The sequence below is a fragment of the Poecilia mexicana genome, unplaced genomic scaffold (genome assembly GCF_051168715.1).
Source record: "Poecilia mexicana isolate PSO_F unplaced genomic scaffold, ASM5116871v1 scaffold_3, whole genome shotgun sequence".
NCBI classification, from domain to species: Eukaryota; Metazoa; Chordata; class Actinopteri; order Cyprinodontiformes; family Poeciliidae; genus Poecilia; species Poecilia mexicana.
The window spans coordinates 23,714,146-23,844,539 of record NW_028263372.1 but is presented as its reverse complement, the minus strand read 5'-3'; the positions used below and the strand labels follow the sequence as shown (position 1 = coordinate 23,844,539).

Here is a 130,394-nt window from a genome sequence, read left to right as displayed (position 1 = left end):
TCTGTGTATAAAAGGCGTTTGGCAAGAAAAAGTGAGACATTTCTCACAGACACTGACAAACAAACTTCATCCTGATTCAGAAATGCTGTCAGGACCTGAACATTTTTAAGGTTCGTTTTTAACAGTGCATTAGTTATTTTCAGTACTTTTCGTCAATGTTTGAAGCAGGATTGATTTTCATTTGACACCTATTTATCTATTTATTTATTTCATTGCCAATTTATACAGTGTGACTAACTTCACCTCTAAGCATGCTGCATATTCTACACCCTTTGCATTACAATGTCATTTCCTCTCATTTAGTCTGTTTAAAACGCCGCCACACTTCTTATTAAAGCTGCACAATATACTACTGTTGATTGAGACTGAAATGATGATATGCACTGTGGTTAACTCTCTATTTGTTTTTGTTCCTTACCTATACACAAAGCCGGCCACACCTCTTCCTGTGTTCTTGTAAATCAACACCTAAAAACAAACATAAAGTGGGACATCTGGGGCAGTTAGAGTCCATTTGGAGTAAGCAGTTATTACTATTAATTATTAATTACGACAATTAATACGACGAAAAATATTGATCGACTTTGACGTATGCTTGGATACGGGAATTGAAATCATCTTGTAATTCATTTTCAGCTGGACTCAGAATCTCGACCTTTATCAAAGAAACAATAAAAACCACATAGTAATGTTAATGCAAATACATAATTACCAAAAGGCTGTTGTGTAAATACGAATTATATCTGATCTTTTTCAACTTTTCATTTACTTGTGTTTAAAAAGCTTCTCGTTTTGGAACTTAGTTGGCCACACCAGTGACATCAGTGATCGGATTATGTTCAACAGAGGCCGTTGTGCGTTTATTTTAGAAATTTAATTTAGCCACAAATGCAATTTTCCGATTTACTTTATTCCAAATTGCCCGTAATTGTACTATTCGTTTGTAAAAACATATTCATATTTTGACCAAGCTTGACATCAAGATTTGAGCTTTTTGCATAAACGTCCAATGTAGTCGCAGTAGCCGAAATGCTTGATGGGACACAGCTTGACGTGTCCTGACACAGTCTCAAGCCAACCACGAATTGCAACAATAATTGTGATATAATCATGTAATCCAAACACAAATACACTCACGAGTCAAAGGTGCCAGCGGAGGATAAGTGAAGCTCCACAGAAAGTCAATTAATCTTTTCAGCAGTCCCCCTTCCCTCCTCCCTGCTTAAAAGCTTCATTTACCTCCTATGGAGAAGAGATAGAAACACCATTAGTGAGATGATGGCAGGACTGGAAAGGGGAAAGGAGAATCACACAGTTGGATGAGCTGAAACAGTATAGGCCCCCGTCTCCACAAAAAAAAGGTGTGTGCATTAAAAAAAAAAAAAGGTGAGCGCATCTTCAGCATGGGTGAGCTCAATTAGGTTCTTCCTTGATTATCAAGGGAAGAGGTGTACAACTTTTTAAGGCGGAAGTGCGCCTCAGATCCTGGGAATGGCAAAGGATGGGCGAACCTGCAGAGACGGAGTGAGGGGACAGTGGGGATGTGGCTGAGAGGCTCCTTTCGCTGCGCGGAGGTGCTTCGCAAAGCGTGCATTAGCGGATCCGACCCCAACCACCATTTCCATATCTCAGTGGATGTCTGTGGGTGCGTGTGTGTCACACAGGACCCCAGCTGGATAATGGCTGCTCGTGTGTGTTTACATGCACGTATTCGGGTGCGTGAAATGCCAGTGAGCATATCGGCTCCGCTTCACCGAGCTCGGCTGGCTACTGGAGCACATTTGGGGGTCTCACTGTGTGACAGAGGTCAAAATAGACACACACAACCACACACACAATCAAATACAAATAAGGAAGTCTGGCTAAGGACTCAAGACAATCAAACAAAATTCAAATCAGCAAGTTTTTCTTTCCGACATTCTTGAAATTTCAATTTGCAAGTCTTTGAGTCATAATAAAACATACATACCTGTATATGCCAGTAGATTTCTGTTCTTTCCATTTAAATGTAAGCTCTAAAAACTGTCAGTTAAGCAGCAAGATATTCTAATGCAATGGTACACGTCTGATTGCAGGACAGCTGGGTTTAGATTGGGATCATACGGCAGCTGAATGAATGAAGAAGCCAAAGAAGAGCAGGTCCTATCAAGTGAAACTCACCCACAAATCCACTTTTTATTTATTTATTTTGCTTTTTTTTTTGGACATTTTTGTGCAACTCTTTTAGGTATACTGTTTGAATGGATGACTGTGTGAGACTGGCTGCAGTGCTGAGGAAGCGGGAAAACATAATGGGGGCTAACGGCTGCTCTCACTGCTCGCTCAGGACAGGCAGACTGCTGCCTACAGCCGCAGGACGTTATTGCAATAAACGTCTTCAACAATACAGAAAAGGAGTTGCTAGACTTGTCACTAGTTGTTTTGAAAAAAAAAAAAAGTAATCAGAGGAGTTTGGGAAATCAGTAGAGTTGACAATTCTGATCACACTCCCTCAGACTCAGCTGTGTCTCTTGGCCCATTTTGCAGGAATTTTTCAACATTTGCCAGGGTGGGGTTTATTTCTGAGGGTCTTAGACATTAATTACTGGAAGTAGCCTATGTTTACTCAGGGAACTGTAAAGTGTGTTAATATATATATTTTTTTATTTTACAAGTTCATTTCTAGCCAGCTCAATCAATGAGTAACAAGCCTAAGTTTAAATGCAGGATTCTCCATGTTTACAGTGATCATATTTTTCTCTGTGTTTTAGTTGGAGCATAGTATCCTCAAATGTATTTTTTGTGTAACTTCTATGCGTCTGTTTGCTTATCAGCAAGTCTGGTGCGCAAACAAATGTTTTGTCCTACTTAACTAGGTCCCAGTCAGACCAAACGTATTTGGCATTGGTTCTTTGACGCCGGTGTTGCCATGCGTTTGGGCTGCAGTGGCATGTATGCCTGCATATGTGTGCATTGTGAATGTAGCAGCCAGCGGGGATAGCATGCTGCCACTGCTGACTCTGGGCCTGTCTGCCTGGTGTGCCCATTTCTGCACCAGTAGAGCTGGCACTGGCTCCTGCCTCTGCCCAGCCGTTTCACAGTGTGCCAGCTGGGCGCTACCAGGAGAGGCCCCGCAGAGAGAAGGCACAGGTCAGCTGTGACAGAAGGACAAAGAGAAAGGGGCGGGGGTGAGATCAACATCCCTTTTCTGTTCGGAAACAGAAAAGGGATGTTGATGTATCTTTGAGAGAAAAGTTAAAATTGAACTGACTGTTGGACTTTAATGGATATATTCTTTACTCAGTACAGTAACTTGCCAACAGGTTTTCTACAAGAATTTAACTGACTTGAAGGGATGGTTTTTTTTTTTTCTTTCTTTCTTTTTCTTTTTTGCCAAAATTGATTGTTTTTGCTGAAATCATCTTTCGGCAATAGAAAGGAGATGTTTTTTTTTTTTTTAGGAAGGTGATGATGTGTGACCAATAAATGAAAATAAACATTAGTCTAATTGGGTGTCAGAGCCACAATCAGCTAAAAAAAATAAATGCTCACTGTAAATCTGAAGAGAATACAATATTCAATTCAATTTATTCCTTCTAGAAATTAAGACTTTTTTTTTTTCTGATTCTCAAACCCCTTGCAGAATAAGCTACGGTCATGATTTGACTCAGGACCTTCTTACTGCAAGGCAGGCAGTGCTAACCACTTTTCCACCGAGCAGCTCCAGGCGAGTATCACATCCATACAATGATTGGAAGGACTTATTTTCCATTGTTTTCGCAGTTCAAATTGCTATTAATTGATTCAAAATTACACTTCGTTCTGTTCTACAATTACTGAAGAGGAGTAGCAACCGGGTGAAGATGAACAAAAAAGCAATCGGATATAAGCAAATTGTGAAGACCACATATTTTCAATACATCCCAAAAAAGTTTATGCTTTTTATTTATGCACATTAGACCTAAATTAAATCGATAATCCATCAGACTTTTTAAAGACCTGCAGCCAGAAGGTGAAGTTGGAATAGAAGCCTTGAGGAAAAGTTCTTGGCCAAAGTTATGAGCTAATGACTGATATAAGCAGAATAATAATAATAACAACAACAATAATAATAATAATAACAATATTAATAATAATAAAATGTTTAATGAAGCTGTTTAAACACAAGCATGAAAAGGAGAAACTAGTTGAGGACCGAAGATATCAACATTAGTGGCTACAACGTTCACAGTTTAAACACAATTAAATTAATGATGAGATGTATAAAACTGGAATGCAGTCAATGCATGCAATTTCCTGTTAATTGTAGTGAATACTAATGATCTGTATGTCATTTTGGAAGATCCACTTAATTAAAAACATTGTCCGTCTTGAATCAAGGAACTAAGAGCAGATGGCCATAGAAGCAGTAATATCCAAAGCACCATGCATCAGAACTTCCTGCACATTACATGTGGCACAGATGGAGCCACATGTAAATCATGTTATTTACAGAGATCGCCGCTATGTATTGTGAAACAAATTAGTAAACTGTTGTTGTAGCTGTGTTTAGTATTTGACTTATCACTTTTGATGAAAATTTGGTTAAAGATCACTAAAAGTTTCTCCTTAAATTAGTTAGTACAGCCACAAATGTTTCTGTGAATGCTTTTTTAGATTTGTTGGTAGTATAACTTAAGATTTCCTCACAAAAAATGTAGCATGCTTTCACATTTTGCAAATATTACCCTGAGTAATCTTATTTGTTCTTCAGTTATTTTCAGACAAGACTCACTGAATTTTCTCATAAGTCAACCACCTAAATTGAATCACTCTTTAAGAACTTATACTACAGCAATACTAAATTATCTTCACAAAGCAAATTAGTGTTTTGGTCGTTGGTTTTAGTCTGTGTCATTTCTAAATAATCGTGTAAAACTGCCCTTAAAACATTAACTCTACAACTTGTGTACAACAGGTGGGAGGTGTTCGCACGGTTAAAGAAATCATTTTAAAACTGTAAATCGTATTTGAAAAATCAATCTTTCAGATAATAGTGAGGAATTGGTGAAAGACACCAAACCCAAGAGCAACACCTCCAGATACTTTCATAAAACTCATTCTCTTAGACACGTTTTATGTCATCGAGTCCTAAATGTCCAGATTTAATGAGATCCATGCTTCCTGCCCATCCTGCACCCACCATGGACACCCCACCTTATTCCACGCCTCTCTCCCGCCCTATTCTCCGTAGGCCCTGGGTCTCTGGCTGGGGCAGGCTGGCGCAGCTGCGCCAGGGGCTCCGTTGTCACAAGCAGTTAGGGTGACAGCCACTCACACTTCATAATGTCCCTCTCACAGGTCACCGAGCGACAAGCTGGGTCACCTCGCTCCAGCAGGCCGCCCCAGGGGAAGCAGAACCCCCCCACCACCACCGCTATCTCCCAATCCCGCCCCCTCCTCACCCACTACTTCTCCTTCAGCCCCTGCCCACCCTCTATATGGCCCAGGAAAATGCAGGCACAGGAGGGGCAGGTGGGGGGGAAGAGGTGCTCTATTCTACCTTCATGCCGGAGTCCATGCCAGGGTCACTGTTGAGGTGGGCATGCCACTGCTAGTTCCTCTGATACAGATGATGCTGACAAAGCGGGTTAGGGTCAGTTTGAGAAGCTGAGATGGTAATCATAGACTTTAGAGGAACATTACGATGTGCGACTATTCCTGATGCTGTATGTCTCGAGGTAATTGTTTGGAACTCTTAAGAAAATACAGCTGTCATACATTCATGTAGCGACGTCTTCAAAGTTAAGTCATCATAAATCAAATAAAAAGTGACAGTATTGATTTATTGCCTCAACGGGGGAGTGACCCATGTGTCTTTAATGTGATTATTTGTGATCTCAATGTCGTTCAGCAATTTACAGCTAAACGGGAAATGTTCAAATCCATGCACGCAATAAGTCTTTCCAATAAATCTTTTTTTTTCCTTTTTGTTTTTGTAAACGCATGGATTTTAACACCAATATCATCAAGTTAAACTCTCTGAATAAGCATAACATTCCAATTAAGCGGACGAAAAATAAAGAGTGGGACACTTTACCTGTAGTGTCCCACCTAAAAGTAAAGTGCTTCTTGTCTGTATGGAGGAAAATAAAAGTTTAGAGAAAAAAAATAGATTAAAAACTATGTAGAAAGTCTAAGAAGTATACAAAAAAAAAAAACGTAATGTTTTGTTCACAGCACAGAAAATTGTTTTCCATCTTTACGCACTATCAAACGACAAGTTAAGCATGTGAATTCGGGGGCAGATCAGCTAATTGAATGCAACGCCTGAAGTTTGCTTCAGCTGAGAGTGAGAGGCTTCATACCTAATTCCTGTTATTCAAACAGTCACGCCCTCAGAGCGGCTAATTTACTGGAGGTGAGCACACACCCACTGAACAATGTGTGGCAATTAATTTCGCTCTCCCTCCCACATCTGGCGCTTCAATGCGACCGTGTCTCCGCTGTACTGTGTCACGAAGGCTAGGCCGGCCTCTGCAATTTCACACCTAAAGGACCCCAATGAAACGTGAAAAGAATATGTGGGATTGTTAAATTGCATTAAAGAGTTTAAAACACTGGATATGCCTTCCACACACACACACACACACACACACACACACACACACACACACACACACACACACGCACGTGCACACACACGCACGTGCACACACTTATTCCTTGTTCAAAATAACACTAAGCAGCAAATGTGATCAAATGCTCAGTGACAAGATGTGACATAGTGTAATGCGCACAGAGGATGCACGTTCGCAAAGGGCGGAACATCTTCTCATGAGGACCCATCTGATTATGACGAACACCTCTGAGGAGAAACAGGAAGTTGATTGTGAGAAATAAATCCTATTCAAATGACTGTCTGGCTTCTCTTGGTCATGCAAGAAGAGATTTAAAGGCCTAAAGTTTTGACATTGACGTAAATGTTTCTCAAATGTTGCAGCTTCAGATTCCTAACGCATTAGGTTCAAAACAGCGGTTTCTCAGTTCAACGAGAACTTCAGTGGCGGGGGTTGAGTTAGGGTACTGAAGGTCTCACGATGGAGCTGTGTCAGTGTATTTGATAAGTTTGTTTGGGTATTCTAGATAAAACAAAAAAGTATAGATGAGCAGTACTACGACTCTTGTCAGCAGTGAACTATTCAAACCTGCTTCTTTCAGAACAGAGTAAACTTACTTGCATTCTCTCTTTCAAGATTTCAGCAACCTGCTGTCATTCTGTTTCAACAAGCCAACCACAGCTTAGCCAGGCCATTACCTTCCAACACAGTTCCCGCTCAATTTTGTTCTCTGTTCGCTCCTCCTGTCTGGGATTTCTCCAATTGAAGACAGATGAGGAACAAAGTCCTGTCTCGCTTTTCCCTTATGAATTATTCCCACCATTTTTGGGACAATGTTCTGTGGACTGATGAGATGAAAGAAATTTTTTGAAAGGTGTGCATCTCATTACCTCTGGCTTTAATCTAACTCTGTGTTTTGTTTTTGTTTGTTATTTTTTAATATCATGTGGACAGTCAAACATGATAGATGGTCTGGGGCTGCTTTGCTGCTTCAGGACCTTGATGGGTTTCTGTAATTGATGGAGCAATTAATTCGGCTCTCTACCAGAAAATACAGCAGCAGAATGACCAGACATCATTTCACAGCATTAAGCTCCAGTATACTTGGGTTACGCAGTAGGAAGTAAGGTAAAACTCAACCCAAAATCAACCTTTTTGGAATTATTTTACCTAAAATCGTCTAACTAAGAATGAGTAGACAAATGGAAGATACTAAACGAGTTACAAAGAATAACTAGACACAAGAAATAAACATACTAATCTAAAATCACTAGGAAAGAGCTGAACTAAAGTAAAAACAGAAACAAAGATGTTATAGTCAAAGAACACAGTATAATAATGAAACTAAAATCAATATATTGAACCCCAAAATAATTCAATCAAATCATTTGAGAAGAACCGATTTAAAGTTAAAATTTGTCTTTTATTAGAGGGACTCAATTTGTTCATCTGTATTTAGATATAAAGGTTGCATTGTTTCAATGCAATATTAACAGCATATTTAATAGTAAGTGTTGACACAGACTCTCATGGTTCCTTTTTTTTTCCTTCGCTTTATTAGGAAAAAAATTTCACCATAACTTTTCTCGCTGCTTCTGCAGTTTGTCTTTTAAATCTCTTTGAAGTTTAATAATGCACCAAAATAAAAATCAAAGCAAAGACGGTATAAATCAATCATCAGCTCCAGTATCTTTCACTTCCAACCAAAACAAACACCACTTATTCAGCATTCTGCAATGTCTTTTTTTAAAATTTTTATTACATTTACTACTTTTTTCTTACCCTAAACAAGCCGTCTCCCCTCTGCTCCCCTGCTGCACTGCCTTCTCTGTCTCTCTCCCTTCTCCACGCCACTGTGCCAGTCACCCTGCTCTAGGGCTCTGGAGATATTTCAAACATATCTGGGAAATCAATCTTACAGCAAACTGAAGGAAAACATCGAATGTCATTGAGCAATAAGTATGAAGCCTGTCAGAGGTGGAGCTGAGAGCCGGGCCTGCGGCGAGCCAGGCCTGCCAGTGTCCCAGCGAGAGGCTTCATCAGCTGGGCCCCCTGCGTCTTCACGCACACACACAAAAACACAAACTCACACACACACACACACATCTGACAAAGACCATTACAATGCAATTTATGCTGGTATGTTGTGTTCGGTTCACTTGGCTACCACCTTTGCTTTTTAGCATGCAGCTATCATTTAAAAGTCTCAGCTCTAGACAAATATATCTATGATAAATGATCATTGTTATCTCTAAAAAAAAAAAAAAAAGCCAAAAACAATAAAAGGTAGACATTCAAAGTGCTGTCAGTTGTTTTATAGGGATTTCTTTAGGGACATTTTTCCTTTATGCGTTTTCTTTTTCCATTCTCAACATCTATCGGATTGTCTACAGCTTGCAGCGACCACAGAAATTTCACGTGCAATTTAGTTCTGGACAAGTTTTTTTCTGGTAAAGTTAATCTTTTGTTGACGTTTGGGTTGGACTTGGTGTGATGCTGAAAAATAAGAAATTCCTCCTTTCAGCTTCCAGACAGTTTTTATGGTTTTTGGCCAAAACTGACAAACTTGGAATGACTCATAATTTTTCATCTTGGGAAAAAAAAATTCCAATCAGAGGAAAAGTAACCCAGGATCATAATGCTGCCACCACCATGCTTCACTGTGTTCATTGGATGATGTGCAGTTTTGTTTTTGTGCCAGACGTCAAACTTGTCGCCTTGCAGACGTTTTGGGAAACTTTAAAAAGTTGTGGATGTTTTCTTTTAAAGAAATGGCATCATGCATCCTTATTTCAGACACATGAGAAATGCAGGAGGTTGTTGTCACACGTAGAACATAACCAGTACTTGTTCTTGCTCTATAAGTGTTTCTGACTCCTGGACATCTCCTTGATGAGTTTCTGTCTCATCTTTTCAGTTTTTTTTTATTTTCTTTTGTACTCTTTAATGTCTACCTTTTTCAATAAATATAATACTCAGATAATAGCTTCTAATGTTAGCGTTCATCTGTGTTCACAATGTATAAAACTGGAATTGTTCCTGAAACAACATGCACTACTCCTGGAACTACATGTCCTTTTCAGCATATGGCACAGAATTTTTCTTTACATCTATGAAGCAGAGATTGAGCGACAGGATGCAAAGGGGGGGGGGGAAACAAATCACACTGGAAGATGGATTCCAGGAGGCAGAAGGGGAGAAGGGCAGAGGAAAGGAAGAGACCTGGTCCAGACAGACAAGTGAAGAGAAGCAGAAATTGATGAAACAAGATGTCGCCATTGATGGGTCATTACACCCAAGTAAGCATGGGACACTAGCTGGGTCTCCACTGCCCCCTCCCCCTTCTCCCTCTTTCTGTTCTAAAGCATTGCCCAGACAATTACTACATTATTGCTGTTCCTGTACTTTAACACTATCACTTTGAGGCGTTGCGCTAAAACTCCTCACGCTACAGCAAATCACTACGTCTCAGTGCATCAGCCTCCTAACTCTCCGTCTTATACCCTAATAAACACATGTTTATCTCCAGGTCAATTGAATTAGAGTTTATGATGAGCATGATCAGTGAACAACTAACAGGGCTGCAAACATTGCTGCAGTAATTGGTCAAATCAGGTGAATTCGGTTAAAACTGTTTACACCTAATGTAACATTTATCCCAGTCTCTCGCGGCGTCGTGTTGCTCGTTATCGCAGATCCAAGCCTGTGCAACAGAAGTAAGGGTATAAAATCAAAAAAGCGACACTAATGTAAAAGTCCTCAGTGTGTGAATTTAATATAAAGCGTAGCAATTATTTGCCTTGAAGCTCGCTCATTACAAAGCCTCCTTATCACACACCCACTGGCCATGTCCACATGATAGCCCCTTTAAGACCTTAGGTTGCATAGATCTTCACATGTGGGTAAACTTGTGAAGATATTATTCAAATGCATGCCCAGATTCAAGAATTTGAAAGATGAGTTAGTGATTTGCCAGAGGAATAACAAAGTGTTTATTAAGTTTTCTGAAATCCTGAACAGTGGATATGATGGATATGACGATGGGATAGGAGTGTGATGATTCTTGAGCTGCTCAGTGACAAGGAACAGAAAGGTCATCATTTACGCAGTGTGCAATCTTGAGTGTGTTTACCGTCTCGCATCCACCCATACTGAACTGCATGACACTGGTAAAATCTAGAAAAGTTATCAAATATGCATCAACATCAAGCTTTGTCCGCTCATATTACTTTTCAATAACGTCACTTGTTAACATAGGAGAAATGCAGTATTTCAACTTAAAACCAAAAAAACATAAAATCTATGCAAATGGTTTGACCCAAATTGAGAAAAACGTCCATCACTTACATGGCCACACTAATGTTGTCACCAAAGGACTTCCTGCTTTTCACACATGAATCTCTCGCAGAGAAAGCTCACATCAGCTTTCATGTGCAGTGCATTCTGACAAGCGAGTGGAACTAAAACCCGGTCCGCAAAACAACGAGCCCTGGCTCCGTCGGGACACGCATAAGCGACAATAACATTATCTGTGCACACGTGGGCGTCTAGAAGTTGAGCCGACGCTGGTTAGCCGGCGGCTCGGTCCGCAGCCCGAGGACTGCTCTGGTCCACTGACTCAAGGGTGGACGATGAACCTTCATGCTGGGCCGACTTGGATCGTGTGCCGTGAAATTAGAGCAGGGTGTGAAGGTGGGAAAAACCAAGCAGGCATGAGGCTGGAACACAGAATCACACTTTCTCGCCTCTCGTGTTCGCAGGATTCAACCCTGTCAAACTCCATAAAGGCAAAAATTGTACATGATCAAAAGTGGCTGGGGTACTTTGTTGCGACTAATGTGCTGTGTGTCTGTCCCACTTGTCGAAACACACCCTGCTATAACTTGAATAGTTATGCACATGCATTCAGACAATGATAAGTAGGTTGCATAAATCTTGCTAAACTTCTACATTTGCAACGTACTCCGTTTTATGTCAAGGCGACAAATGCAAAAAAAGTGCAAATAATCAAATTATGATCAAATTCCAGCAGCTTCACACCAGAGGGTAACTTTTTAATTTTGTCATTTTTTACACATTGACAAAGTATAGCTGAGTCTGACTTGGCTATCTTCTTGAGACTTCTCTTTTCCTGTCTGTAATACTCTTTTGACCCTCAACCTGTGACTGCCTTCATGCTGGCAGCTCTAATAGCTTCCTCTCCACAGCAACCAGACTAACACTGGTTTACCCCCACACACACACGCACGCACACACACCTATACACACTTCCCTCCACTGAGATTTGTATGTACCCTTTCTACAGCATCCCTGAAACTCTGATAACTGGATTCTCTCTTCTCTCCCCTCATGTGCAATGCTCAAAGGTCATAAACGAATTAATGCACAGGCATGCACACGCATAGATGTCACAAAGATGTCCTAAAGAACAAAATAAGACAGGCCATGAATAGCAAACAACCCACAAGGATATAGTATTCCTGTTACCTGGACCTTTGGGGTCTTGGCTGACTTGTTGGTGTCTGAAGCTCAATTCTCCAGTTTTAACGTCCATAAGCACAAATGCAAATACGCCAGCTGAACCAGGTTTAAGCAGAGAGCTGGTCTCCAGCCCTCTCACCACACCAGGCCTAGATATACTCTGGCTGTGTGAGGTACACTGATTACTGATATTATACACACATACACACATGCACAGTACCTTCACTGCAGGGTATGTGTAAACCCACCATGCAGAAGCAGGTCGCTGCATTAAACACAAGCATATGTTAGCAAGGAGTCTTACTATGATCTTGCACACAGCACTTCACTAGACTGGGCTTCAGCACGCTACACTTCTCTGTGTTCCACTGCATTACGTTGGGCAGGCAGGCCAAAGCTAGCTGATTTCCTCGCCACACGGAGCAACAAGCGCCGGGCCTTGCTAGCAGCCTCGCTAGGCTAGGCTAGAGTAAATCGAGGCCTCCTGCAGTCACTGGTGTGAGAGCCCATTTTCACAGTTCACACCCGACCTGCTAATGGCTGATCATTCATTCACGCTCTCTGTTGATTGCACAGGCAGGGGGTTGGCCAATCGTACAGTTCGCTAATGTACCGTACATAGTGAGGATAATCGGCGCGAGCAATAAGCATGCTAATGTTCTGTTGGCCATGAAAACAGAGGTCTGGTAATCTCTTGATATTTTAGGGCAGGATGAGCAGATCAAGTTGTGTGTGTGGTTGGAAGCTGCAGGTCGGGACATGGACATAAAGATTAAAGAGACCGACTTTTGCAGGCACATAAAACAATGCTTGTGTTTTACTAAAGCATTTTTTTTTCTTTTCGCCCCAATGGTGAACTCAACGTTAGCCTGTTGCCATAAATAATATAATGTGTGAAAATGCTGAAGTGAGACAGAAACTTGCTGGTTCTACAGCTACATGTTCTTTAACTGATTCTGATCTGATAAAATTCATTAAAGATGCTCTTTCACTTGGCCTGTCTTAGAAGAATAACTAATGTTTGTTCAAAGTTTTGCAGTGCTCCAACAAAGAAACTGCAAGGTGGCAACATTTTACCTTTGTCATCTGCTTTGCTGAGAGCATCACCATTATCATTTCTTCTGAGATATTACAAAATCTAAGCCATTGTTGACTTGATATCTGACCAAAACTGACTGAAAGAAAAGTTGAAGAGTGAAAAAAACAGAGAGCTAAAACTTTGTTGTACTGCTTGGAAGTCAGCAGTGAAACATCACTTTCTACTCCCTTCTTCTTCCTTCTGAGCATTTTGAATATTTAGGTTAAATGACTTGTTAAATCTAATAAAGTTTCATTTATTTGCCTGTGTCATCGATGCTGTGGCCTGTGTCCAGTAATCAATAGGTAGGTCATGAACCGCAGATCAGAGGGTAACACAGAGACAACACGCCATGCTGACATAATAATTTAATCAACCAAAAACTCTGGGCTATGAGAAGAAGTGAGATAATTCTTACCCAAGTCAAATTCCACGCAGAAAGGCCCCAGATTTGAACCTTCTGGCTGCAACAGCGCTAACAACTTCATCATCTTGCAGCCTTCATTCAGTTTCAGCTGTTTGCAAGTCACAATCTACAAAAAAAAAGAGTATCACTTACAATATATTTGAGTTCTTAAAAATGTTGCATCTGCTTTGCCAACAGCTTTTTCTTTACAGTGCATTGGGGAACATCTTTCAGAATTGAGAATTAGTCTAGGAGATCATACTTCATTTACTCTGGCACTACAAACCCCTCTCTCTGTGGATGAGCTGAACGCCGTCACTCTGTCCATCTCGATTTTCCATCCCAGAGTCCAGTTCTGCCAAACGTGGCAAACTTCTTCAGCTAGATCGGATTATGCCACAAGATGGAGCATGCAGCTACAGACTCAAATAGTCTTCGGGCTAAACAGAGAATGATAGAGTTATGTGGCAGGGAAGCATAATTAATGCTCCTAATTGGGCTTTTCCTTCAGTGGTGACTGATAGTCCACTCATAGTGAGCTATGGCTCCGGGGGCCACTGATATGTGCATCTACTGATGCATGTTTTTGTGCATGTTTGATCTGAAGCACGTACCAGTTTTCTATAGCAAGAGCCTGTCTCCCAGCGCAATAGGGAGGAAATAAAAAGAGTCTTCAATCAAACAAATGTAAGTTTCTGCGAGACTCAAGCAGGTGTATTATTTCACTGAATGCCCCTATTCCTACTGCTCAATGACGATTTGAGCCACAACAAGCCCCCTCTGTGTTCCATCTGATTGAGTCTTTGTCCACTACAAGATTTACTTAACCTCCTGAAGCTGCTCTCCCCCAGAGGTCTTACTCACCAGCACTCTCCTCCTCACTCTGACCCATAGCTTAGTGACATCAAATGAGCAACGAGGTGTAAATCCGCTGCTCTTTAACATCCCCGCCGCTGTTAAGTCAGGTGTGACACATGAGGCTTTTGGATGGGGGACAAATGTTCAACGTATCCTTTTCAGAGAAGAGTTTGTACAAAAAAAACAAAAAACAAAAAACAACAAAATCTGTTCTGTAAATCAGAACAGGTACACCAGTATTCTCCACCGGTATACTCTCACTTACCTCACGAGGAGAAACTATTCTAAATATTTATGAGGAAAATAATTTATATGGAAAAACGCTGATCATTTGTAACCAGGAATGTGTGTTTGCATGTGTGCGTGTGTGGTGGTGATGGTTGGAGGCAGGGTGGTAAGGTTTTTTTTATTTTTTTAAATAATATTTCACATAATGTTCAGGGAATAGAACCCTAACATTTACGTTTTTACGTCACCCCCAAAAAATCACTTTGCAGTGCAGTCAACGTAAGCAGATAAAGTTCACATGAGTGGTTGATACTCCGTTTCCAAAATATCTTACCAGCAGGGGTCAGTAGTGTATTGCTCTTACCTTCAGCTGACCAGCTTATTAAAATCAGTTCTGTAAGACAGGCATACACATAGACAGCATTTCTTATCTAAAATATATAAACTCATTTTTATTTGTAGTTTTTATAAATATCAGATTTCCTTGAAAAAATAGCCAAATAGGACACGCTATTAAAAAAGATTACTTTCAAGCGTACATCTCATGCTGGCGTTGTGCGAGGGTCACTAACTCAGAGCTACGCTGCTTCATGAAGGCTTATTTTTAAAATCCTAATGAAGGTTCTGGTAAGAGGCTGAGCCGTCACTCAGGCGCAACGGTAAATACTGACATTAATTTGTAATTGTTAAATTTAATCAGCTTTTTCCACCTAAATGGATTTGGGTATCTTCTGATGACTGTGGCCTAATTTTAAATTTTATTATGAATTTTAATTGCAGCTCATGTATGAAAATAAAGTTGTCTTTCTTTTATAGAGTGTTTATAGAGTAAATTGATGAAACTTTAAAAAAAAAACCAAATATACAGAAAAGTGTGAGACGATTTTTAAAATATGCCCTTATAGTTCAATAAAAATAATGATGTTTAACTGCATCTTAGCTGAAATCTGAGTGCAAAAATGCACATTTTCTTGGCTCTTTGGTCAGAAAGACTGGGCGTCCCTTCAGTGTCCAACATAGGCAGCGACTGACACACTTTCCCTGTGTTTTCACCCTGAGGCAAAGAGCTAATTAAGGAGAGACTCTGGTTTTATTTACTGTAAGCTCCTGGCCCCTGGCTCCCTCTGTGTGTGTTGGCTTGTGTGTGAAAGACTTGGAGAGGGAAAGACAGGAAGATTGTGTTGGGTAGATTTTGTCTCATCTGAGACCATTTTCAGTAACATTGGTTTTGCTGGGCCATGTCATTTTGGCCACATTAAACCAGAAGCCCTATGATAACGGGAACGCTGACAGATATACGTTATTAGAAGCCTTTATGGGTAGTAATGCATGGAAGTGCTGCAAACATCAATTGTACTACCATATGAGTATTCCTGAGACATAATCATTTAGTCTGGCAGTCATGGTCTTTGTACAGATTTTTAACACTATAATCAGTTTTGATTAAGTCGTGAAAAAAAGGGGCTCACATTCGATTGGTTGTTTTTTAAAGCACTCGTCGTACTTATTTGTCAAGATTTATTTGAAAAGGGAAACATCATGCATAAAATATGACTCAAGAACAAAGAAATGACTATGTTTTTCACATTTATTGTTGAATGTTAACATAACTACCACATTATAAAGATTTCCAGTCAAACATTTATGAGGTTAGTTTAAATTCTTAAACTGACACATTTGAAACAGTAATAAATCTTACACACTCCCCATTCAGACTCATTGTTGACAAGTTATTTTTTTGTTATTGAACCAGGTTCTACGAGAAGTCGCTTCCTGTTAAATGGGAGTTTTCCTCTCCACTGTCGCCACATGTATGCTTAGCTTGGGGGACTGCTCCAAAGTCAACAACACAATGCAAGTGATTATCCACTGCCACTACCAGCTCATCCAGGAAAGGTGATTGTTGTCAGTAAGTGACTAGTTAAAATCAAGCTTTAGGAATGTTGGAATCGTAGACAATAACTTTAGACAAATAACTGTCGTTCACTTAACTTGTTATGTTGTCATTTAATTAAAAGAAAATAATAAATCATAACTTGGAATACTATTTTTAAGCTGAAACAACATCATAGTCAAATTAATTTGTATACCACAATAAAAAAACAAGAAATCTCAAACTAGAATGCTTCAAATAATGCTTAAAAAGTAATAGCATAAATAGAGCTTCTATTTTTAGAAAATAGAAAACACAATGAAGTCCACTCAAATGCTCTACGAAATACTTTGGTTGTTAACTTTTAAATAAGTCTACAGTGTGAGGAGTATGGTTACCCAATAGGAAGTTATTCCACAAATGTGGGGCATCCTCAGCAAAAGTACAATCAGTTTTCTAGTATTTTATTTTTATTTTTTTCATACAGCATGTTCCTGACAATGAGTGTGTTGTAATTTCCAATGTGTTAAAGACACCTGTGTGGGCCACAAAAACTGGCTCTACCCCAGCTCCACAATCCTTCCCAAATCCAGGTACAATTGTGCAAAACCAATGATTGTATTTATTGAATATCACTGGGTCTGATTTAAAGTTCAAAGCTCACAATGTACCAGGCTCGATCCAAAAGCTCACACACGTTACATCCAAGACAGAGGGTTAAACATGTAGAGTTTCAATCTGTACGTCTAAACTTAACCCAACTTACACACTTCCTCTGAGTATGAACCCTTAGGAAAAAAGCTCATTATACCGTAGGACATTACCTGTGGTGCTCTCAACCTTGCTTAAATATTATATTATTATGACAGACCCCTGCTGTCTGTTGACTGTGAATGGTCATCTGGAGGTAAACTGGCAGTGGACATTCTCCCAACATCCGCTGATGTTGATCAAACACACCCTATAGTCCCCAGCCGGTCCCAAGCTGATTCTAACAGTACCCCAGCAGGACTCTCTTTACAGGGTTCCACTAAAGCTCCATTTGTTGGTGACAGCTCTACTGCAAAGGTGACACACCACAGTGACAGGGGCAAACACTGCCCACCCCCCTGCCCTCTCAAACTAACACACACACACACACACACACACACACACACACACACACACGCACACACACGCACACACACACGCACACACACACACACACACACACGCACACACACGCACACACACTCAGTAACGCCAGGCCCGTCCTCACCAGCATGAGGGAGGCCTGTACCTCCCTCATGCCAGTCAATATTCAGGAAGTCACACAAACACAGACGCACGAACGCACTCAGCGCACTGGCAACATGGAAATGTTGATGAGGCTGGCTTGATAGGTGGAGGAAAGCGTTTCAGTGATATTTGAACAGCGAGCGCAGCAAGGAGGACTCTCATTATGCTCTGTCGGATCTGACAGTGAAGGTGCTGTAGCTGTTGTAGGGGAGCCGATGACCCGATTGACCCGGAAAGCAAGGCGTAGCCCGCACAGCTGTGGTCACTGCGGTGATCTCACACAGTGCAATTAATGCACACAATCAGAGGTGTCTGCGACTGCGTGTGTGCGAGTGTGTGAACACGTGCGTATGTGCGTGTGTGTGTGTGTGTGTGTCTGAGTGCGCATGCAGGGGTTTGCCTGCTTATTACAACCAAATACTGAGTTACTATCTGACAACAGAGAGCTCTGGGTAATTTCCCATCATGCCTCATCAGGAACAGCGGGGGGGCCAAGAGCCTCGCCACATCAGCTCACTCTCGGACCTGGGTGGAAAATTACCATCATTAAACAGCGATGTGCAAGAGAGAGAAAGATGGAGTCATAGAAAAGAGGGGAAAGAAAAAGAAAGAGTGCCCCCTCCCACCTAAAAAGACAACAGAATGGCTCTTCATTTTGAAGGAACCTGATTTAAAGGAAAGATGGGGACAGATCCAGGGGTGTTCCTAGACATTAAACCACACTGGGGCACAGCATCCATGTGAATATGTGTGCCTGTTTGTGTGTGTGTGTGTGTGTGTGGAGGGAGAGAGAAGAAAGAGACACAGAGAGAGAGAGCAAAGGATAAAATTCATCCCTATATATTTCATTTGAATGTTATTTTTAATTCGACCAAGAAGTTTGGCATCTCACAAAAGATAATAAAACAAAGTATCACATTAAAAAAAAAAAAAAAAAAAAAAAAAAGCTTTCAGAAGAAATCCAGTTCTTCTTCTTGTGTTTGTTGATTGCCTTCTAATTGTCATGTTACAGTTGGTGGAGAGCTTCATGTTGGCCTTTTATGGATGTCGGAGGTGCAGTTTGCAGTATGGTTAGAAAAAAACATTCAATCGAAATACTACTGTAAACATAAATCAGCTAGGGGTATGAATGTTAAAGGCTTAAATGCATAGAAATCAATTTATGCTAACATAACACGGCGCTATTGTGGATAATCCTTTAGTGTCTAAATTATGTTTTCTTTCTGAACTGTTGGACTTTTAATGTTTAAAATGAATCTTCAGATGCTTTTGTTGTTCAGTAATCATCTATTGTTGAAATTTTATTGAAGAATTTCAATGGGGCACAGAAGACCTATAAAGCACCAGTAAAATAGCTTATGCCTATGAATGGCTCATTCTTAGAGTAAATGATTAAATCTTCACCCAGTATTGATCAATGACAGGTGGTAGTTTTAGAAACAAAATAGACAAATCTTTAGAAGGTGTCAGTTTTCTTCTGTTGCTTTATCTTATCTGTGTCGGGACCTTCCTCCGTCTCATTAGCAAGTGGCTGTGATTCCAGCGGACTGAACACTGATTCTTTATTGATCCAGGCAGCCCTTTGAGGGCTAATGTAATCAGTGCCCTCTGCAGTGTCTGCAGAGGGCACCGGTGGAGAAGGATCAGCAGGAAGGGAGGTGGGAGGACTTACTTACTTACATATTGTGCCATGCAAGGTGTAAACAATGAGGTAGTCTGCACTGCTCCATATATTGAAATGCAAAAAAAAAAAAAAAAAAAAAAAGTATCACTTTTTCTTGTTCTTGGAGGTTAAACAGAGTGAAAGCACTGCTTACAGCATGCAGAGACAATCGCCCGCTCGTCAAATTTCGACCCTCGTCTCCAAAGTGAAGTACACACAGCGTGATGGCAGGAAGATTTGTAGCACAGCTCTGAGCTGAATGTACGACGTCCTGTCTCAAGTCTGCTTAACGTAACGGTGACATGTAAATATTAGAGAAGGATCCCTGAGCTCATATTGAAAATAACAGGAGATGTCTGTTAGAAGACACGTGTAAAATCCCAAACGCAACACTGTGAGCTCAGACAAGTTCTTTCTTTCTTTCTTTTTTTTCTAAAAGCCCAGCTGCAGACAAGTCTGTTGCTTCACCAGCTTTTTAGCTGCCTTGACAGCATACTGGCTCGCCTCTCTTCTCAACAACCTCTTTACTTTTATTTCCCAGTCAATCCTTGGTTCTCTGATTGCAAATTGTTTCCTCATTTGCCTGTAAGGAGCAAAATTCTGTTGTTATTTTTTAATGTAGTTTTGCTCAACAGTTGGTTTGCCTAAAACACAGACAAACTGTTTGTTTTTGAGACAAACAGTGAGTAGCTGGATAGGCAGGCAACCAGTAAAAAAGAGGCAATCAGCTCCTATTTCTTTATTTGAATCAATAAAAAAAATACTAAGAACCGCTCAGTTTGACAGGCAACAACAAAATCATTCACAAAATGCTTTAGATGTAAGCATGGTTTACAATCAGTTCATTTTTAAATTCATTTATTTAATTGTTAAGACAGGAAATAAATGAAACGATTAACTACGGGATGATCTCCAATTCTGCATAAGCCATTTGCTTTATGGGTTCCTGCATCACAAAGACCTCGTACATCTCTAACATTATCAGATGCTGTTTTGGTTCGACAGTTCTGTTGATCTTCACCCATCCACTTTTCTCAGTTTCCTGTCTCTCTCTGCACAGGATTGAACTGAAAATGAGTGACAAAGCAGTCTGAGTACCCAGAGAAAACCCACCTATGCACAGGGAGAACACGCACATCCTATACAGGAATAACTTATTGCTGTAAGTCAAGACAACAAGGCTTACCACTGTGTCACCAGCCCTCCTTGAAAACCTGCTGTTTCGAATCCATTTCTTCTCTTATGCCCCCTGGTGAAGAATCTAATTACCACAGATCACAGGTGCCGCTTTCATTCAATAGTCCAAGATTTCTGTGTATAATCCAGGTGCACACTTCTAATGACGAACACAATCCCTTTTTGAAAAAGTAAAAATTTTTAGAGATCCAAATGTCTGTTGCACAACTTCACCTATTTCTAAAGGGCCCTGAGACGAACAAAGATCTGGAGAAACAGAAACTTAAGCAAAACTTGAAATACAATGATTATGAAAAGGTGTTTGTGGCCTTCGTCAGCATAATTCTTCAATTTGAATGTGACTCAATAGGCAGTAAATATTTAAATATCACAAAATGTGGGACCTGGATTTTTAAGTTGCAGATGTATTCTCTATATGGGTACACATTTCTTGATTTTATTTGTGTATTAAATTACATCTAAATGAAAATATCTTCATTTAGACGTGAATACGGTGTAAGAAGTCACGCTGGCTAGCATTCAACGTCTGTGTCTATTGAAAATAGTAAATATATAAAATATAAATATGACAACGTATCACGCATTAGCCTGCTGTATGACTAACCTTACACTTTGCCTCTTTTTTGGTTGATTCTTTTTCTTTTTTGTATATAATAGATCTTTCAAAAACTGCAAAAATAGATTCGCTAAATCTCTTGACTGACCTCTCTCCTGTCTGGAGAAGATAAAATGGAAGAGATGAAAAGTAAAAGAGAGATTAGAGAATAAAACAGGAGGATGAATGAACATATGCAGAGCAGACCGTAGGTTTTTATCAAGGAGGAACTGAGCTTTACCTGGTTTCCTTTCCGTAATACATACTGTAACATTACTTGAAGCACAGAGACATACAAACACAAACATTCCCCAAGCAAAGGCCTACACAGATGCGCTCTTGGTGAGGAAGTGGAGGAGGAGGAGGGGAGACAGAAAAGAGAGATACTGCATGGATGACCCAGTTGGGCTTGTGCCAGTTCTAGAAGAGCCTGGAGCCAAAGTAAAGACCTGGAGACAGACACACACACACACACACACACACACACACACACATACAAGTACGTGTGCGCACACACCACACACCATCTGGTCCCGTGCCTTTTAATAACTGAAACGAGGCACAAGATGTAGGCAGCATGGTGCATGGTTTCCCAACAGCCTGGCAGCAAGAGAGTGGAAAGTCACAAAGGTAACAGCAGCCCTGAGAACAGTAAATACAGATTGCCTTACAGGTGCATGAGGAAAAACACGTGGCAACAGACAGCTCTAAAATTGGTTGCCTTCTAAAGGACTGAACTTTTTTTTTTTTGGAGCGTTTCTCCAATAGTTATTGGGAGGAAAAGACGACTGCTGTTTCTCTCCTCGACCCAGCCTAATTTCCCCCTCACTCACTGTTTCTCTTTTCTTCATCTCTGCCTTTCTCCCCTGCTGCGTACAGGAGTCAGCCTGACTTTTGATCCTGACATCTGCGTCTTGCAGGAATGTCTGTGCGCTCTCTCTGCCCTCTGATGTAGCTCCAGGAACTAATGGAATGTGAAAGAGACAGACGGGCTTCTCGTCTGAAAAACACTGCCCTCTCTCCGTACCCGTGTGCATATGCATACGTGTGTGTACGTGCGTGTGCTTGTTTCATACACATGTCTGCTGTCTGCTTCCATCGTAGCCAATTTAAAATAAAGCCGTTCGAAAAGAGGTGAGAGAGAAGATGGAGAGTAAATAAGTCTAACAGTTTGGTTTGTGGTTTTTGTAAGAAATGTTTGGCTGTGCATGGATTAATCCTGCAACTCTGACTTTCTCTCTCCCTCGTTCTGCAGGGAGAGACTGAAAGGTCTAAAAGGGTGTTTACAATTCACTAATCTGACTTCAAAACCGGCTTAACTCTGGTAGACATCAAAGGTGCGCGCGTGATGGCCCCACTTATCCCAGTAAGAAGGGGATGTATGATAGACTGGAAACATGGCAAAGAGGGCTGGGGAGCAAAAGAGAACAGAAACAAGAGGAAGCTAGATATTTTTAAGATCTTGTGATGGTTGTCTCAGTTGATTAAGGGAAAATAATTTCCAGACTTTTTTTTTTGAAGGTTTACAAACTTGAGAGACTCAAGAGGTACCCAATGGAAATATGTTTAAAAATAATGTTTAAAAAATTATCCCCCCTACTGATTTCATCTGTTGTTACTTTTTTCACTCATCTTAATGTTTGAGATCATCAAACTAATTTTAATATCATAAACACATCATCCTAGTAAATAAAAAAAGCAACTATGTTTCTTATCAAAGATTTAACCCCATATGGAATAATAATTGTTCCCATTTATTAGGTAAATGTGATCGGACAAATTTTAGATTCAATTCGATCAATGACACCCATTAGACTCACCAAGTTCTTTTACTGTGCGCGGTCCAGTGGGCTTGCACATGTGTGCATGTTAACTTATTTTTGTGTGTGTGTGTGATTTATAAAGGGGGTTTATAAATCAATGGAGGGTTAAATAGAACCCTCCATTGATTAGGTTCAGACAACATGAAGTAAGCTAAGAAAAAAATCTTAAAAAACGCCACATCGTGCCTTAGAGCGAAAGGCATCAGAATTCACAACATCAACATTTCCCATTCTGAACATGGTTAGTCCAGCAAGCAACAGCAAGAGCCATTGTCCACCAAAGAAAACATAGAAGAGGATGAATCTTTCCCGACATGGCCCGCCTCCCAAAATCGCTCCAAAAGCTAATCGACAATTTATCCAGCAGGTCACAAAGAACTGACAAGCACATCTAAAACACTGCAAGACTCACTATATGTTAGTGCGACAGTCTGAGGCTGCTTCACAATTTCACTACTTGCATGACTAGTCATAATTGATGGAACAAGGAATCTCTTTTCTTTAATAAATGACCATCATTTCATAAGCCTCATGCTAAGGAGCAGCAAAGTCATGCAGTACTTCAAAAGTCTGAGGCAAATCCACATTTGCAAAGAAACAAACTAAAGGTCTTGGCGTGCCTTACTCAGAAACCAGAGTTCAGTCTGATTGAACTTGCCTTAACTAAGGACTTCATGCTCAGAAACCTTCCAATTGTGATTAAACTAAAACAAATCTGCACAGGAAAGGGGTTAAAAAATTCTTCTGTGGCAATGTAAAAGAATCACTGACACGATCCAAATGGGAGATACTGCCACAAATGGTGGCACATCCAGTTACAAGTTTTAGAGCTCAAAATCTTTTACAGTCAAACCAGGCCAGGCTGTAGCCTATTTTTAAATGCAGGAATCATCTGCAACTTTTGAGTTTTTAATTAGGTCAGCTTTGATATACATTTTTTTTTGTGGTAATCTGTAAATTTAATCACAACACACGAAAAAAAAAAACAAAAACAAAAAGAAGAAGTCTTGAAAACAGTTTTTCATATCGGTTCAGCTTTAACCTGTGGACTACCTGAGTCTTATCAAAACAACTGATAATAGAAGGTCATCCGGTATATCAACGCGTGGCTTTCATAAACATATTCATTAAGAACTGATAGCTGCATTTCTAAATGCAGCTCCAGAAAGTAGACGGGGGGAAGTCTTTATCCTGGTGAGGCAAACTAATGAGGAAAATCTCATTTAAACACGATTTCCATGAATATCTGCACAGGAGAGAACGCAGGCAAGGTAAAATTAGCCCTGTAATAAATGAAGATTGTGGGAATACATCTGGCATTAATTGTCATCCTAAGGTCACGGTTCATTAAATTACCATTAAAGAGTTTGACAAAATATATTTAGTGCTCACTGAGGTGTGCTGGGCTTTGTGAGGTAAAATGTATAAATAACTGTAATAACTGCAGCTGTGTTTCCGAGACCTATTAATACAGGACGGGAAGCAGGAGCCTATTCTGCGGGGACGTTATCAAGGGATTCGCGCTATTAACAGATGTATTTTTCCCCCTCCTTGAACACGTAGAAATAATGCAAATTATAATAAATTGTCACGTAATGAACAGAGGGCCCAAAAAGCGGCGGTTTCGATGTGATGGAGATGAGCTTATCTGGGCGCTTCTATTATTTATTCAGTGTGTGTTTGCCGAATACATCTCCATGCAAAGTTCTTTTGTGATTCCAAGTTTGTCCCACATTCCCCATTGAGATATCAGGGAGCGACATGCGAGGCCGCCTCGAGCAAACATCTGCTCACACATGTACACACATGTAGAAACACACGCAGGCAGACGTGCATGCGCACTCTGGACGTTTTAGGACACAAAAGATGTAAATTCTATTTAAAAGAACATCCTCAAAAAAAAAAAAAAAGGACAAAAATCTAAATGAGGTTGGAAAGGATCAGATGGCTTGTTTGGATAAAGACCGTAAAGGGAAAAAGACAAAGAAAAAAATGTGCGCGCATATGTGTGTGTGTATGTGTGTTTCTCAAAAGGAGAGGCAAAGCAACATAAGACAGAGAGACTTGCGTGGACAGACACTGATTCCCCCAGGTGCATGTTGGGTAGGTCCTCAATAATCTGGAGTGACAAGAAACAGAAGGAGCCGATTTCTCCTCATGTCATATCCTCTTTCGCTTTTCGCTTCCTGCTTCTTGTCAACAGGACTTTAAACTGGTGTTTGTTAAATTGGCTGTCAGGTTCAGGAGAGGACTTTGTTGCATCCAGTGCTTGTCTGTTAGCGAGCATGGATGTGCTGTCACTTGAATGCGATAGCATGTCGTCTCCTGATATTAAAGGGTCCAGGTCGGAGAATCCAACACTGTAGAAATAGATTAGTTTAGAAAATCACCCCAATGAAAAAAACCCACTGGTGTAAATTTGCATCATGCAAATGAACACAAATAGATTTGCGACTGCAGAAGAATCTACCACTGTCCTGGACGGCAAAGCCCTCCAGCCTTAACTGTTCAGCAGCAGGTCTGTCCTGCCTTTCCAGGAAGACTCAGATGAGTCTGAAGCCCCTGGACATCCCTGTTAATCACTCATCCTTAAACAAGCACTTCCTAAATGACCTTAGAAAGACAGAAACAAGAGACAGATTCAAAGAAGGCCCCTAGGCCTCAAACCAATTTAGAATCCCAGTTTGATTTTTAACCAAATGCTCCCGTGAGATGCACACACGTGCAAGAGTGTGGATCGTCAGACAACCAGTTCCTCCACATAAACAGCAAAGGTCATTCCCTGTCTGAGTCAGTGTATGTTATTGTTCCGATTACTGTGTGTGATTTTGTTTTGACTATCAGTGTTACAACTGTAGAAATGACTGACCTTTGACTATAAGAAACAGAAGATCACATCACAGTCATTGTCAGAGGATTATTATTATTTTTTTTACGTTGAGGTATAAATAGCATGCAAGGAATTACAAGAAACAATAGTTCAAAGTCCTAATATTTGCATATTCCTGGGAAGGCTGGGACAATACAAAAAGTTTGTTTTTTCTTTTATTCTCTTGATTTATGCCTTGCACTACACCCAGTGAAACACTTCACAACTTCAACATCTTATCTCGTGCCACGCAGCAAAAGATGTGGTTTAGTGTTCAAACAATATACTTCCTACGTCAAACGTATGTGAGCTCAGTAAATTAGAGTATCATAAAAAAAAATGTACTAGAGCGGTTCAGTTCGAAAGGTGAAACTCATTCATTATTTGTATTCATTGCACACAGAGTGAAACATTAGTGCCATGGATGGAAAAGGTTTTGGCCTCCACACCCATAATTAGAAGTTGTGCAGCAGACAGTCGCTGGCACTTTCCATGTGTCCATTGGTAAAAGGTGTGCTTTTAGCAGTGGAGGGAAATTAGGCAAGTTGTAAGACACAAGACCAAACAATGAAGAGGAGCTGAAGACTCAAACCAATCTGGTTTACCTTTGCACCCTTAAAGGCTGATCACTGTAATACTTCTCAATGTGGATGTAATTCATACAAAGTCCTCACCATGTATCGAGTTACTGCATACACAACACATGGACATGCCTTTTAGTAGTAGGCTGTCGTTTTTCATTTTAAATTGTTGTTATTGGTTTTTTTAAATATTTAAATTTGACAAGAAATTGAAATTTTCACAAGTTTAGTTAATGTGATTTCAATAGTTTTCATTAGTGATCCTAGATTAGACTAGAAATCAGTTTAAACTGAATTACCAAAATGATTTTTCAATGATATTTTGATGTGTAAAGATACCAATACACACATATTGTGAAATGAGTTAAAAAGATGAAAACTGTCCGCTGCAAAGCGATCAGTTAAAACAACACAAGACATGTCAAAGCACCATTTTAAATTGCCCAATATATCGTCATGATCTCATAGTGACAGCTGTTGAGAAATTTCTTGGCCCATTATTGTCTTTTTGACATATAAACAGTCACAGACACCAGATGGCCACTCCCCCCGCCCCCTAACCTTGTACAATGAGGTCCCTGAGGCAACAGGTCAAAACAGGTCCCACCTGAACAGGCCATTTCTGGTTCACAGGTGAGCCTTTCCTCTTCGTTTAAGAAAAATAGCAGCATCACGCATCTCTGTTTGATTGGAAATGAGAGCAGGTCACCGTTTGCTGGGGTTACTTCTGCAGGGCAGATGGGATTCACAGGCTGACCCACCTGATGTAACTAGAAGGTAGCCAGAATATCTCTGTTTTTGTCACGACATAAAAATTCATGCTGGTGCTCCGAAGCAAGTACAACGTGTTGAAGTTGTTTTTGGTAAAGACATTCTTGTTGTTAGTATTCCAATGATGTGGTGGATTCAAAGAGTCCAGCTTCTATGCGCCACAAATCTGGGACAAACGTCCAGAAAATTGTAAAACAACTGAAACAGTGAGTTCATTAAAATCAAGACTTAAAAACCCACTTGTTTAGAGTTGCTTTTGAACCATTAAATCAAACACTGACCAACTTATTTGATATGTATTGATGATTTTGGAGATGGCACTTGTCAAAATGTAACATTTGTTACTGATTTTCTTAATTGTTTGTGGTTTTCCATGTAAAGAAATGTGCTATACAAATAAACTTGACTGATTGATTAATTGAAATTCATATAATACTGTCATTAATCGTAATGCAACCCAGCAGTGATAGCAGTGATTTTGTCTCGCTCCTCTTAATGCCTCTAGGTGGCAGTATTGTCATATCAACGTTTCTTAAACTGGACTCTCTGTCCCAGCCTTCACATCTCTGAATAAAAACTCTCCCTTTTCACAGAGAAATACTAGCATTCCTGCAGACAAGTGATTATATACTGATTATATACCTTACTCACTCTCAACTCTGGACTTAATATTTAAATCTACAAAAAATATTTCACATCTCAGGAGTTGGCTCATTCCTATTCTGGGAGCAATTGATCCTGCACAAATGCCACGTTTGTTGTGGGTTTTTGTAAAAAAATAAATATCTACATAACATAGAATTGAACATTAACACTTTTCCTTTCCTGCAGTTATGTGTTGGTGATTAATGTTTGAATGAAACTTAAGCCTCACCACACCATTAAACATGGTCCAAAGTGGGAAAACTGAGCATATTAAATCTGATGATCAGATGCAGGTGTGGTGTGAAGGTGAGGGGAAAAGGGATGGCTTTGCTGGAGCAATAAAAAAAATGATAAGACACTTCCATTTAAAGAAGCACTTCTCATTGTTTTACAACATTATGTAAAGCTGTGAGTTGGGGATTTGTGGAAGACGTCTGTGTAGATCATTATGTTTTTGCTCAAGCAAGTACCGAACAATCAGAGTCATTATTTTGTCCTGGAAATGAGTCAAGCGGAGTGTGAGGCACTCTGTGCTGTAACATGCCACTGTTTGAAAACAGAATTAAATGTATGTTTATCCTTCTGTAAGCATTTAAGCCTGAGGTCTGGAGAGTACAATAATGAGCAACTGACAGTAGATGTAGATAGAACAAGTTCCTCAGCTCTCGCTGCAGTTTCTTCTTTCTGCTTGGGTATTGTGTGATTTCCTGCATCAGTTGACACAAGTCCTTAACAGACTGTCTTGTTACAACTCTAAAAAGGTCATCCCTATGTTTGCAGGCCTCTGTGGTGTGCAGCGGCATAACGTAGCAGACATAAGCAGGCGAAAGGTAAAAGTTAAGAGCAAGCATGCAAACAGGCTACAGTTCCCCTTCTTGTGCAGTTCTCTCCCCTTCCTGCAGAATTGTGGGTGCAACTGAACTCCCCAGCAGAGCACTGCTCTGACAGCTAACATTGCCCTATGTCACAGCGTGCACTGATTGTCTTATCTACCCATTTATCACAGTTGATTTGGACCCAACCTTGCCTGAAACCTGCGTTCAGATCTTGTCCGGGTGACTTGGAATACGCAATGCTGAAATTGTTGAGCGTTTTTTTTTTTTTTTTCCAAATAGGGGATCCATTGCAAATGCATTCAAGGTTATTTTAACGCACAGACATGCTTAATGTGTTTTCTGACTGCATTTCACTGGCCTGAGATAACCATGACAATTAGCCTGACACTATGGAATGGTAAGGGGCAGGACCGTAAATATTGGGCTCCACACACAGCGTCTCCTACACATGTACTGTCAGCAAAGTGACACAAAATTACATCCTAACAAGTGTACAGTTCTCCTGCCTCGGATCGTCTGAAGCGTTATCTCCCGTGAACTAGAAGAAATGCATGAGTGTGCAGGACGGGGTTGGCTTCACGAGGCTGTCCACACAAGCTGTTTGCACACAAACCAGCGCTGATGTCTTCTGTCAGCCCTCATTTCGGTAAACACTGACGTCTATGTGAGGAAGCGGAGTGACAGGTGCATGATTGAGGTACTTAAATGCAGACACTCTCAGCAACCGTTCCTTCTCTGGATCTCCCAGGGACGCTGCCGTTTCCATCTTGACAATATATGCTTCAGCACTCTTCCATCCACCGAGACCATTTCATTGTCCTTTAATTGATGTAAGACACCTTATCCAAGACTTAGTGCTAATTGTGCAATTATTTAATCAAATCACAATAATCATAAAAACATAATCACGTCACGAGGAATCGTGACGAGGGAAGACGCATGGCATACTTGTTTGGCTCTCAGAGGCAGGGGTTTTGTCACCTTTCTAAAAGACGCTGCTTCAGGAACAGATTGGCTAAAACCAGATCTGTAGAAGATAAACATTAAATATGCATCCAGATCTTCTGCTTGGGCGAGTGGACTGAATTTGTATAAATGGCTAATGTGTTGCAGTGACGGCAAGCAACTAGATTGAGCGCTCATTACAAAATCTGCTCCATTGGCTATTAACACCCGCAAGAAAGCTTAGCATGGGCCCCGTCACACGCTAGGGTTAAATTGAGAGTAAGAAAGTATAAGTTTGCGTATGTGTGTGAGAGGGTGAATCAGTGTACAGGTGGATCTAAAAAAAGTTAGAACATTACAGAGTCGTTACTGCCTTTCGGCTTCAATTAAACCATGAAATTGAAATTCTGAATTCATAACACAAGAGGAAATGTTTTTCAGCCATTTATTTGCAGTCCTTTTGAGTCTTAGAGCTTAAAATTAAGTTATTTCTAAAACTTTTATATTGCAATGAAAAGCATGTAACATAATTTTCAGCCTATTGCAAAGTAATCCTGTGTTCTGTACAATAAAGGCAGTACTTTAAAGATTGTTTTTCATGAATTAATCAAAACAACGTAGCATGCATGCAATCAGCCTGAGGCTCTGCTTAAGAAGCCCAGGTTGCTTCAATAGTGACTTACAGGTTGTCTGCGGTTCCGCTCTCTTTCGTCTAATTCTTGACAACACTTCATAGATTCTCTTTGGGGTGAACGTTTTTGTGTTTGCTGGCGGATGGAGTTAAACAATGATGTAAAATGTGTAATTTTGGCAGTCAGATAAGTGTAAGGTGCTGCAGAACAATTTTATAAGTATCTCCATGAAGCTTGCCAAAGTATCAGGAGCTCTAAAATTTCCTGACCTCTATCTGCCACATGTTTTCCTTCCACTCAATCTTCTATTATGCTTGAATAGAGAGAGCATAATGCGAACAGACAGCTCCTTTAGCCTTTGTAACTTCTCCTCCTTATAGAAGGTGCCAGTGTCCACAGCCCTTAACAGTGTGAGCCATAAGTCTGTTTGATTGTATGATTTAAGTTAAATTCCCTGTAAAACCGAAATGCTCATTCTAATAAAGTCATTATGCCAGATAAATGGACTTTAGGCTAGATGGGCCTCAGTTAGATATATTGCTTGTGCACATTTTTTCAACACAGTTTTTCCTTTCACCTAACTTTTTATTAATATGCCTGGATAGATTATTGAACAGAACATCCAGCTGATTCGGGTATGACCTTTGAGGCGTATCCTCATTGTGGAGGGTGTCGGTGCCAACTGTCCAGTTAGCAATCTCAGCCAATGATGTGTAGACACAACATGGGGTTCAACATGAAATGATTTCCTTTTCATAGCATTCTTATCGGTCTTATATGACATTAAAGTTTTATTTGAAACATACTTTTGGAATTTTTTTTAGATGTGAGTCATGATCCTCACAGAAAAACAGGAACACTTGAACTTTCTCACCCTGTTAGGATTAGGCAACAATCCTGCTGATAAAAGCGTTGACCATTTACCCAGATGGCTCTTTAAAAGAGGAAAATCATATGTGGGATATTAGGCACACACTTCAAAACTGCAGCCGTCTGCACTGTCATGTTGTCTGCCTCGTATTTTCTCTCCTGATGGCCTGCTGAACAGCTGATCTGAAAAAAAAAAAAAAAAAAAGCTCATGCCAATTTTACAGGGTGAGTCAAGGGGCTCCCCACATCCGCAGCTGCAGGGATGTTGTCAAAAGAACACAATTTAATAAACCTGGCCGTGACACCTGCGCATGCTCCCATTCTTTCTTTCGTTCCTTCAATATCTCACGGTGTTCTCTCTCTATATCTCTGTCTCCCACACCTGCCAAAGTGAAGGATTTGCGTGCATTACACATAGCACATTGAACACGCCAATCACCTCGCAGCGCAGGTGTCCGTGTGTCGTCTGCGTTCCTTTGGCAATCAACCGCGCACCAAAAATACTCTCAGACTCGCAGCTTCCGGATGCTAAAGTGGGGACAAACGTCACAACGGGCTGTTCCATCATTTACGTGCCAGAATCACTTAGTTTTCAATTAACATGAGCACATGACTAATGCAAGGCCTTTTAAAAATCATTTAAAATGTATCCCTCAACGATTCATCATTCAGCGCAGATGAATGCGGAGCGCCTTACCTTCCGCAAATTAATTCCAAGAAGAACAATGAGATGTCATATTTTGTGAGCTAAAACACACGGTGACAAACAGTTAATGTAATCTCTGTTTCAAATTGTTCGCACTCGCGAGTCTGTGAAGCTGAGGCAAAGTCAAACACTCTTTCACTCAAAATGATTTAGACTGAAAGTACAGAGAGAGAGAGAGAGAGGTGTTGACATGAAGTCTGTTTACTTCTTGGTGTCCCATCTGTAAAGATTCTGTCCACGGAGACCTCATACAGGGTGAGGGGACCCCTATTCATCTCCTCCCAAATGGGATAGCATCCTCCAGGGGAGAGGGGTGACGCAGTTGCTGCCAAGCCGATGGGGAAGTCCTTTTGCTGATAATAGCAGTCGACGGGGGGAACAACCTCAGCAGGCACGGGGCCAGACAACTGTCAATCACAGTACCTCTCTTCTTCTTCTTCTTCTTTTTTTTTTTCCACATTTTGGTCACAACTGCTCCTCCTCTGCAGCCCTCTCTCTCTCTCTTTCTCTCTCTTCCTCTCTCTCTCTCCCTGTCTTCCGATTCTTTCCCCCCTCAGTCACAGTATGCTCACTGAAAAATAATTCTGGACCAAATCAGCAGCCTGGAGATCCTCACAGTGAACATAACAGGCTCAATGTTCTGGCACGGGCTCGTCAAGCAAACCCAAGACGAGCATCACTTCCAGATGCGGAAGTGCTTACAGGGTGATCAGCATGCACAACAAAGAATAAACCTGAATAATCATTTGAAATTCTTCCCTGAAAGTGTGCACTTGACAGAAAAAACGTAACAATTGTCGATCCCTGCTTGGTTACCTGAGTAGTAATTAGCGTGCTGATAATTACTCAAATGTGGAATAGCATGAAACATTGCTATGAGCATCTTCCTTTTCAGTTTGTATAATTTGTACCCACCGTTCAGCCGCAAATGGCAAAAAAAACAAAAAAAACAAACAAAACTGTGTGGAGGGAATAAATCTACAGTGTAAGCACTGAAGTGATAAGAGATAACCTGAGTAAACAAAAAAGCTGTTTTCAAATAATGCTTTTTTTTTTCAACAAGTTGAAAAAAGGTACCAAGAAGAACCCCACGCTGTGGGGAAATATAATTACTGATTGTGCTAACTCACCCACACTGGAGCATTTTCAAACATGATGTGCCCATTTAGGTCATGCAACAGACTCTCAACTGGATTTAGGTCTGGACATTGACTAGGCCACTTCAAAACTTTCATTTTTTTTGTTTGTTGGAGCCATTTACTGTTGAGCTAGCTAATGTGAGTTGAACAAAAGTTGGATTGCTGTGAGTTGGATCAATGTCCTGCTGCATAATCCAACTCTGCTTGAGTGTAACGTAACAGACTGAGGCCAGGGCATTGTCTGTAAAGATTTTCTGGCAGAGAGCATAGTTCATTGTTTCATCGTTTACACTTCCAGGTCCTGAAGCAGCAAAGCCGTCTCAGACCATCCCGCTTTTACCACAGTGTTTGATTGTTAGTGGGATTTTCTTAATTTGAAATTTTGTTTTAGCTTAATGCCAAGTGGAATAGTTTGCAAACCTTTTAATATGCCTACTTTTGTCTTGCCAATGCTAAGAAAATTTACCGGGTTGGCAGGTTGTTCTTTTTGTCGCCGAATTTAATTAAACAAGTGAGTCCTGAAGTGTTTTGGTGTTCTGGGATCTCCTGCAACCTCTTGGAAGAGCTTTTGACAAACTCGAATAATTTTGTAAGGCTGGCCGTTCCTAGAACAATTCACTGTAACTTGGAGTCCTAAAACCTTAGAAATTACTTATGTGCTTCTGATGTGCTTTTGATTAAGATGTATTAACTAAGCAGATTCAGAGACAGGTATTAAAAAATAAGATTCAGAGACACGTATTTTTGCATTTTACAGATCACTAAAGCTTCTCACCAAAAGAGTAAAAATGTACTCACTCAGAGAGATTTAGATAAAATAATAATAATAAAAAAAAACGTTACAAGTATATTTTATGTCCTGATACTTTCCATAAACTTACAGTCTTATTTTACGTCCACTGAGTTTGTTGATAAAATCAGAGCTGTCACAATTGCTCTGTAAAAGTGGGAGAGGTAACGCCATGCTGTTGCTGCAAGCTGCCTATTAATGAGGCATCACTCCATCAGGGGCGGTCGGTTATGACAACTACTAGAGGCATTTTAGTGTGTTTTTGTTTATTCCTGCGCTATCTTCCTGTGTGTTTGTGTGTGAGCGAGTGTCTGAGTACTTGTGACCCAAAGCCAACTCTGAAACATGCAAATTTGTAAGATATGTTTTAATTGTTTAGCCTACGGTGCAATTGCTGTGATGGACATGGAAATATTAATGGCAAGAAGTAGAGAGGAATAATAAAGTGACGGCTTACACAAACCCCAAGAAATCTGTGTATATCCCACAGGATGAGCATATCTGAGCTCCTCGATATTTAAAGATAGATCATTTTGCCGTAATTTCAGTGCATGATTGAATAAATCTCTTCACCAAGGTAAACCACCGACTCTATAAAAACTAGTGTCCACTTTGATTTCTAACAAAAACGCCAAGGCTGGGCTAAATGTTGCCAGACAATTGTAGACAAAGGCCAAGAGTTTCTGCAATGGTGTTCTTTGGACAGATGAGTGTAAAATGTAATTAGTTACACACCAGAACAGTGGACATGTTTGGGGAAAAGGGCCATCTACCAAAAGTTATGAAAGGAGGTGAAATTGTCATTGCCTGGGTGTGTTTTGCTGCAGCATGACCTGGCCAGCACTGCCATGGACTACACCAGAAACGTTGTATTAACAGAGATTAAATGACAGATTATGTGGATTAGTTTCACAAGACAGTGGTTGAATTTGTTGCTGCTTTCTCAACTGGCTAATGTTGAAATATTGAACCTATGATGTGCACCGAGACTGTTCAAACCTAAGTAAGTAACATCTCCCTTATGGTTAGTAAAACTTCATATTCCTCTTTCAGCTTTATATTTGATACTTGTTGAATGAGAGAACTACAAGCTTCTACAAATTTACAAAGCATGCAAATACACTCGGCAGCCTCTTTTGAAATTCAAAAATAATTACAATAAGAGTCACGGTCTTACACCACAGCTTCATGGGTTATGTTTGAGTTGCTTTAAAATGTCATAAAACTTGTGCATTCCATTAATTGTGTGCAAATATTTGCAGCCCAAAACATATTTTAAACAAACTGAAATGTGTGCGCAGCAACACTGCGTTATCATTCTTTGTGTATAAAGTGTAAATTACTTTTGCTGCAACCCTTCTGAATTGCCTCTCTGTTGTTTGGTCTCCGTTGTATCCTCCTTTAATCAGTTCAGGGGCCCAAGAGAAATGTGGTCAGTTTGCTTTGTCACAGCACTTCAGCTGACACTACCAAGAACTCATTTTACAAAGTACCTGGCATCAACAAAACCAACACAGCATTTTCCTTTTTGTGCAACAGATTCACCCCCAAACCAACTAAAACTCCCATAATGACCAAGTCGCTCAAACTGTGGCTGTGAACGATGTTTGGCTTGCACTTTCGCTGATATTGCCCCGTCCCTTTGGTCTCTCCTTTCAAGTCCATCCATTTGACAAAGTGAAAACAGCAACAAAAACACAAACAAAAAGCTCCCCCCCACCCACCATCCCTCCCCAAGCTTCAGCACGCAGAGCCAAACCTGACATTCTAATTAGTTTTAAAAGTAATTGCTTGAAATGATTAGTTGAGTTGGGCCACTTTCCCTTGTTACCTCTGAATTGGAAATATAATTGTGGCAGACAGTAATTGGCCGGCGATAGACTGTTGGTTATTGTGGTCTGATGTGGCTGCCTGCATCATTACCACGGCTTGGACGCAGTTCAGCTTTTGAACTAGACTGACCAAAGAGGAACACAAACACACACGCACGCAATGCTCTGATTCCCCATGCCAGTTCTCCATCTCCACTCGGGCCCATGCCTCGCTCCAAGGATCTAAGTTGTTATCCATTCTGGCTGTCTTTTATTCTCCGCTTCCATCCTCCTTTTATTTGGCTCTTCTATCCTCTACCTTTGGGGCAAATGGACTTCTTGCCACAGAAACAGAGAGAAAGAGACTGCAAGCCCTAATCCAGCCATAGGAACCTTCTGTTTGCAGATGGTTTCCAAACAGACAGAGTGACTTTCATGGAGGAAGAGTTGACAGAACAAAAAGACCTGGGAACAATCTCCCCCGGAATAGCAGACAAGCTTCCCATTCCGCACGTTTGCCACCCCTGTCTGTGTTTGTGGGATTTCTTTGTGTACGTACTGGCTGTCATTGCCTGGATCAGTCTCTGTCTGTTTATGTTTGTTGCAGGAGTTTCCTTTGCTAAATTGTCTGGAAGCAGAACAGCCCCCATCAGCTAACCAGGCAGAAATGGCTGCGCGTCCCGCTACGGGGATCCAGGACATGCCAGGGGGGCCACATATGCAGACAGGCGAGCTCACAGTGAAAATAACACGCAGACTGTACCTTAATCTCACTGACTCAGTAGCACACTGACTCACAGGCTAATTGACTGACCAGCAGACAGCGGTGAAGGAAGCAGCGAGATGCTTTAAGAATGAAGGTTACCGCACATATACCAGCTGCTTCTTTTTTTTTCTTCTTTTTTTAAAATGTGTTCAATATTTACATTACTACATTATTAATATTAAACTATTTAGACAGCAGAATGTAAGCAATAGAGAGATTTCTATTGCAGAAACAATAGATACAGCTGAAGGCTGTAAGATTATTTCCTGTAGAGAAACAACATTAAACAACTTCTTAATGTGAAATGATGAATTGAAGGTGTAGGTGACAGTTTTAAGAGTCCACCCAATTTCTAATTTCTAATTTTGCATTTGATCATTTTTGTCTTTATTTATTATTAAGAAAAAAACTATACTTTCTACTTTATCACTCTGTATAGATAAAAAGATAAGAAACAAGCAGCTAATTACATAAGAAAAAAGGCACAATATTTCTGTCTGTATAGTTCTGCTTTCTTCATAACCACTAAATATTTCAGATCATCAAGCACATTTCAATATTAGTCAAGGATAACCTCAGCATGTACAAATAAAGTATGAACTGTCATGATTTATGGTTGGCGGTGAGGTGAGAGAAAACCCAGGTTGAAGTAATGAATGATTTAATGAAAGTCCAACAGAGGCGGCACAGGGAAACAGACAGACGACATTACACGACGAGGATCCGACAACAGACAAAGACAACAGGTGGGACTAAATACACTGGGAGGGTAATCAAAGAAACGAAACACAGCTGGGAACAATCAACAGGGAAGACACAGAGACTCACAGGGGAACAGACTAATAAACACAGAAAAACCTCAAAATAAATACACAGAAAACACAGATCACCACATGAATTTAAGAAAAAAGCAGATGATATCCAAACTAGTATGAGAAAATGTCACGAAAGGTTCTTGTTCAATTGTAATTTAACCATATTTCTTGATTGAACTTATTCAGACACCAAAATCTGATTTCTGCAAAACTAATTAAAAAAACCCACTTAGATTGAACCTTTCTGGGAACATGTGAGGTTGCCAAAAAGATCACAAACAGTACCAGATCTAAAGATATCTAGGATATTTTTCTTACCTCTACATTTTTACCAAATACGTTTTTTTATCATACTTTACTACTTTTTACTTCTAATTAAGTAGAAATATATTGCAGTGACGCTATTCTTACTTGAGTCCATTTTCTGGGTGCCCTTCCTTATTGTGGTGCATATCAGTATACTTAAATCCACTATTTTGGCCCATATATTTGTTTTATGTTAGATTTTTTTCCTAATAAATCCCGGTATGTCTCTGTATAGAGGACAGAGATAATCCAAAGCCACAGCCTAATGCTGAACCTTCAGACTCAGTGTCCTGGCATAAGGCAGGCAAAAACAACAGTGTAACTTTTACTGTTTTTGAAGTTCGGAGTCTCACTTCCTAAATGAAAACCTGCAAAGTTTACATTTCTAAAGAGTCTTTGTGTTCCATTTTTTTTTTTTTAACTCTTTGATTAGCAGACTGTGAGTATCGACAGCCTGGTGTGTGTGATCATCAGAACAAACTGACAGTAGGGAGCTCGATAGCCATCCCACCCAGCCTCCAATACCATCTGTCTGGTATGGATCTCTGGAGGTTGACGCCTGTTGGTTTGGGAAAAGTACACACTGCGAGCCTCAAGGGCTGGCAGAGAAGAGTCGGAGGAGGTGTATCTGCTACAATTGAAGCTGTTCAGTCATCTTCACACACAGAAAGCTGCAACCGGTAGGGTATATGGGCTCCTTTTCATGATCTCTCTCACTGTCTTTCTCCCTCCCTCCTCTCGGAGAGGAGCGCGACTGATCAAACACGACTGTGATGTCTTAATTAAGAAGTACTAACAGGCTTGATTAAAAGGGGAGAATGAAAGGATCCATCAGTGAAAGGAGCAATTCCCCATCGGCCACAGGCAACATAAGTGGATGGGAGAGGGGAGCCTGTAAAGACGAAGTGATGGAAGAAAGCTGGGCGCAACAACAGGACAGAAATAAGGAAGGAGTCCATGTAGAAAAGTGACATGACTTTATAGAAATAAAAATATTTTACAAGTCGCAGTTGTGCCCATGAAAGTGAAACAGGTTGTCATTAGTACCCTCTGTTTCGTGGCATGTATTCAGATTTGAGATATTTTTGATTTGGAGGTACCACAAGAGAGATTAGGATGTCGGAACAATGCTGCTGCATCTGACCTAAGTTTGCTTTCGGGTCACATTCTCCAACATGGATATAAAAACAAACAAACCTGCCTATTACTAGTGACAGCCCTCTCTTTGCCCATACCTCCTGTTTTTGCTGTTTCACGTGTCTTTGCACGATTAAAGGATCCAGTTAACCTGAAATGAACCCATGCCGTCTGTCTACAGACTATTCTCCACAGTCCTTATTTCTTGTCCTGTTTGCCCACTGTGTACCATCTTTACTATTATGTCTTTTATTGGACCTGTAGTATGAAAATATGTTAAACAGTGAAAATTGAGGGAAAAAAAGATGAAAATCCAAATTTTTGAAGGAACCCTTTTTTTGTATTAAATTGGGATTTTTTTTAAAAATATTAAAATAGCTAAACAGAAAACAATTTAGAACCATTTCCAATCAGCTTCCACTCACAAAGGCACTGATTCTAGTCCTGCAAAAATTATTCCCTTCAGCCAGCAAATCTGTTATACTGCAAAGAGTCGGTCTCTATGAAATTATTCCTGGGTGTCAGTGTTTGTCCTGCGTGTGTGTCTGTGTTGCCCCATAACGGGCTGGCGACTTGTCCAGGGTGTACTTGTGTATTGTAAAATGGAGCACCTATTTGCAGAAAGGGGAGATTTAAAGCTGAAGGAAAAGCTCCTAAAACACAACGGAGGACAAGAGCTTGTTGTTTGAGTTTGTAGCTTTGCAAAGTGGAAACATGCAATACATCAGACAAACACTGTAACCCCAAAAAACTCTGAAGAAAGCAGAGTCAGTTTCTGAATGTTAATCTGTTTGTATTGCAAGCACCAATAAAGTTTATTAGTGAGCTTCAGACTCTTGTTTCCCCTGATTATAGTTAAATGAATGCCCTACCACATGAAGTTGACAGATCAGACATAACCAGTTCTTATCCTTTGACTTGATCAAACTAAACCAAGCGGTATGTTTTGAATGAAACACACTGCAGTCATTGTTTAGAGATCTTGTATTGGTTTGCCACTACTATAATATACCCACAGGATGTCGGAATGCACCACTTCCACTTTTAAATTACGTAACTCACCTTCTAATTGAGTGCTTTCATGAGAAAACTAAGAATTTGAAACAGAATTTAATTTACTAGTCTGTATTATTTTATAGCAATAAATCAGCATGATGTTTTCCCTTTGCTGATCACTCCAAAAAAAAAAAAAAAAAAAGAGTTATGGAACTTTGGACAAATAAAAACAAAACAAAACATAATTTGCACAGTTCATAAAAACAGATGAAACAGTCAACATTTTTGAGCCAAAAAACAAAACAAACAAACAAACAAAAAAACAAGGCTACCGGTCTGTTTGAAGTTGGCTACAGCATGTAAGTGAATGCAAATAACTCCACAACCAAACATGCACAGGGACATTAAAACACACTGGGACCATCGCCGATCAACCCTGGCCTCATCAAACATTTCTGACCACCAGTGTCAAAAAAGGGAAAAAAAAGAAAGATAACCGCATGTAAAATAAAAATCCGCACACTATCGTTTGGAAGGCAACAGATCTGAATTTATGAGTGGTTACTGGTGTGATCTTGCTATCTTGCGATTTTAACGATTAAATGATTTGATTAAATAGTCTTTTATTTTATGTGGATATACTTGTTAGGTTAAAAAAAAGAAAGCAAAAGACTATAAAAACTAAAAGTGAATACTACCATTATGTATGATACAGAACAATGTCTCTTCAATCTTTCTTTTTTGTTTGTTTTACTGTAACAGAAACTATAAAGTACCTTTGTATTTACAGGGCACATCCATAATGTGAAATGACACGGGATTGGTACACCTTTCTTCTGTCCCTGTTGTCTCCTATGTAGGGAGCAGACACACCTCAGCCTCGCTGACAGCCCACAGCCTGACTGTGCGGTGCTGCATAGCTCAGCACAGCTGTCTGTTGTCTGGTTCTTCCGATGTCTACCTCCTCCAGCCTCACTCCCGGCTTTGTGCCCACTCAGCATCAGAGTGATCTACACCTCTGTCGTTTCCTCGGAACTTTGGTTCAACTCATAGTATTGTGAAGAGTTACAACGCAAAGATATATTTAACAGTTTACATTATTATTCTTTGCTCTGATACAGTCAAACTCTCCCCAGGGTAGGGAAAGAATGACAAACATGTCCTATCAGACCGATGGTGGTCTGACTCCCCAACCTTATCTTTCCTTGAACTCCACAATGAGTTACTACAGTAAACAGCCATGGCTCCCTTTATAGGCAAGTATAAGGGGCACATGCTGAGATTGCTTGTGTCAGCATTTCAGCTAAACAGCAGAACAGTGTTGACACGCAACAGATGAATGTAAAACCTTGAGAACGAAGATGCGCTGGAAGCAAATCCCTGAAAAAAATGTTTTTTTTTTTTTTTTTTTTATAAGCACACACTCATATTATCTTGAGTGTCTCTCCCAGCAGGCACAATCACACTCAGGCAGATAATTCAGTGTCACAGAGAGCCTTGTCTGTGACCCTCTGGTCCCCTCCAGACAGATGAAGCAGCTGGACAGGGACCCACGGCTGCCCAGAACTCACTTCCCTCGGGGAGCTCAAAGAGAAGAGTCCCCTCTCTGCCTCGGAGGATGACCAGCTGAGCTCAGTATGTGAACGCTCTGTGTCCCCATGCCCAGGAAGGTCTGAGCAGGAGAAGCAAGACTTGCAAATGTGCAGTAGTGAAGTGGTATTTTTTTTCTCTCTCTCAACCAGTTTTCAAAATAGATATTTAATATTTTAGGATATATAAAAAAAGCACAGAGTTTAATGTTGGTCACTTTAAAAAAAACTATCACGAAAGTGCTTCATATAAAAGTTTTCACCAAATCATTGCCTTTTTAAATCTATGACCTGCATATTCTGTGAAAAATCCCATAAATATTAACAATTTCAAAAGTGACCTTGTCTTGACTATGCCTTCAACAAACAGGCAATGAGGAATTACATCTATAAAGCTACATATAAAGAAGGTCTGGACATATTTTACTGAGATATTTTACTAAGTTCAACACAAAATTTATTCAGTAGCAAGACAGGATTTACTAAGTACATATTAATATTGCATAGTTAAATTTTCCAACTGCTTTTTCTGCCTTAATGAAATATTAAGCAGCCAGGGGCTTTGTGTGTTTCATCATAATGCCAAGACAGGGTAAGCATGATATTCATTTTTTGACAGATATTGTTTTGTAGAAAAGTGAGCGCAGCATTTCTGCATAATTATGCAGTCTTGATATACTGGGTGTATTTCACGTTGCAATTAAATATAAAAAGAAATCTACAATACTAAGTGGAAAGAGATCTGAAACCTACAGATTTGGGTCGTAATTCTGTATTTGTGAGGCATATTGATGATTGCGTGACTCAGGTTTACCTGTGTAAATTCTTGCATGTGTTGTTCCACAGGAACTCAGTTTTACACACTGCTCACCACTCTCATAAATACACTGTAAGCCCCAGATGACAAAGGGCTCTGGCACTTCTAAAGCAGTACCATTTATCAAGTATGTATGAACACTAAGTGTTTTTGCCAAAAAGAAAAGAAAACCTGCATTTAAAACGTGTCTGACTATAATTAAGCAAAAAAAATCACAACAAGAAAATTGGCTACGTAGCCATTTTATTAAAAAGAGGTTTAAACTAAGTACAGAAAAGTAAACAACTGAGTTTATCAATCCGAGTCCGAGTCCGTCTGAGTTTTAATGATGCGTTTGGTTGGGCTTTCACTCAGAGTGCCAAAGCTATGCAGCGGCCAGAGCTGTGAAGGGAAAAAAAGCAGAATAACAAGGAGTTCAAGGAGAAATAATATTTGATTAATACAAAAATAAAAGCCATTATAGGGAGAAAAAAACACTTTATTTCACATCTTGGACACACGCCCTAATACAGCTTTTAATGATGCATTTGACCTCATTAAAAATCCTGTTATTTCATCAGCTGTCGTAGCAGGGCCTCCAGTGGAGTGCTGCCATCCAATCAGATGGACAGAAGGTTGCCTGACCTATTTCCAGGGTCATGGTTGCGATGACATCCGGTGACATGACAACATAGCAGAATGGAAAGCTAGACAATATGCTGTCCAGGCTTTGGCCAATCACACATACTTGTTTCAAACTTCCAACTGACTATAATCTCTGATTAGTACTTGGCCATAATGGAGGGATTTATTGGAGAACAATAAGTGCAAAGTGACTCAACTCCAAACACTTTGCTAATTTTCAACCCGAGATAAGAAAATGGATCATCAAGGCTTTACGCACGTTTTACAAACCGAGACATATTTTAAATTTGAATTTGTGCGTTACCTTCCAGCAAACACGACCTCGGATCAGGGCATATGGAATTGGGCCGTAGTTCCTTGAGTCAGTGGAATTCCTAAGGTTATCCCCTTCCAGCCATACATGGCCCATTGGAACCTAAAATCATTATTACACACACAATGTTGACAAAATGATTAACATGTACACTTGTCCAAAGTAAAACATGATTTAAATTCCCCGCCGCCCTCAAGACTGCATAAAAGTGAGTTATTCTCACAATGTAGTGCAACTCTGAGTAAACCTCACCCCCTTCACCACATAGAGTCCCCTCAGTTATCTCTCCCTCCTCACGTATCTTAACGTCAACTTGCCGATCCCTCTTTATCACCGCAGTGACGTCGTAGGCGAGGGGTCATGGGTAACAAACCGGGTTGGGAGATGGAGACTTAGGAGAACTTCAAACAGGGTCATTAGGCTGTTGGCTGAGATCTGCGCCCCTCGTACCCAGGGAGGGCAAAGCCAGAGAGGGGCCTGAGATAGCTGGACAGAGGGAGAAAGAGGGAGCGAACTAAGCTGCGGCTAGCAGCAGCGTCCAAGGGTCTCCACCGCGGTCCGACCTGCCAGTGGGGCAGTCATCCAAGCAGGCTCTAATTCACAGTGACACCAATTATGATTAATCTCATCACTTTAGGAGAGTAGGCTTGTCAAGGCCCTAATTAAGTGTGCTGTCCCCCTATATGTGCAGACAGGATCAACAACACATTATATTGTCATAATGGGCATCACAATCCACGAGTCTATTTTTGTGTTGCCCAACTTTTTTTAACGGCAAAAGTCCTCTGGAAGAAAGCGGGAAAACGCGAATAAGGAAATGGGGAAACTAGCAGTGGAGTGATGTCATGCCTTCTCCTGTTCTCCAGCTCCTTCCTCCTATCACTCCGGTCTCTGATTGCTCCCCAGTCATAATGCGGGACGCTGCATTTCATTTCATATTTGATAATTGAGACAGATGATGTGACATAATCACAAGCCAGTGACACGTTGACCTAACATGAGGTAAACAACTCGCTGACTAACAACGACACAAATGAATATCATTAAAGGAGTCATCTGAGAACCATATGTCAACATGCTGGATTCTCACCATTACACCTCATTAACATGGTAACATATGCTGGCTCCCAAGCACAGGAAAAAGAAACGCTACTGTTTGTCATCTGCCAAATCATCATCTGCCAAATCATAACTTGGCTTTATTTATTTTTTATTAAAACCCTCTCTTAATTCTGTTTATCCATAAAAAAAAACATAGCTTTTTGGTCAACAAATGTCAAGGGCCTGTCCAACACTTCCTTTTGAAATTATTTTCAGACTCAACCTCACATCAAGAGCAATACACATTTGGTGTACCAGCACAGGCATTTGATGAAGACAGACATTTTATTTAAATGGTCTATTGTGTTATCGCATTTAAAATTTTCTTTTTACCGTTGTACTTTTTAAACATTCATAACCTTATGTAAGGCTGTGAAAGTATTCACAGGTACTTATGCAGGTATCCAAATCAGCAAAGACGTGCTGATCCACCTTTAGAAGCAACTACAGCCTCGTGTTTTTTTCTTGAATATGATGTCACAAGCTTAATTTGTCCATCTTTAGACAGTTTTGCCCATTCCTCTTTGCAGTTATTCTCAAGCTTCTTCAGGTTGGATGATTTATGGCCATTTTCAGATCTCTCCAGAGAAATTCAGTGATATTCAAATGTGGACTCCCAGATCGGTGCTCAAGTCACTTTTTTGACATCTTGGCAGTGTGCTTTGGGTCCTTGTGCAGATTTAAAATGAACCGTCAACTCCGTCTGAGGTCAAGAGTGCTCTGGAGCAGGTTTTCATCCCGGATGTCTCTGTACATTGCTGTATTCATCTTTTTTCTAACCTCACAAGTCCTACTGCTGCCATCCATCCCCATAACATGATGCCGCCACCATCATGCCTCACTGCAGGGATGAGATGTGCCAGGGTTTCTTTTTGTTTCTCATGATCTGAGAGCCCATCAGGGGCCTTTTCACAACCTCCATATTGTAATATTTGGTTTGAGGAGAGAGTTTAATTAAATTAAATTAATTTAATTAATTTTTTTGTAATTTAATTAAATTTCAAATAAGGCTGCAGTGTAACAAAATACGGAAAAGGTGAAGCGGTCTCAATAATTGTATTCCAGGTGCTTTTTTCTTTAGTCTAAGATCAATCATTTTAATCTCTCTTCATTTATTTTTCAGCCAATTAGAATTATTTAAACAAAGGATCTCATCCATTAAACTATTTACCGTCTAAGCAAAAATATATAAACAAGCATACTTGGAAGATGAACCAAGCAGTAATTTAAAACGTGATTAAACAGAAATCTTTGAAACTTGGCCTTTCAGATCATGGCAAATTGAAACTGAAGCTAGAAACTATCTTCACAAAGTCACAAAGAGAGAGAAAAAAAAATGCCAGAGGAAAACTTCAGCACTGAAAAGACAACTGGACCCAGATGCTCATTTTTGTATTCTCTTTCAGAAAATGATACACAGAACCCTGTTATTAGGCAGTTTATCTGAAGACAGATGAGATTAGTAAGTACTTTGTCATCCATCTTCAATGAACATCAATGTCTGTTTTTGACTTTGAACAGATTTCGACAAGCATTTCTAAATATCAAGTTCAACACAGGCTTAAAGTGTTCCTACATGGAGCTCCTTTAATCCGCCGGCGGACTGCCGGGCAGGATGGATGGGGAAGGCAGCGGCGGTCTTGCGTTAGCAGGTTGGGTCCATGCCAGGCATTGTGCGCTTGTCAGAGATGTGTCGAGCAGAGCTGAAGCCAGAGCTCTCTTCACTGTGGAGGACGGCTGTTTAACAACCTTGCCGTTACACTGTTCATTATTTTAACATGATTGGGGTGAGGAATTACTTTCCGTTAATACAGTGTGTATGAATATTCAGCTCATCTCCAGCCATATCTCTCTCTGTCTAACTTTACAGCAGAGCACAGAAAGTATGGCTGACGTTTCATCTCGCATGTCTTTCTCTGTCCCCTGGTGTAACATTAGAGATCAACCGGTATTGTTTTGACACAATAGAAATGATTCTGAAAAGGTGAGAGAGCAATTAGTACATAGCTGGATCTCTGGGGGTGGATGAGACAGGTCTGCCTATCTGCCTGAACAAGAAAAGAGGTGATGACAGGGTCTAACACCGTCTTACAAAAATCATCTTTACAGGCCTACATATAATGTTTCACACCATCATAATAACCACACACAGGGACATAGATTCTCTGCACTAGAGGAAAAAAAACTATATTAGGGGACATTTATATGAAGAGGTATTTTCTCAGTTAGACTAGATGCTGGTAAACAATACTGATATATTCTTAGGAGTTAAAATACATAAATTCATGACACCACATATTTGATGATAGATGGCATTTATTTTGTCTCCATAGAGAGCTGAGCTTGCATCCTTTTGACATCAGAGCCTACAAACACGGATTTGAACCCCAATACACATCATACTATGCCTCGGCTTTTCCTTAATATATTGCATCTTAGAGAATTATGTACAAGGGGTTCATATATATTAAATATATACAGCTAAAACTAGCACTTTTTTGGTAGCTTCCCCTGCAGCACAGCTAGTTTCTGAAGGAAGTTAGAAATGTAGCAGCTTTAAGCCACCACAAACACGTTTTAAAAATCGCAAATTAATTATACAGTTTTGGGATGTGAAAAAAATAGGGTTATAAAAGTGAGTGCATTCAAGTAATACATTAAGGATGATGGGTTAATTTTGCCCATTATTACCCACAATGACAAAATTTGCTTCACCAAGAACTATAGCCTGCAGATGTTTATTTTATTCATACTTACAGAGAGTACTTAAATGAATAATTAGCTATTTATGTGGTACACATGCAGATTAATTTCATTGTGGTAGTTCAAGGGGACTTTTCTAGTCTTTAGCTACATTCAAGTTGCTGACATCATAGAGTCCTGTTTCTGTTTAAAACTGGTCTATCACTTAAAGACTGAGTGGAAAGCATAACATCGTCAGAGTGTGTTCAAGGTGTTCAAAGAAAAAGTTCACCTGAGCCCAAATAAATTAGTTTAAAGTTTTAAAATGACTTAAAGTGGAAAGATTTTCACTGAAATATGATACACTTTTTCAATCGTTTCTATGTGGAGGTAAAGATAGTAGAAGTAAGTATTTACTTTGTCATTTGATGAATGTCACTTGCAGGCCTGGCCTTGTGCTATATTTTTCTGAACTTATTCAGGCGTTTGCCCATAGTCTATAAAATACAAAGTAAATTCAAAGAGATGCAACATAAACACAACCTTTGGTTTGTGGACTGTCATATACTCATTCACACACACACAGACACACACACACGCGCACACACACACACACACACACACACACACACACCCACACACACACTCAGATAACCCTCCTCCCACCCATCAGTCTGTCCATTCGGCTGGCACTAACTCTAACAGGCTTCAGAGAGATTGCGGGCCTGAGCTGTGGGTGTTGGGGAGGGGGGAGCAGTAATAGAAAAGCAATGACAGTGGTTTTGGCAGCAGAAACCCTGTTCATTCTCTGGTTTTATCACCATTCTTAGGAAATATAGGTGTTGTCAAAAGCTGATATTTTGACCACTGACATAAAATGGATGTGCATGGTCTAAAATGTAAACAACTCTGAAAGCCTATAGACTGCGATAGTCACACAGAGAACGACTCAGACACAGTTTTGCATCATGCATAAGCATTCATTTTAGGATGAGAGAAGCTATCAAGTGTTTTGTACTCAACACGTTTTTCATTCACTCTCTATTTAACTGTTCCTTTTCCTCATCTTTGGGAAACACTTTGAACTGTGGTTGTTTGCGGGAAGACAGTGTCTAAAACGTAAATAGATACTCACATATGTGTGGGTCTTGAACAAATCTGATGGAGAACTGGTGCAGATCTTATCGCCCTCCAGTCCAATAACCCTTTTACAAATGTTCATTTGTGGGTCGAATGGACTTTTTGCAATTACTATGTCACCCCTGAAAACAAATAAATGCAAATATTCATGGAATGACACACAATGCATGATGCAGTCACTCGAATACAATCAGTTATGTTTGCAAAACCAGCTGCAGCAGATATGTGCAAATTTCTAAGAAACAAGCCAGAAACAATCCAATCTCACTACTTATCAAAATCAAATCAGCAAAATAGTTCACCAAAAATTTTTTTATAATAAATATGAAAGAGCAAGCATGGAATATCTAACCGATCATAAAAAGTCACATTTAATGTTAATCCAGCAGTCTGTACTTATTAATGGGCTAAAGAAAGAAACAAAGCAAGCCTAATTAAGTGTAATTAATTAATAAACAAAGCAAATAAACAAGACAAATAGTTAACTGTTGGTTAAACTATCTTTTGACTAAGAGTTTAAATGGACCAGCTTGTTTCTTATAAAATAAAGTGAATTAAAACCTTAAAACTTATCAATTATATGTATAATTCTCAAATTCTCAAAGAGAATTCTCATATTGAAGGTCTAATTTGGACATTTAAATGCTCCCACATACTTAACCCAGTCGACGCACAGTCGCATGGTTGTGGACTGTTAGGTTTTGTACACATTTTTCACACAACGACGTGGGACACCTTCAGGACGCCCCTACCGCATACATCACCCTTCAACCCTCTGGGGTTCCCACAAACAGTCACAGCCTCTGTGGACAACGACGGTGCAATTTCCATACAGAGTTTTTATCCATTTAACAATCTTTACTGAAGAACCGCATAAATATTTCCTCCCTGTGTCAGATGAACGCTCCTCAAACGTTTATCTGACACAGCAAGATGCAGATACAAAAACCGCATAGTGGAAGTGGACTAGGTGGAGAGAAATATCAACAATGCTGTCCAAGAACAGTAAAGCTAATGTCTATTTTGGAGTTTATTTACGTTTTTGGAACCACTTCCTCTCGAGCTTTATGGTTCTGCCACCTCATTTCCTTCCCTTTCTTGGTTAGAGAAATCTAAGAGTCAAATACATTGGTAGAGGACCTTCATATATGGTAGCATTGCAATATTAAGGTAAATAAAACACATTCTTTCGAGAAACTTGCATATTTTGTTGTTTTTATAAAGAAGATGTTAATTTAGTTAGATCACAAAATTCCACTGGCGAGCTGAAAAAGGCAAAAGCAAAGAGTTTTTAGAGATGGGAGGTCAGAGTCAAAAGGTTTGATCAAGGTAGATACAAGACCCAAACCTTTCAGTGAAGCAAACAGAATCTCTGATCCATCTTACTTACTTTTCTATTTTAAAAAGATGACGACTCATACGTTCAGAGAACACAACATCGTGGTTTACAATTGTGGGCTCCATAGAAGGACCAGAACACTGAATGAAGACAACAACAACAACAAAAAAAGGTTATTATTTTGCGTAGAAAAACGTGTGAAAAAGGGGCATCGGTGATGTAAACTGGTAAATACGAACCACCACAAATTCGCCAATGTATTCGAAGGCACAGTGTGCAATGCAACCGTACTGGATGGTGTAACCCAAGAGGCCCAGGGTTTTCCCCAGCATATGACGGAACATCTCCACCTAAGGAAGAGAACAGCCAAAAGTTACAAAATTTCTTTAAAAAAAAAAAAAAAACTAAAGCTGTGAGGAGTTTCATTTCTGGAGGTGTGGACAAGGTTGTCACAGTTGGCCTACCGCTAAGATGGCACATTCTTTAGTGTTTCATTCTCAGGGGCTGAGTGGCCAGTTCACACCAGAAAACTGTCCCGCACTCTGACCCTGTGGACGATGGACCTATCAACACCTTGAGCTCAGGTGATGGACAAACACAGAAACTGTGACACGTCCAGCCAGGCAGCCTTGCCCCGTCTACAACCACGTCCCTGACTGTGCTGCCATGATCATTAGAGCTGTTATCAGCTCCTGTCGGCACCATAGAAACACAAAAACACCCGGGCACACTTACAGCAGCCCTGCAAACACTGTCATTTAAACACACAAGGAATAGGTCTTCTGAGCAAACATCACAACCACTTTTGGGTTATTGACTTTTACTCAACCCGCGGGATGAACTGAAGAAAGCAAGCCAGTATTTACACACTGTCCAGCAGGCTCTATATGTAGAAAAGCTCTCGCACACCTGCACATACACAAACAGGAACTGTATATGGCTGGGCTTAGATGTTAGTGCTTGCTTCAGTCACTTTCTTTTTTCTCAGGCTGCTGTCCTGCTAGCCCTCCACAGGGTAAAGAAATCTTTTTCTTCATCTCTTCTATTCCTTCTGTCTCTTTCCTTCTTTCTCTCGCCATGTCTCCTCTCCCTCCCAGGGTATTATTAACCAAAGCAAGCAGAGCGGAAACCAAAGTCCCAAATCCTCAGAGCTCTGGGAATGACTTCCCAAAGATGGACAAGGATTAGGACCCCCAATTTTTCCCTTACCCCACCACCTCCACCCCCTGTTTCTCTCCAGGTTCCCAACAGACCGGGTGTCAGGTGGCTCTGTGAGTCCTGCCAAAGGTGTTACCCCTAATCCCATTACCCCCGCCACTCTTCTCTCTCTGTGTTATACGCACAGGTCCCTCTCATTCATTCCAACCGCATTTCAACTATTAAACTCTCCATCTTTTCTTTCATGTGTCTCTTTGGCCTATTCGCCATCCTTCTTGATCCCAAAAAGATAGACTCCATCCTCTCACTTCCCCACAACTTCTTCCCTCTGTTCCACTGTCACCCCTGACAACCCTGCGCTTTCCAGAAAACACTGAGAATAGCAGGGCTCAAGCAGGTGAAGGAGGATATATAGATACCCTGCATGGAACCCAAAAGAAAGGCCCCTTTGAGGTTCCAGCATACTTCTATATCTTCTGCAAACTCAGTACTTCCCCAGCTGGTACAATAACACCTCTGGCCCTCTAATTCCTCTGTTGGCAAGAAAGTGGACTGAAGGTTAATGTGAATCTCTGTTCTGCGCTATAAGGCAGCATGTTCATGCCTCTTCCTCTTACTCTCAGCTTGCTTCACCGGAATTTCCATCTCTGTGGTACTGTAATGCACTCTTAGACATGATCTCCAGTGTTCACCTCCTTCTGCTAGACCAGGGATCAGGAATCTTTGTTAGCACTCATTCACAGAGCACAGTGGACAGCCTCCCATACAGCTGCCCTCATATCTCTATTTCATCACGCCCCCTCCCCTCCATTCCAGCATGCATTCATCATAGGTAGGGATTAGGAGACTTTGCATAACCAGATCACACGGCCACTGACTGATATCAAGAGTCCATATGCAGCCGCCTGGTTTTCTGAGTCCCCCTCTGTCACTGATAGTGTGTGTATGTGTGTGTGTGTTCATATGCACGGACAAAAGCATCACCTGCATGTTACATAGAAAGAGTAACATATGAGCTGGAGTTACTCTTGGGACTCAGAGTGAGGTGGACATACACAGAGACTTCTAATTAAATATCTATTAGATCTAATTTCCCTCAGGCAAAGAATCAAGCACCAATGCTATCTTTCAGCTCGAATAACCCCTGCATGTGTGTGTGTGTGTGTGTGTGTGTGTGTGTGGTGTTGGATGGGCAAAGGATATTAATCGCATGTTGTATTACAGCTGTAAACTAACACAAAATCTCTCTGCTAATCCTAGATTACAGGGCAAACATGTTCATGAGAAAACAACAACAGGATAAGAAAGTCAAAGGAGCCGTCCCTGCAGAACCATCTGTGACCGCTGGCCTCCCGCTGTCGCCTCGCAGCGCTGCAGTCAGGATGAGAGGGCTATTTCAAATGAATAGTTGCAGATGGAATTATATCATTGTGTGTTTGACTTTGTGATCCTCTTATTGAGGGAACCCAAATTCATTCATTCAAGCAGTCAAAATCATCAGAATGTTTTCAATGCCCAATGTTATATGCCCACTTTGCGAAAATGCTGGTAAATAATTTGCTCCATTAAGAGTGGTTAAAAACATTTGAGGATAGAAAATAATTGGTGTTTTTCTGTCATTTGTGTTAAGGTGAACAAAGAGATACCTGTATGTAGAAATACAGGAAGGTGAAAAAATTGAGCAGTTTGGGAGTTGCTGCCACTAAACTTAAATTGTGAGTTAATTGGAAATGTTTGATATCAATGTATTTGAGTCCAGTTTTATGATATTTATAAGGAAAAGGCTTCATATTATGACTTGGATTGGTGAATGTTAAATCCACACAAGTAAGTCTTAACAATTTCACTCATTGATCAATTGCTGGTTTTCTTTGAGGTTTGAAATGCCTGTTGAGATTTTATCTAACCAGCATTAGCTGGTTAGATAAAACACAAGCAAAACATGCACTGTGGTTCACTTGATAGAGTCAATAGTTTTACATCCAGTGGAATAAAATCAGATGAGAAATAATGATGGTCAAATGAAATAATTCTAGACTGGCAACCTGTCTAAGATTTACTTGTTTTCTTGCATAATGAATGGTGGAGATAGGTGTCCTGAACTTTGAGGTTGATCAGATTTAATATAACTGATGGGAGGAGGGAACTCAAAAAGACTGGATGCTGAAATTGAATCAGAAGTTGTTCCAAAAAAGTACTAATCTGTGGTTGTGCAATCATGTTACTGTACTTTTTTTGGTGGTTTACTTTTCTTTTGTTGATGTCCCAAACAGATACGTATTTTTCAAGCTGAATTGTACAAGATAAATGTCACATTACATGTTGAAAATGTTTTTAAATATTTTTGATCTAAGTTTTTATATCACAAAAACTTGCCATTTAAACGGGATGATTGAAACAAATGAAAACAATAGGAAGTTATTAGCTTTGATTAAATCGATGAACAAAACCTGAATTTTCACTAACGGATTAGCCAATCAGACACCAGAGATGATGAATGGAAAATCTACAGGCCAACTGATTGGACCCAACTGTGTTTTCCAGTGCAATTCTTTGTAAAGCTAAAGACAACAACTACTGCAGGAACTTAAAATGAAACATAGTCAGTAACCCACCAAAAGTGATACCTAATTAAACGCACATCATTGATGCCATAAGGAAATAGTCAGAAAGGATTTACCTCTACTGGTCTCGAGAGGTTTGACCCTGCCATGAGTGAGTAGTGTTAATTGATATACATGACCAGTCTATTAGGACCACAATGCGAATTTCAATCCAAACAGCACACAAGGGCCTTGCAGCGGACTTCTTACACAACCAAATTAGGAAAACATGGGCTGAGAGAGAACTGGGCAACAGGGGGGCTAAGAGGCTTATGAGCCCCTTGTCAGATATTCTTCTTCTCCCTGAGGATCACAGATGGAAGGGAGTCTGGAGAAGCAGCCACACCAGAGTGGGGACGAATCCCACCTCTGATGTCTTTCTCTGGACAGCAGAAGGCAGGGGAGGGTGGGGAGCGAGTCCTGTTGCGCATGGCTTGATTTGATCTTAATGTGAGACATAAAAAGGAGGAGCTTTGGCAACAAGGGGTGTGTGTGTGGAGGAGACGGAGGGGATGAGGGGAAGTTGTTTCAACTATCAATGCAATCACAGTTAATCCTGAAGATTTAAACACAGACACCTGGCTGGATGGGGAGTAACAGATGTAAAAGTCCCAGGACGGTGTCTGTACAAAATCCCCGTCCCTCCGGATCCTGCCTTCTATCAAAGGTTTAATTGAAAAGACTGATCTCCATATTGCTCTTTGTATTGTTGCTAACGGCAACGCAGCCGTGAAACAGCTGAGCGAGGTTGCTATTTGAGGAGCTCAGAGTTTATACCTACAATCAAAGGGTCAGTCAGAGCAAATAATAGCCAAGTGATATGAATACAACTGCTGCGAAGTGAAAGGAAGTGCGGGCTGACACAGTCCCCAGCCAATTACATTCAGTGGAAAGTCAGTCACTAAGCCTTATTGTATTGACCACAAGAGATTGTGCGGTGCCGGCTCTGTGTTGAAAGAATTCAGAGATCTTATCTGTGCTTGTATCAGATTTACAAAGGAGTTTGGGTTATCGACGGCCCCGAGCTCAATGGTAGCTGCTATTTTTTAATACTGACTAGTGAAAGACATCTTAGCTCACCCACAATTTTTAGACTGCAGTTTTTGTTTTTTTTCCAATTCTACAAAAGAACATGTTTTGTATTTTGATTGTTTCTGGATGTGTTTGAATATGTCATATGACTCAAACAAAAACATCTGAGAAAACCAGACTGAAGCAATTCAAACTATGGGAGATAGAATAAATGAAAAAAAGGGGAGGGGGAGTAATCGTTTGATAAAATTAACCGCAAACACAACCTGCCCTGTGCTTATTGTGCATGCCCTGTTAGACTATTGCTTTTCTTTCAGTGCTAACAAAACAAATTTGGTGCATGCCGATAATAATCTGGCATCCTCTGGACGCAAAAAGTTAGCACTCCTTACAGCAATCCCACACCGATGGCAGAGCAACATTGCAGAAAGCAAAACAGTCAGACCAGGAAAAGGTCTGACATGTTATGACTGCTGCTATTATTTAGCTCAATCAGATACAGCAGCTGACATAATAAGAGTAGAAAACATACCTCCCCGCTAGATCCTGATTTGAAAAGGTGTGTTATTTTTGTACGATTACTCAAGCCTGTTGTGGAGACACCAAAAATATTTCTGCACAGTAAAAGTCCAGCAGAGATTTGTTAATCAGTCTCAATACTGTGCAGATTAGCAGAAATCCCTGCCCTTATTGTTCTGCTGAAGCCAAATCTCCTTTTCAAAAATACAGGTCAGTTAGAGCATCTTATTTGGCTCGTATAGTCTCTCCACAATGCCCGGCGTTGTCAGTCATGATATATTCCCTTGGCCTCCTGTCAACATGCATAAGTCTCAACAGTGCTGTCAAAACAGCAGGACTGTCTCTGCTGAGAGCGTTTGTAAAGTGAGCAGTTGGGCGATTGCTTCCTCGGGAGAATCACAGCATCCTGCGATCCTACATGGCCTCTGGCCTCTCTGCTACCCAGAGCTTTTTACAGCTGTCTTAAGGATGTCACTGATCAGTCTCGACTCCAAAAGAAATGTTAGTGGAATATGTAATGTTCAAATTCCACTGTGGTTGTCCTAAATAGCATATTTTGGAGGTCTAAGAATAAATAAAAGTAATTTTATGCATAATAATCTTTGTGGCTTTTTTTTGTTTGATACTATTGTAGAAATAGATCCAAGATCTGTTCATTGTCTTACACTAAGCAAAACCTTAATTGAATTTCAATCCATTAAGCCATTATCTTTAGCTCACTCTTGATCAGATCATGATGGTAGCAGGTCCAACATGCAGTTAAATACTCTCCATCTCAGGCTGAGAAAGTCCAGGCCAGAAGAGATACATAGTCTCTGCAGTGAGTTCTGCGTCTGCCAATTATTAGCTCAGGTGCCAGAAAAAAACCTCCAAAGTGAAGCACCCAAGAGACATCTTGACTGGATGCCCGAACAACCTCTGCTGACTCCTTTTGATGCAAAAGAACAGCAGCTCTATTCCCAGCTCTCCCCCAGAACACGGAGCTGCTCACCCCATCTCTAAGGGTGAGCCCAGCCACCCGACAGAGAAAGCTTATTTCAGCTGCTTGTATCCAGGACTTTGTTCTCTTTCTCAAGATCCATTTTACCATCTGTGAGGTCAAGGACAGAGATGAACCAGTAAGTTGGGAGCTTTGCATGTGGCTCAGCAGACTGGAACAGCACCCACCTTACCGCAGACGAGGTCTCAGTCTGTCTTCCCATTTTCTTATTTCCTTCTCCATTCTACCATCACTCAAGGATAAGACACCAAAATACTCTCATCTCAGGCACCTTGCACTCGGCTGCAAACTACTCCAGAGAACAGTAAAGACGGTCACGATCTAAACATGCCAAGAGAACCGCATCAACTGCCAAAATCAAAGATGAGACCCTGAAGTTCCAAAACCTGAGGCCCTCCTCTCCAAAACTATGTCCTTGGAATCTGTCTAAGAAAACCAAAAACACAAGTGGAATATTAGACGTGTTCTAATATATTTCACCAAGAGGTTGATGAATGAAGTTTTGATGTTTATGTATTACCTCTGCATACCTCATTATCAGCTCAGTTGCTCAGTAGTTGTCTCCTTAGAGATTTCTTCTGTTTTTTTGCTTGTTATACTTAAATGTTTCAGGTCCTCAAGCTAAATTTCCTATCAAACAGGGTGTAAATACAAAAATTGACTGTCACTTGTGTAAAACATAAATTGAATATGATAAAATAAGTTTTTGAGGACTTAAGTTAGGCCTGTTGACTGTCAGACCTATGGAAACCAAAAATCTCTTCAAAAAACTGTTCAACAGCATTAAATATACTAATAGATCTAAAAAAAAATTGTTAATACTGTTCTTTTGTAAACACATTAAAGAACAAACGAGAAACAATAATTGACAAGCCCCGCATGCCAGAAAACCACAGTGTCAGCTGTGATCCACAGGAGACTAAAATACATTTTTTGTCCATTGATGTGAGAGAGGGGTGCAGATTTTATGGAAGATGCGTGTCGCTGTACATTTGGGGTACAACTAACAACATTTCAGAAAAAGAACATCATTCTGACTGTAAAACATGGAGGTGTTAAGTGTGTTGGAAGTTACTTTAGGACCTGAGTGACATGCCTAGTTGATGACTCATACATTCTGTTCTTTACAAGAATATTATGGACAACAATGTCTGGACATGAGCTGACCTTCAGCTCAAAGAAACTTGGGCTACTCCAAATGATCCAAAGCACACCATAAAGTCTGTGAATCTCCCCATATTTTATATTTTCTTGTGTGGGCATATTTTACTTTAAAAGCAAGGTATTTGACATCGATATTTATTCTTCTTCTTAGTGCCTACTTTACCTACTTCATTAAAAATAATTTACTACAAACAACAACAACAATAATAAACCATTTTCTGGGCGAATATCCCAAATCAAAACGTTTTTCTTAAATCGAATTGTTCTGAAATCCTCTAAAAAAATTTAAATGTTTTTTTTTAACCTATTAATGAACTCTCTATAAAATAAACACAGATTACCGAAATCTTTTAAGCACTAAACGAAAATGACTATTTTCTGTGCAAAACCTGAAGTGAGAAGCCACTTTTAAGCCCTGACTAGATTCCAGGAATTGCCACGAACGCATAAACTCAACATAATTTAAAGCAAATATTGATAAACTTGCAGCAGCAGCTGTTAACTTACAGATATCTGTGGATCTTTTCTGATTATAGCTCAACGCTGAGTGTGACCATGCAGTCACAATAACAATTCCAGCTTCCCCTTGACAGCTTCCTGAAACAGCAAAGTAACAAACAAGATTGTCATTGGTCGACCTGCCCCGGACTTTTCTTTGATTGGATAACATGAGCCACAACATTGACGTCATCAGTAGCAATATGGCAGCTCCCATGAACAGTGTGGGTAAAACCTCAGCTGACCGTTTACAGGCTAATTGTACGAGCTTTCAGAAGAAAACAAGGAGTAAATTGATCTCTATACCCGGGACGAGACCTTCGGTCCAAAACGGACAGCTCTTAGTTTCGACCGGTGTCACGTCGCTGGACTACCTGCTCGGTCAGTGTCCCGCTGCTGCACAGGCTAAAAGCCGTTATAATGCAATGTTGGGCAGAGTGAACATACTCAACTGCAAACAAACCTTCACATTTTCAACACATCACAAGTTAAAAGCATTAATATGGATCTTTGTCGGAACCAAAACTACTCGTATTGCATTATCCCTATCTCTTGCAGAGCTTTTTTTTTTTTTAATAAAAAAAAAGGTTTCATTGTGGTATTTCTCTCGCCAAACTAGTGTCATGAAATATTTTTTAAAACCCTTCTTATGGAGGTTTTTATAGATAGATAGATAGATAATTTATTAGTCTCCCATAGGAGAAATTTATCCTAGAAACAGGGCCAAAAACTGCAGTACAACAATAAAACGGACATAATAAAAACAATAACAACAATAAAAGTACATAAAACCACAATGTCAGATGCTATACTGTTGAATAATATAATCAAGACGCCGTCCAGTCCCTCACTTTTATATAATTTTTTTGGCGACAACAATATTCGTGTATATATACAGATATTATAATAATGTTATATTTTCTTTCCCTACAGGTGGTGGATTAGCAGTTGGTACAGTGCTTCTCATTGGTGAGTCTTTCTCTTTACATTTTTCAAGTAGCCAGTGTGTTGTCTACAGTCTACACATTGTGTTTCTTATTCCTGGAAACAATGCGTACTTTTTAACCTGTTGTAGATTAAAAAAAAACATTTTTAGCTTTGTTCAAGGCATTTAAAAAAGATAAAACCTTCACTTAGCACTTCAAATAAACATGAGCTATAAATGTGTTTGTCTTTGGACTGTTAAGTATTTGCAATAATTTATATAGATTTTTTTTAGCTGGAAGTGAAATAGGCTACTCACACCAAAGAAGGAACAGAGTGTAAATAGAAATATCCTTTACTGTACAACAGTAGAAAAATTTAGGATCTCTGCCTGTACCTGAAATGTTAAAAATGACATATATGCCTTAATGTGTATCTTAATTAATTTTATATGGTAGACCAACATTGTGAAGGACATACAAGTAAAATGGGAAAATATACATGATTTTAATTTTTTTAACCAGGGAAACATATTAAGTACTGCTTGCATTTGTTTTGAAGTCCACTGAATACGTTTTGTAGAACGTAATCTCACTGTAGTGGAAGTAGGAAGACTTTTATATCTACAGACTGAAATTTTTAATGTCAACTCTCCAGTTTGCAGGTATTAACACATATTTTAATATTAATATCAAGTGAAATTAGGTCTGGACCTTGGACTATTCTAAACTTTGGATCTAGTTGAATGAATCTATTATCATTGCAAATAATGCCATTTCACTGCTTACACATTATTCAAGTAAACGAGTTCTCAAGTGACAATATCCTGCAGAACCTCTGCAGAATTTTAACATGTTGAGGAGGGGGTTAGACCATTTGAGTCAGGTGTGTTGGTGCAGACACATTTAAAACTGTAATGACACTGAGAAGCAAAGACTGGAGCTGGACATACATTAAGTAGACATTATGTTGTTTGTTCAAGTTTCATCCTGGCCTTTTGTGTTACACTTGGTTGTTTGCAAAGAGTTTTATGACTAAGGTTTGATAGATCCTTATAGTAAAGTGTCTATCCCAGACAGAAGATATGCACATTAGTACATGAACAATTTGCTAATTTGAGGATGAAAACACATGGAGTTCAATAGAAATTCGAAATCATAAGACAAAATGTAATATTTCATAATTCAGCAAATGTATAAGAATGGATTTCTTATCAATTTTTGATAAGAAACCCAAGAATGGGTAGGAAAAGCATTGACATTTGTTAGTTTGAACAGGGTTATAAAGTAAATTTTAAGACTTTCAGACTCCATTAAACCACAGTGAGAGGTATTAAACAATTTACAGTAAAGAAAAACGCAATAGTGGTGAAGCTGTGACTCAGCAAAAATGGTATCTAGTTAGATAATTTCAAGGCAAAACCATTGCTTTCCAAATAACTTAAAGATTTCTTTAAGTGACATGTGATGCAACCGTCACAGGTTCAAGTCCTGGCCTTATGACCTTTGCCGCTTGTCTTCCCCCTCTTTCACGACCCGCTTTCCTGTCATTTCATCATCAAATTAAGACCATTAGACCCAAAAAATAAAAATAAAAAACAAACAAAAAAAACATTTGCCATCAAAACCATCTTGATGATATATAATATTTTATATAATGATGATATATATAATATTTTCCCAAAATCTTTGGGAAAATATTCTGTACACTGATGCTACAAAGTAGAACATTTCAGAAGTCGTGTGTTCCATTACATTTGGCACAAAGGTAACACAGCTTTTAGAAAAAGAACATCAGACTTACTGAAAAGCTTGATGGTAATGGCAGTGTCGTGGTTAGAGCATGCTTTGCTACTTCTGGACCTGCATGGCTTTACGTAATCAACAAAACCATAAATTCTTAATATTGTGAAGAAGAGTGTTTGACAACAAGTTTGTGATCTTAAACTTTGGCCCCTTAAGTCATTTGGCATACCAGTGATCGGAAGCACATCAGCAAGTCCACCTCTTTATGGCTAAAAAAAAGATAATAGGACAACAAATAGGTTTTGGAATGATTTAGTCAAAAATCTCATGAAGATGCTGTTGGATCCTCATAAACAGAATGTTCAGGCCCAAAACCCTCCATTGTCATCGACAATAGCAGAAAACAGGGGTCAAACAATTTCCACCAGTTACTGCAAATGCTTGATGGCAGATGTTGATCAAAGAGTGACACAACCTGTTATAAGGGGGCAATTACTTTTTCATATTGTTTGAATTGCTTTCTACTCTCCTTTTAGTAGCCCCTTATAGCTTTCTCTGTGATGATACTTTGATAAGTATTCATTTTCATAAAAGTCTTTAAAACCTCAGCAACACATTGGCTCAATTCCTACAACCTAAATTGGCAACGATTTAGGAATCATCCACAGGCTCTGCGGTAAGTGTGTTACTCTCAAGCAGACTGACAAATGGACTAATAAGCTGAAGGTCTCCCGTTAGAATCCCAGGTGTTCACACTTTTCGGTTGCTTCTTCATTAATATGCCCCTCTGCAGATGTTTTATAGAAGTTTTCAGAATAACATAAATCGCAAGTGGGTTTTCTAGGGGCTTAAATGTCTTCCACTGTGTTATTATTATTATTATTATTATCATTCATTGTAGGCTAGGCTATATGCACTGGTGGACAGTGAGGTTAAGGTAGTCATGTTTCCCCTTGAAGCTGTAATTTGTGTGTAGCCAAGGCCTATACCAACTGATGATATTGCTTTGCCCTTTAATTCATCCCCCCAATCGATGCAGGAGTCAGTGATTACACACTAATGCGTTCTTCCCTTCCATTTTGTGAATCAATGTACGGTTGGTTTCATCTGGTAATGAGAGACACAGTAAAGGTGAAATGCGTGTGTGTGTGCGTTGAGCACTCTCTTGTGTTTGTCTCTGAAAGAGTGGCATATGTGCACAATGTGTGTGTGTGTGTGTGTTTTCTGGGTGGAGTGGGGCGGAGTGTGGGGAGTTTGGAGTGTGTGTTTGTTTGTGTTGTGTCGTCTGCTGCAGTCTGCCCCTTTAGCCGTGATGGCCTGTTTGTGAGACACAGACATAAAATTATCAGACTGGTCATTGTCTGCCTTTGAAGTGTCTTGAGCTGTCTGTCCTGATTTGTCACCCAGAGGGGGGATCTCTTCAGTATGGCCACTGTCTAAGGATCTCTTGTGTTTCTGCAAGTGGAGAAACAAAGCTGCCTAGTCTGTATTATGTTGACCATTTATGGTTTTGTTCCTTTGTTAGATTAATGCTTCTTTGATTTAAATGCCACCTTATTCAGTGACTTCAAACTGTTTTGCGTTATTTTATTTCAGTTCTATGAGCAACACAGAGATGGCTTACAGATTGTTTAGGAGTGTAGGGACATAAACAAAAGGATTTGCAATTGTTTTTTTTAAATAAATTAAATGTTAGTTTTAATTAGAAATTCACCAATCAGGTGTTTTCTAATCTAATTTTCCGATTCTGATTTAGACATATTGCTGTTTTTTTCCCCAAGGGTTAAAATGCATAAAAAAAGAGAAGCAATTCAGAATATTTGGTAGAACCAGTAGTTTTGAATCCCTCAATAAATGAAGGAATTATAGCATTAGCTGCATATATGCACCAAAGCATATTTCCCAAATATTTTACTTAATTTGCAAAGTTCATCAAGATAAAATTTTTGTGCTTTTGATGCACTTTTTTTGATGCCTTTATGATTTTATATTTTGACGCATTTATTTGAAAATAAAAATATAAATTCTGTTTTCTGTAAACTGTTGATTTCCAATCACATCTGATCAATGGGAATCTTTGTCAAATCTTTGTTTAAGGCTATAACTACGATTGATGACTCAGTATGAAAACAACATTTTACAAGGATGTGACAGTGAGCGCAGGTAGAGTGTGTAGTAACTAAAGGAACTGTTCAGAATTGCAGTCAGCGTATGAAATATTGGTTCATCTCAAAAAATCTTTTTTTTTGTTGTTGCTTGACAGCAGAGTAGTCCATAGCAAGCTGCTGTTATTAAGTATTGGAAAGTCCAGTTTGAATCATTGACCTCGACATTATGAAATCCCTCTTTTGTATTGAGATGGGTTGTATATTGTACTAAACTGAACTGACTGGGTAACTTTTGTTGAGAGTTAAGTCTGTCGAAATAAACATTACTGAAGTGAAACTGGATTAGCAGAGTTTATAGTGGGAACATTTTGTAAAATGTATTTCTAATTGTTTTTTATTCCCTTCACTTTTTTTATACTGTAACTTAAAGATAATATCTCATGGACCTAAGACATATAAGAGGAAAACATCTGACCTAGATCTTTTGTCTCTTTGCCCTGCAGCTCTAGCAGATATGATTCATGAGACTTGCACTCCCACTTCCTTGTCTGAAGGCAAATGAAGCACAGACATCCTGCTTTTATGCAACCTTAGTCAGAAAAGAGCAAAAAAAGAAGCAAAATAGTGAAGGGAATCATCCTATGACTGTCCAGAGTGACCGATCTACCTCAAAGACACAACCGCCCCCCACCCCCTGTTGCTCCTACACCCCACCACCTCCAGCCCCCTCCTCATACCCCCTGCCTCAACAGCCTAATGACTCCTGGAGGTTTCATTTGTAAGGCTCCCATAGAAACACAACCACAATAGGCCCCATCTTGAGAGGGCCCATCTGGGAGTCTTTGTGGGGCCTGCTGAAAGCCACAAAGGCCTGCTGACCTAAAAACCCATCAATAAGAGAACAGGGAGCCCCGCCGACAACAAATTGAAGAGCCGTGGAATTTCCTGGGCCATCCGAAGTCCGTAGGTGAGGACGCAGCTCGGGGAACATGGGAGGGAGGTTGGGGAAATTCTCCAAATGTCCGAGGATGACGCATCAGGATGTCATTCCCAAGCTGTCAGCTGTATGCCCATTGCCTCAGCTGTCACTGCCGTCTTTGTCCGTGTGCCCACTGTTTGCCATTGTGAGGAAAGGCCTATGGAATCTTAACAAAATGGTGACGGTGACAGGAAACACCAGTGGCATACTGGGTAGAGCTATGTGCCCTCCTCTGTTGACTATAATAGTGATGATGCTGATGAGGGGGTTGGAGGGTTGTCATGTTGAAAGCCTGCAATATACAAAGACTACCTTTGTGTGGGTAATTTTTTTTTTACATTTATAGGATTTTACCTCTTCTTTTAATGGCTCAGACACACTTCTTACATGGTGTCATGTGATTTCTTCTGGGATTTGCCTTCTAAAAATATAACTTTCTCTGAAGTTCAAGAAGAGTTTATGCGAATGACCCTCATAGTACAGATGTGAAAAGGATGCCACTGCCATTAGAATCCAACCAAAAATGGAGAGATTCAAAGCAACCAGGTGTCAGGAACTGTTTTGATGACAACTGCCATCTTCCTCACACTCTTTCTCTTCTTGGCAGTTGCCCTGACCACCAAGGTATCTTTCTGTTGTGCGGGAAGAGCCAGGTAAATGCTTAAGGCAGGTGTCTTCCACTTGCCCTTACCTCTGCGCTGCCAGTTTGGGACATGATTGGTGAAAGTGGACAGGGATACTGTAATATTTTGTCATGCAGGGTGAAGATGTGAATTTTTACATTGATAGTCAAACCTCGGTGTAAAAACTACACCCATGTGCCATGTCGATTGCTACGTCATGTGTTGCCTGCAAAAGGCAGGTAGAAGGTGTCCTTACATCGATTACAGTTAGGAGCGCTGATGTGGGCATGAACTGCTGGACTTAGGCTGAGGTGTTCAGAATAATAAAGAGGAAGACTATGTGACCCGATTAAGATATTTATGTTTTTCTTTGACTTTGTTCACTTTGTCATTCTCGTGTGATAATCTGATGGTTATTGTCTTTGTTTCTCTGTCAGAGGAGGACCGATTTGACAGCTACTCCCGCATGATCTTGAAGTACTTTCTGGCAGAGGGAGTGGTGTGTCAGCATGAACTTTTTGTGGCAACAGCTCAAGATAACCCTGATGAAATCCTACAGGTAGGAGATGAGACGCTATGCTTTTTTTAAATGAGGAAGTTTCTGACCCTGCAAAGTTTCTTCTATAAGATACAAGACTAGCTTTCTTTTTGTTTTTTTTTCTATAACAGTACAACTTGCAAAATCCACATTGTTTAACGTTTACTCAAGTAAAGATCTCGGAGACTACTTCTTGAGTATTTTCTTTCAGAGCTGCAGCTCTTTCCAACATGTGTCAGGGTCAACAGGGGTATCTGAGAGGTCGAGAGTGGTATGGTTCTGGCATTGTTGAAATGTTTCCCGGCATATCAATCCATGAACAGGACCATAGTTTGCAGAAGCTGCCTGCCAATCAGCAAAGAGGAGGGGAGCTTCTCTCCCTCTGATTGATAGTGGGAGGGTTCATCGGCTCACCCTCTCTTTGCATATCAAAGACTTATTAAGAGAGGGGTAGTCCCACTGGGGACATATCAAATTATTTAGTATTTTCCACTGTTGTGTTTGCGGCATGGTAATCTCCAGATGCTAAACTTGCACTATGTATTACATTAGCATGAACAAAGATGCATGTTCACAACTCCTATGGATGTAAAGTTGCACTGTGGCAGTTTCATGTGGCATTTGCTCAAAGAACAGATTTCCTGTAAATTTCTTAAGAGCTTTTTATGTTTTCAACTTTATTTTGTTTGTTATACAGATAAGAAAACATTATTTACTCATCCTCTCCACAGACTTTTGTTTTCGTAAAGTTTTAGGAGAAAAGAAACACACACACGCCAAGTACTTTAAAGAAGTAAAAAGTATACATTTACTTTAAAGAAGTAAATGTGTATTCCTTTTAAAGATGTACATTTATAGATAATTTCCAACAAATTCAACTTGTTTTGGGTTAGAAATATTTGATCCACTTTGTGTGTATTTTTCATGTCCTTCAGTACAACAGTACACATTTTATAGTTGAAGAGGAAATCTAGGTTAATTTTTTTAGAAATATGGCTTAAAAATTGAATTTATTTTCCTTGACTTGATTGTAGATCTGATTAGGATTAGAACTGAACCATTCAATCTAATCCAGTTCTCTTCTTATTGAACTATCCATTGAAATGTTTCTCTACAATCGGATAATATATAAATTCAGCATTGTACAAGTGTAAATTTCATGTTTCATTATCGTTTCAAAGCCATTTTTACCCTTCATTTAATACAAAATAACTCTGTTTTTCATCTGTGTCATCAAAATTCTAAAAAAAATAGTAAGATTAAAAAAATCAGATGGAGAAAATTAATAAACGTTGCTGTCTTTATCATGCGACTGTCAAAATAATTTGTTTTTTTGGGTCTGTCTGATGTTTGAAAAGTTTAAACTTTCAAGGTGTTTTATGTTTGCCAATGTCGTATTCTGATTAGACATCATTTTTCATGTGTACACATGATTTGTTTAGGAGCTTCCAGCCCCTATCTTGGATGATGTTGCTGTTCCTAAACCCGTGGAGCAGCCCAGACCGACTGGTGAACCCCAGGACAGCTTGGATGCCATGACGATAGCCTGGCGCTATCAGAACCTGCCTAAAGTACAGGTGATCGATCAGCGGGTCCTCTGTAATGCAGCTGTTTTTCCCTATACAGTCCATCAGAGGCAATTTTTAAATCTTTATTTGGTGAAAGTTCAACATGTGTCTCTCTTAATGATAGGATGAGAATGCACGGTACTGGAATCGCTGCTTTTAGTCCTTTGACAATGGTCTCGACCACTAAATCCATCTACCTCTAAACTCCTTTGTGGAGTGAATGAGGCCTCGGCCTCTCTTTTCAGAGCTGCAGCAGATTACTCACACTTAGCTGGCAATAGGTAGGCTTTTCACTGTTCTCCCAGCTCACATACACACACACATACACACACACGCTCGCACCCCTGCTTAGCCTGGGAAACAAGAGTACTATGCAGGCAGCACATTGACATGTCTGCTCGCTCAACCCTACGACCCAGACCTGCGCCTCCGTCTTCCCCCAAATCCCTGCCTTTCCCCCTGCTAGGGTCGGCAGCTCTACACTCTTTCTTCCGCTTTAAGGAGAGGAGACCCTCCCCTTCTTCTTCTTCTTCTTCTTCTCTGCAGTCCACCCCCGTTGGTCTATAATCCATATCGCTATGTGGATTAGCAGAACACAGTGTGTCCCTAGGGATCCTCTCCCTCTTTCTCTCTCCCTGGAAACTTCTTTATATCTGTGTCCTTTCCTCACCTCTCCCCCCTTCCCCTGTAAAATCGTCTTTACAAACCGCTAGTAAGCCCCGCCAGAGGATTTGCATCCCAAATTCACCCCGAGAGTCAACGCTTACTTTCCCCTTACACACACCTCTCCTGGCACGGCCCACTGCGTCGTTCTCTTGATGAAGACATCAGATCAAAGGTGAGGCCGTCAGGGCGGGGATGGAACGCTAAGCGGGTTGCCTGGTTCACAAAGAGAAGATGAGCCCCTGACCCCCCCACTGCCCCTTCTGACCCCCGCGTTCTGACGGGAGAGGGACACACCGGGGGCCCTAATCCAGATTAGGAGTAGATTAAGGGCCCCTCTCACAATGGAGTCCATGGTTTTACCGAGAAAGAAGAGCTAAAACTCTCTCTTTCAGCTGCAGGAAAACATCCGCCTTCCCCTGCTTCCCTGACATGTTCGCTTTCACAGCCAGAAGTGGACATTTATGTGAAGAAATGATTAAGAGGCTGGTCATAGTGCTTATTTAACTTCTTCGCAGTAGAAAAGTTGAGGAATGACCCATAAACAATGCAATTGCATTGCCATAGTATTGCATTTTTAGAAATACAAATAAGGTTGTTATGCTGTATGCATTGTTAGTTTTAAATATTAAAATCATACAGGCTGTTTAAAAGAATTTGAGCAATCAGTAATGTTAGAAAAAAATACAATTCTTATCCTTGTATATCACAGAGTGCTTTGGCATCTTCCTCTCGATTCGGACACTACTATGACGTCTCAAAGACGATGGAGGCAGAGATTCGCCAAGCGGCCAAGTGCCACCGCTTCTACCTTCCGGATCACATCACCCCGTCATCAGCAGCACACAGGTAGAACAGCAAGACTTCGTCCTCAAAATGCAGGCAAAACCAATGAGACACGACCCGACGAACACAGGCGCATAAACACGACATCATCCACATAACAGGGCTGTACAAATACGACTTCCTCCGCAGAACGCATGTGAGTAAACATGGCAATGTTCGTGGAGGAACAGGTGAACCAATAATGCAGCGAGACAGAGCTGCAGAACTTAAAGAGCACATCTTGTATAAGTAAACATAGTAAACAACATGACCAGGTTGAGAAAACTGGGCTTCATTAGATGAGATTGTTTTATTCTAGGCGAATTAGTTCAGGTTCCTTCTTGACGTTATGACGGGGAAATGTTTCGAAAATGAACAAAAGCTAAAATCCATTTGAATTGTGTCTGAGACATGGGTATTGAGTAGATGCTAAAATTATAGATGCTTGAATAAGTTATTTGGTTTGCCTGAAATGAAATGCATCAGTTAAATTTATGATGTAGATGCCACTAATCATTATTCTGGAAATCATCAAACTAATCAAACAATTTTTTCAGCTCCAATAAAATGATTTTTCTTTGACTTCAGAAAACAAAACAACATAACTGATTTTCTTCTATCATAATAACATTCACTTTGTTGATTCAGAGTAGGAATTGATGTTATAATAATTTGCATGATCACGCATCACTTAAACTATTTTCTTCTATTCAATTTATTTAAACAATTAATTAATTACAGTTTTTTTATTGAGTTCAAATAAAACACTTATTCAAAAATGTTCCATTTATGAATAAACAATAATTACAATCAAGAACAACACTATAATCACTATTTTTGCAACTAATACAAATCAGCTAAATATCCGCCTGGGTCGCCTCCTGTTTTCCGTTGTTTGCCACTGGCCGGGTTCATTCAGCCTCTTGGAAAAAGGTTGCATATGTCTATTCAAATAAGGGTCTTGTTTGCTCAGCGTCTGTTTGATTTCTCCTGCGTTGAGTGTACTTAGGGTTCAGAGGTTGCACAGGCTCTTTACCCAGAGAGTGCTGCTGAACACACACGGGCACACGAAGGCGCACTCGTTTGAACTGGGTAAATACAGCAATCTGGAGTGCAGTGGATGCTGGAGGAGGCTGTAGAGAATCCCTCATTCTTTCTATCAGCAAACAGAGACCGCCGGTAAACATGCTGCCCGTACAAACACATTAAATGTTGCAGGTATTCAGGTGAAAATGTACGTTTTTCACGAGCACGGTGCTCGAGGTAGAAAGAGTGTGGCTAGATATCATTGCACAACGTAATGATGGTTAATGTGAAGAGTGTAGGAGGAAAAATCTCCCTGGTTTGTGCAGTTTTGAGTGAAGGTGACGTAGTGGTGCTGTTGCAGAGTGTGAATGGGTTATAGATCTTACAGGCATTTTGACAGCTGGAAGCTACACCTGCACAGCACCATTGTGCCCCAAGGCCCGCCCAAGTACTGACAAGAATACAGGCACACACATTCGGTGCATATCTTGCACGCTGGTGTAACACACAAACTCGAAAGCAAGCTACTCCCCCTTGCACGTGTCCGCTGCCCCATGTTGATACCCTAGCTGTTAAATTGCTCCGTTTCACTTGAAGGCATAATTGGCACAAATTGCTCTCTAGGTGATACAGATCCTGTTGTTTAAGACCAAGCATCCCCCTTCCCTCACTCTTTCTTCCCTTGCTGAAAGAGGAACGCTGAGATAAAGACGCTTCCTGGTGCATGATCCTAATTAGCCGACGCGCTAGCCCCTGTAGCTACGCACCTAGACCTCTTTGGGTACCTGAATGAGCCGTGCTCAGTAGGGGTAGCTAAAGCACAATGCTGGTCTCCACAATGGCTGCCAACCAGTGGCAACCTCCTGCATGCAACTGAACTGTCCCCAGCCCCCCCACCACCTCAGAGCTGGGGCATGGGCAGAGAGGCCGTGGAGGGTAGGTGTCCCTCTTTCACCAGTGCAGCTCTATCATTAGCCACAGCGGGGTCAGGAGGCACTATTGTTGAGCTGAATAACTGAAATAGAGTTCATTGATATACTTGGCCAAGTGTAATCAACACAAGTGTGTGCTTCTCTTCTTTATGTGGGGGTTTGGCGTGTGACCAACCTATGCGTATCAGCTTTTGTGGCTCTCAGGTTGAACCGACAGCTGACATAGCAGCCCACTGTGAGCTGCCACAGAGTGGTCATTACAATAGTGAGGTGTTTCTAAGTGGAGGGTCCTGTGTTAAAAGATGGGGTTAACATTATTATTGGTGATCCCATAAACTCATAAAGGGCTCAGCAGCGATCCATCCCTTGACTGTCGCTAAATGTTGCTCGACGGTACTGCATGGCCCCTGTCAGTGGTGCACATCTTACCCTTGATTAAACACCAAAATGCTGTTCTCTGTTAGTTTTAGCCTTCAGCCCATTAGTCCCTCATCTCTTCTCCGTTGTGCGCACGTTTTTGTGCATATGTGCACCTCATCTGTCTGTCTCGGCACAATCAGATCCTCGGGGAGCTGACAGTGAACCAGTCATGTTGTAATTTAATCAACCAAATAAATTAATTGGATCTCTTGATATGGATCATCTGTCTGCTTCGGTGGCTCCAGAAAAGCACAGTCAGGAGTAGCAGACTGCAGTCATTGAGGATTAGGCTTCTGCAGTGATCAGCTTGGCCCAGATTTGTCAAGATACTATTGGCGATGGATTGCACATTTTAGGTAGCCCTGTTCTCGTGCAAATTCTCTGCTGTACTGTGTCAAATGTGTCTCATTCTTTCTCCAGTGCCAGGGTTGAGTCCTACTCTGCCTTACTGAAGTCACTGCAAGAGGTCATACACAGAGAGGGCTTTGATTTGGCGACCCCCATGGTAAGAACCAAACAACTGTTCTGGTTTTTGTTTCATTAAAATTGTAACACATTTATTTTCTCAAAAATGTTATTCGCCACAAACTAATTTAACATTTTGTTAGAAAGCATTCTTAGTCACTCTTGAGCTAGGAGCACAATCATCATATTTCTTAATCACATAGACGCACATCTGTTGCTTGACAGCATAAATTAGTGAGGCAGAGTTTGGAATCAGGTGATTTTCTGGTTGTTGATGAATCAAATCATGCAAAATATTTTTTTTATCATCAAATACATGAATGCAAAGAACACCTGCAATTTTCAGTCTATAAACACATCATTCAACAGTATGTGCTTTAATGCACTATTTTGAGTTCAAATAGGGGTTAAGGGCATATTCTACTTTACTTTGGATTTAAACTTATTACTGCTACTAAAAACATGCTGAATTTTCTGATACTTAAAAAGCTCATTAAATAAAAAATAAATAAATAAGAAAGAGGCACTAGATTTTTATTAAAAGGTATGATACATATATAGTGAGGAATTGAGAGTCTTGTCACTTATCTCTTCATTATCCTGTGCCTTACTAATTTTGGTCTTGTTCTTCTTAGAGTCATCTCTGACCTTGCATTGATTCATAGCTATAGGAGAATAGAGCAGTAATGGGCCTACTAGCAAGTTGCTAATATTTAAACTGATAATAAGAGGTTGTTCTGTCCAGCATATTAAATAATTTGCCATTGCAGATGCATCAAGGTTTATAATCAAGATTGCACAAAAATGTTGATTCCTTTATCAGTCTTGGTTTTTTGAAAACACTGAAAAGAAAATATGTCAAGGAATGTCAAAGAAAATATCAAATGAAATTGAAGGTCATCAGTTTCTTCAAGCTAAATTTGATCATCTTTCAATATATTTACAGAGTTTATACGACTGTTTTCAAATCTCAAAGCTGGCATATATCCAGCTTTTAGAGACTAGCCACCACAATGCAATTACAAAATACAGTTTTTTCATAATGATTTGACACATAGAAGACCGTAAAATACATGTTTTTTTTTTTAGTGGTTCTCTACATAAACAGTATCTATCCCTTGTTCACCTACTTTCTGTGAACCCTGTGCCCGTCACCTGGAGCCACCTCTCCTCCTGTCACTCACACATGGGATTTTCTCCCCCCAGAGCTGTCATTCAAACACCAGATTAACTGCTGACATCATTAAAGCAGCAGGACCACCTGACACACTGTTGGCACAGTCCAGGAATGCAAACCGGCACAGAGCGACATGGGTGCTGGCACAAAATATCCCCAGTATAGACAACAGTGTGGATTGGATGATTTGCTTCTCCTTGTTGTTTCCTCAGACATTGTCAAGTATTTCAACATTTAAAGTGAACTCTGCCAAAGTGATTCATAATTGGGAATATTTTTCAGAAGAATCAAAGCGGAGTCTTTCTGAGTCTCATTAGACTCCTTTCTGATTGGGTTTCGATCCCAGACTAGTTGTAGTCTATATGGCTGGCCTCTGGTCTTTGGCTGGACCCTACTGGCAATGTTCCCTGATTTTTCTATAGGCTAAGCTATAGGAGTTAAGTTTGTCGTCGCATCCTGATGTTGCCACAGCAACAGTCGTGTTACCGCAGTGACCTCCTGCGGGGCGTCAGACACAGAAACAGATTTCTGATTCTGCTGCTCTCAAAACCTGTGTAGGAAAACATCACTGAACAAAGGAAGGGCATGTCTTATTGTGACTACGCCACACGTGCAGAATGCTAATACTACAGCAGGCTGTGATACAGACTGAGAGTACGCTGTGGAGAGAAAAGAGTCTTATTGGAAACTATGAGGCAGCTTTGAAAAACCAAGTTAGACAATGGCGTTTATTTTTCTTAGATCTGTTCAATGCTGATCCTGATTTGTAAACAGTCTAGGTCAGGCAGTTGGGTGAGGAAGTTGTGAGAAATTGGGCTGACGAGATCTTAGAAGAGTTGGAGGAGGTTTAAATTATGAAAAAGATTGAATAAAAAGTGAGAAGATTTTAAAGCAGGCCTTTGTTTATTGATGTTGGCTCTCACCCCAATAATCCTGAACCATCCTATTAGAAAGGCCACATGAAAGGCAATTGTATGTAAGAGTAAAACTCTCTCACAGTTTGGACAGGCTTCTACATTTTCTGTGGTGCAGTGATATATATCCTATCACAGTTTGGCCCACTTTTTTTTCTTTAACAAAGTTGGTTTCAGTTGATCCCTTGGGGTGGGCTGGGATGGGATGGAGTCGGGAGGGTGAAGCGGTGCGGTGGGGGGCTTAAGGCAAGGCACTCCACCCTTACCCAGGCCCCCCTTGGCTGCAGAGCATCACCGCTGTGCCAAGAATGTGCTGGGGTTTTCTGGGTGGCGGCCATATTGGAAGCCTGTCTGACAGGTCCATTGTGCATGTGTCAGATGGCTTCTGTGATTGGGCGGTTGTGTCCAGTCACGTTTGGGCTCCGTGTTCCAATCGTCTGTGCCGCTGAGCAGTCTGTCCAGTTGCTCTCACCCAACGTTTGGAAGCATGACCCACAACAGCAGCACCCAAGTTTTCAGATTAAACTGAGATCCGTGCCCTCCACTGACTTTCTGTAGTTTACGTTTTCTTCTGCAACATTTGATACATTTTCATGTTTTTGTTGTTGTTGTTTTTTATGTTTACATAACTGCACTCCTCACCCTCTTTGCATTTCTCACAGTCAAAGTCACGTAACATCCTGCGTGTGGGGCTTCACTCTCTGGGCTCAGCTCTGTGGGGGGACGACCTGTGTTGCCATGACAAACCTAGACACAGCCACGCCCTGACTACCTTTCTGTATGGACTCCGTGCGTTGTTGAGGTCATCGCTTTCGGTTGCTGTAGTAACCTTACCATCACATCTCATCCAGGTAATATGGTGTTTGACACATACTGTCTTGTTTGTGTTACGTGCTTCTGAACTTCCACTCAGTATTGGTGTCTTAAACCATTTGGGATTTCAGCCAGAACACTGAATGCAGATTCAACTGATAAGCTTAATATTGAAGTTTAACCAATGTGCTCCTTTTGTATTGCTTATGATTGACTCAGACGCAGGTGAAGGTTTTTTTATATGAGCAATATGGCTCCCCTCCTAGGGTGTTATTCTACCAGGGGTGCCAAGAGCAATGAAAAACCAAAGTTATTTGGCAGCTTCGCTCCAAACCTGTTTGTTCTCTTAGAAAACGAGCCTCAGATTCCTATGTCCTGCAACTTTTTGATGTATGAGAGGTCCATCACACCTGAATCAAATGGCTGGATTGCTCTCTCAACCTGCAGTCAAGTTTCTACAGACTAATGACTTGATTATTTGATTCAGGTATATTAAACAGGGATATATGCGACATTGGCTGGAGTTTGTGATCGCTGTCTTAGACTGTTAATAGGGATGGAGTAAGGAAAAATGACAGCATACCATCTCTCACTGATTAAGTTTTTTTATTTATATTTTTTAAGGTATATGTATTTCAGATTCCTGTAGTTCAAAATCTTTAAAGTCTAGCTTGGCCAATCATTAACTTAATAATTCTAAGTTGAAAAGAGATTATTTTAAACTTAGTATGCGATTTTTAAACCTGTACTTTGTTTATGAAATCAAGAAGATCTTTTGGGCCATTTTTTGGCAATCTTTAGATGAGACAAAACCCAAAACCGAGATTTTTCAATGATTACTTAAACTACTGTTTGAATTTGTGAATTGTTTGAAAACATGGGATTCTTGCTTTCCTTAAAAATATTGCTAAAACCTCTGGTTTCATTCTTATTAGGCTAATATTGTGCATTGTGCACCAGACCATAAAAGGACGGGATCACCCACTGCAGTGTTCATACGATCATTTCTGCTGTCCAGGTTTCACTGGGGCCCTCTCCCTATTTACATCAGTCTGTTGTCAACCTGCCGCGGTTCAGAATTCATTCAGTCTTCAAACTTTTCGATTTAGTATTATGAAATTCAACTTACTTTAAAGTCAATCACATCAAATGTTTGTAGAGAAATGTATACTCTGTTCAGTCCAATATTGCAAACAAATTCAACTTAAAGTTGCACAAAGAATTTAAACCTCTTCATGGCCTTATATGTAATGCTTGTTAAAGTTGTATATTGGTGGGGCGGAGGGGCTGCGTGGTGGGCTATGAGTCTGTGTCCAGTCTGGCCTCTCAGTGTGAAGGTGGAGTCATCTGCTGAGGCATATGGCAAACCACCACCCCTCCCTAGACTATCAACTATAGAGGGACACTTGTCTCCAAAGCCGTCTACACACCAAACTAGCCTGACCACTCTTGGATCCCTCTTGAAGAGACTCGTCCTGAAGAGCACTGACTCTGTGTTGTTTGTGATCTCCTTATTCAAAGATATAGGTCAGTGCCTAGCTCAGAGAACAGCTGTGTTGTCACAACACGCTCTGGCTCCAGGCCTGTACGCACTGTGCAAGGCGGCTTGGCCTAGTCAAAAAAAGGTAGAGTGGCTAACTAGCAGATGTCAGCTGTGGTGGGAGCAGTCCTCCTGTCCCACTCTGGCCAGGCTTCCCAACCCTTAATCTGTCCCCTCCCCCTTTTCCACCCTGGGGAGAGAAGTGAATGAGTTGGAAAAGAGGAGAGAGGGGAAAATTTTGGACTGAATCAGGTGTTTGGTGACGAAGCCAACATGGAGGTAATTAGCGGCTGTTATGTTATGACCATGTGATTAACTTACCGTTTCAAATCTCACTTTGCACCGTTGTCTTAAGAATGTCACCAAAGTGTGAAGACTGTTCTCATTGAAACAGTTAATAGACTTTATTTCTGGCATTGCGTTGCGTAGATGGATCTCTCTTGAAGGCTGTCTAGACTAACATCAGTGGTTTTTACTGACTGAAACATTGTGGTCTCAGACAGTTAGCCTACTGCTACTAGTCTACAATACTTAATCTATTATTGAGCAGCTTAGGAAGCTGAGCAACTCACTGAAAGCCTCCCCACAGCAGCCCAGTGCGACAGTCCATCTGAAACATTAATTAGACTCCCCTCCATCATACAATATCCTGAAACCACACCCAGTCCTCACACATACAAAATATAGGTCCCCAAAAATGCCTGTGTACATTTCAAATTTAAAGATTTTTAGTGCTTAAAAAATAATAATAATACATACATATATGTTTTTTGTTTGTTTTTTGTTTAAAACCCTCTTAAGTCCAAATTACTGAATAATCCATATTGCTATACTTACAAATAATTACAGAACATTTGTGTTTAAGACACACATATATGATTTTTAAAAATAATTCAATAATTACAATCTTTCTTAAAGTTTATGTTGTGCACAACAAGAAATAGTTGAATAGGATTAAACAAGGAATGTCAATCCACAGCTGTTTTCAGATCTTCCCAAAGGTCTATTTAATTATCAGATCTATACTGCAGGACTTCCCAATAAACATTTCCTGTGTTCTTGGGCATTAATATTTGGGAAGACGACTTTTCTCGGCGTCGCTCTGGATTTCTCTGTTCCCATTTTCTTCTGTGTCCTAATCGCTTTCCCTGTTTGCCTGATGAAACCATTTCTCCATTTGGCAATGTTGCATCTTTTGATATTATTATATATTCTGTTACCGGGTGCAAGACATCTTAATAGTTTGGCATTTCTGCTACTGAAATAAAGGCAAGATGGTTAGGAATGTAATGGCTTTGGGTATTTTTTTTTAAAGTCAATATTCATCTTAGTATTTTTTTTTTTATCTTATTGGAAAAAAACAATACAAAATAAAACCACCAATAGTTAAAACCTGGTGTTGTTTCAAACTATCCAAACATTTTGGCTCGGTTTTACGCTGACATGTTTATTTTAGCTTATAAAAATGCTCCACAGAGTTTTATTAGACTCTTGGCTGAAGACAAATATTTCTGGGAGATTCCCTAGAAATAGATACTCAGTCCAACCCATACCATATATTTTAAAGATTTCTGTTAATTGTATAGTATTACCATTGTTATAATAATTATTGAAATTCTGTTTATGTTGTTATAAATATAAATTCACATCCTTGTCTTTCCTGCACTTCCCACAATTATTTATTTATTTATTTTTTTGCTTTTTCTAATTATGTTACTCACGTGAAATCCAATTTTTTATAGCATTTTTGCCTGACTCATGTTCTCAATTTTATTTAGCAGAGAGTTTGTTAAAGGTATCCACTCTGGGTGTGTCTAAGTTTATTCAGCAGTTCTAAACAGTAATGAAGAGCCATATAAATCGTTGTTGGAGCCATTTGTTGTATTTGAATAAGGTTTAAAAATTGATCTGCAACTGAGATGACTTGACCGCCTTTATAAACCACGAGCTGTTGACTTCCCTCATCTCTTAGTGACCTCATTCTGCCCTGTTGCGACTATACTGAGCTGCTTCCAGTGAACACTTTCATTACTCTGACTTTAAAATATTTAAATCAGGTTAAGTCGCTCCCTTTTAATTACTTATATTGGCTTTCCAGGGAAAGAATAGACAATATTTTATCTGCCATTGTTGGTTGCTCTGTATCTTTTAATTTTTAGAACAATTGGTTTCATCCAGACTGTTAAGAGCTCAACCACTGCTGCACATAAAGCCAACTAAGGCACTTTTATTTGTGCGGCAGTGGTACCGACTGCTAGGATATGCATACTTTAAAAGTAGGACAAAAACGAAAAGGAGGAAGAAAGAGCGGGGAAAAAGACATGAAGGCATGAAAACTGCATTAGGCGGTGGCAGCCAACACAGAGAGAAGGATGTGAATGATTCAGGAGGGAAAGGGATTAATAATGCAGGACTCCCCCTCTCCCTGTGTCCCAATGTCCCTCTCTTTCTCTCCTCCCTTCCCTTTCTCCATCTAACCTTCTGGATATTTTTCCCCCCCTGCATTCCCTTTACCATCTTCTGTCTTCACCTCTTATCTGTCACTGACCTAACCAGTAGGGGGAGCTCTCCTCATCAATCCTGCCTAACTGTTTGTTTTTTCTGTCCTGCCCTGCTTTTCACAGGTTTTGGTTTATGCAGCAGCCATTACCTTGTTTCTCAAGCATATTTTATGAATTGAAATAGTGACAAAATGTTGCTTGTTTGAATTCCATCCCATTTTGTACATGTGGATAGATGGCTGATGTAAGGTGCCTGCCCTCGGGTCAACTGTGTGACTCCAATCAACACTTTTACCTTCTCCAGCTCATTGCACTGAGATAAGTCATGGTCAGAGAAGACCTGGTCGCAGGCAGGAAATGACGACCTAATTTAATCGCAACTTGGTGGCATCCCGTCAGGAGGCCTTTAATTACCTACTTGTGTTGTTCTTCACTCTGGATCCCTCTACATCCTACAGGACAGAGCTCTAATGGGCAATATAACCCGGCTGTGTGACAATGCCATCGCCCTGGAATCATTCAAAGGCTCTGAGAGAGAGACCAACCCTCTCTACAAAGACTACCACGGTACAAACGCACACACACACTCGCTTATCTTTCAGTCTCTTTTCTATCGGATACACACGCATGTACAGAGGCAGTGCATTAAAGCCGGAGTTAGGCTGTGGATGGAGGCAGGGCAGCCCCCTTGCAGGCCAGGCTGTCAGTGTGCGTTAGCGTGCTGCTGCTCAATCAGACGTGCTCCTCAGTAGACAGGCCGGGGGGGATTCAGCTGCCACGCCGTACCCCCTCTCTCTCTCTCTCTCGCGCCCTCACCTCCCTCCATTCCTGCCTCACCGCCTCCCTCTCCCCTCCCCCCTCCACCTCCAGCAGAGGCTCTCTCCCTCTCGCCTCGCCCATTCTCCATCCCCGGTCCCATACCCCTGAGGCTCTGGAGCAGCGCAGACCAACACTGGGGAATCGATATTCTCACCATCACTCTCTCTTCCTCTCTGCCTGCATCTCTCCATCCCTCGCTCAATGTCTCCGTGGCCAGCATGCTCTGCTAATAAATGGAGGGCAAAGCTTTCAGTGGAGAGACAGGACACCGGTAAGGAGACGTGTGGAGAGAAAGAAACCAAGGCAGGGGAGGGGAGGGCAGAGCAGAGTTTGTTTCTGCTCTCCCGGTCCTCACCATCACTTTTTTTTTTTTCAGCACAGTTTTATCATTTCTCTCCTTCTCCTCCCCGCTTTTCTCTTTTCTATCACTCTCCACACATAAAGGTCAGTATAAGTGAGGCCGGTATTTTTAGCAGTTCCTCCCAAACTCTCCCGTTCACTCTTTTGCTTTTCCTCGCATTCGGCCACCATCCCTCAACCCTTTAGATTGTGACACATAAAAAAATTCAGTTTCAGATTTTGCATCCTCCTCCAGAACATTTCTCAGATCCTTTACAGCATTTTTTTAAACGCATTGTGCCGTGGTAAACAAGTTCTAGGAATCCAGAACTTGTTTTTGTGAGTTGTGCACTGCATCACTTTCTTAACTGCCTCCGAGTTGTGAAAGTGTCCGTTGGTGCTGATATTGCTTGATGTCCCTTTAAAATCTCATACTTTCCCTACTTAACTAATTCAGGTGCGGGCTTCTGAAACACATTTATGTGTATGATTGTTTTGATGTGTGTTGATGAGTGCCAACGCATCTGGTGCGAGTAGGAGAGTGCGTGTAGCTGTCGCGTGCATGTGTGTGTATGCGTGTTTGCGGCAGCAGTTCAGGGCTGCTCAAAGCATGCTGGGAAGCCTGTCACTGCAAATCAGGCAGAGGGAAATCACCCAAGTGCACAGAGGAGAGAACCCACCATCCCCCACTTTCTCTGTCTGCCTTCCTTTCTCCATTTCTCCCTCGATCTTTTGCTTTTCTGTGTCACGCTTTTTTGTACCACCCCACTTCTACAGTGCTGTACAGTTTTATGGAAATGCCACTGTGCTGGAATGAAATAAAAAAGGGAAGTTCAAAGTATGAAAAAAATCCCACACCGCTTCCTCGTGTTATTACATGAGCTTATCTTTAAATTATGACAGTAATCGTTGGAGAAAATACCAGCTCTTCAGTTTTAAGGAAACAAGAGGAGAAAAGCAATGGGAACAATTAGTTGTGAATGACTTATTTCAAAAGTAAATTTTCTCGTTAGTTCTGTTAATTTCCTGTTTCTACAATGCTTTGTGCATTTGTGTAAAAGTCCTCCTCATTTTGTTTATGGAATTGCCAATCCACTTTATGCAACATTAAAATAAAACTAAAAAAAAACTCTTTCAGTTTCACTTAATGTTCACTTAAAATCATCATTAATGTTCCTCTAAAAGACCAATTTTGTTACATGTTAATTTAAAGTGAATTTTGGATATTCAGTGTGTTAGTGTAAAACAAGTTCAGATTTTAATAATCAAAGTGAAAGAAAAATTAATGTAATTTTTGTTGAGGAGTGTGTTTTACTTTTTGTCACATTTAATCTGATTCTCCTGTCCTTCGTAGGCCTGCTGTTTGTGCGCCAGGTGCCTCACCTGAACTGTCTGGCCAGGCAACTCCCTGACCACAAGGATCTGGCCTTTAAGCTCAAGAGAAAGCAGTTTACTATTGAGGTATGTTTCCAGCTTTAATCTTTGGCGCTCTCTTATTTATTTTATTAATAATATCTATTAGTTGATATTTGTTCGTACTTTATGACTTAGCTTTACCCTGACTGTATTGCAAACTATATGTACCTCTTGAAGTTTTTCATCCACAAACTTCGGTGGATTATATTGGGATTTCAACAAAAAGTAATGCAGAATAGTCAAGTGGAAGGAAGAAATATATGTGTATCTTTTTCATTTTACCACCAAAATCTGAAAATCTTACCACGCATATCTTTTCAGGCTCCTGCACTCAATATTTTTGTAGATGCACCTTTTGTTAAAATTGCAACTGAAACTCTTGGGGTCAGGGCCTGATGTCTGGCCCACTGACTTTTCAAAACAGGTCAAGCTCCGTCAGACTAGATGAAACATCTGGCCACAAAATATAAATTTGATTTAGGTCTGGATTCTGACTGAGCCATTCTAGCACACAATTATCCTTATTTCTGCCACACATGCATTTGCACGAAAGCCAGAAAGTTCAGTTTTGATTTAATCTCACCAGAACTCCCAAACGATTGCAGCGTCCCCTGCATATCCGGTGGCAAACTTTAAGATGTGAAGCTCTGCAGCTCCTCCAGACCGGCCATTGCCACTGGATGGTATTTCCGGTTATTAGAGTAAAGGTGACTTTTCATCAGATAGTTTTCCCATTTTTATTAAAAAAAATAAAATAAAATAAATGTTTCTCCCGTTGATCATTATGGACTTACGTTTCTGGTAGTAATGTGTCAAAACCTGAAAATTCCCAGAAGATAAGATTTTTTTTTTCTTTATGCACTCTATGTCCAAATGTATTGTTTTTTTTTATCAATATTTTTATGGTGGAATTTGTTTTCCTGTATTGAAACGGTAAGTAAAGAGATGTTTCACCCATGAGCAAAACTCCACCAAGCTGTGTTTACTTTGCTTTGCTATTGGGTGACTGAAGGAAGGTGAAACTATTGATTATGCACACTTGCTGGCACAGTTTCTTCAGTGTAAAGTCAAGAGGCAACAGAGTGAGAAAAATATCTATTTCCATAAATATGACAGTTGAAGTTCAGGTAAGTGGCATGTCTCACATTTTGATGCATGTAATTCTTATTAAGTCTCCAGGTGCCCTTATACATTCTTCCGTGTGGTTACTTTTCAAATGTTTAGTCACTTGGACTGTGAAGTGGCTCAACAAAAAAACGAGCTGCGACAGCTTTGAGGGAAGTAAGTAATGTAATGTTAGTGTAGCTTCACCTGAAACTGTGCACTGCAAGCATTTACCAGTGGAAATCCAGTTTCACTGCCAGACACAGAGAGGTCACATATGGAAACAAAAAGTCAGTAAACATCGCCCTTCTTATATGCTTAGCATTTTCCATATTTTTTGAAAAGGTATTTTCAAAATTCAAATATAGTTTAAACTTATGAAAAATGTGAACTTCAGATGCCTTTTCGACATACATTTAGATTGTTGATTTCTCTTCCTCATTCACACTATTCCTCTCTCCAAAAGATACAAATCTGACACTGAACTGCTACTCTGGAGACAAATTAGGAGGCCCTGCACTTAGCTCAGGCTCATGATTGGTCCTCATTACATTATCATTACCTTATCACACCCTCTGCTCCTCGGCTCTTTAGTGAGTCCTATTGTCTCAGCCAGGATTTGAAGGGGAGGAGCGGAATGCCATCCCTACCCCCAAATTTCCACGGTCACCGTCCTCTCATTTTGTGACACCTTTGATGATATTTCTAATCCTTTCTTCTGTCTTAATTAACCCTCTCTCTTCATTTCATTGAATCCCCTAATGTGCTTCTTATTAAGTCAATGATTGTGTTTGTTTCTTTATTTTTCGACCAGAGCTAATCTTTCAAGACAAATGTCAAGATCCGTGCAATCTTGGATCTTCTTTTCACCAAATGTTGCGTATTTTAGTAGCTTTGTGTATTTTTGGCGAGACAGAGTTATTGAGGGGTATGCTTGAAAGAAACAAGGAACAACATTCTCGGAGTAGACAGAAATCTGCATGTAGCAAGAAAATCTTTGCTGAATGCTTTGTGAATTCCTATTATTACACAGCCGAACTTTTAAGGAACAATTCATCGACTGTCCTCCGTGCAATGAATAATCCAAAATATAAAATCAGCATAATAACGTTTTAATGTTCATGAATGGTGAAATTTTAAATGGGTGGATAAATTTAAATATTATTAGCATTAAGGACATTATAGCGACAATGTTCAGGAAGCCAATTACCGGTATTATATGTTTAAGCAATATTTTATCCAATACTGAAAGATTGGACTTTCCTTTCCAGTCCCTTTCTCAAAATTTTTCAAGACAAATTATTCGAGGCTCAGAGTTGGATTATCAAGATTGGTAATGGTAATAAAGTTTTTGAGTTTTCCTTTTTCTATCAGGAAGTTGAATTACATTGATACTGAAATATGATATTTATATCTTAGCAAGTTTGGTAAGTCTAATATAAAGCTCATATTATTACCAATGAATCAATCAGTTAATTCATTGATCTTTAAACATAAAGCCCCCTTGATAACACAAAGTCATATACATAAGATTGAAAAGGTATGAGGCCAAAATAAATGAAAAAATGAAAAACCTATGGGGAAAATAAGGCTACACAAAAATACATTTCCAGCTAACAAAAGTGATATTAGTTTTAGACTAAAGGAATGTGTTATTGATTATCAGTAGCCACAAAAATCTTACAAAGCTCCAGTCCTGAAAATATGTTAAAACTAAGATCACAAAAAGAAGAATAAATGAATAAAATGCTGTTTGAGGGCCTTAGCATTGCAGCTTTATGGCAGCATGCCACTCACTGTTCATAACGTACAATATATTTCAGCTGTGTTGGATTTCTTTAATATATATATTTCTGTGATATTGACTTTTTAAGTCAATACTGGAGCCTGTACAGCTTCAATATCCACTTAAACTTCAATTCATATCGTTTCCATCCGCTTGTACAGATGTAGTACTTTATACCAAGAGTGTCTAAATCCCGACTACCTTATAAATGGTCATATCTGGATATGATGTCAGCATTGAGACCATTACTAACAAAACATTTGATCCTTCTTTAAGGATATGTTTACTGACTATATTCTGGCTCTGCTTTGACAAAGAAAATTAGTTCTACCAGCATGAGACGACAACCCAAAAATAGTTGTCATTGTTGACTCTGCACTCCGCACTTAATCAAACCTGTCAATCATAATCCCTGGCTATGACACATTCTTACCTGTCTGGGAATTTCCCACAGGGTGTTGTATCCATAGTCACGCATCAAATTAGCTATAACATAGGTTTGTCATTGTGATACCCTATCATGTTGGTTGTTGTTATTGATTTGTGCATCTACTGGGAAGTAAACATTAAAAAGGTTACAGAGACATATGCGACTGTCGGATCACAAGCTGGACTGCCGTTGGGTTAACAGCCGTATCGCTGGTCATCTCACTCTGTGGACAGCTGATTGACATATGAGATGACAGTTGAATTTGTTTGACAAGTCACTGCAGTGGTCATCATCTCATTTACTCAGGCTGTAAGACTCTTTTTCCCCCCCCGAAGCCACAAGAGACAGCATCCCCTCCACTGTGCTTCATGTCCTGCTGAGATGGCTGTAGGTTCAACTTTTAGTAGATTTTTCCTGTTTTGATATCAGCAAATCAGAGAGCTCTCAGCATTTGTTCTATGAGGAATAATATGTGGGTGGGTGGTGGTGCTGAATGACAGCTGATTGACAGGAACAGCTTTTCACCAGCTGGTTCAGGCAGCTGCATGCCATCCCAGCTACGTGTGGATTTGTGCTAGTAACTAATATCTTAACTGCTGCTTGACTCATCCCTCGATTGTCAAGCGCTTCAGGAATGAGGAGACAGAACACAGTTTTATTTAAATCGAATAAATCTTTTTTTTTATTTTTATTTTTTAAGTTATTAGGACTTGCCGCAATCCCATACTTGGCTTGTCAATGCTTTACTTTCTTGGTGTTGAGGTTGCTCCAGCAACACTTGACTTACTGAGAGTTCAAGCTACGGTTGACGAGCAGTTATTAGCCACGGCGCCTGAGGCCAGAATTAACCCATGGCCCTGTCTGAGCAGGTAGGGGAGTGTTAGGCGTTTGGACAGGATTAACACACACTCATTCATATATGCAAACATTTCTTGCTCTCACACATCGATATATTGACATTGATGCGACGACACATCCAAATAGCTTGCGTGAAAACAATTCTGTGTGACTCGCTCTGTGCGTGAGAGTTGTTCTAGTCACTCATTTTGCACCGCCCAAGCTCTCGTCACACGTTCCACAAAGCAAGGTGCTTGAGGATGAAGCTCTGAAGAATGCAGATGGTACGCAATTACATTCTCCTTACCTTTGCTTGACCCTTTAAACTGACAGGCAATGTGCCTTTGGGGTACAGGGGTGCCAGAAGCAGGTCAAAGGGTCAACTACAGTGTAAGAAAGGGATTTGTGTCAAATTAGTCCTCTAATAGAGAACCTATTTGGAGGTGGTTTTAGTTGGACATGCAATTCATGTCACTGAAGCTCTGTATGCTGCACATAGGGATTGTTCAGCTCCCTGTAGATATAGACTGGTCCCAGTGTCAGGGTATACCAAGTTTTTAATTTTTTATGGTTTCACAACTTTTACAGTTCATTCATGCCCTTTTATTGAGATGCTGATGAAAGTGCTAGGGACCTGCACACAGTATTCAAGAAGAATAAGTTACATACTCTTGACTTTTGCCAGCAACAAAGACAAAATTTGCAGCTGCAGACCAAAGCGAAGCCCTGACTAATTATCCAGGAAATATTTGCTTGCTTTATTCCCAGTGTTACTGAACTGGAGAGCTCCTTCAGTGTCAGACTGCTGCACCAAGTGCACAAAGGCGAATTATCAGTAGTTGTGCTGCCATCATCACATCACTGTTATTTGCACAGTTTCATTTTCACTTGTGGTAAATTGTCTGTTGTTATTTTTATGCACAATTTGTACATTTTTAAAAATGTTCCTGCTCAGATGCATATTTCTGGAATCTCCTGAAGCTATCTTTGTTACTGAACAGTATTTTTTTTTTCTTATGCAACAAATTTGCCTATACTTAACAGTCTGTTATTCTTGCTGCTTTCATATCTTTATATTTGAATGAATGTACTTGCTTTGACTTGCCTGTCACTTCACTGCTGGTACACCTGAATTTTCCCACTGACGAACAATAAAGGTTATTTCTATTCTTCTATTCAATTCTAAAACGGGCATGGGCAAGGTTCCCCCCAGAAAACTTGCTGAGCCTGGCGGCTTTCATTGTCTCATGAAAAAGTGCTACCTTAATATAAGTGGTATTCAGATGTGTCATCTGAAGAGATGTCTGACTGACTAACAGTGTGCAGCAACAAACGGGGGAGGGGCAACCGTACTGATACTGATGAAAAGTCCACACCCTAATGGTGTACTAGTGCTTGTTTTATGAAAGTTTATTTGAAAACTACAACAAACATCTTCAGTCATGTGCAAAACATGCATGCAGCAAAATGTGTCGTCTGAATCTTGCTCTAGAAGTTGAACTTTATATTAAACTGGATTCTACTGGTGTAATGCCTATTCTGAAGATTATCTGGAGCAATCGTGAACAAATGTAAACATTTGATCCAAGGCCTTATGTGCAGACTTGGGTATTGAAGTTTTAGTATATTCTTAAATTTAAGCTGAATTTTTGAAACAGAACAATGGCTGAGCGTTTCAGTGCTCAGCCATTGTTTTGGTCTAGGTGATCGCCTATAAATGGTTCTTAAACAGGCTCGTTCTAATGCGTGTGGAAGTGTGATTTTAAAGAAAATGCACCTGTAATCAAGAACATGTTGGTGTTTCAGCCCCAACAACCAGATTTTCACTCCTACAAACATCTCAAGTTGTTCCTCTCACTTCTACATGACTCTTAATAGTTGCGTAGTTTTGTACCAAGTTGAGTAAAGGTGAAACAAATATAAAACACAAATACAGATGGAGATGCTGAGGGGAAGAGGACTCAAGAGAAAGAGGAAACTAACTGAAAGAGTCCGAAGGAGGTGTATAGAGTAGTTTAATGTTTCTTGGCATGTCCTCAAAACGTCTTTAAGACAACGCCTGTGTCTGCCCCCTGTTGAAGCCTGTGGGTGCCAAGGGAAGGGTGTTAATGGACCTATGTGAGGAACAGAGCGAGAGGCTTGGGAGGAGGGAGGGGGAGGCATAAGCGGAGAGGAGCAGTTAAGTGATTCTCAGGTCAGGTCTAATTAAAATGAGGGCTTCTCCTCAGAGGCACCAAACCGTCTTATTGAGAGAGAAATGAAAAGGGGAGGAAGGAGGAGTTGCAAAATGCAGAACGAGTCAGACAGGGACCGACTCCTAAGGGCTTGTTTTTTTGCATTTCTTTTAATGTTTGTTTGCTTTACATGCCTGTTTGTCTCTCTTTCTCTCTGCGTCCAATTATGTTTGGCACAGAAGATCAGGGAGAGGCCAATACTAAAAAGAACTCATTTGAAGAAAGTCACTGACTATTTGAATTCATTTAGAGATAATGGCAACTATTTTCTGGGAAATGAAATACATTTAAGATATTATGCCTTTGTTTGACCATCCTGAACCGAGGAAGTCATTTAGCCTTTTAACGACACCAACTTTGATTTATACTTTGCCAAGAAAGTCACAATCAGTTGGCAATGGACCTTTTGGCATAATATTCTAATTAAATAATTCATGCTTCCTCCCTCGGTGCGCATCCACCTCGGTTGCAGTTGGTGTTCAGGTGTGCATATGGTTTCTGTGTGCATGGCAAAAGAGAGAGAGAGAGAGCTCTGTTCAGGCCAGTCCATGGCACGCTGTCAAACTCCTCAGCTAAACAATTCTCTACATATATCAGGTTTGCATCCATTATTGAACATGCATTTTATCTACTCTGGAAATGTGCGTGTGTATTTTTTAAGACGAGCGTGCTTGCTTTGCTGCTGACTCCTGAACGTGTTGGGGGATGTTTGCGTCTGCTGGGGTACTTGGAAGATCCTTAAGTGATTCGGGTCAAAGGCAGAAATGCTTGTTTTAAATTCTTCTTAATCTTCCAAAAGCAGATACAGTCCAAGATATCCACAACAGAAAATGCAACCGTAACCCTCCATAGTGGCACAAGTCGCTAATTTAAGCTCAGTGTTGGCTGGTTCAAGTTAACGTTCACCAAATAATGACGCCAAGTTTTAAAAATCGATGTAAACATTGACCGCAATTGTAAGAGTGTCCATTTACTTACTAATATTCTGGATGGAAAAGCAGTTTTGGTTTTGTTTGTGGTAGTTGACTCAAAGTTGGGCAAAAGAATATTTGTGGCAACCAAATGCACTGCTGTCCGCGCTATATGAACAAAACGCCCAAACGTTTGTTTCAAGCAGACAGTCCTAAAGCTAAACAAAACAGGGCATATTTGCTCCTCCTGCCAGACTGTGTAAGAGCGTGGTTTGCCTGAACTCACCCTGAAAGTGAAACTGTTTCATCAGTGAGCAGTGAACCCTTAACGCAGTCCATGCACCACTCAGCTCCCATCAGGCCAGACTGGCCACATTGGACTCAGACCTGATTAAAGTAGCCCCAGTTGTCTTCAGCTCCCATTAGGGAAAAGAAAAGAGGCTATAACGTGCAAGCCATCCTACATCTGTGGGGTCTTGTGGCACTAAAGGGTACGTGTAATTCTGCTCAGATAAGGCGTCTGTTAGCATATTGATAGTGACTGGAGAACATAGGTCCCCTGGTACTTATAAATTGTGCCTCAGATGTATTTCTCTTGATATTTGCTAGATTTTTGTAAAAAGTTGTGTATAATTTTGCCTTAGGTTTATGCAGTCTCTGTTCATGTGTCACAAACTGTGAGTGACACTGTAAACCTTGGGCAGAACTTCTTTTGCTTAGAGGTTGAAATATACAATTGAAAACAGATATTTACATACACACAAAGACAGAACCACTTTAAGCATGTCTTGTTATTTCCGCAGTCAGGATTACCAGAAGATTCAACTTGTAAGAGTCAAAAGTTTACATGCACTGAGATAACTGTGCCTTTAAACAATTTGCAAAAGTCCTGGTGATGATTCACACATGTGGATGTTACGGCACACATCCTTGTGTGACATCACGGGGAAATCAGAGAATCGTGGACGTCCACAACCTTGCTTCATCTTTTGGTACAATTTCCAGATTCCTGAATGTTTTATATTCATATTTTTTTTTAAATATATTGGAGTATAAACTTTATTGGACTCCATTTAGGGAGGAGACATGTTTTTGTGTCCTAGAGATTAACATATGTCATTGTATGTGTACATTTCCTACACAGCAAAGATTAAAGCGCTTGTGAAGATTATTACATGAGCTGGTGAAATGAGTCTTGCTCCACCAATACGCTAGAAAGCCAGATTACATTTTGTAAATATGCTCAGGGAGAAAGACTGTTGTTCTAAAATGTGTTGTGAAGAAGTTGATGCTATAATTTAAATGTTAATAATGACCATTGTTAAATTTGTAGGAAAATAGAAAAATATGAAAGCCTGAGAACGTCCTTCTAGCTGTGAAGCACAAGTGTGGCAAAGTCACGTTGTGGTTGGTGTTTTCCTACAGATGGCATCATGTGGAAATACAGAAGCACTTCAAGCCTTCATTCTGGAAGTTAAAGCTTGGCCACAGATGAGATTTATTAAATGACGGTGACCCAAAGCATACTGCAAAATTAGTCACAAGATGGTTTAAGGATGAAATTTTCAATGTTTTAGAGCAACCATCCCAAAGCCATGATTTTAAAAGATGTGCACCTACACACCTGACTCTATGTAAGCTATGTTAGGAGGAATGGGCAAAAATTCCAGCAAGCTATTGTGAAAAACCCAGTGAAATAGTGTCTTAAAAAGATCACCACAGTTATACATTTTAAAGAACAATTTGTGTAAACATGTTTTGTTGTGTTTGACGTTTTATCGATTCTTCAAATTTAAAATGTTCAACTCTCATCTACAATAAATGTCAGCAGCATAACAATTTTGTCATTGCTGTTGATTCACAACAAAAGTAAAAATTGCCATCCTAGGCACAAACAGCTCCGCGGTCGGAGCGGTTCAAAGGTGGAATGTTGATCCCGAACAGGAGCATCCAACTCGGGAAGGCTCTCTGCATGGTTCCTAAAAATAACTTTCCCACACTCTCTCTGCTCGGTGTCCTAAGGGGGGGTCAGGAAGAGGAGTATGTGTTTGTATTTTTTGTCTTGCTTTTCATTGTTCCAGTATGTTGTATTATTGTTGTGATTATAAATTCTTGATCAAATTCCGGTTACAAAGGTTTAGTTAATTCACCTGAGGTTTGGATTCCCATTGCAAAACTAATCTTTAGGTAATTGCTTCTTTTATTGAGGGAAAATTATCTTTTTTTTTTTCTCAGAGTCTCTTTTTGACATTTAGCCCTCTCTGTCATACTCAGTGATTTGACCGCGTTACCTCAGCTACTTGTTCAAAGACTCAACAACATTGCTCCATATGCTTCACACAGAGCGGTGTTCCTGAATAAAGTCACTGCAGTCTGTCAGTGACTGCTGAAATGTGAAAATCGTAAAAGCAGAAAGATGGCTCCTCATTCATCTGTCTGTAAATATTAACATTTAAACATCAAGATTTTCAAACAGTGTTGATCACAAGTATTGATTGAGGTATTTTCCAGGTTTGGATAAGTTTTGCATAAAAATCCAAGGCGCATTATTATTATTTTTTATTTTCGTACTTTATTCCCTGCTCCTTTGTGTAATTATTGGATGTGTTTGTTGGATCATCTATCCATCAGACTCTTCTGTAAATACTTTTCATCCCTCCAATGCAGATTCCTCACAACATAAAGACACTTGTTTCATGTAATTAGTTGAGCTATTGAAACCTGACATCAGTGTAAATGGCTGCGTTTAAGGATTCACCCAACTGTTAACACACAGTTGTTTAAAGCGGTGTTGGCCATTGAGAGAAGTTAGCCGGTAACTGAATGATCTAGTGGTCATGAATTTTACAGGGGGGGGGGTCTCATGTGTCCCTTCCCTTCACAGTTCACAGGTGGCTATTGAAAAGCCCGGCCAGATGATGATGGAGGATAGCGAGGACACATATAGAGCTTTGAATAGGCTTTAATTACACCACAGTTGATGAGCCAAAGGGCCATTCAAAGGCCAAGCTTGCACTTCAAAAAGAAAGTTAGAGGGCAAGGTGATGCAAAGTTTGCGACCCCATCTCTGAGTCAAGGAGCGTGTCTGACTCATCGTTTTGTGTTTATGCGGCAAAGATGGAACGGGTTTTATAATGCGTGTCTGCGCTGTCCGTACGGAAATGTGTGAAGGTAGAGGGTAGTGGCCATGGGGGTGACCAGGGTGGGAGAATTCTTCACTGTGTAGCTTAACCAAACTTTGCTTTTGTCCCTAACAATGATGAGTGATGATGAGTGACAGGGGTGTTATCGGTGGGATCTGCTGAACAGAATGTGCCTAAGCAGTGCTCACCCAGACTTACACAAAAGCCAGCAAAAGGTCAAATCTGAGGCAGGCTTCTTATCCGCCAGCAAACTCTACTTCACTCTGAAACATGTCACATAATATACTACAATAATTTGTTTGTCTTTGGGTTCAGGGTATTATGCTGGTGTATATTTTTTAATTCATAATTTATTGTCTAAAAACACCTCTTCCTGAACCCTGAAAACTCTCTTTTTCCCAATTTAGAACCTTAATATGACATCAGCTGTGTTTTTTTTTTTTTTTGCAAATCAGACCTGGATTTCACTGGGTACCTGGTTAAATAAAGAAAGCTGCCTTAAATATTGATTTGTCTGAATTGCTTTTGAATTGCTGCTTAAGTATCAGCTTTTCGGCTAATGCTGACTCGAGGAGAGCATGTGCCGTTCTCCCTTTGTTACCCAAACCCATACATAATGCTCACACACCCTAAGTTAAGGCACAACACCCTCCTTCTACCCCTTCACACATATGCCCTACTGCTAACCAGGGACTAGGGGTTGCATGCAAGTGTTTCCCAGGGGGCAGTCGTGGAGGGTTCTGTGGCCTGGAGATGGATCTAGACGGCAGTTAGTCAGGAACCAGTATTTTTCTATTTTTATTTAGAATTTTTTTTGTAGCCAGCTCTTCACCTCCTTCCCCCCTTTTCTGAAGTCTGGCGGTGATCGTAATGGGGGGTGACAGCTCACCTCTCCCTAGCGTGCCTACTGTCCTTGGAGCGTTAGACTCCCCCCGCAAAATTGTCGAACCACCCCCAAGTCCCGGAAGGCCACAAAGGTTACTTCATATGTTAGTCTGAGGATTCCTATGAGTCTGTTTTATTTTATTTTTGTATGTTTTTTAAATTCAGATGACTGTCTCTGTCAGCTCTGAAGGGATTGTCTGAATGAAACAAAATCAAAATATAATGTATATCATCTTGATCCTTTCATTATAAATACATTTACTCTTTCTGTCAAATTCATTGTATTGCCTTTTTTGTTTTTGTTTTTGCACTGTCACCGTTCGCTTCCTGTTTGTCTATGTGGGTTGTGACCCACTGGTGTGAAAAGATTCAGGGCCTGCAGTTTCACATCTATTAAAGGCTTCGTGTTTGGAGAGGGAAGTGATCTGATAGCCTGATGTTGTACGCTCACTTACACAGACTGTTTGAATGGGGATGTCATGTATGCCTGCTTCATTGCCCTCTGTGAATGTGCATCAGGGTGCCTGCTTTTGTATGCTCCTGTACTTGCATTTAGGATATCCTCAAATTAAACCCATACATACACGGTGGTTTTATACCTGGCAGTTTTGTTTCTACAGCTGCTTTCACAGCTATTAGCTCTTCTGGAAAAGTCATGCAAACACCATCAAAATAGATTCATGTTTTAATGAGGTCGCCTAATTTCAAACTGAAATATTTAGGTTCTCCCTTTCAGCTGATTTCTTTTCTAAAAGGCTTAGGCCTGGGGACAGGCGAAGGTGAAGCATTGCTGTGTTGATTTGGCAGTGTGTTTGGATTATATCCCAATGAAAACCAACTCTGGGACCAGCTCAGTGTTTTGATGGAAACCTGAGATTTTATCTAAAATGTGCTGGTATTTCAATTTATTTATTGCACTCTAACGAGGGGCCCGTGGCCTTTGGAAGAAACCCATAGCATAACCAAACCTTTGCCATACTTAATGATAGAGATGAGATATCCTTCCACATCACAGTGTACTTTACTCCAGACCTTACTGGCGTATTTGCTGCTGAAAAAGTCAGTCTCATTTGACCAAAGCTTGCAGTGCCAGTTAAAGTCTCGGTTGTGTGAACCAAACTACAGCTTTTACCCTCATATCCATTTCAGACAACTAGTCAGTGCCCTCTGATTGTTATGGGGACTTGAAAATCACAAAAATCCACCCTTAGCTTTGGAGATTTCTTTTTCACTTCCCTTACTGTGTGTTAGAAAGAAATACTTTCGCTTTGTCTTTGTAGCCATTTTGAAACAGAGAGTATTATCATACATTTGCTTTACTTGATGGCTTACAACTTAGAAGTAATCCAAACAAAGCAGGCCATGCATGCTGCAGCTAAGGCTAATTACAGCTTTCGTACAGTTAAAGTCTCATTTCAGGGAAAATTAGGTTTTAATGCCAAAAGTATAGTAAGGTTGAGCTTATCTCTTTAATTGTTATTTTCTTTCTCTTTCATGCCACAAAGTTACATGACGGCTGAAGTATTACAAACACAGCTAATTCATGCTGGTGTTATTGATGCTTGTAAACAATATTTTTTGTTTAAACAGCAAAACACTGGATTCTTTGTGTTCATCTTATACATGTGTGGCATCTTGCTGTTCAAATAACGGCAATGCTGCATGTAAGTCATCATCTGTTATTTTAAAACTGAAGCATGTATAAGATATGCATTCATAAATAATAATTTAGAGTGAACTGTTTAGTTATTTTCTTGGTAATCGAGTGGTGCCCTGACTAGTTTTAATATAAGTCACTCATTTCATCAATAATTGCTGTAAGCAAGTATTTATCGTTATTCATAACCAAAACTAGACAGGCTATTGTTGTACAACACATGTATGGAAAAACAATTCTTTCTAAGAATATTTTCCCACGGAATAAATCAAACTAAATTAAAGGAAGGATTTATTTTTTTTCAGTAAAAAAATAAATCCTTTCTTTTTTTATAAAAAAAAGAAAGGATTTCTATAAAAAAAAATCCTTTTATAGAAAGGATTTATAGAAATGCTTTCTATAAAAAGAAAGGATTTCTTTTTATATACATTTTTACTAAGGATACGAATGATCGATTTTGTTGGTGTACTTTAAATAAAGTATGTATTACATTAACCTAATCAGTGTTTAAGCTGTATTTGACGTATTATTTATTTTTAAAATAGAATGAAAATATTTGTCTGTGAAACAAAGTGGCAGAATTTTGTATAGTGCATTATTTTTTAGTCTGTTGAAAGAAAAGTCTAAGAGATGTTGGTTTTTCTTCTCACTGTTCCTGAATGAGTTTATCCTATGGTCCAGCAGTCACTACTTATCCTTTACGTGGCATCAACTGAAGTTCTGCAGAGACCTACACACTCAGCCTAATGCAAATAACTACATTAGATGTAGAAAGGTAGAAATATGTATTTACATCAAGTATTTCAAAATAAAATGTGCAGCAGTGAGTCTCACAAACATTACTTTGTGAGCATGATCCCATCTCAACTCTTGCCTCTGTCTTTCTTTCACTCACTGTTGCTTTCTTCCCTCCATTCGTCTTTTTAATTGCATTTATCTTTTTAGAAGCACTGCTCCTTCAACATTCAGGAACTCAACTAAAATGCGCTCCTCTACTTCTACCTCATTTGCTTGCAGACGCAAATCCGCCCTGGCACCTTATAGGCTGCTCCCTGTTTTAAGAACTTGTAATCGTGGTGAGCATTAGAGCTGCGTGCACACACCCTGTGCCGTTCTCAAACAAAAAGGCGGGCAGCCTGTTTGGATGTTCAGATGGAAGTGCAACATAGATGCTTTGGGAATTCATCTGAAATGTCGGAATATGCAAGACGAGGGCCGGAGGGACTGTGTTTAGCTTTTTGACATCGTTTCTGAAAAACCCTGCGGCCAAAAGTGGAATCTGAGCCCCGCCCTGCAAATGACCCCATGGAATGTTTGGGGACACATTCACTGAGATGTGTGTTTTTTTTTTTTTTTTTCTCACTGCAGCATTCAAGTGTTTTACCTCTTCAGGACTTAATGGCTGCCTACATATCAGAGAAGATGCTTTGCCCTCGTGTAATCTGACTTGTCTTAATTACAGGCAGTATCCAGTAATAGGCTGCTCTCGTAGATATCGGCCATTAGAGCGGTGTCTCTGGCAAGAGGGGTCTGATTGGCTTTGAGGTAGCTGATAAAGAAGCCATGCCTCATTTCCCTCCAATTTTTTTGTTCACATATCTCTGTATTAAAGTGAAGCATGAAGATGGCGAAGGACTGTGTTAAAATGATTTATGCGCTCCTCTGTTTGGTTTGCGGCTAATCTGCTCTTCCTGATTGCATTGTCAGCAATCAGCGCCGCTTCCATTTGAGTAACTGATTTCACTCTATTGAAGTTATTTCAAGCAAGTTTGAAAACTAGCGTTGAAATTTAAGGGGCTTTCTTTTTGGCTTGTTTCAATTACAGTCAGTGTACAAGTTTTTTTTTTTCTTTGTCTTTCTCTTGCGAGTGTTTAAGAAAGATTATCCCCCCAGGCCTTAGGCTTGTTTGTGTGGTTTTGGTTTCCAAACCTCAAACCTCAGCCTCTCTTGTCTGCTAATTGAGTAAAAAAAAAAAAAAAACACACAACAAATGTCAACAAACAGACTTTAAGACCTTAACAGAGAACTTCTGTCAGCAGGTGTTACCCTTTGTTTTCAACCGTTCCTGCAGGTCTACTTTACTTGTTTCCCCACAAGTTCAGACACGTTGTATATTGAGTCACTGTGTTCTTCCTTTTAGAGTTGGGCTTTAGGAATTATTCGTTTTACTGAAAACTGTGCATTGTTGATACTGTCACATTCTCAATCCAATCATCTCACCGTAGAATTAGGCTTCATTAATTCTATTAAACCAATAGATTTAACAACCAATCCAATATCGACCGGTCACATTGCTTCAGGATCAACCTGAAGGATAAATTATTTTAAATAGCTATTTCGCAGTGTGTTGTTACTAATATAAGAAGCAAAGAGGTTTTTATGTATTTCAGTCATCTTTGAAAGGGGAGGCAAACTGGTAAGAATGCATTACTTTAGTCTGAAATCAGGCGAAAGGAATGCCAACAAAAAAAAAAGAAATTGCATTTCTATTCAGACGGCTAACTCACTTAGGTGTCTTTCTTGGCTGGAGAAATATTCTGCTTAAGCTTCAACAGGAGCTCCGTCTTCCATGGGTCACTCTGACACAGGCAGGTTATCCTCTTTTCATTTGGCACTGGCTTTTTGGATGCTTGAAAAGCTCCTCTATCTGGAGATGAAAACAGGTGACACTGTTAAAGGATATTATGAAGTGATCCTGAGCACAATTGTAGAGTGTGAATGAAAAACAACAGAAAATCTTGCAGGAACTTTACACAAAAGTAGACAAATGTTGCAAAGTGTATGACGCAAATAAAAACATTTAGTGCGATCAAATCTTACCATGTAATCACTCCTGGCTCTAAACCATGAGTGTCTTATTTCGCAGGTTGTTTTTACTACATCTAAAGGTCTGGTACGGACACTTTAGAGGTACCTAGCAAAAAAAAAAAAAAAAACAAACATTCAAATTAGGTGGCAAGTCAAATCTAAGGTGTTTGACTGCACTACATCACACATTCAGATTGTCTTTGCTAGCAGCATCTGATCTTGTTACATGATATGTTTAAGTTATTCTGCACACTCCTTCATGATCCATTTCAAATGCCATAAAACAAAGTCAAGCCATTAAAGATAATATACCCATTATTAGTATGGAAATGAGAAATGTAATACCGTAGCATACTGAAAGCTTGTCACTTGAGTGACAGTTAAAGACACTCCTGGTTCAGTGCGCTGTATTTAAGATATGTTTGATGTTTTTCAAACTCCATATTTGGCACATTATCCTCGGGTGGCGTCCCACACCTTGTTGGTATTTAAGACAGATTTCAATGAATATTACCGTATTGCGGTGGCGCTTGCGTTTAAGAGTACAGCTTCCTCATAACGGGGAGGTGTCGTCTGCTGACAGATCGCTGTCTGGATGAGAGAGCACAGCGGCATCCCACCTCATTACCGTAGCAGCACACTAACCGGGGGACCAACACACTGCTCGCTGTGATTAAGATGTAAATTTCCTCTAATTGGAATGTAAATTCATACATTTATATGAAGACGTCAGCTGTCAGATTGCAATATTGTCTCCTTTTTTCTTGCTCTCCCTTGCTCCCCATCGGGGACTAGGTGCCTGTAATCTGTATCGTACTCCCGCAGCCCGTCGTGGGATTTGCCGTTTGTTTAATGCTGGGCCCATTGTCCTGCGTCCAGCCTGTCATTGTAGTGCTTCCCATTCATGTTTTTGTGTTTGGTTGCAGTCAGACTTGCTCGCGCTACCTGTGTTTGTTCCTGCACGCATGGCTGAGCCGTCAGGGCTTTGGGGATAGGGAGGAGACTTTGAGATGGGGGCCCGGGTCATTTGGGTGGCCGTATTTTGTGTGTGCATCGATTACTTCTGCTGAATGTTCCTCAATGCAAATAAGTCTGCCACTTTGAGAGGAAGCACATGTATCTGAAGTAATTAATTTTACCCTTGAATGCCAGCTGTGGTGTTGGTGTGATGTGTTCCAAATTGAGCCTTCTTACTGAAAAAGGTGTTAATTTAGGGATTTGGCCGATGAAGTAAGTGTGTTTGCCAATGGATGCTGCCAATATAAAATGGAATATGTAATTCTTAGTGTTGCTTATTGAATATTGTGCTATTATGTGATGTCATTTTGATATGCAACACCGTTCAAAATATTCAAAAATTTGTTAAAATAGAGCAGCCAAAAGATGTTTGATAGATCTTTGCGAAATGTTCATGAAATTAACCAGTCTGGCTTCTTGGAAGCAAAAAACACAAAAAAAACTGATGGTTTAAAACTTTTTCCGCTTTTGTATTTTGTCCTCTCACCGAAGCAGGTTTTGTAATAAGCATTGTAATTTCTAACTATACAATTCAGGTAACATATGTTAACATTAATATGAGTCTAGAAATGTAGGAAAGGATCGATCTGCCCAAACGTGCCCATATCTCCAGCCTGGGCAAAGATTTATACATTTAAAACAACTAGAATTATGACAAACACAGTTGGATAAGGACTCGGGTTGATCTTTGTCTCGTTGATTGTTGGTAACTAAAAAAACTCTTGAAATTAACCATTGTAAAAGCTGCATGAAAGAGAGGCATCATTAACTTCCTAGTAACAGTATATTTTTTGGTTTGTACAAATCTTTATCAGGGGTTGCCAATAACTGTAGAGAACAATGTATTCAGTAAATAAATTAACCATTGGAACATTTGTAAGTTGCATTTCTGTTTGCGTGCTTTCTGTATAAAAGCTATGAACTTGTGCTGTTCCACTCAAACATTATATATATATATATATTTGTGTATACAAATATCTACGCTGTTTGATGTATATCTGGGTTGACGTTTCGCTTTTCAGAATGCTAACTACGCTCTTAGAACAATAATCTGAATAACCCATTCTCCTAAATGTTCAAAAACAAAAGGCAAAGTATTATGTCTCTCACATGCAAGGATGTAAATTAAAAAAAAAATATGCATTGCTTTTTGCATAAAAAATTGCAAGAAATAAAAAATTCTCTCTTATTTTCTTTAAGACGTCACAGTCTTGCAAAACAATCAGTCACACATGCTTTATCTTTGAGTTTTAATAAGGGAATCACCTGAAAATGTGCACAAAAAGAAATTATCACATACTAAAGTACACAAACAAAAGCATAATACAAAACCCCCATAGAACATATTTGTTGCATGGTTTAGGGTGTGGTGTTGTGTGGTTCAGCAAACTGAAAAATACAGGACCTGCTTTGTATTAATCCAGACAACAGAAAAAAAAAAAAAAAAAAAAAATAATATATATATATATATATATATATATACATACACACACAAAAGACAAAGTAATTAGTAGAAAGTCTTCACAGGCTTTTCTTGTTTTGTTGTTTGTGACAGAACCTAAGTTTCCCATGCAGTTTGCTTCCAGTGAAGGGCTGAGGAATCCTGACTATGCTGCCACGGCATGTCAGTGCTACTCCACCCACCTGTGGCACCCGACCTGTGCAGAGTTCTCTATCAATTAGCCTTCCAACAGGAAGGAATCCTAATAAACCTGCTCCCTTCACTTCCATTCAATCCATCAAGTTCTGTTCATCACATCGAATCAACAGGGTGGAAAACCGACACGTTCCCAGCCGTTGTTTCAGTTAATCAGGAATCTGCCTCTGGTCTGGTAAACCAGCCCTTCTTATGTTCAAGTTGAGGATGTGCTCTGGCACTCTGCTGAGGGGAAATCCGCCTATCAGGAAGTGCATATCGAGGCACGCACCCAGCACACCACACCAGATCCATACAGTCCCACCCATCACCTGATTTTTCAGGTGTTTTATGAAGATGTTTTTCCATATCTTTACCAGATGCCCCTCCATCCATCCATCCATCCATTCTTCTGTCCTCTTATGCTTATTAAGCAGTCAGGTCTATTGGTTACAGCTCCTACAGGGAAACCCAGATGCCCCTGGGAAAGGAAGGCACCCAGGAAGTGCAGCTTTGGTGGAGTCCAGTAAATATGGTGAACAAGCTCAACTTCGTGGCAGCTTTTTTTTAAAATTATTTTTATTATTTTTATTGTATATTTTTAAAGAAGTTGGTATAGAGAACATCTTAAAGTCTTGTCTCTGGATTGTTTTCCACATGGCGGCAGACATAAAAGCCAGGCTTAGCTTACAAAAGTCACAGCACTGATGGGGGAGAGGAAGGGTAGAACTGGGGCAGAGATAGAGACCGTTTTGTCCCCCAGGTATGACTGAGTCACTCATGCAGAAGGAACCCACATGGAGGGATGTGTAGGGGCTATGAAGGATCTCTTGGCTTCCTCTCCTCATTTGTACCTCCCTTCCTAGAAAACACATCTGTCTTCCTTTCTCTGCCACAAACCTTTACAGGAACATCAACTTCGCACTCTGGTGCTAGGATTCGCTCCCCATTTACAACACAAAGTTTTCTTATTTAGTTTGCAACTGTTTGCATTTTTGTTCCATAGCACCTGCCGCGGCCTCCTAAATAGTCTTCGTTTTAAACCATTTGCATTCTTTTTAGCCTGGGTTATTCGGACAAATCACACTTCCCACTGCCCCAAGCGGTCCGTCTTGCATGTAAATATGTGTCGGCTCTAAGAGCGATCACCATTTTAGTCTGCTGCAGAGCTATCTCATGGCTGTGTGCATTAAAACAATTCAACTTTGCTCCTCCCCCGCCGCAACAATAATTTGCGGATGTGTTGGGTGAAATTTAGCAAGAAATTATCATTTTCTGAATCACTTCACTCTGCTTGCTCTGTGTTTGTTTCATTCTTTCTCCTTCTCCTTTTCGTCTTTGAGCTCTTCAAAAGACTCGGAGCCCCCCTGCATGTTCTTCCTTTTGCTTCCTTTCTCTCTACTTCTTTTCTTCATCGTTATCCAGCAGCACTTTTCTGTGCGTGCAAATGCTTTCTGAACAGCATCCTTTCTTCCCTTTCAGGCTAGATGTCATTGTTGCTGCCTGTGGGCTGGGTGTATTTATTTAGGGGTAATTGGTGTGTGGATGAGTGAGGTAATGAGGTGCATCCACACTTGGCTGCTCCCCTCCCTGAGAGGCCTGAGACAGACGTAGCCTTGCTGGGCTCCGGCTTGAGAGGTACCACACTACTGCCTCCTCAATGCCAGCCAGAATGGCTCTTTCATACTCAGGTGGACAAACACAATCGCTGGGGCTGATACCTCAATGAGGCGTCTGCGGTTTGAAGTGCTGTGTACATGCGTGCACGTCTGCGTGTGCTGATGTGCTCGTGTTTGTGGGCGGGGAGTGAAAACAGCGCTCGGTCGTTCTCTTGTCTCTTCCTCGAGTCCTTGTTTGTCTTGCAGCCAGTGTTTGCAGAAGTGATTCTCCCTGCGCGTTTGTGAGTGCATGTATATCAGACCCAGTGGCTGTTCAAAGGAGCTCAAGGAGGACCTTTAGTTCCCATAGCCTCCTGCCAGCCCTAGACTGCCCCCGATATCCTGCAGTGTTACCTAATGATGTCACTTACACCTCCCTCATCCGTCTGCGTGTGTGTGGCAGGAACCGTCTGATGCTTCAGCCTTCACATGCCATTTGCTGCCTTATATCCTGTGAAATTCAATTGCACAGCTCTGCCGTAGCCAAAGAAGGGGGAACTCCATGGCTCTGTCTCTCCACGTGCTCTTTCTCCCCCACTTCTTCATTTCTCATATTTTCAGACTGTGTCATTTTGGTTCTTTGAGCGCCCAGTTGCCACTTCTTTATCTCAGATCTTGAATGAAGCTTAAAAGTTTTAAACAGGAAGACTTGCATGTGTGCGGTTGCCTACAGGTGTTCTGTAGATAATACGACGCGTACATTGTCTTGTTGTTATTGTCAGGGGTAATTGGTGTGGACCTGCCAGCCTTTGATAGACACACAATTACTGTATGTGATGCATAAGTGGACTCATTTTGGGCCAGGATTTGGAGTTGCTAATGGTGCATTATTCAGCTTTTGGTCTGTCCCCAAATGTGCCGGGCCAAATCAAACACGCCGCTGCAGGGTAATTGAGGCCCACTCCGAACCCCCTGCAGTGAGCAAGGCAGAACTGTAATCCCCTGACAACTCTGACTTGGCCCCAATCTGGCAGGCCGCCCATTTCCCAGCAAAATGCCCAACTTGAAGGAAGAAGCTGATGGTAACATTTGAACCGCTTTCTAGTATTGTTATTCTGTACATGTCTTCAGTGTTCTGTATCCATCTCCGTTCTTACATTTACAATTAAGCACTAAATGTAGAAAAAAAGCTATGTCGTATGTTTTAGTTTTCCTCATTCATTTAATCATCTGTTTATTTAATATATTGCATTTTTAATTAGTTCTACACATTAGAAATGTGTTACAAATTGCATTACAAATACAAATATTTGCCAAATCTCTGCAACAAAATAAAGCAGTGTCTCGGGATTACTTTTTATAATTTCTTCAATCAACATTGTTCTCACAAAAAACAAACGTTTGTCACCTCGATTAAATTTTTAATAGACAATATTTCTAATTCAGAATCTACAGTCTTTATACTAAAATTACAAAAACTTTTCTGAGCATCAAATCGGTTTATAATGAGACAAAACACACGGACTGTGAAATTCATAAAAAGTCTTGCTGATTCTTGATTTTTATACATTTGTAAATAGATTGAATGTTTAGACTTTTTTTATTCACTTTTTTTCCACATTTGCAGATGGAAACTTATTGCTATGTGATACCTAATTGCTATTCACAACAGGCTTGTATTACTTAAATTTGAATTATTACTATGTCTGTGTGATTCCAGTTTATCTAAACATTCTCCACTGTTTTACCTCGTAAAGGGGTCACAATCAAGGTACACTATGCATTCAGTGCTGGCTCCCGGATTTTTGACATTAGCGTGCATTCTCCCCAGGCCCTGGCTCACTGTTTTAATAGCTTTCGTAATTCTTCACAATTAACACTCAGCCAGCGCTCTGGGTTAGGTAATGGCTGGTGTGTTTCAGGCTAAATTAGAAAACACAAAACAAGAATTCCCCCATCACCCCCGATTGCTCCGAGGACCTAGGGGTTATGCAGGAAATGGAAGGTGGTGAATTTTTTGACAGGGCAGCCGAGGTGATGTCTCATTCCCTCTGACATGTTGAACACCCTAAAGGTGGCTTTGCCAACAGTCTGCCCAGGAAGCACCTCACCTAGCTGTGGCTAAATTTACACAACCACCTGCCCACAGGGATTGTACTGGAGAGCAACACAGAGGTGGAGGTGGTGGAGAGGGGAGGGAGGGTAAATGTGGTGGAGAGAGAGAAATATATGTACACAGTGACTTTGAATGCTCTTTGCTATTTGTGTACAGAATACAAAACTAGTTCTTGACTTTTATTGGAAAAGTTTAGCGTGTATTGGTTTATTTTTGCTTTACAATGTGGTTTGTTTTTTTGTTTTTTTCTTTCTGCACATTTCCTCCATAATCACATACATTTGCATCATAATGTGCCGTTTATTTTTCTTGTAATGCAAATTTTTAAAATACCTTTTCAAATGTTACTTTGCAATGTTAAAATGTTGACTCTCATTTTGAAAGGTTTCTCATGTTTTCTGTGCTTGCACACAGTAACCTAGACACACACATGCTTGCATTAATACTATATTTGAGTCAAAAGTACCTCAGCATCCAACATTTGCAAATATTTACACGTGCTGCAAAAGTCTCAAGTTCAGGAAGTGAACCCTCAGCGCCTGCCTCAAAGATCGCTCTGTCAATTTGTGCTGCACTGAATCTGGTTCCGCTTTCTTTGGCAACACCTTTTCAGACCATGTTGCTGTAACGGAGATACAACACTGGGTTCATAACCACTATATAAATAGATTAGTTACTGGAAGTTTCAGTATGTAATATCTTTTTTTCAAAAGTAACTGACTCTTGTCTGTTTTTGGAAACGAAACACAGACCCATCATCACTTTTGCCATGTTTCCTGGTATTCTAATGCAATTTACCAAATACACCTTAAGTTTAGCACAAAACCTGAAAGCTTATACTTTTTGAATTACACTATGCTTTTAGTTATTTGATGTCATTATCAATAATTTGCTTTTTTTTTTTGTTTAACCAAATGAATTTTGAAATATTTTTTGGCATTAACTGAAAAGGACACAAAGTTTTTATGTTTGTATCCTGACAATATTCAATCTAAACCTCTGTTCAAATAGTCATTAAAAATTATTTATTGAATTTATTTTGAAGGACAAATATAAAATCAATGTAAAAAGCTGTCATTGGTTAATTAAGGGTCACCTTTTTTTTTGCCGATTTAAGGTATTTTTAAAATTAAAGTTTTTCATTTTGTTTATGAACAATATAATGCCTTATGAATTTAAGGCGTTATATTGCATCTGAATTTTAGCTAAAACAACAAAAATGACTTCAGTTGCAGTGTAACAACAAAACCAGCTTCAATTAAAAAATAGTTGAAGTGTTTGGTTGTGCAAGACAAGAAGGCAATAGAAAGAAAACGGGAATAGAAAAAAGTAAATAGAAAACGACTTTCTGAAAATTGGAAGCCAAATAAGGAAATAAAAGGTGGAAAATGTTTTGTACAGAACTATAAACACAATCCAGTCAGTTGAGTGTTTTTATGTGTCCAAGAACCAATATGGAAGTATAAAGACGAGAACAAAAACTAGTCTTGAAAATACATTTAGATGAAACCTAAATCATTGTTTTTGACCTAATGAAAATTTTATACTTTATAAAATGTAAATGCTGTTTGAATTCAGACATTTTCCTGCAAAATTAAAGCTCTAAGATTTTGAAAAATGGATGGATTCTTGTGTTCACTTTTACGAACGAGTTCAGGTCTCAGACCTTGAGTCCAACACTCCAGTATCATATTCTTGCCACTGGTTCTCTGAAATGGTGAACACGGGGTTCTAAGACTTTTGTCAGCCGAGTCAGTCAAGGGATGGCAGAGAAGTCTGTCCATCCGTTCATCCATATATGCATACATACCCAATTCAACTATTTAAACATGATATTAATGTATATTCCCATAAAGATTGCACATATTGAATTCTCTAAGATGCGTGTCTCTCAGACAGACACCCGTATAGGTCAGTAACAATTCTTGATGCTCCTCAGTGGCAGAGTTCAGGCCGTTTGCCTGTGGGCTGATGAGAAGTGAATGGCCTTTGAGGCTTTAGGCTGGTCTATGTGTGGCCCGGCTGGTCCAAGTCAGCAGTAATGACTGGCTTTGGCCAGCATGCCTGTTAATGTGAATGAGGTTACTCTGGGCAACACCTTTTCAGCTGGGTCCTATGAAGTCCCAAGTATGGTGGTCTTTGTCCTCACAAGGGCCTTCCTTTTAGCAAAAGGGCTTCTTTTTTTGTGAGGACTATCAACTAGTGATGGATTATTCCCAACCCCCTTTATTCATCTTTGCAGACTTAGAGACACTGATGCACACAAGTAGACGCACACCTTCAGTGACAGCAAAACTATTGCGACAGCAGTTAAATTTTAGCGAGGAAGATGCAAGTCTTATGAATTCATAACCTCACTTACATTGAAATGTTTTATTGCCACTTTATGTAAATTTGGATATCTACTGAGAAATGTACCTAATTTCTTCTATATTTTTTTTTTTTATTCTATAAAGCTTTTGCAAGACTACATTTGAGCCAATACCGATGCAGTCCTAACTCATGTAAATAATTACTTTTCTCGACTTGATCTACATTTCATGTTGTCTGACATATAAAGAAGAACGGTGGTTTTCGTTTTGGACATGGGAACAAAAAAATTTGGAATGCAGTCATGTTTTTCTTGTTACTCGCAGTGCAGCACTACCCTGTGCAGGATGGAAGTTAAAAAAGGTATTATTTGAAACATATTTGTGGTGACGGTTTTAAAATTGTCATTGAGGACACTGGAAGCCTTTTACACGGCGCACGTTGTGCTGCCGTCTTATTCCTGCCTCATCTCATTCTGTGCTGGTCTCCTACTAGCACAACAGACTTCCTCTGTGAGAGTCGCTCCATCCTCCCACCCTTCCCAAGCGGTCAGCCACTTACCCAGCCCGACACAATAACCTCCAGACGACCTTTCGCTTTGCCAAATGTTATGCCTGTAAACTGTGTGAACTCTATCACAGGACAAATGATGGGTGAAAAATGGGACTTTCTACTGGAGCTAAGGCTGGGTTTAGGAAATCCTCAACGTACAAGCCGGCATTGTGCACTCATGTTGTAAATACCTCTCTGTGTGACACATGCAAAGGAGAGTGGCAATGGGTGTGTGTGTCTGTTTTTTTTTTTCTACAAGAGTGTGTGCACTGTAGACTGAATGCAGGAAAAAAGTTGAATAATGCATGAAAAAGGTATTCTTGGTAATGTTCTTGCTTTTTTGTGACTGTTATAGTGGCAGAACACGTCAGCAGAAGGTATCTCAAAGGAATATTTTAACTTTTAGGGTAACAGTTCTGAAAATAATGCACTATGGAACCGCAGCATGTATTACTATGCTTTTTGTGTAGAATGTGCATTACATATTAGAAAAAAAATCATTTTGCCATGTCGTATCCATCTTTTTAGGTCTGAAAGAGGGCTGTCTTCCAAGTAATCCTTCACACTGAGAAGGCAGCAGTTTCATAGCCACTTTGGAGACATTTATTAACAACCCATGATGTGAAGATGTTTTCTACAATCTGTTTATAACCTTATATATAGAAATAGATTAAATAAAGATAAATATCTGTCTGCAGGCTACTCTGTAGTTGTGGTATAATCAGAGGTCATAATTTGCCATATTTTGCTGGAATAATCTCATCTGTATGGGAATAAGAATAACAAGAAATGGAACTAGGGTATATTGAAAACTAAAAAAAATAACACAAATAGATTAATATGTGTATGAGATTTAAGATTTTTTATTAAATGCTTTTATATGAAAAGAGGAAAACATGTAATTGTTAGGTACATTGGTGCAAGACAGTTTAAGGCTACATAATGGAACAAAGGATGAGCCAAATGGCAACGCGTGGCAATAAAATGACGTTACAAATTGGCAAAGTGAGATAATCACCCAAAACCTAAGCTACCAACTCTAGGTTCAAATTGAAACCAAGCAAAAATGTCAATTAACCCTGCAAAGAAGCATTTATTTATCTTACAAATAACCCTTAGGCTGTAGATTAGCTGTAAGTGTGATTTTTGTAGCACATCATCTGCGAAACTGTAAAAAACCTGTTACAAAGTGTCAGCAGTGCCTTAACCTGAGGACGTTTGTAACAGAGTCATGGTCTCAGGGCCGAAATGTGTGTTTGGGGGGTGGAGGGCACGGAAGGTCCCCCAGACATGCTGTCATAACCCGTGCGGCCATGCTCTTTGCTATGGGCCTATCTCTAGTGAAGGCAGCACTTAGATATGTTTGTACTCTTCGCCCTCTACCCCACTCCCTTTGCTCCCCAGGCGCCGTGTCACCCCAGGGGGGCAAACCAGCACTCCATGGCTGTGCCCACATCCAAAATGCCAACTAACCGCCTTCCTTTGCTGTGAGGGTCAGCGTGCCCCCCCACCCCCCACCACCTACCCTTCCCACCCTCCACCCTTCAACGCCCACGGTCTGTACCAACACCGCCCTGCAAAGAGAAACAAAACAGAACTGAAAAGAGACAAAATGGCCCCACGCTGCATTTCCCTGTCAAGGCGCTTGACAGGACCAAGCCGAGGACCCCAGAGGAGTGTTTAGTTGAAGACACTGATGGCTGAGATAACAAGTCAAGTTGTTGTATTACAGTGCAGTTACACTTTGGCCCTCGTTTGTCCATTTGTTATTCAGAAACAACCCAGAGCTTGCCTATTCCCATGCATGTCATGTTTAGTAACGTGACAGATAATATCAAATGCTGCATTTTATCAGCCTGTGGAGCGTGAAGGGTAAGTGAGGAGCTACCTAATAAAGGCAACACGAACAGACATTCCATTAGGTATTAAAAAAGAAAAAAAAAAGACCTTGAAATATTGTCAGCTAATCAATTTCCTGTTTGGACATGCTCACTTCTAATGAAATTCAGCCACTTATTAGTCCCTTCCCCTTCGTTCTCTGTTTGGGAATATAATTACACCCAAAATGCTTACTCATCCTTCTGCCTGCCTGCTGCCTACTCTGTCAGATTCATTAGGCCGTGAAGCGGAAGAGATGAGGAGCCTGTGTCTGTATCTGTCTATCTGTCAGTCCGCCTGACTGTCTGTGTGCCCTGCCTCTCAGATTATCCTGGATCAGGCGGCAGGTGACCTGGTGGGCAGGTGACTATCACCGCATTACCGAAGAGAAATATTAGAAGAGCTGCAGCGCAGTTTTGTGCGATTCTTCCCTCGACTCAAACAGCAAAGCGTTTGAAGTGCTTCTACTGTATTGTCAACAACAAATTGTGGAGGTGAAAATGTAGTAATATGCAAGTTTAAACCATTATTTTTGTGAGAATAATTGGGTGTTAAAAACCCTGATTTCGCCATATGGATCCTTAGACATTGTATGGTAAAATACAATTATGATTTTAGTGGAACAGCAAGTGCATTGATTTTGCAAAAAGAAAAAGAAAAAAAAACAACCAATGAATAGGATAAAAATCATAGTAGGACAGATGTGACATTTGCCAAAGTTTAATGATGAGGTGGAGTTGTTGCCTAGGTGCAAATACTGGAATAGATGGATTTAAATCCATTTTATTTTGACTAAAACTGAGCATGCAGAGCTTGAATAAGTCAATAAAAAATCTAATAATATTGTCACTTCACTGAATTTTAAGAAAACAAAGTTTTCTCTGTCAAAATCACTGGTAGTGCATGCATTTGTATGGTCACTGTACTCTTTGCATCTTTTGCACCAACAGTCTAGATTTTCAGAACTGAATTCTGTAAAACAGAATATTTTTTTTTTGTCTTTTTGTTTTTTTTTTCTGTTGGCCAAAGCTGATGCTTATTTTTCCCTTGGTCCATCATGGTTCAATTTTTGATCAAATTGTTGGCTGAGACATTCCTCCTCAGTGTGTCGCACTTGCCTGCACCAACAGGACAGAGACAGTGTTGTCTAACATGATACTGGACTTGGCATGTTGGGTCGGTTTGCACTTTTCTTGGAGAAATCGTGACCACATTCTCCAAAGTATGGACTCAGAGTACTCTCTGGTTGTTGTTGTTTTTTTTTGTTTTTTGTTTTTTTTTTACAAAGCTGGCAATTTAACATATTATTACGGGTGGGGGACAAACAGTGCTCCTGGGCAAATGTTAGAAGTAACTTCATGAAAAAAACTTAAATTATAAGAGATGAATGGCAGAAAGAAAGTTTAGACTGAAGTTTGAATTAGAAAGACCTTTCCTTTAAACAGGTTTTTCTCTGGCTGCAGCTGAGGGTCGTGTTTCACTCTTTGTTGCCACAAAGAGTTTTTCCGAGTCTTTGTTCAGTGCAGGTGGGTTAGAATTACTACAGAGAAGTGTTGGGATTTGTCCCAAGTTTTATTTTGTTTTGTTTTGTTTTGTTTTTTTTTCAGGCAGGGTAGCGGAAGTATCTTCTGAAATTGCCAGCGCAAATTTAATGACAGTTTGTGTCTTAAATAAACAATCACATTACCTCATTATGTTGTGTGTCATAGTGGGTGAGACGCCAACGAGGGTCTCTATAGGTTCAGCAGATGATTTCCCACACAATGCGGTGTAACTTTAGAGGTGTGAGGAGATTACGGTTCTGTGGAGGTGATTTAGCTGGTTTAGCGGATGAACGGGGAAGCAAGTCTGGGAAATATCTACCCAGTTTTTAGCCATGAAACGTTCTGCTGCTGTTTTGACCCTGAGCTGGTTGTAGAAATGGGGCTTGAAATAGAGGACGCTGACCCAGTGTCAGGGTCGGACATATTAGTTTACAGTAGCTGCACTGCAGCTGTGCCGCTCAGGGAAGCAGAAATGGCAAAAAAAATCTAACTGCTTAGGATTCTGTACTTTGTGTTGCTCTATAGATCAGGACAGCGTCAGGCATTTCTCCTTTTATTTATCACACTGTAGAGCCAAACTGCTTACTCGTGATTTCTAGTGCAAATCCACCAACTTTTATGTAACTCACTTCAGTGGAGCTTATGAAAATAGTGACTGCATCTCAGCAGGGATTGTGTTGTAGTGGCATTGAAGGTAAATGTGTCACTTCCATGTGCATGTTCCACCCACGGCTAATCTGATTGGAACAGCCACGGCGGTGGTCATGTGTTCCAACAAGGTGTTGGGTTTCCCATACTTCTAAGCTGTACAGTGACACGGGCCATTTGAACGTGTGGCCAAAACTCTATGGAAGAAATGACTCTTTAAATTAGCACTAATACTCCATTCATTAGCAACCTGTTAGCATCAGAGGAATGCCTTTGATGGTGTTGAGTTTTATTCTCCTTTGTAGCTCCGTGTTGGGAAAAATTCAGCTGGTATAATATTCCAGCGAAGGAATATTATACCTTCGCTGCCCCGAAAGTCATGCGTAGTTACAAACGGAGCTATATTAGCTACCAATAGCATAATGATTTGTTGTATGCAACAAATTGTTATGCTTTTGATGCTCTTAAAGTATTGCATGTATCAGTAACCCTCTTAGGCTAAGCTAGTCTGTGGGCCGGCCCTCGAGGCTCGCATGAAGTGCTTAGCGCTCGTTTGCAGCTTTGTCGCCCCTCGCCCTGTTGCCAGCGTGGCTCGAACCCCTCTGGCCGGGGAGCAGAGCTGAAATACCCCTGACCACCACCGGTGAGGCAGCAGTGACATCACATACACAATCACACTAAGATTGTGGCACACATCCATTTTCACATTCTCTGCCCCCATCCCACCCAGCCCATGCTTTCAATCAATGCAGCACAACCAGTGGTCCTTTTTCCCGCCGTCCACTCCCATCTGACACCCACCGTCGCCCCGCCACCACCCCCAACTCATTTTTTTTTTCCTCCCTTCTTTCTCCAACCTCGCTAAGGTTGCCAGGCAGCAGAGAAAAGATCTCACACAAACATCCACCCCGCTATGCCTCTGAGGGTTTTCCGGATGTCCTTGTTTACATCATGGAGTGTGCAAGTCACAGGAAAGCCGACTCAGAGCCTCTAACCAAAAAGTCTTTCTGAGCCTTTTGCTAAGCCCCATTCATCTATATCTATTGGATCTATATCTATGGGAATGTGTAGTTCTGTTAAAAACGCTTCCTGGTTTTGGTGTTAACATCTAAACACGATCATGGTAATTTGTTCATGTTCCCTGGTGTTTAAATTCATGCACCTGGATTGGAAGGTAGTGTAAAATAAGTTTTCATATCTCTGATCATAACATCGGCTGCCAGTGATGTATGTGATGGTTTTTGACTGTTGCAAGGCTCCCTGTTCCCTCAGTGTGCCAAACCGATCGATTGGTTTTGTCTGCTCCTCCCTCCAACTTTGATGTTGCCATTGATTGTTCCTCTCTGCCCCTGAACTCAAAGGTTAGAGGAGCGGAGCTTCACTTCTGGATTGCTTTGACCTTCGCTCTGCACATGCTCAGTGGGTTCTCAAAGCCCAGAGCCAAAGAGAGGCAGGCCCGTGGCAGAGAGACAGCAGTGTGTTTTTTTTGTTTTTTTTTTAACTCACCCAGTGAGGGTGATGTATATGTGATTGATTTTTTTTTCTCCCCCATTCCTCTCTGTGCCATGTTTCTGCTGCAGTGCACTAAGCAGGACTGAGTCCAGGCTTGATCAATGCATTGTTTTTCTTTTTCAGTCACACTCGAGTGAGCTGAAGACACGAAAGGTTACCCAGGTGAGGGTTGGCAGGGATGGAAGCAAAGCAGGGCTTCCAGATGACTCCATAGATGTTTGTGTGCATTTGGAATGAAGTTGGTGGGAAGATCGTAGACAAACTTTGTCTTTCTAAGATCTTCATATTTTTGCTTTACACTTGTTGCCATTTTCTCGAGATAAATTACAGGTTCTCTCCAAATCTCTAAGCTACTTTGGCAAAAATATATGTTATCTTACTCCATCTGCTAACCCCACACAACGCTTCTCAAAAAACAAAACCCAAAATAAATCCCTCTCTTTACATATGCAGCTCTGGAAAAATTAAGAGATCACTTAAAATGATCAGTTTCTCTGATTTTACTTTTTATAGGTTTATGTTTGAGTGAAATTAACATTGTTCAAAGCAAAAATTTTGTATTTATGTGCAGAAAATGAGAAATGTTCAAAATAACAATAAATGCAGAGCTTTCAGACCTCAAATAATGCAAAGAAAACAAATTCACATTAATTTAGAAACAATACTAATGTTTTAACTCAGGAAGAGTTCAGAAATCAATATTTGGTTGAATAACAAGGAGGTTTTCAATGGGGTTCAATGCAGTGCACTGCTCTCTAGAGAGTTTTAATTTCAAGTCCAAATGAACTTTCATTATTAAACAGAAAAGTAAATAATATTTTTAGGAAATGTTTATAATGTAAACATTCCAAACTGTGTCTTGAAGAATCTGCCTTTACTCTAAGATGCTTAGTTTTAGTTTCAAGAGTTCGAGGTTTTTCATGAAGACCTGATCCAAGTTTGTCCCCGATGCCACAAAGGCTGTTAAATAACCCCATACTTAAAATAATTACGGCTAATTTCAGCATTTTATAATTATTTGTGATAATAATAAGGTGCAAACAAAATCATGATAATTGTATTGTACTCAAATCTCCAGAAAAGTTGTAAAAGCTACAGAAAAATGTCTAGAAATCTGAGTATGGAAGCAATGTGTCGGAGCCCGGTACTGAAGGAATTACCCACGGCTGAACTCCAAGGATTTGTTTGGTTTTTGTATATTTTAATCCAAGCTGCCCATCCGTCCTTTGTTTTTTTCTCCATCCGCCTGTCATGGCTTCATCAGATCCTCAGGCTGCAAAGATTTTTCCATCTTTACATAAAATTACCTTTTAGGAGTCCAACTATCTTTCTGGACAACTTAGAGGCACTACAGCAGTGAAGTTCACACCGAATCACACAAAGATGACAGCTTGTCTTTTTTTTTTGTTTTCCAAAATATGCTGTAGTTTAAGAAAAGCACCATTTGAGCTTCTCTAAATTGTTTAATGTCATCAGTAGGAACTCAAGCATCCATATCAGACAATAGCATCAGTGATAGTACAACAAACTCTGGTGTTTCCAACAACAAAACTGAATAGTGGGTGGAAGTTGCGTACCCTAAAGGGGTGAAGAACATTACATGGTGGTGATTTATCTCTTAGTAAAACCCCGTACCCAAACACCTAGTCGTTTAGAATGAAGATAAGTATCTTTGGGAGTGGAAGGGCTCTCCTGTAAAGCTGGATGTCTGGAGGGGATGCGGATGTGGCGGGCAGGGAAGCTTTAGCTGGTTGGGATTGGGTGGGAGAGAGCGCAGGCTTTGACCAGAGGGTTTCAGATGTCATAGCAGATTCTTTCAGGGCAAATTACAGGGTTTAACCTCTCTTGTCCCAGAGAATGGCAGCGTTCTGATTTAACTTCCTTGACAGACACTCGAGCAACCTGCTACTCAACACCATTGTCGGGGGATGGGAGGTGGGCGAGAGGGGCACACTTGACTTGGAAGATACTTCACCTCCTTTCAGGCGTTCGAGGGCCCTTCAGGACTCTGCTCGCTGTGGTCCGTTGGTGGCCTTTCTATTTCATTCTGGTGAGAGCTTGGAAGTGTGGCCCTTCCACTGTGTGCTTTAAATGAGTGTACCTCCTCAACCTCTGAGTCAAGAAAAGCTTTGCTGCAAAATGGCTAGAGCACCTGATTGTGACTTTGGTATAAACTCAACAGATTAAAGACAAAGTAAACATTACCAGCAAAAAGAAAAAAAAAAGCCATCTGGGTTCCCATTACCCTTTAATGATAGATTACACACTTTTTCCCCTCTCTCCTGTTTTTTTTCTTTTCTGTTTATCTTTTTTTTTTGTTTGTTCTGTAAAATCTGACACACTGGTACACATCCAGTTTTATGGCTGTGAGGTGTAACAGACCTAAAGCTCTCTGAAGCATTTAGCAGCAAGGTAGCAGATTTCCTCGATGCTGCCAGTGTTAAAGGGAGTGCTGAAGCATCTAATGCAATTTCAACCCAACATGGCTCTCTGTGAATAAGCACCACTGGAGTGTACCACCTACTGTATGCTGATCTACTGTACTGCTACTGTCCTTTTTTTTTTGCTCTAACGCTCCGTTTCTCTGTCTGCCTCTCTCCTAGCGACTGCACTTGCCTCCGGACTTGTCCGACACGGCGAGTCGTGTCAGCAGGGGGGAGCCTGTAGGAGTGGCTTCTGCCTGTGGCTCCGGCGCTTCCGGCACCAAAAACCTGGATTTCTGACAGGAAACCAAAGACTGAATCACCGTGGCCGTTGCCCTCTTTGCTGCGGCAACCGGGGTGTTGCCTCGTTCAGGTGATGTCAGCTGCGATGAAGCAGCCAGCCGTTACCACCTGCCAACCAGGCCAGCCAGAGGTGAAGACCTAAACATCCACAACACCTCTGCTCATAGCAAACACATTTATTGTTTGCATTAAATGTTTTATTTTGCGCAGATATATTAAGTTATCGTGATTTTGTCCACACATTAAATAAAATCTCATACAAAGTTGCATTACAAGACAAGTTTGTTTCTTTTCACTTTTGTTACCCATGAAAAGGCTCGCCTCCGCCGCCGGTGTAATCATGAAATATTTTACAGCCTTTACAGATTCTCCATCCTGGGAAACGTTGAATAATTTATCTTTGTTCTTGGCTTTCTTTACAAACAAGAGGCATCTGCTGTGCTGCTCCACCATTTAAATCAGTCCACAAATACAATTTATGTTCCGGGACAGAGCAATGTGCTCTTGTGAAATTAATTAAAGAAGAGAACAACTGTACGAAACCCAACACGGTCTCTCTGTTGGATCTTGGTTCAACTCTGAGGAGCGTCCTGCATGGCAGCGCTCCGGTCTGCCTGACTGGTTTCAGGTTTATACAGAAAAGCTCCAGTCTAATCCACAGAGACGTTGCTGGTGAGTGGCGTCTACATCCACAGAGCTGAAACAATAGGAATGTGGGCAGAGGGGGCGCAGGCTTCACACCTCATGTGCTGTGTTTGATGGATGAGCTGCTGCTTTAAAGATCAAATTAGGTCAAACGGTCACATGCAAAATTTAAAAAATGAAAATTAAACTACCATGATAAATGTAATGTTTTTTGTTTTTTTCCTTTTGTTGGAAGCTGATACCACTTTGAATCTTTTTGCCTGTTGAAACCTGGTGTTGTGGGACACACAGGTCACTTTTATGGAACTGCTGCTTAATATTTCGGTAATGGCGTCTGAAGGACTGGGATGGACTGTCCAGAACCTACCCCACCTCTCACCTGTTGAACCCTGGTGACCCCGCCAGGTGTAAGCGTGTAAGATAATGAATGGATGGATGAACATATAATGGAAACACATTAAAAGTTAATTCCAGGAGAAGAGATTAATTTTGTAATGTTTTTATGTTTGCTTCTTTTTGGTCCACTGTTTGACCTGAAAACATTTGGTGCTGGGTCGCTGTTCTTTGATTTTCAGATTATCAACAAACATCATCTGGTTTTTACCCACAAATAGAAAAAAAAAAAAAGTAAACCATCTGATGTGATGAAGATTTGGCATCACGTTTAAGTGGCTGCAACCCAACTTCACTGACAAAGTCGTCATCATTTTTCATGTGTCTTGTTTCTTTTTTTTTTTTTTTTTTTTGCATTTTCCCCCAACCTTAAGCGAGCCATTGGCTAATTTGAACTTTTTATAAATCAGTTTATGGCAGTTTCCACTCCAGTTTCATAGCGACATTGCCTCAATTTTCAACCAGCTATTCAAAAGTGTAATTCACCCCGCAATGAATAAATGTAACATTCAGTTTGCGTACGTTCCTCTCATACTGAGTTTGCTTGTTTCCACATTCACAGTCTAAATGTGTTTTTAAATGAAGTCATGGTTTCAATTACGCCGTGTTGGATTTATGGCCACACTATTCATGATAAAGGGTAAAGTTGATTTTAATTTTTTTTCGGGTAAAGCTTCAAGGTTTTCCTGATTGGTTCCTCCGGGGCTCAGCAGTGGGTTAAACAAGATCACCACATGTAGCCTTTTGTTTGTAACACGTATTTTCTGTTATCAATAACCACAAAGTATTTTAGGCCTAGTTATACAAATAAGTTATCTTTTCATTTTACAAACATTTTTTCCTTTGATTTGAAGCTTGTCTGATTTCTATTCAACAACAAACTTCCTGGTTGAGTGAGTGGAAAGCAATTTGCAAACTAAATCTTGGAAGTATGATTCATCTCGGGCTCGGCTGTAATTGTGCTTTAACTTTCGCGAAGAAAAATAATTACACAAATTACATCCGAGTTGTAGGATTGTGTGTAGTAGACACAGCTTCAAGAAGACACCTTTTGAAATGCAACTGTAACAAAAGTTTCAAATAGGTGATGAATGTGTCCTTACAGCAGCTGCTCGTGTCCTTTTGACTCCTCACAAATCTGTTTTCCAGAAGTTGCTTTATGTTAGGTCTCGCTTTCCTTTGGGTTAAGGCGCACAGTCTGACATTTCCAAACCAAACTAAGTTTTTCTGAGAACTTTGCTTTGATGAACCACATGTATTTGTCGCAGGTTTTTTGCTACAACCTATGTAAGTTGTAATATTTAACAAGAACACGTTATGACACAGACTCTTTCTGTTGCGCTCGCTCCCACAGACCGCAGAGGACGTAAGTGCCGCCTTCTGTTCCCTGCGGTTTGAACTCGCGTTAAGATCTCTGGAAATGAACCCACCTCAATAAAGAATGGATCTGAAAGCACAAAGAGCCCAAGAACTTTTTTTTTTTTTAAAGAAACTCACTGACTTCACAAATGAGTGAGGATTACATTTCAACCATTTCATCCCAAAGATGTGTATTATTTAGATTTCCACTAATTGCAGACCTTGCATTTTGAATCCATCTTCCATTTCTTTCTCTGAAATTATTCATGTTCTTGCTATTCTGCTCTGCCTTCTCTTCCCTCGCTCTTGAACAATCTGCTCCTCCATTTTTGAGATAAAGTGGATTTAATGAATTAAGAAATAGCGTTATGAGGGTGGGCTGGGGGCGGGGATCATCTAAGAAATCTGATTAACCTCCAATCCTCCAACTTCTGATTGGACTATTAAATACTGAGTGAGACGTGTAAATTCAATGAATCGCTGTAGTGGGACATTTGGTGCTCCAGATTGCTGTGTGTTACCTGAACCCGCTCCTCTCCTGAGTATCTTTGCCTTATAGAGATGGACTCTCCACACACCCGTTTAAACCCGCATACACACACATAACCCCCCCTGCTGAGGCAGCAAGTGAGGCAAAATAACTCACTTTGCCATACAATTGCTCCTCTTCCTCGCTCTAGGCTCTGACTGCTTTATTTCCCAACATTTTTTCCCCTCCCCCCTCACCCCTCTCTCTCTCTCTCTCTTCCCTTCTGCCTCCTTCTCTGTGTTTTTTCCATGCCACCGTAGCTCCACTAAAACAAGAGCCAGCGATGGTGAATTGCTTGACCTTTCTCATTGTGTGGTGGTGTTTTGTTGTGTGGTCTGTGTCGACTCGGCTCAGCCCCATACATCAGGAGAGGTTTGTTACTCTGGACACCTTTGTTTTCGTGAGAGTTTGAAATGTTGCGGTGTGTATAACAAGCTGCCTCGCTAGGAATTATTTATAAATGCAGGAATGATTCTTGCTTCAAAATGCACGCAAAAAAAAAAAAAAGTTTTTTTTTTTTTTAAAAAAAAGGCTTTCACATTTTTTTCTTTTTTTTTACTGTACAAAATGTTTTATAGTTTTCACAAAATACATTTAGAAAGCTCCATTTTAAATAAAATTAAATTGAAATATTTAAAGAGACAGCGTGTTTTATCTCAGAAGCAAAGCTCAGACGTAAACCCCGGTATGTGTCCATGTCCTACGTACACACTGAAACAAAAATGCAAAAACTCAAAAAAGAGCATGGCGACAGATGACGCTAGAAAAGAAAAAAAAATAAAATAAAACCCATCCCATGGTCTTTAATTATAAATAAGGACTGTTCGACTGCAGTCTTCGAAGCCAATGTAGTTGAACAAAATGTGCTTACAAAATTTTGCAACACAAAACTAATATCTTAAAAAAGAAAAGAAAAAAACATAATGAAAGAAACATTGTGTTCTAGATGAAATACAAAGGCTTTGGTCTGTTTTACAATCAACAATGATTAGATCTGATATGTACTTGTAAACAACTGCCAAACACTTAAGTTTAAAACTCTGTCAAGCAATGTTTAATCATAATTATAGGAATTAAATATTTCTAGTTGCACATTTTCTTCTTTTTTTTGTTATGACCATAGGACACTATATTACAACTATACCTAAGAGACAAATTGTACCTGACCCTAAAGAAATGTATTTCATGATGCAATGGAACATTTATAGAATATTCTTGGGAATGTAAAACTGAAATTGACTTTTATTGGAGAAATCTTTCTGGAAGATTTCCGAAAAAAAAAAGGGGAAGACAAGTACTTTACATTTGGACATTAACAAACTGGATTATATCGAAGACGCAGTCAACCATTTACAGAATACAGGTGTTTGGAGGGGGGGAAGGGAGATGTGGAAGGGGAGGGTTTGGGGGGGGGGGGTGTCTTGCTGCACCTGTTTTCCACGCGTAATGTTCTCGGTGGTAATCTAAAGAATCAATCCAACCACAGAAGCAGGAGGTCCAACTTGTGTTGCAAGCTGTGCCGTCTTTGCACGCTTGGAGCTGTTGATAGGATTCCCAATCTAATAAATGCAAGGCCTTGTATCAGAGGCCGAGACCGCCGCGGCCTCAGTGGGTGGATCGACTTGGAGTTTTCCTCCACCGAATATCCGTTCGCAACAAAATAGGACCAATAAATAGTTTTCTCTTCTTTTTTTTTTTTTCCTGTCACAGTAAGAGTCTTCCTCCAGCTTTTTTCGTCTTTAATGATATGCGTCCAGAGACCATGCAAAAGGCTGGTAGAAAGTCTCGATATAAGCAGATTAAAAGATAGTCATGGCAGATTCTCTCAGCTTCTCCTTTAGCAAAAAAAAAAAAGAAAAAAAAGAAAGAAAAACACCAACATGGTTTTCTAGCAGTCCGTCTATCAGTACTTGATCTTGTTTTTCTTTTTTTTTTTTTTCATATTAACATACAAATGGCCATTTACAAACACGTCAGAAGAAAAAAAGGGAAACAATGACTGAAGTTGGAAATAGAAAAAGAACGGATAAGTTTTTGTTCCATAAAAATTTAACACCGGGCACTTTACAGAGGTCCATTTTTTTTTCTGTCTCTCTCCACTGTTGGTCTCTCTCTTCCAAGTCCTCGTTTTGAATGTGCCTAGAGCTACACAACAGCACACTGTCCCAGCGGGGGGGGGAAACAAAGCCCAGACGTCCCAAGGCTCTCCCAGAGCCCCTCTCGTTCTTTCCTCTCCTGTCTGTTGCCTCTTCCTCAACCCTCTTGCGCCTTTTTTTTTTCCTTCTTCCCCCTTTCTCTCCTGTGCCATGTATTTGTGAGGAGCACTGCCGGAGGGCGATGGTGGAGTGGGTGCTTACAGGGTGAAGTAGCTCTTCTCTCTACTGTAGTCTTGACCAGTACTGAGACATGTCAGGCTCGCTCCCTGGGACTTGGACAGGGACAGACACTCCAGGAGAGATGAGTCCTGCAAGAGACAAAAAAAACAAAGAGAGAGAAAGAAATGAAAAAAACATAATACAGAAATCCATCAGCAAAGAGGTGAAGTATCTTTAAAGGTCGTAAGTAGCTGAGTGCATGCACTGTGTGCAGTCAGAGGTGACACCGGGACAGAGTGTTGTACTTTAAAAGCTTGTAAAAATGAGCGGACAAGCTTTGGGGGACGGGTGGGGGGCTGCGGTGAGTCACAACGCTCTGCACACGGCCGTTCTCTGAAACGCTCGCAAGCTCGATAAATTGAGGCCGTGGCGATGGCATTTAAACAGAGAGAGTACAACAGCAAATGAATCAAATTAATTAGCAATTTAGCACAGAGGAAATGTGGTTATGCATGATTAACTCTTCATGACTATAACCGGTATGTATGGCCCTCTGAAACAGCACCCTAATGGGGTGGAACTAAACTATGTGCCGGAGTCGTGGGGCTGACATGATGGCCTAGAGTGGCAATGAAATGAACAGGGCTCACACTGCTGCAGGGAGAGAAAATGATTTGATATTGACCCCGGGACGTTTAAAGGATGGAAGTCTCTCAAACAGACGGGATGGGAAAGTAAAGCCGCAGCGACGGATCATGAATCAGACGCGGCTATGAAGTACCCCCTAATTACGGGAGAGGTGGCAGATATTTCACAGTGCTGCGATTAGCTCCCATATGGATGTTTGTTGGTAAACAATAAACTTTCTGCCTACCTGTTGAGGTGGTACCAGAAGTGGTCATTGATTGGCTGTTCATATGTGCCTGCATATGAGGGGGCGTGTATGTTTCGTAGCTCCGCCCGTTCACAGGCGGACTGGTAGGCAGCATGCAGGAGTAAGAGGAGGTCTGGCTGGGCTATAAAACGAGGAGAAAATTATTCATTAGCTTAGCCAACCATATTTTCAGCTCAGCAGTCTCTAATAGCTTTTATGCTGCACTTTGTTATATTTCCCTGTCATAAAAGCCATTCTTTCTTGCTCTTTTTTTTTTTTTACTATTTTTAATTTTTCTCAGGAAGACTTTTAGGGTGTCTGTTTGGACTTACTTCAGGTGTGTTTTGTTTTCAGATTTACAATAAACCTGCATGATCCCAAAACCTGAACTGAAAGTTCCTCTGCACTTACTTGCATAGGTAGATTGTTGGCCATGGTGAAGCTGGGCATGGGGGGCAGCGCACTGTAGGTGTTTGTTAGTGCAGAATCAGGCCTGCCAAGCATTGACCCCGAGGTGAAAGACACTGTCAGGAGATGGAGAGAGAAAAAAAAAAAAAAAAACGTCAGAAGCAACAGAAACTGTGCTCATATTACACACATGTGGTCCTTTGGTCAACGGAGCTCATCTCATTCGTGTTGTCGTTCAACATGCTGATGGGCCCAGAGAGATACTGTACAATACTTCTCAGGTGACTGACTTTTGAGCATGAGCTTCAGCTCTGCTGGTGTGCTCTCCTGCCTGATTCTGCAATTACACGGACAGTCAGCTGTGAACTTTTCCTCAGTCATCCATTAAAAGAGAAGCACAGCTTTTCTTCAAGTGTACAACCCTCCTTTACTATATCAGTCCACTCAGACTGTGACTCTTTTACTGTTTAGTGATATTTCAGGCAGGTCTTGTCTGGTTTGTACTAGTAAGTGGGAGAATGTGTCACTGTATATGTTTTTTTGACATTTATTTGATAAGTGTGTAGGTGTTTCAGAAGTAACCCCAACATTTTGGAGTGGTCTTGTCAGTTCTGCATGAACTTCTTGGAAAACTATAATTTCACTTTAGCTTAAAGAGACAGCAAGTCTACTCTGTGTCAGCCAGTTTGGACATGTATGTGACGGTCCTTGTTCCCAACTTTTATAGTCTTGTTTTTAACCAAAAACTAGCTTCATGATGCAATTTTTCATGCGGAAACAGCTGCCATATGTAATTATAAATGTAAATTTAGTATTTCCTTTACAGTTGCTTTCAGGCCTGACAGACTTTTTGTTGTTGTCATTTTAAAAAGTGGATCTTGAGGAAAAAAAAATTTTGTGGTAATTTGATCCCAGAATTTTAACCACAGCGCAGAATACAAGGTTTAAGTTTTTTTTTAAAAAAGACTCCACCTGGTAAATATTAAAATATTTATAAAATTGAAGAGTTTGAAGATGTGTGTGGTGGGCCTACCCGGTGTGGTGGGCTGAGGGATGGCTTGGTAGACGCTGGTGCTGAAGCTGCTGCTGATGGGAATGTGACTGGAGGAGTTGTTGGCCTGTCGACGCTGGTTCCGCAGCTTCTCCTCTCGCCTCCACTTTGCTCTTCTGTTTGAGAACCATACCTTCGATAAAAAAAAGTAAATAAATAAATTACTATCTATATACTTTATTTTCTTCCCAACAGACAAAAACCCATCAAAGAAGAATCTGATGTACAAGCTTTCACAAGTGAACAAAAACAAGTTGTTGGAGGCCATACTTGTATTCTTGCTTCGGGCAGGTCGATTTTCGCCGCTAGTCTTTCCCGTGCGAAAACATCTGGATAATGCGTTCTCTCAAATTCTGTAATAGAACAAATCAATCAAACAAAAAACATGAGTAAATAACTACAAAGGTGCGTGGATATTAGTTCATAAAACGCTGTTTTTTTTTTTTTTTGGCCTTTAAAGGCTTGGCTTTCACCTCAGAATAAATTCACATGGTCGTCGGGAACACATTGACTGCTATTATTTCATATGATAGGAGTTTGACGAAATAATTTACTGATTTTTGGACCTTTTTCCAGCGCCTCGATTTGCTCCTGCGTAAAAGACGTGCGGTTCCTCTGCAGTTTTCTCTTGAGCTGCAGACGCATCTGCGTCTCCTCCGAGTCTTCGCCGTTCGAGCTGATGGAGTTCGTGTTTTCTCCTGCGCCGTCCTGCTGTTGGCAGCCATCTGAGAGCAGAGGAGGGATGAAGGGGAGAGGGGGAAAAAATCATTAATGGAAATATACATTCATTTAATCTAATTGAATAATTAATTATCTTGTTGCATGAGCCTACAGCTAATTGTACAGAGCGCTGTGCTACATCATTAATTAAGCCCCCCCCCCTTTCCCTCCATCATGGTTAATTTAATTCAAAATTGGAGGAATTATTTGCAATTTCTTCCTAGTGTTGCCAGATTACTGACGAGTGCTTACGTGAAAGAGGCTAGTGTAAAAAAAAAAAAAGTGTTTAATGTGTTTATAAAATATTGTGGGAAAAACAGGATGGCCCTGCGCACTTATCGTCTCCCAACAATGGTTTGTGTTCTCAAAAGGTTAAGAGAAATGTGTCAAGAAGTGGCGAGCCTCTTTTCAGAGCCTATGAAATGTATTAAAACCCCAAAACTCTGCGGCCCCCCATCCCTCCCCAACCCATCCCCTCTGTTTTCTAGGACAGAGCAGCGCTTCAATGGTCGCTCCCATATGGGCGTTGGTAGAGCCATTGAGGTGACCACCAACTTTTGAATAGGAGAAGACGCTTTTCAGAATGATACAATGCCTCCAGGAGTAAGGGGAACCATTAAACTATGGACACAGCCAGGGACGACCAGCGAGCCCTCGGTGGGTGTAATATATGGGAGGAGGATGGATGGGGGGTGCGGGGAGGGGGAGATGACAAAAGGATCCTCTCTCTGTGGAGGCGCGCAGGCTATAGTGCTCCGGCATTGTGCGTACGAGGATCCTAGTCAACAGAGCTTTGAGTCCAGTGTGTTAACCCTTATCCACTACCATCATTAATCACGTCCCCCGGCCAGCTACACGCCAGTCAGGATTTCTGTCTTCAATTGGAAACAAATGAGTGAGGAGAGAGCATGCAACCCCCTGAACAACCCGAAATAGGGCCAATCTATTCACTGCCCCTGCTTGTCCGCGGTGGGCCCAAAGGCCCCTTCAGATGCAGGGCGAGGCTTATCGACTAATGTCTGTCTTGTTGTTGGACATCATTATCACACCGAGAAGTTAATGCGAAATTAAGCAGCGGGTGAGCCATTGGAGGGAGGTTTATGTAATATCTCAACGATGCGGATCTCTGACGTCAAAACGTGCATTTTTTTAAATTTTCTTTTTTTATGTTTTATTATTATTATTTGCACTGACGTTGGAACAAGTGTGGATCCATCCCTGCACGCCACAAGCCACATCAAATAAAATGTGTCTATTTGATGATGGATTTGAAATTATCTGTAAGCAAAAAAAAATTGACGCGTTCACTTGGGCCTGAACGTAGAGCAAATGTTTCAATATGTGAGTCAGTGGAGGACATCTGATGTTACTTGACAATTTCCCGTGCTGCATAATGGACAAGGTATTCATCTATAGACCAACAGTTTGTGTCGGCGCTATTTGTTTCTTCGCTCCGGATAATCCACAAAAAAGAGCGAATGTGCAGCTATTATCCGTCTGCCAGACCCACTGACGCTCGGATGGGATTTTGTTTTCTTTATAAAAGCGCTGGGAAATAAACTCATTCTTTAGTATCGCGGTGTCTCAACCAGTCAGGCGGAAAAGCAGCAGCAGCAGAAGAAGAATAAAAAAAAGGGAGATACCGAACCAATTGCGGCACCTTTCAGCTGCTGAGGCTGGATCAAAACACTCTTGAGAAACCGCTTAAAACTGAAAGAGAAAGTGAGAGACTAAATCCTATAGACGGGATTTGGAGCCATATAGGCAGCGAAGGAGAAGGAGAAAGGGATGAAAGAGGGAGATCGGCGCCGAGGTTTTTATTCGTCAGTCTTTGGGATATAGAGCTGTCTTCTGTTTGGGGCCCCTGTCACTCTCCATATAACCTTTCTGTGTGTTCAGTCCGCTTGACTGATGGAAAACATATTTTAGATCCCCTGAGACAAATATTTGAAGGGTCGGTGATAATATTAACAGCATAGATTATTATTATTATTATTATTATTATTATTATTATTATTATTATTATTATTATTATTATTATTGAGGTTAATTATGATACTGTCATAGCTTATATCGAATGTTAGAATGTTATAATTATATAATACTTATTGTAATAATATAAAAATTCTTACTATTTTATTATTATTATTATTATTATTATTATTATTATTATTATTACATTGTTGGGCATATAATGATGGTAATACTTTTATATTGACATCTAATTTATAAGTAGATATTAATATATAATTGTATGCTTACGTTTGACATAAACAGTCATTTTCAATATGATATAATAATACTATATATTATTTATACTACTTTTAAATAATAATAATAATAATAATAATAATAATAATAAGAAGAAGAAGAAGAATAAGAATAAGAATAAGAATGTTTAGTAACTTGTTTCACTGCGTGGTGACAGCCCCACGTGTTGAAATGGCCATTACATAAATTCTAATTTCCTCTGCATTTTCTCAGATCCACACTTGCATTTCCGCCTTGTGGTGCATGTAAAACAAACACAAATAAAATATTTCCTTGTTTAATTTGTTCGTTTTTTTGTTGTTGTTGTTGTTGTTGTTGTTGTTTTTACAGACATGATCTGTTACGTCTGATCTTTTCTGCACAAAGTTAGGCCTGTAATGCGCAGGCCCAGCAGCACCGAAGCCCTCTGAAGTGGAACATTTCCACAGCAGCCCCACCATCCATCTCCACACTCCTGCATGTTGCCATAATGAGACACAAAGCCCCCCTCTAATGAGCAATTACACATAGTGCGGGCCGTTCCCATAACCAATCATTGCGTGTGAAGGGAAACATTCCTTTGTACTGATATCCGCGCACACCGCTCCGCGGCTCTGCCTCCGCCTCTTCATCAGTGGAAAAGGGGAGGAAGTGCAGGGCTGTTGGATGGACACCTCTGCTGAAAGGACAAGCCGTTGTCACGCACATCCATGTCTGGGACAGTGGAGGCATTCAGTCTGCATGTATGGCCTTCAGCTTCCTCTAATAGAAAACCCTTAATTGATGGAGTTGTTAGGGAGGGCGCAGGCTAACAGTACCTGCCTGCAGACAGACTGGCATGGCAGCTCGTTCTAATTTCAAGCTGCAAATCAAATATATTAGCGAGTGACCACATCAATAAGAGCCGGAGTGCCCCGGCTTTATCATTGCAATCGTCAGAGGGAGACTGGAAGCCGCGTGCTTCAAGGTGTCTCTATCGCCACTGCGTGATAATGAGGCTCACCTTGGTTGGGCTGCCCTGGCACTGATGTTCCGGGGTACCAGCCTGGCCGGGTCCCCCAAGTTCCTGTCTGACCGTTGAGCATTCTCAGCTTGTCATACATGCCATCTGCGCCCATCTGTTGCTTTTCACTCGCCAGGTTGCGGAGGACTCTGTTTATTGATGACACCTGAATGACAAATTACATATGACCAAACTGAGGATGCGAGTCAGAGGACGGAATGCAAAAATAAATAAATAAATAAATAAATAAATAAATAAATAAATAAAATAAAAGATGTTCACTGAGTTCATCTTAAAATTTGCGCTTTTTAAAAGCGCACAAATAGTTCCTGCTCGGTTGGCGCATGTCAGGGTTGGGGATTTCATACTGTACTGCCCCTCCACTTTGAAAACGCGGTGTATTTAATAAGACTGAATGGTTGGATGCCCATCTCTTTTTCCTCCACTGCATGGGAAAAAAGTCACTTCATGTGGCAAATTAAATCATGCAACACAACTTCCAGTCAATGCACTTACGCTGGGTATGTTGTCGTTGGTGCAGATCCCCTCCGACAGCAGCCGGTCGCGGATCTCCCAGGCAAAGATCGACGGACACTCCCGCTTGTACTGCGCGATTTTGGCGACCACCTCCGGAGTGGCGACACGGGGCTTGCTGCCGCCTATCGCTCTCGGTCTTATGGAGCCAGTTTCATAATATCTGCCCAGGATCTTGCTCACGCAGCCGTTGGACACCTGGACGGGGAACAAAAGACACAATTCACATACATTATTTATGACTATTAATGGAATGTCTATGATGGCTCAAATAATTTTCACCTTTTCACTGTCCAGCACTTGGACTTCATCATGGGTCTACAAACACAGAAAATATGCCTTCAATTGTACATTAGGCATTTTTCTATATAATAGCAGGCAGAGTACTGTTCTTTTTCTTTTGTTGTTGTTGTCGTTGTCGTTCTTCGCGGTCTAATTACATTTGCAGAGAGCAAATTATATAATTTTATTGCCTTGAAAGGGACAGAAAATCGCGTTTTAAATGATCTTTTAGGAGTTGCGTCATTTCCATTCTGCTCCAACAGATCATTTTCAGACTGTGGACATAGTCTGCATAAAGATTTGATACATTTTTACTTACAAAATAAAAATAAAAAATAAAAAATTAAAAAAAAATACAACACAAGAAAAAATAAAACGTCACCTGCAGTATCCTGGAGATGTCGCAGGGTCGAGCGCCACTATGAGCAAGTTCAACTATTTTCTGCCTGGTGGAATCCGGCAGCGGTCTGCCATTAACAAACACACCACCAAGCTGGTTTACGCCACTGTGACCTACATGGAGACAAAAGCGTCGGAGTCATCACATCACGGCGCAGCGTGGCAACAGAAGCAGGTAAAAAAACAAACAAACAAACAAAAAAACAGTGATTTTCATGTAATGGGTGGCTTAAAGCGTTCAGGATAACCGAGGTAAAGATGCAACATAAAGGCAGCATACGGTCAAACTGAAAGAAAACCTTTCCCCACACGAGGTGTTCAGGAGCTGCTCTCCTCTGATAGCAAACAGAGCTCACAGTTATACAGCGGCTGACACATGCAGAACAGGAGTCAAAGGACAGCCAGCGTCACACAAACCAAGCCAAAACATCTTAATTGGGTGACAGAAATCATATTTGCACGATCAGCCGCCTGCAGAAAATGGAACCAACCTCTTATCAAACCGGCAAACTTCTCCATCCTGCCACAAAAAAAAAAAAAAAAAAACAACCCAGCACTTCACCCAGTATCAAGCCTTCTAAATAATAATCGACATCCCTCACAATGTCGTTTAAAAATGATTGAATTCAGTTAAGACGCAGCATTTGTTTTAAAACGAGAGGCGATTAATCCGAAATCTTTGTTGTAAAAAAAAAAAGGAAAAAAGAAAAGACGCGTAAATAAGGTGATAATCATTTAAATGCAAACTCCAAAATAACATTTTTGTTGTTGTAATGTCTAAAAAACGAGTAGCTTATTTAAATAATAATAATAATAATCCTTAAAATTATTTTATTGCACTGCTGTTAAGCAAAGAATAAACCCGCAAACCTGAAGCCAAATGGGAAAGCTGACTCCCCGGAGTGCCTGCGCTGCGCTCTGATTCTCCGCTCCCTTCCCCTGCGCTGCCGCCCGGTGCATTGACTCCGGGAGCAGAGGCTCCTTAGCAATAAATAAGCTCCAAATATAGAAGAGGGGGAAAATATGATGAGCCTGCCTGACATTTGTCTTTAAAATAAAGCTAGCTGCACGTCAAGTTTGAGCTTAATTTCTGGAAATGGGCGGAAGTCGCCTCGGATCATGCATGGGAGGCTAATTGAAAAGATCAGTTGGAGCACTTGTGGCAGGCATGTCACTTTATGACACCGCTCCGCTTTTGAAAATCGCATCGTCACGACAAATAGTAGCATGATAAAACGACCCTTTCTGTCTGCATTTGGATATCACTCAGACAAAATTGGACGCTACTCGTTTACCCTCCGAGGGAGACTTCGTTTTAAGGTGGCCAGGGGCTACGCGCGGTCACACAAACGAGGGCGCGCCTGGATTCTTAACATATTAAAAGTGACATGCAGTTTTTTTTATTCCCTCCCCCTTGTTTGTATTTGACAACAAATGCTCACAGCCACTGCAGTCCTGTTGTGTGCAGTCGGTGGGTGTCTTTACTCTGCGCTGTGCAACATCCACTCGACAATGAGTGCAGACTTTATTTATGCTATGAGAAAAAACAAAACAAAAAAAAAAAACAAAAAAACAACACATATCCCTTTCATACTTGACTGGATGCAAACCTGTTCAACTGAGCAACATATCCCTTTTGGCCGCAACGTGTAATAATCTCCCAGCGTGGATCTGATTGATGGTAAATCCATTATCATCCCTCTTGCTCTTTTGGTAATTCCAGGATTAAGTGGAATTAATAGACTTCTTACGATGAAATTGGCCCATTCCAACATTAAGCTGCGCTGCTTCTCCTCCGCCGCTCCATCACCTCTGATTTATACCTATCATATAAATCCTCCGGATCAATAAAACCGTCAGATAAGGACGTCACATAAAAATCAAACTCTCTCTGTGCGTCTGAGGTTAAGTCTTAATCATGGCGGCAATTCCCTCAAGTGGCCGCAGTCGATCTCGCCCGCTGGCGCTGATTACGCGCCCTTGTATTCTATTGCAAGTCGACTAATAGGAAAACATATGGTGTCAATTTGGACGCTCCCCACCATATACACCCAGGAGTTATTAGCACAAAAGCCGGCGAGGCCGCCGCGACCTTTAGACAACCCAAAGGGCCGGGCCGAGTGATATCTCCTCGGCAATTCGCAGCAGACATCACACGCCAAGCCAGGGGAGCATCCCATTAACATCAATCCGCAGCAAAGCAGGAGCGCAGGGGTGTTTGTACACAGCTTTGATAAGACCCCCCCCCCCCACCAACACCCCATCATCTCTTGTGACAAGCAAGAAAAAAAAATCAAAATAGAAAAAGAATAAATCATAATAATAATAATAATAATAATAATAATAATAATAGTAAAATCCCACCACTTCGGCTATCCAATATGTTTGGATTAAAATGCGCACAGATTACAGCACAGACATCGAGGTATATGGAGAATAATGTAATAAAATTATTCCACACACCTTCATCACAGATGTCATACACCTCTTGTCCAGCAGCAAGAGAGAAAATGTTTCATGTTTATCCTTCTTATGTTTCAACACACACATACACACATACATACTCACACACACACCAGGAATAAAACTTTAAACAGCTTCATCTTTTGCTTTTTTTTTTTTCTCCCCCCACTACCCAAGACAATATTCTTATTTATTATTTATCCCCTCTCTGAGCCTACACCGGTCAGAATATGAACATTTCTACTTTTTTTTTTATTTTCTTCATCTTCTTCTTTTTCTAGTTCATGCTGTCTGTGCTGCAGAAATATATGGACTAATCTACATAAGACATTATTGCCATTCCCCGTGTTTCATGCGGGGCTCTTTTCCCTGCGAAGCTCATCTCGTATGCAGCCCTGGCAGCCAGCTCTAACGCTAATGCAGACGGCTGTGCAATTATTTAATACCAACTCAAGCAGAAACAAAAAAAAAAAAAAAAGAAAAAATATCCCTCTCGACCCACCCCCTTCTATTCTCGCCTCATTTCTCTCTCTTTCTCTCTCTCTCTCTTTCTCTCTCTCTAGAGAGGCATGGCATGTGATTAACTTGTTCAATAATAACTTTGCCTATACATATGATTGCAAAATAGGTATAACAAAATAATAAATTAACTGCAATGAAACGAGCATCAAATAGCAAACATTTCTTCCCTCATGCAAATTTCTGCAAGCACACATGATGTTTTTTTTTTTTTTTTGAGAGTGCAAACATATCAGCGGCCGTTGCTTCCATGCAACCACGTTAAGAAGCTGCGGCTGTAATGAGAACTTTCACAATAACATGGAGATATATGAAAACAACTTACTGTTCTGCATCATTGAGGCTACGCCAGACTCCCACGTGGCTTGGTTGTGGTATTCTAAGCATCACAAGGAGATAACAAATCTGGTTAGCATCAGATTATTTACGAATTTCCTATAAACATGTTCATTTCACTTGTTTTTATACGTTCTAGATGTTTTTTTTCTTTTAAGGGTTTAAAAAAAATTGTTCCCATTTTTTTTGTCGATTTGAATTTGGCAGCTGCCTTTTCTTGTTCTCTTTGATCTGTTTTTCTTTTCTTTTTCTTTTTTTTATTACAAATACAGATGCAAAAGTAATGTATATATAAATATATTTTTTTTACATCCTAAGTGCATGTTTATATTTATATTCATATATGTGGATTTTAATTAAACTTGCCTGGAAACAGAGTTGACTGTCCACTCTATAACAATTTAGTCAATCATCTGCCGCTTTCACTACTTAATGTCTCCCTATAGGACAGAGCAGAACAACACATTAGCACAGCAGCAGCTACACTGATCTGCTCAAACCTAACAGTCTACATTCCCCCGTCTCCTTCTTTCTCTCTCTCTCTCTCTCTCTCTCTCTCTCTCTCTCTCTCTCTCCCTCCCCAACTTTATTTACAATTAATCTAAATCCGGTTGCCAAGATAATGACTTATAATTGACGTGAGACAACATACATGTCAGCACCTGTCAAAATAAACTCAAACTAACCACCAGTGGGCCTATAACTCTTTTTACAGCACTTTTCCTTTCAGTGCTTTTATTTTGTGGGGCTTTAAACAAAGAAATCAGCTCTCATCGTCCCAGCAAGAGGCCTTTAAACATCCACCACCCACCATCCCCACCTCCCTTAAAAAAAAAGAAAAAAAAAAAGACTTGATGTAGGAACTGTACAGTGACACACGTTGTCTACTTCGCCTCATTGCTTTGCAAAAGTACAGAGCAGGAGGGGGTACAGAGCTGGTGTACAAAGCCTGCTGGTCTACCCCAACAATGCTGCGTCCCCTCCTCTCTGCGTATACCTCCAACTCCGGGGTGAAAACTCGGCCTTCGCGACTAGAAACACGCAACTAAAACACACCAACAAGTTCAGATTAATACAAAGAGCCGGAGGCATGAATCCACCCCCTCCGGGAGCATTCACACACACACACACACACACACACACACCCCCACACACGCACACACACACACACACACACACACACACACACTCCTCTCTCTCTCTCTCTCTCTCTCTCTCTCTCTCTCTCTCTCTCTCTCTCTCTCACACACACACACACACACACACACACACACACGGCCGTGACCCCGCTGCCGCTGGTGCGTCAATGCTGGTTTTGTTTGCCCTGCTCTCATAGATGAGGGTGGGGAGATATAAATGTTTTGTTTTGTTTTTGTCCAAAAAAGTAATTTCTCG

General features: G+C 40.4%; 3 protein-coding genes across 4 annotated transcripts; 1 reads left to right on the top strand and 2 right to left on the bottom strand.

Annotated features, from left to right (window-relative positions):
• Nucleotides 1–42,305: 42,305 nt before the first annotated feature.
• On the bottom strand, nucleotides 42,306–57,355 carry immp1l (inner mitochondrial membrane peptidase subunit 1). 2 transcript variants are annotated; one of them, XM_014997850.2, is made up of 6 exons: nucleotides 57,262–57,355; nucleotides 49,518–49,628; nucleotides 49,330–49,418; nucleotides 47,935–48,061; nucleotides 43,008–43,118; nucleotides 42,306–42,460 (listed from the first exon to the last, which is right to left on the bottom strand). In XM_014997850.2, the coding sequence occupies exons 2-6, from the start codon at nucleotides 49,620–49,622 to the stop codon at nucleotides 42,374–42,376; spliced, it is 519 nt and encodes a 172-aa protein (XP_014853336.1). In that variant the 5' UTR covers nucleotides 49,623–49,628; nucleotides 57,262–57,355; the 3' UTR covers nucleotides 42,306–42,373. The 2 variants fall into 2 exon arrangements, with proteins under 2 accessions (XP_014853336.1, XP_014853337.1); XM_014997851.2 differs by lacking the exon at nucleotides 57,262–57,355 and adding an exon at nucleotides 55,758–55,992.
• A 52-nt stretch (nucleotides 57,356–57,407) lies between these two features.
• On the top strand, nucleotides 57,408–113,199 carry elp4 (elongator acetyltransferase complex subunit 4). Its single transcript, XM_014997848.2, has 10 exons — nucleotides 57,408–57,633; nucleotides 58,186–58,221; nucleotides 64,069–64,190; nucleotides 65,612–65,746; nucleotides 67,113–67,249; nucleotides 70,024–70,108; nucleotides 72,822–73,010; nucleotides 77,472–77,580; nucleotides 79,526–79,632; nucleotides 112,797–113,199. The coding sequence occupies exons 1-10, from the start codon at nucleotides 57,423–57,425 to the stop codon at nucleotides 112,914–112,916; spliced, it is 1,251 nt and encodes a 416-aa protein (XP_014853334.2). The 5' UTR covers nucleotides 57,408–57,422; the 3' UTR covers nucleotides 112,917–113,199.
• A 4,070-nt stretch (nucleotides 113,200–117,269) lies between these two features.
• On the bottom strand, nucleotides 117,270–125,808 carry pax6b (paired box 6b; the record flags this gene model as incomplete). The annotated part of the gene is made up of 10 exons (XM_014997846.2): nucleotides 117,270–118,309; nucleotides 119,035–119,176; nucleotides 119,446–119,558; nucleotides 120,476–120,626; nucleotides 120,764–120,846; nucleotides 121,060–121,218; nucleotides 124,467–124,632; nucleotides 124,983–125,198; nucleotides 125,283–125,318; nucleotides 125,665–125,808. Coding segments are annotated over 10 exons (1,296 nt in total), but the record flags the coding sequence as incomplete, so codon positions are not given.
• Between the last annotated feature and the right edge of the window lie 4,586 nt (nucleotides 125,809–130,394).

Excerpts from the sequence above, each read along its gene's own strand:
- immp1l (XM_014997850.2), bottom strand. The coding sequence starts at position 49,622 with ATGTTCCGTCATATGCTGGGGAAAACCCTGGGCCTCTTGGGTTACACC. Across the intron at positions 49,419-49,517 it reads ACATTGGCGAATTTGTGGTG|TGTTCTGGTCCTTCTATGGA; the intron begins GTTCGTATTTAC and ends GTCTTCATTCAG. Across the intron at positions 43,119-47,934 it reads TGTTCAAGACCCACACATAT|GTTCCAATGGGCCATGTATG; the intron begins GTGAGTATCTAT and ends TAATGATTTTAG.
- elp4 (XM_014997848.2), top strand. The coding sequence starts at position 57,423 with ATGAGCCACAACATTGACGTCATCAGTAGCAATATGGCAGCTCCCATG. Across the intron at positions 73,011-77,471 it reads TACCATCACATCTCATCCAG|GACAGAGCTCTAATGGGCAA; the intron begins GTAATATGGTGT and ends TACATCCTACAG. Across the intron at positions 77,581-79,525 it reads TCTCTACAAAGACTACCACG|GCCTGCTGTTTGTGCGCCAG; the intron begins GTACAAACGCAC and ends TGTCCTTCGTAG.